Here is a 134,966-nt window from a genome sequence, read left to right as displayed (position 1 = left end):
AGGGCTACGGCCAGCCTCCGTACGGCCAACCACAACAACACTACGGGTCGCCTGCTCCCCCCCAGGGCTACGGCGCCCCCCCGGCGCCGCCGCCGCCCGGCTTCGACCCGGCCCCCCTGCCCGCCGGCTGGTACTGCCACTGGGACGCGTCGCGCAACCGCGCCTACTACGCCGAGCCCGCGACGGGGCGGACGCAGTGGGAGACGCCTGGGTTTGGTGCGGATGCGGCGCGCGGCGGGCCGCCAGGCGGCGGGTTCTACAACGAGTACGGCAACGCGGCGCCGCCGGCGGGGTACGGCCAAGGGTATGGGCAGCAGGGGGCGCACGGCGCGAACCAGCAGGAGTACTATGGGGATGTGGAGAAGAAGGAGAAGAAGGAGGGGCATGGGACGGGGGCGATGGTGGCGGCGGCCGGGGCGGGGGTGGTGGGAGGCGCGGTGTTGGGGGCTGTCGTTGGTGAGTCTTGCTTTGTTGCTTTATTTTTTTTCTTCCCCTTTTTCTTTGTTCGCGGGTGGCGATTGATCAGTGCTAATGTGTTGTTGTGTTATTAGCCCATGAGATGACGGAGGATTCGGATGACGAGAATGCTCGCGCTGCGCCGCCGCCGGCGCAGGACTCGGGCTACTATGACCCCGTCCCGCCGCCGACGGACGACTTGCCTGATGAGACGCGCTCTGGCGGCTCTGTCTCGAGTAGCGATAAGGAGGAATTGGAGGAGGCGCGCGAGGCGTATGAGGAGGCTTACGAGGAGGCCTACGACGACTAAAGTTCCCCCCCTAATTGCTTACGCTGATGGCGTCGGCTCGCCAAGTTGTTGACCCATTCGCTGGTGGGGAGGTAGGGGGGATTTTTTTCTTTTGATACTGCACTATTATCACACACAGAGCCTTGGACATGATGGATCCATTGAGCGAATCAAAATTTTCTGAGCGGCATTTGGACTGCGTGCATCTGTTGTGATCTGTTCGTGGTTCGATGGATGCCAAGGGGGGGCATGTCGTTGATCAGATATGCGGGGATCTTATTATCGCTTTGCTGTAGGTCAGTAAAAAGCCGCGGATCCCAGTCTGAGGTTACAGGGACTCGGTCTAAAATAGGTGCCTTTACTAAAGTAGGTAATGTTCGGGAACACTGGGCGAAAACAGGGAACCGAGGGGCTACGTCTGTCGCGTGCCGCTGAATCAAGCCACACAACGTGGACCCTGTCGAGTCGAGACCGAGTAAAGACAGCAGACATGTAGACCGGCCTTCCGCCCGGTCTACATCTGGATGGGGGATTCTGCAACCTGGCTCGAACCGTGTGAGGCTGCGATATTTGGCAATCCAGCGCCTCCTTGAAATTGACTCTCTAGACCCACTAATCCTCCATTCCCTCGCCACGCGGCGGCAGGGAGCCGCACCCTTGCAAGATGGTGAGACCAGCCGGCTTCCTTGCTGAGGCCGCGTTCGCGAATCGGGTTCGCAGCAGCCAGAAACAAAGGACTGGCTGGCGTGGTTTTCTGTTTTCAGGGGATTCGAGTTTACTGCTGTGTACGTACACAGTTGGGCCTGCTGTTCTGATGTTCTCGCTTATGCTCTCCGTGTGGGCCTCGCAGACCACAACGAGACCAATGGCTGGCTCCCGACGGATTATTGCGGCGGCCCCGAACGCACGTCTGCAGTTCTATTTCCTAAACCCGCCCGGGGGCCTGGTAGGTGCGGAGGAGGCTCGGAGGATTCCACTATATGGCGCATGAAGAATCGCAGCGGGATGCGAAATGACGCTGTTGATCAGGGAAACAGGGCAGGCCCGCGATGCAGCCTGCGGGGCATGCAGGCGGCGGCCACGCAACTGCTCGCGGTGTTGCACTTCGCGGCGCGTTGGATCGGCTGCTTCAGCTGGGCCGGCGCCGTATCGGCGGGGAGCTATTGCGATCTCCAGACACGGCGGGAGGGCGATCGGCAGGTGCTAGAGATCTGGATTATTCGAGAAGCGGACTCGAAGGCGCGCCTGGCGCCCATCTTTTGGGACGGCTGGGGGTGTTAGTACCTACGGCTGCTCGCCGAGGGGCGAGAAGGAACAAGCCCGCGCGCTTGGACGGCGGAGCTTGGCCGCGGAGGTGAAGCTGATCGCCGCCTACAGCAGCGTACACCAGCCAGCGCACGGAGGCCGTCGTCCACCTCCCTGCAACCTGCAACAACGAGGGGTTCTGAAGAAAGGCCGTCGAGTGTGCTTGCTGTCACCCGCCCCCCACCGCCGCCCCAGCACTCTGCAGCTGCGCTTGCATCAGCCCGCAGCCTTAGCGACGTCATCCCTGGCCGTCCTCCAGCCGAATCCTCCAAAACCGCGAGCCGGCACTGCCGCAACCCGCGCGCGCCGTCCACTCCCTCAAAGAGCCAGACCTCTGCCCTCGCACCCCGCGCCCTCCGTCGCCAGGCAATGGGGCCACGATAGCCCGAATTCTGGTCGCATAGCCCGGCCCCTTTCGCCCCCTCGAATTGAACGCGCGAGCCACCTATCCTCAACCAGGACAACCACCAACCCGCGCATGGCGGCTGACCGGGCGACACCATGGCTACCACCGTCTCCTTCTTCTCCGGCCTGATCGTCCTGCTCTACCTCTCGACCTTTGTCGTCTTCGCCCTCCTCCGCATCGTCACCGGCATCTCCATCCAGCGCCTGGGTTGGTATGGTCTGCGCCGCATTTCCTACACCCCAAAGGATGGCGTCCGCCTCGACCTCCGCGGCCTGAGGATATCGCTACACCGCCCGACTTTCGCCCAACCAACATACGTCAGCCTTGTCCTCGAGGAGCTCAAGGTCTCAGTCGACCTCAACAAGTTGGGGGCAGCCACGCCAAAATCGCCCGCCTCGAAATCTCACGCGAATGGATCCGCACACACAAAGGAGGGCGACAAGGCGTCGGGAGAGGCAGCCGGCGAGTTCAAGAAGGGACACAAAAGAAGCAGGACCTGGCAGAAGTTGACCGAGACCAAGGAGAAGATAAAAAAGTTGCACAGGAAACTCGACTGGATCCGTTTGGTCGACCTGGTCGCGACCTCGACGTCGCTGGTGATTCAGGATGTCGGCACCGTCCAGGTCGCGCAGTTCACCGCCGCCCTCGACACCAGGCGGAAGATGGTCGACCGCAGCCGACTGTTCCAGCACAGGCGCGCCAAGTCCGAGCACCAGAGCCCGGCAGAGTGGATTTTCACCATCCGGAATATCCTCTTCAGCCCCGAAGGCCAGGAGTCTACCGAGATCTTGGACCACCTCACGCTCAACGTCCACGGCTTATTATACAAGGAAATGGACGGACTACGTGATGCTACCATTGCTCTCAAGCTGGGACGCCTTAATGTGCCATTTGACGATATTCACACATGTTTAGAGAGGGTCAAGGAGAAAAAGAAGACAGATGCCAGCAACGAGGCTGCAGGGACAGGTGATGGCTATTCGTTCAACGACGTCATGGAAGAGTTGGAACGTCCAGGCAGTCGCGATGAGGAAATAGTCCAGACTGTGTCGGATTCAAAAGAGTTTGTCAGTTCCCTTCTGCGCGGAATACAGGAGATCCAATTCGCCGTCAGTTTCTTCGGCTTGACAAAGCGGATCCGGGATGGAAGCACAAAGGCAAGCCCCGTGTACCTGAACATGTCTATGAAGGAGTTTGGATTCGACCTTCTACGCCTGGATCCCCGGAGTCCGGCACATCTCATGTACTTTGCGCCTCACGACATCGCTCACCAGGCGCTCATTGCGGCTATTGCCATATCCGTGGGAATTGACCACGGACAGGATCATCCGGAAAGGCTTCTGTACATTCCCATGGCTACCATGACGCTCAAGACCACGCTTCCCTCGAAGACCATCCAGATCGACCGGGAAAGAGACGTCACTGAACGCAACACCAACATTCTGTTTGCCAATTTCGTTGTCACCTCTCCGTCTCTGGACCTTGATCCCAGACATCTGCCTTTGATACTCGCGTTACTGCAAAGTTCAAATCCCAAGAAAGCGCCCCGCCGGGATCCGCACGACAAGCGGCACATTGCGTCTCGTTTGTTGCCTAAAGCAAACATCAAGTTCTCTGTGCACGAGCCTGTAATCAGAGTCACTTTGCCTCCAATGGAGGCCGACAAGAAGGAGACCGGAGAGTTTGATCTGCTGATCTCCAATATGTCGTCTGTATCTCTGGATTTGGAGTCTTCACATTCAGCCGGCGGGGATTTGCACTATTCCCTATCGTCTTTCTTCCGCCTGGCGTCGCATGAACTGTACTATCAGACAGCGGCCGGCGAGAAGCACAACCTTCTCGCAACAGACGCGACTGAGCTCAAGGTTCAGCTGGATGCATCACCCGAGGTTTCGGTCGTTGTGGGATTGAACTTCGAAACATTCAGCATCTTCATGGTCCGTCCGGAGATTAGCGAAGGTGTGCGCCAGATCGTCGCTCAGTTGCGCACATACGAGGCGTCCAACGCGGGCAGATCCTCGTCGAAGAATAAGCCAAATTTCTTACGAAAACTGCCGAAATGGCTCACCCATTTCCAAGTGCAGGGAGCCGATTTCAATGTGGAAGTTGCTGGTATCGACCATGATGTTTCGGAAAACTCCCGTGGCTGCGCAATACACTTGGATTCGTGGACAGCCGAGTACAAGGCTGATAAGACGGAGGATGCTGGATCGAGGATATCTCGGCGCAGGATGACCAGCAGGACCGTACCAACTGAATCCCAGCTGAGAGCGACGTCCCCATCTTCGCCTCCGCTCTCGCCAGCTCCACGGAAAAGAAATCTCACCGAGACCGACGGGAGACGCTTGGCGATCCATGTCACAGGGCTGGAAGGGTTCGTCATCGAGTCCTCCGACTCGAGAGAAGAAGAGTCCTTCCTCAAACTGCCACGCTTTGAGGTGGCATTCACCACCTCGACCGACATCCAAGGACCAGTTTTCCATGTGAACTCTTTTGCCCAGAGCCTCTTGATTCACTACTCTTTGTACAGACACTTTGCGATTGGCGTTGCCATCATGGTGCTGCAGAGAGCCTTTGTCAAGCAGTACGCCGATCGAAGCTTCGCGGCTCCTGCTCCTGAGACACCGCAGACACATCGGAGACACCTGACTGTCCCAGACGCTTCTGAGGCCGCCGATACTGTGCAAAGCGTGCCTACCACACCATCCAAGCCGGAGATTGTTACTTTGGACTTCCGCGTTGGGTTCATCCAGGCCAAAGCCACCATGCCAGGGGACCCACCGCTGATGCTCCAGATCCAAGGCTTTGATGCAGGGCGTCACAGATGGGCATCGCCATTTGTTCGCGCCAAAATGTTCCGCTTGTACACGGGAGCTCCTGGTCTCAAGAAGATTTGGGCTCGCATGGTCAGCATCAAGACGCTTCGCGTTGACCTCAGGTCCTCCAGGCGCAAAACTGGAACCACTGTCACTGAAGAGAAGTCCATTGACGTTGCGACGGAGGCCGTTCGTATCGCCGTCCCGCATCAATTGGTCGTCCACCACGTCTTTGACAACATCACGAATACCATCAAGACCGTTGAGCAGCTCCACCATCGCTTCAAGACCCAATCCAACGAGTACGTCCTCGACAAGCCGCCGGAAGATCCGAAGAAGGTGCCGAGAATCTCAATCCGCAGTCAAGCCCTCCTCTTCGAGATCGAAGAGGGCGGGTTTGAATGGAAGCTCGGAACCATTTTCCGACTCGGCATGCTCGAACAAAGGCAGAGACTTGCGAGAGAGGAAGCGTTCGAGATCAAAGCCAGAAAGCTTGCGGAAAGCGATAGGCGTCGTGGTAACACCAGCCATCGTGCGAGATCTGCACACCCTCGTGGACGCAGCGCGCAAAGACGAGGAGCTGCTGATGTGGGGAGAAAGAGCCAAAGTGCTGACCGAGAGATCACATCCCCCAGTTCACGTGGACGCGGTATGCGATACGACGTGGACGGCGCGGCAGAATTGGACGACAACGCGAGAATCCACATCGAACAGGCCCGCGAGAAATTGAACAAACTCCACGCGCAGAGCTGGAAGAGGAGGATTGACCAAGGCATGCAGTTCCAGAATGCAGCTGTCAAAGACATCCGTTCCATGTTCTGGGGTATCGACGACATGCCAGAAGAGCCCGAGCAGACCGAGACAATCCTGGCCATTCCTCAGCGGCCCGCGCTGTTGGCCTTCCTGGTCAGCGACCTGAACTTCATCATCGATAAACCTAGCTTCCCCATGTCCGAGTTACCCGCTTACCTGAACCGGATCGGAAAGGGCATGCCTACCGACATGCAATACTCTCTGCTCATTCCCATGAATGTCCAGATCAACTTGGGCGAGGCGCGTTTGACCTTGAGAGACTACCCTCTTCCGTTCGTCCATGTGCCCGCGATTCGTACCGGACAGTCCACCAGGCTCCCCAGTCTGTCTTTGAAGACGGATTTCGTCATTGCCGAAGAATACAGGGACAGAGAATCCAGTCGATTGCTCGATGTCGAAGTGGTGCCGCCGGAGATTTCGGAGTCGGGAGAGAAGAGCGGTGGTTTTTCCGTCAGCGTCCGCCGTACCATTGCTCCGGTCAAGACCTACTCGGATATGAAGGTGGAAGTCAACACGAACTACCCCACAAGGATAACGTGGGGTACTTCGTACCAGCCTGCCATACAGGATATGATGCAAGTCATCGAGGGGTTCTCCAAAGCAGCGATGGATCCTTCCGACAAAGTCGGTTTCTGGGACAAGATCAGGCTGTCCTTCCACTCCAAAATCAACATTGCGTGGAAGGGCGACGGAGACGTACATGTCATTCTCAAGGGTTCCCGCGATCCTTACAAGGTCACTGGAGACGGCGCTGGCTTCACGCTGTGTTTGCGGAACGATGTGCAGTTGAACATCTGTCAAGAAGACGATCCCAAGAAGTTCCTCACCGTGGACAGCGGGACCGCCATTCTCGCTGTTCCGGACTTGAGTCACTACGCACGAATGGTGGAGCAAGAAGAATCCGACTCGGAGAGCATCATCAGCGGTTCCAGCTTCAAGCAAGGAGCTTCATTCCGCAAAACGGTCATGAAACTTTCTGGCAACGTCAGGGTGCTGATCGGTCTCGTGTTCGAGCGCGAGGAGGATGGCAAACGTTCGTTCGATTTCGGACCGCATTACAACGTCATTCTCAAACATCCGGATTACGCCAAGCCATTCGAGGGCAACGAGTACGATGCTTTCAGAGGCTTCCGCAGTCATCACATCCACATGTCTGTGGCCATCGCCGCTCCATACGACAGGGACTGGTCCGTCGCAAACACCAAGGCTTCTCCGAACTACAACAGTGTCCATCTCACGCCCAGGTTCTTCAGCCACTTCTACAGCTGGTGGTCATTGTTCTCCGGCGCCATGTCTCTGCCAGTCCGACAAGGTGCTCTTTGGCCGGGCGTGGAGAAGTCTGGCAAGAAGTTCGGTCGCCATCTTGCGACTATCAAGTACAGTATCCTCTTGTCACCGCTTTACATGAGCCACGTCTACAAGCACAAGGATCCGGACGACTATGGCAAGAGCGTGGTATCTGCAACCGGATTGAAGGTCCGACTGGACAGTTTCATGGTCGACATTCACCAGCGACGAGAGGAATTCAGGACATCGGCGCAGACTGCAAACAAACCAGCCACAACGACGGGAATGCGCATCAACCAGGTCCAGCTGGATTTCATTTCCGCCGATATCCGTGCCGTCGCGGCGACCATCAACGGCACGGAGCAAAGTGACATCGAGGAAGCTACGGAAGATACCCTGGCTTCCTACCAGAATTCGCACGATCCTCAAGTTGATCTTTCAAAATTCACCATCCCGGACAACGACCTCTCATGGGTAGACATGGATGACTTCGTCGAGCTGGATTGGATCCTCCCATCCGAAAGCAACCCCGAGACGAAGATTTTGCCTCTTGCTTTCGCGCCTCGATTCACTTACTTCCGCCAAACTGACCACCAGGACAACATCTCCGGGGACCCGCATAGGTCCAGTTCTTTCGGCAACGAGCCTACACACTACTGTGTCATGTCGAAGCAGAACGATCCTCGCCGAGTCCAGTGCAACCTGATCTCGGATCGCCTCAAGACGGTTTGCGAGCAGATCGAGCAAAGCCAGCGCGACATTGGCGAGCAGCAGCTCAGGATCCTTCGATCTACCAGCGAGGACGATTGGGAGCTCGAAGAGAGGTTGGCGGTGTACCAGCACCACGACGACAACCTCAAGAGGAAGCGCGACATTCTCCAGTCCATGCATTCCAGTCTGGTCAGTCGTCTGGAGCGGGATGATCGGTCCGCTGTCCCGCGATCGGAGGGCGAAGACCAATACCTCGAAGCTCCGGAGATGTACGATGCCACCGACAAGGATACAAAGGGCGTTGACTCGACGCCTCTTGCGGATTACATCAGCGACTTCAACAACCGATTCGTGATCCACAACGCTCAGGTGAAATGGAACAATGCCCTCAGGAACATCATCCTTCGGTATATCCATCAAGTCAGCCAGCGCCGCGGTTTCGTTTACTACATGTCGAGAAGAGCAGTCAAATTCATCCTCGATATTGTAGAGGAGCAGAACAAGGCCGATGAACCGCCAGAATCGCCAGGCCAGAGACCGCGGACCATGTCGACGCCGTTATCGCCCCAAGCCGATGATGATGTGGATGTCAAGGACCGCATACAACAACTGCTTGAAGATGGCAAGAAGTTCGTCAACGCAAATGATCCTGAAATGGCCGAGGAGGCGCAGAAGCCGAATGCGGATAACGCCAACGAAGACATCGCGCAAGAGTTCACCGCACAGAATGCGTATCACGTCCGCCTCATCGCACCCCAGATCCAATTGCAGAGCGAGAAGAACCCGAAGTCGGCTGTGCTGGTTGCTGCAAAGGGCATGCAGCTCAAGGTCATTGAGGTCATGGACAAAGAAAACGTCGAGGACGACGTCAGCGGCCTCGTCCAGCGTCGTTTCTCTGCTGCCATGGATAGCCTGCAGATCTTTGTCACCAGCACGAAGACATTCTCAACCGAGTATCTCCACATGTATTCCGGCAACAGATACGGAGCCGCCGTGGGAAGCTCCTGGCCCCCCTGGGTTCCCTTTGAGGTCATGTTCGAGTTCGACACAAATCCCTACGGATTCTCGAGAGTCGTGCAGAGAACTTCGGCAAGCTTGAGATACGACAAGTACAACACGCTGCGTCTAAAATACAATGAAGACGTCAGTGGAGAGGATTCCGGCAACCCGAACTGCATTGACAGTGCGGAGAGTCGTGTTGATCATCTCTGGGTCGAGTTTCCTCACGTGCGCGCCGTCTGCGACTCCATGCAGTACTACGCCGTGTACATCATCGTTTTGGACCTGCTCCTCTACAGCGAACCTCTTGAGAGGCAGCGAAGCGAGAAGCTTGAGAAGATCATGCTCGCATCCGACTTCAGCGATCTCGACGGTGCGCCGGAGCTCGTCGTCTCCCTTCAAGAAAGAATCCACCAACTCGAAGAGATCAAGAACCGCTTCCAGATCCATGAGCAGTATCTCGACCGCGAGGGCTGGAAGAACCGCATCGAGTTGGAGCGACAGCTGTCTGAGAACGAAGAGGAGCTGTTCTTCATGATGAAGGCCATTACGACTTCTCAGCGCAAGAGCGATGACCGTGCAGCCGAGGCATCGCAACCGACAGGACTCCTCCGCTACCTCATCACCGCCTCTGAAATCGTCTGGCATCTGGTCCGCGAAGGCAGCGAATCCCTTGCCGAAGTCCAGCTCGGAAATGCATCGTTTGACCGCACTGACAACAGCGATGGCTCGAACCTCAATTCCTTGGAGGTTGAGCGCATCCACGGTCTGAACTTGCTACCAGAAGCCGTATATCCGGAGATGATCGCGCCATACTTGGATGAGAAGGCAAACGTTGCCGATGGCAGAGACACCAAGATGCTTCGCGTGCACTGGTACATGCTTGAGGCCATTGCCGGCATCCCGGTCATGGATCACTTCGAAGTCAACATCTTCCCTCTCAAGGTCCAGCTCGAACGTGAGATTGGCAAGAAGCTGTTCGAGTACATTTTCCCGGGTGTGGGCTCCAATGCGTTTGAGAACGGTGACTTCTCACCTTTCATGGTCAAGCAAACGGCTCCTGGGGAAGAGGCGGAGAATGGCGTTGGAGGTGAAGGCGAAGGCGAAGTGGAGGCAGCATCGATCGGCCAAGCATCTCCTGAGGCACCATCCGTCGCACAATCGCACCGTGCCTCCATTGACGGATCAGGTCCTGGTGCGTTGGAGCTGCGCCTGCAGCCAACGCTTGCGCTTCCAGATGAAATCCGTCCGAAATCGTCGTCTGGCTTGTCCCGTAAGGGCAAAGAGGGCGGAGGCCTCGACTTTGGAGCCTTCAAGATGTTCGATGCCTCCAGCCGTACCGGCACGAGCCTATTCAGGAACTTGCATTCTTCAGCCGGCCCCAAGGATTCTTCAGACACTCTCACCATTGCCAGCGCACGGCCTTCGAGCCGCCGTTCTTCGGCAACCAAGCTGAGCGGCATGAACGACGAGAAATCCAGAAACCGCTTCGCCATGACGCGCGCTCCGAGCTCGAACCGCAAGGAGCGGTCGCAGGCGGACGACATCAGCCAGATGATGAAGCGCGCGTCGAACTACATGACGTTCGCGTACATCAAGATCCCCAGCATGGTGCTGTGCCTCAGCTACAAGGGCAAAGGCAACCGCAACTTCGAGGACATCCACGACCTGGTGTTCCGCATGCCGACGATCGAGTACCGCAACAAGACGTGGTCGAACCTCGACCTCGCCATGGCGCTCAAGAAGGACGTCATCCGCGCCCTCGTGTCGCACACGGGCGCCATCCTCAACAACAAGTTCTCGCACCACCGCCCCAAGGACAAGGGTCGCCTCAAGCAGTTCACCAACCCGTCCATCCTGCTCAACACCGGCGGCGGCGGCGGCGGCAGCGACAGAGGCGACACGGCGAGCCTGATGACAAAGGACAGCGACAAGGACAGCTCGCGCGACCGCAGCCCCGCCGACACGTCGACCCCCGACGAGCCCCGCCGCAGCTTCACCTCCGGCCGCGAGAGCACCCTCAGCCACGCTGACTCCTTCTCCTCCAGCGCCCGCAGCGTCACGGGCACGACGTGGACCGGTTCTGCCTCTGGCGGCGGCGGCGCCCCCAACAACGCCAACGCCAACGGCGGCTTGTCGGCAAGCGGAGGTAGGTTCCCCGGCAGCACCGGCGGCATGGACGTCGACTCGGCCGCCGGCAGCTTCGCGGACGAGCTGTCGCAGGTCGACGACCGCGACACGGCGAGCATCCGGCACGGGCCGAACACGCTGCATCGCGCCATCACGGCCATGAGCTCGCGGTCGCGGGAGAAGGACGGGCTGCAGGACGAGACGGAGGAGGTGAATCGGATGAAGAGCCGGATGTTGTTTGGGAAGAAGTTTGTGAGGGCTATGGGTGGGGGAGGTGGAGGTGGAGGTGGAGGTGGAGGTGGGGGCCAGGGAGGAGGGGGAGGTGGTGGTGGTGGAGGGGGGGCGTCGGGGAAGTAGTAGATGGGTGCTTGAGTTTTGTTGTTGTTGTTTGATCTTCTGCCTGGTGCGCCGCCCTTCGATTGATCGTTGGTTTTCTTTTTTGTTTCTTGGCTCAATCGGCGGCTGTCAGCCAGCTGTCGTGTCGCTTCTTCTTCTTTTACTTCTTTTACTTCTTCTTCTTCATCTTCTTCCTGTTGTTGTTCTTGTAACAACTTTATTTTTTTGCATCTTTTGGGTTGCGTTTGAGTCTGCGTTTCTTGTAGCATTTCCAGCGGCGTTTCTTGCTTTTTTTTTCCCTCTCTCTCTTCAATTTCCCATTGCATAAAAGAAAGGGGTTGTGGTGTGTGTATGTATGTGCGTGTGTGTGAGTGTGTATCGGAGAGAAAGTAGGGAGGTTCTTTTTTTTTTTCTCGTCGATAAAGTAAATAGACAGGCCCTTTGTACTAGCCGGGAAGGAGTTTTATCACACGGCGTGGCGACGAGTGGATGGATGGCATGTATCATGGGGGTTGCGAGCAAAAAGAAACATGGTATACATACTACTACTACTACTACTTCCACTACTACTACTGTTCCTGTATCGCTCTCGCCTTTGCTTCTTGTCGGGACTTCCTGATTCGGGGGTGGCACAGCCTTGGCTGCTGGCTACTGACTGGAAAATTTGCGGAAGCTCCTTTTGTTTGGATAGGTTCAGCGGTGGATAGAATGGTTGGCGGAGACGAGGGGGGTTGGCAGTGAGTGTCTGTTTGAATACCTAGAATGGAGGAAAGTGGGTCTTTTGTTGAGCTTCGGGGGAGGGGTTCTCAGATAGAGGTAGTCAGTAGTCAGTCAGGTCAGATATGGAATGGATGAACTCGAAAGTAGTGATGATCGTTGTGCATTTATGTCCGGATGGGCGCTTCGACCGCCCGGCCACTGTCTGTTGCTGATACCTAATTTTGCGAACTGTGAAGTCGGAGAAAAGAAGGGCGCGGCTTCCACGATCCGCAAGATTTTCAATCTATTCACGGACTTTGATGCTGCTTTTGCGAGTTTAGCGCCAATGATGGGTTGTGATTGAGTTGCCTAAGCGCGATAGGGTGTGGGTGGGGGCCGGCACGCATGCATGCATGTGCTGCAAGCGCCCGCTCGGGTGGAGCCGCTGCCGCTGCGCCGCACGCTAGGGTCCTTGCCCCCGGTTCTTCACACTCCCGTCACACGCCCTTCCCGCCAGCATCCCATCGTAAGTACTGCGGCAAACTGAAAGTGCAGAAGCATGAAGTTTCCTTCTGAAGCTTGAAACATGGATGCATCGTCAGAGGGATGGTGTCTGGCTTCAGGCTTAAGTGATATATTGCAGGCGCCTTCGAACGGCGATGCCGCTTGTGGAAGCTGATGCCGGTGCGCATTTTACCAAGCCTTGCAAGCGAGCTCGGCAGTCGTTTCAGAAGTCGCGGCTCGATGTGGCGAAGAGAGCCTTTTGCCCGGGCGTCAAGTGCCAAAAACAGAGTCGGGCGACTCGCTGCGGCACAGCAGCCACAGTGGGCGATCATGCCCATGGAAGCTTGGATGGCGGCTATTGGAGCACACCGGGCGGCAACTGCTCGATCAAGCACCTGTCCGTGCCGCCGTTCTCGTCTGAAGGCAGCCTTGGTAACCGATACTTAAGGAAGGCAGTCCCACGCCGCATCTCGTTTATAATCATCATCACTCTCTCACACGACTCCACGGCTGTTTCAACTTTTGTCTTCCCGTTCTCTCTCTTTTATTCATTCGCTTTCTGGATCTGGTATCCATAAACTGCCACTTAGCTGGACTATCCGTCGTGCTCTCGTACATACGCTTCACGGTCCCTACACTTGCGCTGTCTGTCACCGCCAGCCTCAAGACCCCCATCTTTTGCTTCACGAGATGCGCCTCCACACGTTCCCTTGGGTGCTACTCGGCCTCGCCGCATCACCACCGCCAGTCCGCGCGCACATGTCCCTGCGCCAACCCGTCCCCTACGACGCCGAGACGCTCCGCGGCGACCGCAGCCCCCTCTCCAACAACTACCCCTGCCACACGAGCAACTTCGCCTGGACGGGCTCCGTGCCGGAGATGGCCGTGGGCGAGAGCCAGCCGCTCGTCTTCTACCCGCAGGCGGGCGAGGACGGCATCGCGCAGCCGGCCGTGCACGACGGCGGCACCTGCCAGCTCAGCGTCTCGCTCGACGTGCCGCCGACGGCCGAGTCGGTCTTCAAGGTCATCAAGACCATCGAGGGCGGCTGCCCGGGCGTCGACTTCACGCCCCACAACTTCACCTACGAGATCCCGCCAGCCGTCCCCTCCGGCAAGGCCGTCTTCGCCTGGACCTGGTTCCCCGTGTCGAGCGGCGCGGCCGAGATGTACATGAACTGCGCGCCCATCGCCGTGTCGGGCGGCGCGCAGGCGGGCGACACGGCCGCGTTCGACGCCCTGCCCGACATGCTCGTCGCCAACTACAGCCCCGTCGACTGCGCGCGCGACGCCGCCGCGCCCCAGGCCGTCATGAAGGCCGTCAACCCCGGCGCCGTGCTCGAGCACGGCCCCAAGCCCGCGGCGTCCGTCTTCCCCACCGCCACGCCCGTGGGGAACCAGTGTCCGACGGCCGCGGATTCCGCTGCCGCGTCGCAGACGCTCGCTGCCTCTGCTGATGCCGGCGGCGGCGCGTTCGTCGAGGCCTCTGCGTCCGCGTCCACATCCGCGGCGGCGACTACCCTCCTCACGTCCACTGCCTCGGCCGCCGCCGTGCAGACGGGCGAGCCATCCTCCGCACCCCAAGGCTCCGTGGACACGCCGGTCGCGGCGACGGCGGCGGCGGATCCGGCTGCGGCGACTCCAGCGACTCCAGCAACGGCGGCGACGGCGGCGACGGCGTCGGCAGCGTCCGACAAGGCGTGCGACTCGGTCGAGGACGGCCAGCTCGTCTGCAACGGGACGGACCGGTTCGGCATCTGCAACTGGGGCGCGGTGGCGGTGTGGCAGTCGGTGGCGGCCGGGACCGTGTGCGAGAACGGGACGGTCAAGGCGGTGGATAAGAAGAAGAAGATGGCGGTGCGAGGAGCGGAGGAGGCGAAGGCGAAGCGTCATTTGCATTTTCATGGGAGGTATTCGGCTGGGAGGCGGCATGTCCATGGTTGATTGATTGATGATTGATTGATGTATTATGGGGAGTTTTTTGGTGGCCTCGTTCATCTGTGGCTGGTCCAGGATGAGGGGTTGTATGTAGCTTGGTTATGATTCATGTCGCTCTCTTTTGTCTTTTTTTTCTTGGAACGTCTGTCCAAAACACAAACCTTGATATGAATATGATGATGTACGCTGTACATATCTCTTTTTATCTATAGCGGACATGTTGAAGCTTTGCTCCCACATCTAGACTAAGCACTAGCAGTGCAAAAGGTTACTGCGGAAAGCATATCAGTTTCTGTTACCACGTATTGAATTCGATTGACTCACAACGCAAGCCGCCGCCTTCACCTTCAGGACGACAACGAGGACTTCTGCACCCTGTCTGATTTCCCTTATTAGTCTTTTCTTACCGTCCATCTGAGAGATACGCACCATCCATCTTCTCCTACAAAGACACGCTCTGATAGACGCCGGTCTACACTTTAGATTCCATGTTGCAAATGACGACACCTGTTGCCCCCTTTTGACCCATACACATGGTTGAAAGCTGAAACTTCCTGCATCGCACTGATCTGTAGATGGCTTCTCGCCGGTCAAAATGATGCAGTAACACTTGTGAGTGGAGGCACCGTCTTGATAACACCAATTGCAGTGGGTTGCAAAAGAATTGAGCTTACTTTACGTACGTGGGTATCTGATGCTCATACCTTTCTGCTGCCAACTGTGCACATGACCGCACGAAGTCCCGCAGTTTCTCATTCCACAAGACCGATGGCGGCCCGAGTCTGCAAACCGGACTGATGCGAGGCGCCGACCGTTAAGTGGCATCTGACACCATGCAGCATCTTCTGTGTATCATGAACCTTGCGCCCGTGTCGAGACTCTGAGAAAGTCTATAGTTGTAAATCGTACCAAGTTCCGGGGCCTTGATATCCATACATTGTCCAGTAGTGAATGTCGGGTGCCGGTGTAAAAGACGGCGGTTGATAATGACCATCAGGGGCAGAGTGTACCATGACGGTAAGAGCGACGATGGCGGCAACCCGGGCCACGTTGAGAGAAGACCTTGACTTGAAGTTGGCAGTCGTGCGTGATTGTTCTGTAGTTGTTGAAATCTGAGCACGAGCTTCGTATTAAACCATCCTCACTAGCATGGTAAGGTGCGTCGTTTGGGCTGCGAGGCTGGGGTCCAATGTCGAATCGAAGGCGTTCTGGTATGAAAGCCACCACCGTATGACGAAGATGGAGTAGGCTCGAATCCGTGCAATTCCCCGGCTTTGCAGGATGGTAGTTGCCATTTAGCGAGTGCTACAAATTGGCTTGTCGGCATTCCCCGTTGGTCGAGAATCCAGACGGCCAGCATCGAGGTTGCCCCCACAATTTGAACCAAGATGGCAAGTTACATGCGCAGAAATGCGAGCGGGGTTGTCGTGGATATGTAGTCCTCGACGACAAGCCAGCGCCCAGAGGTGCTGCTTCTGTTCTGATGCCCCAACCACAGGAGGATGAAGAAGCCGATGGTAACGCTGAGAACGAGGTTGCAAATGATGAGAACGGGCAGACTGCACCAGCCGATGCTATGAAGGGTGGGTGTTTGGTGGTGGGAAAGTGGTTGTTCCGTGGCCAACTGGCTAAGGCTTCGCGATGGGACTTTCTTGAGGTATGAGGCGGAGGACGGATAGTAGCGAGAAGGCTTTGAAGGACGAAACCTGAGTGACACTGGGACCTTCATGCTTCTCTGTTGGTGTGAGCTATTAAAATCTTGGGTCAGGAGGTGAGGGAAAATAGGAAAGGGGTTCGAGTTGTTAAGAAGAAAGAGCTGGTAGAGTGTTTGCGTAAAGGGAACTCTGGAGAGACTCACTTGGGTTATTGTACGTGTATGTGTTCACTTGAGAGCCGCTGCTACGCCACAACAACCGCGCAGGGCATTGTGAAGACGGTAGTCCCCCGACATATCAACGAATAATGCGGCTTGGCCTACGCAGCCGTTTGCTTCGCCGCAAAGCTTGCATGATCGTTCTCGGTTCTGAGAGTGTGCTTGGCTAAATTTAAGCATACCTGCCTAGTATCTGCAGTCAAGCGGGTTGTTGTGATGACCGGGGCTGTGCCGCAACAAGCGCGCGCCGCGACTCGCACTGGTAAATCGGTTATCGATAGCATACTGACGAGTGACAAGCTTCATGCAAGCGCCAATTGATAGCTCCTGCGCATAGTACTCGCATGTGAACAGCAAGGCCGATTCGCTTTACCCTACACAGCGATCGCTGGGGTTGAAGCGCTTGGCTCGGATCTCATCGTCATAGACAGCAATAGAAGCGATCGGGCTGGTCTTCGTGTACCGTGCGTCGTTGAGAATCGAAGCGTGTGCTGAAGAGGACTACCTCGTCGTTCAATCGCCAAGGCCGCAAGAATCGGAATTGAGACAGCGGACTGTGAAGAAACGGTCAGTTGAACGAAATCCTACGCCAAGGGATAGATAATGTGGAAAGACTTCCAGCGGCAGCCTGCTTAGGTTTCCATAGGGACAAGACTGGAAAGAAAAAAAGCAATATGAAGTCAAATTGGAAGAAACACGAGAAAGGAAAGATATGCAAGAATCTTGCGCTGCTCATGTAGGCTCTACAGGGGTCAAGGAGAGACAGTCCAGCCGATTGCTGGCGAATAGCTGCAATGGAGATGCCAGAGAGGTAGAATAGGATAGGATAGGATCCAGCGGTCCTCGAGTTATATCTTTTCGGATGTTGATGGATCCATTGATTGATCAATTGTTACCGTTACACGGCGAGAAACATGCCGGAGATGAATTGTTGAAGTGAAATGGATGATGGGAAGTCGCTTACAGCACGCCGTACTACGTGCTCGTTTGCACCATGGCATCAGTGCATGAGCAGGTTTGCCACCTGACGGTCTGCAAGCAGTTCCCAAACCGTCGACAGGTGCTCTCCTATGAATAGCTTGCGTTTTGCATCCCGATTGGTCTCGAAGCGGACTGGATCAGCCCGAAAGAAAGAGATATCATCAGGCCGACAGCGGCAGTCTGGCAAGAGTGCAGCGAGCAGCGGAAAGTAGCAAAGATGCAGAGTCAGTGTAGACTTATCTCCTTTCCATCAATAAAAGGTGGTTTCAGCGGAAGTCCGAAAGTGGATAGTCCCTGAATATCACGTCGAAACAAGCTGGACGCGAGTGCCAGCTCTCCGCGTCATGCTGGTGGGTTGAAACACCGACAGCGCCGATCAGTCAGCGCAGAGTCCCCACGGGAGCCAGTGGCATAACGGCGAAAGGGGAGGCCGCACGCAGTCCCGGTCAAGGAGTAACCGAGGGCAGTAAGGAGCAGACGGGATCGGCCTTTGAGGATGGACCAGCGTGTAGATAAACGGGGTTCGATGGATATGCGAGGGCCACATGTTGCGTGTCGCGGTGCGCAGGCCGAGCACCAACAAATAAACGGATGCCTTCGACGTCGCAGCGTGAGGCGGGCTGCATGTAAACTTCGTTTCGGACATGCGATTCCCCTCAAAGCTAAAACGAAGCTTTGACAGATCGGCGCGATCGTCGCTGGCAGCAGATGGCGGGAGCCAACCACTGCATGCACTGCCAGGGGGCCATTGGCGAGCGCCTGCAAGAATCCCGGGACAGATGGAGGTGGCCGTATGCGGGCGGGTTCATGATGACGGCCTCGTTGTTGCAGGTTTCATGGCGCGAGGGAAGGCGTCCTGCTTTGGGAGCCGGGGGTGCGCCGGGGGTGCGTCGGGGGTGCGCCTAGCCGTAGGGCTGACCTTAGCTTTGGCGACGCAATCTCGCTCGAATCGCCGGCGATCGCAGGCCTATAGCGCACACAGGTCGGCAATGCAGAGGCAGAGGGCAGCTGGCAGCGGTGCAGCTGCGACGGCAGCAGCGGGTCGATAGCGGAACGCGGTGGAAGGGCGGGGAGCGGCGCGCTCAGGTCGGAGCGCTGGGCGGATTATGCCTGCTGATGAAGCAGCGAATAGAGGCCCAAGCACGCAACCGCACGGGCCGAGGCCGGCCGGCCTTCCTCCACCCTGTGGTCCCTCTCCCGACTCATCTTTCCGTCGCCTCTTGTAAATATATGCCCTCAATTCGCCCGCCGCTTCCCTCTTCCCGTTGCTCCATATACCCCCAAGATACCCCAATTAATCCATCCCTCCAACTCGAACCATGGCAGGCACACTACCCGCCCACGCCTCGCCCGCCTTTGCGCCGCTCCACGCCCCGCTGCCCGCGCCCGCCCATGGCCGCCCGCAGCCGTCGCGCAACCTCTCCGAATTCCACCTCGAAGCCTCCACCCCTCCGCGAACCGACGCCAGCGACTCCAATGACGAGGACTCGCACCCGCCGCCGCCCTCCATCATCTCGCCCGCCTTCACCCCACCCGCCACTCCCGGCGGCCGGAGCACTCCCGCCCTGAGCCGGGACGCCGCCTCGGTGCCCGTCGACCACAGCGCCGCCGACGAGCACAAGCCGACGCTGGTGGAGAAGCTGCCCGAGGTGCAATGCGTCGTGCGCGCCCGCATCCCGACCACGACCGGGCAGGAGATGTTCCTGCACGTCTACCAGAACGACGTCGACAACAAGGAGCACCTGGCCATCGTCTTCGGCAACGACATCCGCTCGCGCTCGCTGGACGCCCCGCGCCCCGGCGAGACGGAGCGCGACCGCATGATCCGCGGCGCCTACATCGGCCGCCTGTTCCCCGGCCGCACGAGCAGCCGCCTCGAGCAGATCAAGCAGGAGGCCGGCGTCGCGACAACCCCCCAAGAAACAGCATCATCACCGGCAGCCGAGCACCACGAACACCACAACTCGCCGCTCGTGCGCATCCACTCCGAGTGCTACACGGGCGAGACGGTGTGGAGCGCGCGCTGCGACTGCGGCGAGCAGCTCGACGAGGCCGCGCGGCTGATGAGCCTGCCCAGCTCGTCGGGCGGCGTCATCGTCTACCTGCGCCAGGAGGGCCGCGGCATCGGCCTCGCCGAGAAGCTCAAGGCGTACAACCTGCAGGACCTGGGCAACGACACGTACGAGGCCAACCTGCTGCTGCGGCACCCCGCCGACGCGCGCAGCTACGGCCTCGCCACCGCCATGCTCGTCGACCTCGGCCTCGGCGGCGACGCCGGCATCCGGCTGCTGACCAACAACCCGGACAAGGTCGCCGCCGTCGAGGGCCCCAACAGGGAGGTCGTCGTCAAGGACAGGTGCGCCATGGTGCCCCTCGCGTGGAAACAGGGCACGAAGGGCAGCGAGGAGGTGGAGAAGTACCTCTCGACTAAAGTGAGTCTCATCGTTCCGGCAAGAGCGGGCGTCTGCGGTTTCAATGATGCTAACGGAGTTTCAGATCGAGAAATTTAAGCACATGCTCAGCCCTGCTGCGTCATGATCACCGCCTACACAAGAAACAACTGTAAATGATTTTAGCTTCTGAGCACATTCTTGCCATTGGAAAAGCATAACCCGGCTGGCGTTATCGGAGAACCTTGGGGAAAAGAGGCCGGTGGCCCTTTTCATTGTAGAACAACCAAGAAAGTCAGGGCGGAGCGCGAGCTCTTATTTACCACCCCATCGCCCAATATTTATCATTCGCTTTTTTTTTATGTAAAAAGAAGACACACATGATGGATCTGCTCAAACGACTTTGACGACGGGAAATCCGCAAATTGAATTCTTCTGCTTGGAAAAAAAAGACTTTGTCCGGCTGGTGATGCTCGCTCTCCTGCCCAGTCAACCAAATGACAATGTTTTTTGGTCCCCCGAAACTCCCCCCCTCTATGATTTGCCTCCCCAGAAGACCAGCACGAGCCCGTTGGTCCCGCGCTCCAAACCCGGAGTTCCTGTAGTAACAAAACCCAACGGGCTAGAAGAGATTTGGCCTTTCGTTTTTACCAGCCTCTAGGCGCAGAAAAAAACAGAGGCGGACCTCATATCAACAACAACGGCAGACAACTCTCGGGGAAATAAAGAAACCGGCATGGATAACTCAAATGTCGTCAATGTCGGCCTCCTTGAGGTTGTTCTCGTCGTCGTCGGAGCGGTCCTCGTCGAACTCGAAGCCGATGCCGCCCTCGTCGCCCTCGCCGCCGTACGTGTCCGTCTCGTTGATCTTGGCCGTCTCGGGCAGCTCGCCGTAGGCCTTGAGCGAACGGGCCTCGTCCGAGTTGTACTTGAGGATGACGTCGCCCTTTTCGTCTTGATATTCGCGGAGGGAGAGGAGGATGCTATTATTAGGCAGGTCAGCTGGATGCATCTGGCTTCGCCGCGTCGGACGTCGGGGCGGGGGAGATATATAGCTTCTGTAGCGAGAGGGCGGACACGTTGGATTTTGGGTGGGGATGGAGTAGTTTTGTAAGGGAAAAGCTGGGGGACTGGGAAAACTCACATGTCGCCCTGGTTGATCCAGACCTTCTTCCTCATCTTGCCGCGGATGTGGGCGAGGCGCTTCTCGCCGTCGAAGCACTGGGCTTCGAGGCGGCCGTTGCCAAGCATCTTGATGACCTGCGCATACTCCTGGCCCTCCTCCTTGAAGACGAGCTCGCGCTTGAGGTTGTCCTACATGGGGCGTCAGCGCTCTCTGCCTTGTCTTCTGCCTCGTCTTCTGCCTCGCAATGCACCACGACCCTCTCACCCTCGGCTCGTATCCCCAAGTGTTGCGCGAGGAGAGCAGATGCGAGGCGGTCGAGTGGCGGCGTCGGCAGGGCGGGCGGCCGGGGCGGGGGAAAAGCTCACGTTCTCGTTCTTTCCACGTCTGCGGTTCTTACCGCCCTTTCCCTTGTTCTTGGGCATGGCTGCGGCGCGGCGGGGGAGGCTGTCGTTGGGCTGCGGCGGCGGTGGGGTGGGTGAGAAGAGAGAGAGGCGCGGAAGCGTGAGACGTTACTTAATAAAACGGCCACGGCGGAGGGACCAAGGCCGACAGCAGCGCGCGCGCGTGCGACGCAGGCGGCATGGAGGGGTGCTTTGACGTCATTGGTCAGTTCTGCGATTCCTTTTTTTAATCTGCGTGGGGGTCCATTTTTATATGATTCTACTCGGGCCAAGTCGCGCAGCCGTTGCTCGTCTTTGTCCTCCTTCTTTGAGGCGCGACGCTGAGGCCGTCTTTTGTCCGTACCTCTTGCCTGCCTTTCGAGCCGCGCTTGTGGGCCCCAAAGTGCGCGGAGAGCGGGTTGATCCGGCGGCATGCCTCCTTGAACGTCATCCCGCCCAATAATGCCAGCCTTGCGTCCTCACAATTACTGTCCCTCGCTTTGCCTGCATTATTGGGACACTGGTCGAAGCAAACTGACCCTCTCGTGTCCAGAGCCCAGTATAGCCTTTTGCCTGAAGCTTGCTTGAATCCACGGTTGCAACAAATTCAGTTAATTCTACTTCACTTGCCCCGGAACGAAGCGAAGTAGCAACGTAGGTAACACGGCACCTTACTGAGATAAGTCAATAGAGTTTGCTTCGGAGATCGGAGAGGTGTCTCGTTTTTTTTAAAAAAAAAAAAAAAAAAAGGGAGAACCCAGAATGAAAGAGGCGAGCCTGACTGTTAGGATGGCACCCACAGACACACCCCAGACTACCATAAGCTCTCGGACAATCAATGCGGAAAGCCGAGCCCACCTAAATAAGCAGTATGGGCAGTTGAAGGTTTCCGGACGTAGATGCAAATGCTGAGACTATGCATATGCATGCAGACATGGGATTCAGCTACCCACGTAAAGTCAGACGCAATCCTTTTGCAACCCGTCGTTCCTTCGCTGCAACCTGCAGGGCCCCACACCAGTTGCCAAAAACCGGGGACCAATGACGTCGTCTCCCGGCCCCCCACCTCGGATCGGTTCTCGGAGACAACGCATATCCCCAGGACCCAAAACGTCCCCCCCACGCTACCTAATTTCTAATCAATCCATACCGGTCCAAGTGCCGAGGCAAGCGGAGGGGAATGGAGGCCATGTCCGGCGTCATTCACGCTCGTCGTCATCACCATGCTCTTTCGCTCAATTTCTAAGCAAGCGCATGGCCTGACTTCGCAAATCGTATACCTATCCACCCTCATATAACAACCCCGTACGCCGCTCTTCCCATACCAATCCCTTCCCCCCAACCATTCCCCGATACTCCGCAAAGAATCCCGACAACAACAACACCAACAACACCAACAACAATGTCCCCACCAACCCGCTACCCGACCCCCTCCTCCCCGACCGACCTCTCCCCCCTCGCCCAACCCCTCCCCTTCCCCTTCTCCGGCAAAACCGCCCCCAACCGCTTCCTCAAAGCCGCCATGACCGAACGCCTCTCCTCCTGGCACCCCTCGGACCTCTCCGCGCGCGGCATCCCCTCGCCCGCCCTCATCAACGTCTACCGGCGCTGGGGGCAAGGCGGGCACGGGGTCATCCTCACCGGCAACATCATGATCGCCGGCGACCAGCTGGAAGCGGCAGGGAACCCCGTCATACCCGCGGACGCGCCCGCGGACCCCAACGACGGCGACGGGCGGTTCGCGGCGTTCGCGGCGCTGGCGCGGGAGGCGAAGAGCGGAGGCGGGTTGGTCGTCGGGCAGGTGTCGCATCCGGGGAGGCAGGTGGCGAGCGCGATCAACGGCGCGCCGGTGTCGGCGAGCGACGTGAGGCTCGAGGGGGACGTGATGGGGATGACGTTTGCGCGGCCGCACGCGGCGAGCGCGGAGGAGATTCGCGGCGTGGTGGAGGGGTTCGGGCACGCGGCGGGGTATCTGGAGGCGGCGGGGTTCGATGGGGTGCAGTTGCATGGGGCGCATGGGTATCTGTTGGCGCAGTTTTTGTCCGAGACGACGAATAGGCGGACGGATGGGTATGGCGGGGGGTTGGAGAATCGGGCGGTGAGTAGTAGTTGTGTGTGTGCGCGTGGTGAGGAGTGGGTTGGTACGTTGGGCTGACGTTTTGTTTTCGTGTGTGGCAGCGGCTTATTCTTGAGATTGGCCGGGAGGTTCGCAAGAGCACCAGCCCGAGCTTCGTTCTCGGCATCAAGCTCAATTCGGTCGAGTTTCAGGACAAGGGCTTCCAGCCCGAGGACGCGAAGCGGCTGTGCGTGTTGCTCGAGGAGAACGAGTTCGACTTCGTCGAGCTGTCCGGCGGCACGTACGAGCACATTGCGTTCTCGCACCAAAGGTATGTGCATTTCACCACGGGACTGGCGTCGGCAGCCTGCTAACTCGGCCTGTGCTCAGGGAATCCACCAAGAAGCGCGAAGCCTTCTTCCTGGAGTTTGCGGACCTGATCACGCCGGCGCTGACGAAGACGAAGACGTACGTGACCGGCGGCTTCAAGACGGGTGCTGCCATGGTCGAGGCGCTCAAGTCCGTCGACGGCGTCGGCCTCGGCCGGCCCGTGTGCCAGGAGCCGCGCCTGCCCAAGGACCTCCTGGAAGGCAAGGTCCAGTCCGCCATCCAGCAGCGTCCGGACGACAACGATTTCGGCGCGACCACCGTCGTCGCCGGCTCGCAGATCCGCCAGATGGGCAAGGATCACGAGCCCATCGATATGAGTTCCGAGGAGAACGAGAAGGCATTCATGAAGGATATGGGTGCCTGGGCTAAGAAAATGGCGGAGAACTCGGATATGGTGCACTATGGCTATGTCGATATTGAGAGCGCGAAGCCTATTCCCTATGTCTATTGAGTTGGAGGAGATAGACGGTAGACAAAGAGATGGCTAGATGAGCACCTGTAGATGCGTATCGCGAACTGCTTGATCCTGTGTCGATACAGCTGAAGGGATATTCCGTCTTGGAAATGCGGTTCAAGAGGAGGTACGGGTCAATCAACCCCTTTGTTGGGTGCTGAGAAGTGGATCAATGAAGCAGAGGACAAGGACTTTGTCCACGCGGGTAGTGAGTTGGAACAAAGAATCAGTCTATTTTAGGGCCACTCACTCATTGTCTTCTCGTGCCAAATTTAGCTCGCAGCAGCAATGTGATGCCGGTATACAATGATCGTAGCCCCAAGATATAAAGTGTCGACAAGAGCCCGGAACTCATCAGCCAGAATCCCATCAGCGAACCCTTTTCACCACTGCCACCAACGCGTCTTGCATTGATTGCGAGCCAACGTCGACAAGAGTCCGGAACTCATCAGTCAGAATCCCACCAGCGAACCCTTTTCAGTACTACTGCCACCAACGCGTCTTGCATTGATTGCGAGCCAACGTCGAATCGAGAAGTATAAATCACAAACAAAAAGCGAGTAATTGACTAACATAATGGCCATGTTTGAGTTCCGCCAGATTGAAGGAGCTGGGACAGCGACCTTCGCGACGCAAGATATCCCGCGCGGCTCTAAAATCCACCAAGAAAGTCCGCTCATGGTCTATCCGACCGGGGAGGACAGTTTCCCCCCAAACCCTGACAGACTTTTCAACAAACTCGTACGGGGAAGCAATAACCTGGACGACTACATGGGACTGTTTGCCCTGGAAAGTTGCGTGAACACAGCACGCGAAACAATGGGCCCGGCGCCGACGGGAGCGCCGGCAGCGCTTGCGGAGGTCAAAGCCTGGGCTTTGGGTATCTATTGCACGAACTGCTTCAACATCACAATCGATGCAGAAAAGCCAGAGAATGCGGTGTACAAGGAGATGTCCCGACTGAACCACGTGTGCTGCAACAACGCAACGTGGAGTACCGGAACTAAGAAGTCGCTGGTAATGTCGGCCTCACGCGACATCAAGGCTGGTGAGGAGATCACCACCAGATACTCGGATGTCTGGCAGCCATACAGCCAGCGCCAGAGCAAACTGTCGTCCTCTTATGGGTTTCGGTGCCGATGTGCGCTCTGCGAAATTGAGAGCTACGTCGAAAACACCCTAGAAGCCAAAGTCTACATCTTCGGCCGTTTGTTGGTGCAGCAAGACCTCAGAGTCATGACAAGGTTTTTCCGAAAATGGTTCAACAGCATCCAGTGGCGAAACGACAAAGATCGTGCGAGCTGGTGCACTAAGAACACTCGGTCCCTACTCGACATCAACGAGGCAGTCGGCTTTGCTGAAATCGCGCTCGATGTTCTTGGGAAGATTGTTGAGAGAGAGCGCACAAACCATGGTCCTGACAGTATCGACTTTCAGAATGCGACGAAGAACGTGGATGCCTGGGGTAATGTCATTGCTGACCTCAGGAAGACGTATGGAGACAGTTCTGTTTGGCTTGAAAGCGTCAACGCCGAGGATCCGCGTTTTTAAGGTGGGTAAGTTTCAAACCAGCAGGCTGGTAAGTTCCGATCAATGTATAGACAGGTAAGACTCGAAGAATAGAAATTTTCTTTGTTGTTATCATAAGAGTGATTACTTTTGCTAGTTGTAATGTGATGTGAGTAAAAGCTTAAACGTGGAGTCTACCGGATCTCAAGATCGCGCAGCGGTATCTGGACTCCTCTTTCTACACCTGGCGGGCGACGGGAGGCTCGACACCGAGCTTCCAGAAGACCGCTGACGCCGAGGGGGACGGCATCATGTTCGAAGAGTACTCGGACGAGAACATCAATGCGGCGGGTGGAGGCGGCGAGGACAAAGTGGCGGACGGGTTCGGTTGAAGCAACGGGGTGCTGATCTGGGCGTCGGGCGTCTTTGGGCCGAAGTTGCAGGTGCCGGACCGCGGCAACGTCACGGCGCCGGCAGACAATGCAAGCGATGAGAGCTCGAGCGCGAGGAAGCGGCGCAGGGCTCGCAGCAGCAGCACCGCTATGGGGATCAGCAAGCGGGACCTGCGCTGGGTGAAGAGTTTTCGTAATGGCAGGGTCAACTGAGCGCATGCGATCATGATGGCTATGGCTGTAGATGATGATAATAATGCCGCTATTCGGTCGGTCAGTAGTGCGCCCGAGAGTGGTGGTATGTAAGTACAATGCGCTTTGTAAAACTAGGGCGGACAGCTATTCGGGTTGCGCCGTTTTTGGAACGCCCCTTCATGCAGCGGCCATTTCCGAGCGGCCGGGCCGCTGTCTTCACCTCTAGCACGCGGCTGTGCTAGCCACCATGAAACGCGATGCCATGGGTCAGTGTTCCAGCATCTTCTCCCAAAGACCGCGGTCGAGAAGCACGCCGCGTGACGTGGGCGACGGCGAGGGCAGGTGCCGTGATGCAGGAACGCCTACGGTGCAGGCAAGATCCCTCCTGGCGACGAGCGGCCGGTGCGCAGCGTTGTTCGTGGAGTGGCACAGCGTGTGGGGATTCGCGCCGCGAGCGTTTGAGCCGTTTGCTTCGCCGTCGCAGCGTGTGGCTTGGGGGCGTGGGCTGGCGCCGTGGGTTCCACGCTGCGGGCCTCGAGCTTCTTTGCCTTTGGGGCAGGCTAATGGCGATCGTCAGGGACTCGGGCAGCCCTGTTGGCTGCAGAGGGGCGTCATTGGGCGGCGATGGAGCCTAGGATGACGCGGGGTGTTGGGATGGCGGCGGTGTAGCTGGAGATTTCGGGGTCGGTGCAAGGAGCGATGACCGCACTGCGCAAAATGCGCACGGCGAAGCGGCGGCGGTCCCTGCGCTTGCCGACCCTGCGCCTGCCAGCCGCTGCAAAAGGCGCCGTCCGCACCCTCGAAACACCCGGCGCGGTGCAGAAACAACATCACATCCGCCGCTCTCTCGCCTGCTCCTGCCGTCGCCGTGCCTGTTCCTGCTCGGCGCAGAATGCACCTGGCCTCTCGCGCGCCTGCCGCCCTTACGTGAAGCTTGCTCGGCATCCACCGGCCCAAGGCCTGGCCCGCCAATATTCCTTAGGGGTCCAGTCTCGACCGTTGGTGCAAGGCCTCGTGCCCCGTGCCTCTCCAGCTTCCACGCGCTCTGAAAACCCTCCGATCCAAGGTCCCCGCCGACTGCGCGGCAAGCGACCCTTCCCGCCCACGCCCTAGCGACTCGACTTCCGCCCTCGCGACCGCCCTCGCCCTCGCCGAGAACCTGCTTCGAGCCGAAGCGCAACCTGTCCCAGTCGCGCTTGATACCGTGTCATGCCTCAGCTGTGCCTCGCCCAGCCCAACCGAATTTCTGCACCATGAACGAGACCGCTCCCCAACCTTGCGACCGCCCCTTCGTGGGTCGCAACCAAGCCAAATCCGCACCCCCCGTGCCGGACTCGACCATCCAGAGCCTCAAGGAGCTGCGCTTGGAAGAGAAGGACCGCCTCGAAGAGCTGCCTCAAATGCGCTCCAGCCGCCCAGAAACACCGCGTCGCTGCACCGACCCGTCGCCTTCCTCGCTGCTGTCGCCACACATGTCGCCGCAAACAAGGAACCGCTCGTCCTACGCCAGGCCTCACCTGCGCTCCACCTCGCTGAGTGCCCCCATCATGACCCGCGCCCACTCTTCGCCTACGCCAATGAGCCCGACGAGCACCATGAACAGTGCCGCCATCCCAAGACCTTCCAGCCCCATGCGCTCCCCCGCTCGTGTTCGCGCCTCGCTGAAGTTCGACGAGTCATACCCCCCGTCCAGTGCCCCGGCCGTCTCGGACATTGGCATCATCTCAGAGGAGCAGGAGCTCGACTTCGCCCCGCGTCGGTCTCTCGACGGCCCTGCGGCCATCACCATGCACGCCGGCAACACTTTTGGCCGCCAGCGACGTAGGCCCATGTCGCCGCTCCATAGCACCAACTCCCCCTTTAGCGGCAGCTCTCCATCAACGCCTTCGCAACCCTCGCCAACACTCTCTGCCACCAAGTTCAACGAGCCGTTCCCTGCCGCCTACCCCAGCTCCCACTCTTCCTCGTCGGTGCCGTCCACACCAACCTCGATGCGCTCCCGCAGTCCCAGCATCTCCAGCTTGGAGACGATCGAAGACTCGCCCGACGCCGAGGAGGCGGCCATTGAAGCGGACAAGATCGCTAGGATGGAGGCGGCGGCCAAGGCTGCCGAGCGCGGTGGTGACGGGATGAGACGGAGCAGCCTCGACGTTCCCCGTGCTCGGCCGATGGGTTTCAGCATGAACAGCCGCGACAAGCGCAAGCGCTGGAGTGTTTGCGGTGCCGAGAAGAGAGGAGATCTTGACCTGGAGACCATCTGGGAAGACTGATGACGAACAAGCACGCGACCAGACTGCAGTACGATGGAGCAAGCATCTGCCAGAGGCAGCACAAAGAAGCCACAGAAAAAGAAATTTGTAAGAATCGGCTTTGGACACCTCCTTTCAGCGAAGTTGGCATTGTACCACAAGCATACTCGGAGTTCTTTTCTTTCGGAGGCGCACACTCAGTTTCCTGCTTCTTCCTGTTTTCTTCTCGACTCTCTTTTAGCCTGTATTACGGCGTTGACGTTTATGGCACCCTTGTAACAGGCGTTCTTCTGATTTCGTCTGGCGGACAACCTCCGAGCGACAAGACAACAACAACACAGCACAGTACATGAGAGCCATGATACCCAGTCATTGTATATCTTTTTATGTCTTCTCTCGCGCGCGCACACACTCTCAGCCAATAGCCAATGCTACAAGACGACTGCATGACAAGCTCGATCTTTTCCACATGCGAATTGCTTCCTTTCAACTGCATGTGATGGTGACTGACCTTTGGCGATGCTTTGTGGGCAGTTGAAGAAAGTATACCGATGTAGAAGTAGGTTTAGCTGAAGCAGATATCCGGATGTAGATGCGAGTGTTGGAAACTGTACAATGCATCCAGATAGAGGATTCCGATATGCGTGGTTCCACTGCTTTCGTCAGCCGCTGTACCACTGAGATGGTGGAGTCCAATCACAGGCGTGTGGTGATGCGGTTTGACCGGTGTCGAAATTGGAAGGGGCGAGATGCAGCTCGTCTCTCGGGAAACCGCCATCCGCAGACAAGTTTTTATCAATCACCGCGCCCAAGGCTGTTTTCGAGCCTGATTGAGTCTCTGTTGGCGGGCGCTCTCGGATGCCGGGGCCTCGATTTCCTGGCAGGTCCAGCCGGGAAGGTCCCCACCACAGATGATGTAACGCCAAAGTGGTGGGATGGCGGGGCATTGCCCGAAGACGGGCGCGACAACTCTAATAACCGCCATCGCCTCTTTCCTCCCAAACCCTCCATTGTCCCCTCAAAGCCACGTCCAAAATGCTCAATTTCGCAGTCATCGGCACCGGCTGGATCACCGACTCGTTCATCGAGTCGGCCCACGCGACGGGCGCCTGGAAGCTCGTCGGCGTCTACTCGCGCAAGCAAGAGACGGCCTCGGCCTTTGCGTCCAAGCACGGCGCACCCTCGACCTACACGACGCTCGACGCGCTCGCCGCCGCCGCCGACGTGCACGCCGTCTACATCGCGTCGCCGAACTCGCTGCACCACGCGCAGGCCAAGCGCCTCCTCGCCGGCAGCAGCAACAACAACAAGCAGCACATCATCCTGGAGAAGCCGTCGACGTCGACGGCGGGCGAGTTCGAGGAGCTGCACGCGCTCGCGCGGGACAAGGGCGTGTTCGTGCTCGAGGCGAACCGGCACCTGCAGGAGCGCAACTTCGGGGTGCTGCGCGAGGCCCTGGGCCGGCTGGGCCCCGTGTACGGCGCCAGCCTCAACTACGCGGCGTACTCGTCGCGCTACAACGCGGTGCTGGCGGGCGAGACGCCCAACATCTTCAGCCTCGCCTTCTCGGGCGGCTGCCTCGTCGACCTCGGCGTCTACCCCATCGCCGCGGCGGTGGCGCTGTTCGGCCGGCCCGGGGCGCAGTCGTACAGCCCCGTGTTTGTGGCGACGGGCGCGGACGGCGGCGGGTTCGTGCGGCTGCAGTATGAGGGGTTTGCGGTGGATATCAACCAGAGCAAGATTTATACGTCGGCGGCGCCGAGCGAGGTGTATGGCGAGAAGGGGACGTTGATTGTGAACGGGGTGACGGACATCGACAGCGTGGTCTTTTTGGATGCGCGGACGAAGGAGAAGACGCAGCTGGCGGGCGAGAAGGCGAAGCTGAACTTGCAAGAGGAGGCGGCCGAGTTTGCGCGGATAATCGGAGAGAGGGACGAGGCGGCGGCGAAGAAGCTGGAGGAGATGAGCAGGATTGTTTTGGGCATCACGACGGATCTGAGGAAGCAGAATGGCATCGTGTTCGATGTCGAGAAGAACTAGGTGGGGGCTGGGAGAGTACTTGCGGGGACTGGCCATGGCTGCGACCATCATTGGCCGTGATGTACGGCAACGTCTCGTGGCTTGAATGGTTGACTGCTCCGACCCAGCAATCTATTTCCAACCGTTTTGGGAACCTTGATCCCCGGACGTTTTGAGGATCGACATGTGTAATACTCAGCATCTGCAACGTCTCCCCTTGTGGAGACTATGTCTACGATCGAGACTGGAATCCTGGAACTCCTTGTTCTGCGCATACATATACATACATATACCAACCGTCGCTCTCTCGGTCTGAGAGCGATCGAACACGACATATTTGAACTACATATTTGCGTTTAAACTTTGTTTTCTTCCGTGGATGCTGATGTCCTACGAACCTAACGTTGTGCTTCTTTCCAGAGACTTGCATGCTTATTCCACGCTCCTTGTGGTTTCCTTGATTCCTTTGAGCTTTTTTCTTGCCCGAACGATCATCTAGTCAACGGAGTAGATCTCCGAAGTTACACTACAGGGCCGAGATGCCGCCACATCCACCGTTAGCATATCCGAGGTTCATCCACACGAAATTTTCACACCCCTCTTTCTCTTTGCCGGGCACTAACAGACCTGAGTCGAGGTACGCTTTCATAATCAGCCCCGCGACGTCTAAACTGTACGGTATATATACGGTGCAAGATCGCTCTTTCCTCATCCAAGCAAAGGAGGTCCACCTCCTTCCGACTCCGATTCGGTGTCACGCCTCCGCTTGGTGTAGTTGGTTCATCACGTTCGACTGTAATATCTGTTGCTATCACAAGCTCTTCGGAGCGGCGATTCAATGCGATCGAAAGGTCCCTAGTTCGATTCTGGGAGCGGAGAACAGCATCTTTTTTGCCCTTTGGACGTCCCCTCCTATCAAAGAGCGATGCGGTGGAGTTCTTTTTGGTGTTTTTACAATGGCCGAGTATTGGTTGTGGAAGAAGGGCTTGCTGTTTTGCTTCAGATGCCCAGCGCCCCGCCACCGCCGCCCTCCTGGCCGCCATCCTCGCCGCCTTCTGCCCGTGGAAAAACACTCAACGCAGGGGGTGTATTCTCCTCCCTTTTCTTTTGTTGCTGGTCCAGGCAACCCTTGTGCGGACATGCCGACATCCTGCAGCAATATCTTTTTTGCTGAGGTGGCACCACTCCGCCCTTGTCGAACCTGCATCATCGCCGCACCTCCTCGCCATCGAAAGACGAGTCTCAGCTGTCGACCTCGCCACCACTGCCAGCATTATGAACTCGCACCATCCGATGATCAGGCTACTCTCTCGCAACAATGAACATGGGAGTGTACGCACAGCCACGTCAATGACGGCGTGAGATGGGGAGTACGGCACGTGCTCGTCTCCTGTCAGCAGTTGTGAACGGGAGGGTCATAAGGGAAAGAGCTCTCATGGACCGCAGCCGTCTGCTGCGACTTTCCAGGGACCTGAGTATTTCTAGACGTCCTGCTGATTGGATCTGTGCCTCGGATCAGCCTCGTGCGCATACCGATGACCGACGCCTCCTCTCAGCCACAGAGAGATGCACCAGCCTCATCCCGGAAGTTGAGCGAGGCGAAAACTGCATGACCGTTTGCAGACAAGGCGGGGACGCTGATTGGATGCAGACGTACAAGGACTCGCAGAAGTGTCACCGCCGCCAGCCGGTGTTGTTGTGGTGCTGAGGCCTGCGGCAGATAGACGGCTGTGTAGTGCAGGGCGAAGCACACACACACTCTCTCTCTACGCCAGCCACAGCCAACACCGTGATCTCGATCGGAAGGCTCATCTCCGCAGCGATTGCTTCAGAATTCCGGCGTAGCACGCGGCTGGCCACCAAGCATTCTTTCTCTGATCGCTATTCTTCTCTTGGCCAGTACTTCTCCGATGCCTTGCCTTGCCTTGGTATGTGTGTCAGCTGCGGCCCCCGCACCATGCACCAATGGTTGTGGCATGCATATGCATCTGCCTTTCCGCAGCGGCACGCACGGACACAGCCGCGTCTTTCCCCCTCAGCTCACCCACCGCGTCTGCCCAACCAGCAGCCGGTTTTTGAGCCTCATCTGCCAGCTGGCTCATGATAGAAGGGCGTGGCGTCTGGATTGGTCGGTCAAGCGCAGCTGGCTTCCAGCTGTGGGTTTTCATTGATTGAAACCGCTCTACACCTGCTGTACTTTGACGCCGGTCGCAATCTTGCGGCAAGCTGGGGAAACACTTAAAGGCGTTGTTGCTCAGCCTTGCCGGCCGCCTTGATTTCTGACAAGCCCTGTTCGACCATTCCTTGCCATTCACAAGCCGATTTCGAAAGCAGCGTTGCCTTCATCAGTCATTCGCCATGGTGCAAGACACCTTTTCAGCCTACAGGCTGGATAAGGACAAGCTGGAGGAATACCTCCAAAGCCTCTTCCCCGGTCAAACCATTACAGTCAGAGTAAGGCTGGATCTCCGATCGATGTCGATTAGATTCCGCCTCGGACTGACCGGTTCCGGTGTCCAGTTGTCAAACGATACGTACCACTTCAGCATTCCGAGGGTGCTGGACTCGGTAAGGCCGCGTTCTCCTTGTGATTGATGAGGAGCCTACTAATAGGACCAGAACGAAAGGGAGCACGTTATGGAGCTTCGTTGGTAGAAGACCGACCCTTTTCCGGATGCTATTGGATTAGGAAGGCTGTATCAGATGAAATGCATTACGCGACTGTCTCGTGTCAAGCTTCTGATATCAAATGATCCACTTTTGTTGGTTGCTATGCGATTTCTGCCTTGCGCTTCGCCTTCCGCAGTTTCATGCGTCAAGTCAGCCCTGTGTAACTCGGCTCCGCCCCAGAGGCGTCGAGGCTGAGGGGTTTTGGCCACAGAAGCCAGTTCAAAAGGGCGAAAAAGGTGCACCTCATCGCCATCAGACTCCATCAATCTCTCCACCCTCCTACTTTCCAAGATGGGACGGGACTCCTGCCTAAGAGAGTTTAGCGACTCCCTTGAGCAGGTGGTACAGTATCCAGTGAACCTTATCTCTACTGATTCTTACCCTCATCAATTGCAATCTTACCTCACTCGCCTCAACGACGCAGAAACCAAGCTTTGCTGTGTTGATGGTAAAGCGAAGCTTGCATTCTGGATATGCGAAGAGCAAGGATGTGGTGAGTTCCGTTACTCCGACTACTTACGCGATGCGATGTCTGATACACCATCTCTTGGCTCAGGATTCAAAACAAGCTGTGTCAGCGATGTAGATGAGCTTGGGAAACTCTACAAAATCGACACGAACTTTAACCCTGGCATCAAGGACCCCCGATGTTGTTTTACGTAAGTATCTGCACTTGTCTTCACCTGGAATCCAACACTAATCAAACAGGTTCATCCACGCTCGCCATTCAAGAGACAGGCTGTTGATCTCGCGGCCCATGATGTCCCTCCTTTTCACTTATCATCAGGTAATGCCCGCTTTTCTCGACTTTGTCCTGACGTTCGGAAGACGCGAACATGGCCAAGAGCTTCACTATGGCGGTTTCCGTTCGGAGTCCAGGTTACTAGACTCAAGCACGAGGATCCCCGAAATCGGACGTTCGGGAAGAGACTTTCGGCTCTGCTACAACCTGAAGTCGGTCGAGCACTCTCCCAAGCAAACAGACTGGCCATGGTCTGTTCGGCAAACCGCCATACATCACACCTTTGACATTGTGACAGGGCGCGCGTCATGGATCGTCGTCAAAGGCGATGGCCTGATGGAAAACAGGGTCAAGGAAGCCACAGATCCATCCAGCCGGGCGGCTGCCTCGCAATTCGATACTAACAGTCGGTCCTTCGCATCATCTTTAAACACTCATCTCATCTACATCGACTGGGCAGGAGAAAATTGGCAATCTTACATTGACTTCCTCGAGGATGAGGCTCAAGATAAGACACGACGAGTCTTGTCCGCCGATGTCGATAGACTGCCAAAGTCTAAGGTTGCTGCTCTGCCAACTACGCCTTCACCAAAGCTCTCTCAGCGATCATGGTCAGGGCTATCCAGCCTCGCTACCGAAAAAGGCTCACAAATGCTTTCGGGCTCCTCTCACTCATGGGCCAAACTTCCGGGCAAACTACGACAATTCGCGAGCACTTCGTACTACGCGCAGCGACGGACGCAAGAGAAAGTAGAAACGGCTGGTGGGAATGACGAGCTCAGGTTCTACTTTGCCGACTTGCAGAGGGCGCAATATCTCGAAGAGAAGACAAACGGCGCGATTCTGGTCATCAACATCAACCTCAGTGTGATCAGCGAGATGAAGAAATTCTACCAAGAACTGCTACGCGCAGACGAGTCTTCTGACGAAATCAGCATGAACTGCGGCGACGACGTAGAGAGGTTTCTCAGACGCGCTTCCAGCGCAGAGAACGACTTGCGGCTTCAAAAGAGCCGGGCAGAGTCCCTGGTCCGGGTGTTGGCCGACAGGAAAAACCTGCTCTTCGGCGCCCTCGAGTACCACAATATGGAGGCTAGCAGGCTCTCGGCGCAAAGTATGCATGCGGTCGCGCAGCAAACGCAACAAGAAACCGTCTCGATGAGGATCATCACGCTTGTCACGCTCTTTTTTCTTCCAGCAACATTTATCTGTGTAAGTGTTCCCGTAAAAGCTATACAGCATGTACTGACCTGGACGCAGACTCTTATGAGTACGGACATAATCAGGTGGGACTCAGGAGACGGAGACCCTCAGGAAAGAACTGTATCAACTGGTGCTATTGAGTTCTTCTTTGCAATCACGTTACCCCTGAGCTGCTGCACGTTCTCGGCCTGGTGGTATTTCAATCGCAGATTGACGCGTGCCCAACAGGCCAAGGACGCTGCAATGTGCCTTGTTTAGCGCCGCTGGACGATGATTAGTTTTTGTAAGATAAGGATGGCCTGGTTCTCTTCCTTTCGGACCTGGTGCTGTCCTCTGGTGTGGTAACTTTTTTTTTCCCATCGGGTCTACTTACATCTGTCTTACTTGCGTACGTAGTAGAATCAAATGTCCGGGTATACTTGTACAGTTTTGGGTCTCCCATCTACGTCAAGGCATTCGCTTCAACTCCCGATGGAAAATTGTAGTCTCTTTTGCGGGGCTCAAATCGTGGCGCGTGGAAAGAGACTGTGCCATCTGCACGTCTTCACTGCGCCCTTCACTGCGCCCTGCTGCGGCTTGTAGCAAGTAAGCCTCACCACTCAGCTGGCCAGCTACTGACATCATAAGTCGGAAACAATCATTGGTGGGTCGGCATGCATAGCCCCCGCACCTGCACGCATGCAAGGGTGGCCTCCGGCTGCAGCGCGATTCTCGTCGATCGTGCGCCTCGCCGGCACAAGCACCTTAGGCAGCAACCCCGTAGCCTTGCGCCCAGACCTCAGCCTCAGCCTCGTCAAGTTGCGGCAGTTCGAGAGCTTTCTGCCTTGGCGGCTGTCAGCCTCTTTAAAAGTACCTGCGGCGTCGTCCCCGCTTGCGCCGCAAATCTTTCGCCCCCCATCCCACCTTCCGCGGACGGTTGCGCGCGTCAAACCTTCCTCGCGACTACCCCGGACCAACGAGACCGACACACCGCGCAGCACAGCTCGTGCCTCCCGCGCTCGACCGGCGAATCGCGGTCCCACTCGGACGCCCCTTGCCACCGCATGCAGTCTCCAGTATGGTCGACTCAGAGCTCGACTCGGAGCTCCACCAGGAGTTTCGTGTCTGGATCGAGAGCCAAAAGATAAGGGGAATCGGTGCTCCAGGGGCAGCTGCTGATCCTTCTTACGTGCCCCAACAAAGAGTCGTCGAGTATTTCAAAGCCAGCAAGACGATCAGCCAACTTCTACAGCGCCTCAAGCCCGACGGAGGGTTGGAGGCGTATCAAAGCACCATCTCCAAAGAATACCCAAAGGTTCTTTGCGTCTTGCTCATCATCGGCCAAGGTCGTCAGATCGAAACCTTTGTTCGCTACACCAGCCTTTGCGATACTCGACTGCCCTTCGACCACAAGCCCGCAAACTTCCCATTTGCCTATGATGGATCTGATTTCTTTGGGCGGTTCAAGGAGGTTCAATGGCAGTTCTGCGCCCAGCCTCTTACCTACAACATGGACCTGGTCTATGAAGACGCTCGAATCCTACCCATCATGACAAAGGATCCAATTGGCAGAGGGGGGACATCAAATATCTTCAAGATCACTCTCCCACAGGCCTACGATGAGCTTGAGCCGCACGGCAGCTCTGAGAAGAAGGTATCCTGAACATGTCCCATACTGGCCTCGGGATCGACTCCGATGCTGATTATCCATTAGCACGCAGGATTCCGTCATGCCCACACCTACGTCGTCAAGACTTACTGCACAAGAGATGCCAAATCGTTATATTCCAACGAGATACGCGCCTTCAGACGGGTTCTGGCTGCCGGTAGCAACCAGGGTTTCGTACCTGGCTTGATTGGGTTCCATGGTAATTTCACACATGGCGGCACGCACAATGTGCTCCTGGAGTATGCCGATAAAGGAACTCTTGAGCAGTACTTCAACGATGTCCCGCCGCCTACAACAGAAGAGGACATTTTATCCTTCTGGCGCGGTCTCTTCTACCCAATCGTTGCCCTCCTCAAAATCCATAATCTCAACGACCAGGATTTGGAGAATGCGGACTTCTTCCAAGGGTTTGTCACCCACCCCCTCAGGACTGAGCCATACCTATCTGACAACGGGATCACAGCTGGCACCAAGACATCAAGCCCGACAACATTCTCGTCATCAGCAACGACAGGCCATCTGCCTACAAGTACGAGTTCAAACTCGCTGACCTCGGGCTTAGCCACTTCAGAAAACCCCAGTCCGCAACTGGTGAGATGACTGATACGGACGCATGGGGCACAAAAACATACGGTGAGTATTCAGTCTTTCCGCCTTTGCTCTGCCCAAGCCTGCTGATACCCATTCCAGGAGCTCCAGAAACTTACCGGAATGACAGCCTGGTTGGCCCTACCAGCCTGCGTGTCACCAAGTCCGTCGACATATGGTCTCTCGGCTGTGTCTACAGCGAGGCAGCAACATGGCTCGTTCTCGGTAAGGAAGGCTTGCAGAGGTATCGCGCCGACCGCAAGGAAGAAACGGACAAAATCCCGAATCACAAGGACGACGCAAGCTTCCATAATGGCGAGAAAATGCTCTCATCCGTCGAGCGCACACACCATCGCATTGTGGAAAGCAAGCGCAGGACAGACCATATCACCCGCGCTGTGCTCATTACCATGGTCCAAGAGATGCTCGGTGAAGAGAGTGCGCGCCCCACTGCGAAACAGCTGTGGGTGAAGTCACAGATGATTCTCAGGCAGGCCAAAGACGCAAGGCAAAGCTCCATGTGGAGCTCGTCTAATGGAAGTCCATCGTCGTCCAGGACCCCCACGCTCAAAGACGCTCCCCAAGAACCGCAGGCTGGAACTCGTCAAAACTCACGGGCTCAGTCGGCCTATGCGCCGATCTCGAGAGGGAGCATCCGGATCGAAACGGGAAACTCCATCACTGGCGAAAGGAGACGTATTGAGCACAGCCCGGAAAGGATTCAAGGAACACCGCAAGACGCCGGGTCGCCGCCACAAGCTCACTCACCATCCGATGCAAGGCATTCCAACCAGTATTCAAGCTCTACCGGACGACCAAGCACCTCTCAGCCCGAGAGGACGAGTTCCTACTGGTCTGTGGATGCAGCATACCTTTGGGAAAAGGCACAAAGAACACGAAGGCTAAAAGCAAAAAGCGACCCGGAGGGCGGGGAAAGATTTATGGAACTGATCAGCAAACGTGATCATGTAAGTTCCAAACCCTCGACGCCGTGAATAAACGGGGTACTGAGCAGACAAAACAGGTCTTCATAGTCGATGATTCCAACTCTATGCGAAGCGCGGATTGGTCTCTTGTGACCTCACGATTCTCCCTGCTTGCATACATCGTCAAAGTCGCCGATCCCGATGGCCTGGATCTGTATTTCTCCTCTTCGAGCAAGCGACTTCATTCCAACAAGTCATCCGAATTGACCGAAGCTGTCAAGAAAAGGCACTCACTGGGCGTGGGCCACGAAAATTTGAGAATGGTACTCGAGACTGTGTTCAAATTGTTTCGGGCGTCATTCTTCGGAAGCGGCAGTAGCAAAAGCTTCTTCGGGAAGCGAGTGTCAAAGCAAGGCAAGCCGATGACCTGCTACATCCTGACCGACGGAGCCTGGTGCTCGGACAGCAACTGCGACCTCGAAAGAGTGATCAGGGAGTTTGTGGATGAGCTTCTCAGGAAGGAGACTCAGCCAAGGGACTTTGGCATCCAATTCATCAGTTTCGGGAGTCACCAGGAGGGCCTCGACACTTTACAGCACCTCGACAGCGGATTGCGCTTGCCAAGGTACTTTGCCCCCCCAAACACGTAACACTGCTGCAACGCTAACAACGGCATTAAAGGGACATCGTCGACACCGAGTCTGCGAGTGGAGATGTCTGGAAGATGCTTCTTGGGTCGATCAACAAGATTTTCGATGGCGACGCGCAAGAGCATCCTCTGTAAGAGCATCTCAAGTCCAGCGATGCCCCGAGATCGCCGCGGTACGGACTTTTATCATGAGAAGCTTACGTGTCTCTTTCTACTCCACTCCTCCTGCACCTCCTCTCTGGGTCTTTTGGGAACTTCTCTTTTGGTACAGCTCTTTTTGGTTTGCAGGCTCTATGGAGCGTACCGTGCTGTGATGAGGCGGCCTTACCTTTGTTTTGTTGGTTCAGCAGTATCCCCAAAAGCAAGGGGTTTTTTTTCCCCTGGGTAGTGGCTTTTATCTTTATTTGTGATACCCCCTTATTCTTTCTAGTCATCGGAGGGGCTTAATAGCAAACCTGGTACACCTTGGTTAGAGCTTAGATATTGTACATGAAAGTGTATGTAGGTTCAAAATGTTCACTCTGTACCTTACGCCCTCAGATGGGCTATCTGATTTTCTCGGGTTTAGCATGCGCTGGACACGCACGAAGGATCCAGACATAGAAACAACGGCCAAAGTCCTTTTTCACTGTGCGACTCGGCTTCAAGCAGTAAGGACTTTCTGCTCAAATTATAGGCGCATGAAACATCCAAAGTGCTGGAAATTTGGGCTGCGAAGGGGACGGAAGATGCATCACGAAGGGGGTGAAGACCAACCAGCCAAGTTGGTACCCAAAAAGCGTTCCCATGACCTCTCATCAACACCCGCCCGCTGACGTGTGCGCCGAAACCAGCCGCACCCTACTCCGCATCGGAGTGTTCGATGGTGTCCTCTCCTGGACCGGCATCATCCATGGGAATGTCGCGGTCAAAGGTGTGGCGGCTGAGGAAGGCGTTCCTCACGTGATTGTTGTTGCGCGCGGCGGTGCCGGGCAACACTGGAAAACTGCGACCGCGCGAACGCGTTCCGCGGGCGATCGTCGGCTGCGATCGCTAGGACGGTGTCCGCGGAAACTTCTCGAAGTGATATGCTTGTGCGCAAATACTGGGAGCAGGAAAAGACGGCGTGCATACGCCCTTCGGTATCTCGAAAGCAAAATGACAGGGAATACAAGATGGAAAACGCAATGAAACAGAGATAAAGGAAAATAGAAACTCTCGTGCCTTAATTCGCTCGCCTCGAGGCAGGAAGCCTCTCAATTGACAGAAGAAAATGGTCCACCCGCATCTTCCTTACGCAGATACTGCATCATCACACTTTACATAGGCAGTTGAATACAAGATCCAGACGTGAATGTCAGTTTTAAATACGCAAATTTACATCGGGCTTTGTATTCAACTACCCACGGGTATAATGCACCGTGGGAGAGAAGACTGACGGCGAACGTCAGGGTTCTTGCTGTGCATGGTGTTGGGCTTGGCACAAAGTGTATGCTGCAACAGTAAGAGGGAAAGACTTGATCAAATCACCGCATCTGCACAGAACATCAGAGTAAGAAGTCGATGCATTCTGTCCACGAAACCCATCGCATCTCCCACCGTAGCCCCGGACCGATGACGTCGCCGCACGACGCGAGACCATGGCGCAGACTTGGTGGCGTCCAGGGACCCGCGTACCAACAACCAAAACGCCTGAAGCCCAACCATTGTTTTTGCATCCTCCCTCCGTCATCCCACCAGGTGTGTTCCGTGGTGCGAGTGACCTTTGTTGTGAGATGGCCGGTTCGAGGTCGATTCTGCAAGCGGAGGACGAACCGTGGGTCTGTCACGACGGCGAGAAAGGCGCTGAGGGTATAAAGAGAGGGTATCAGCCGAAGCTGAGTGGGCCCTCCCTCAGACAGCACGAAGAAAGTTGATCACCGCCGAAGCTCACAAAATCTTTGACAATGTTATCATCACCGGAATGGTACCCACATGAAACACAACCCCTTCCTCCGCAATCTCGTTGTATGGTGCTGAAGACCCTTAGTGCGAGCTAGCCGGTTCGAGGGGCTTCGGTTCTGCGAGCGGAGGACGAACCGTGGGCCTGTCGCGGCCGGGCAGAAGGCGCTGAGGGTATAAAGAGAGGGTATCAGCCGAAGCTGAGTGGGACCTCCCTCTGAGCGTAACAAGACTTCGATCACCGCCGAAGCTCACGAAGTGTCACTAAGTTATCATCACCGGAATGGTACCCACATGAAACACAACCCCTTCCTCCGCAGCCTCGCCAAGTATGTTTTGCGGTATCGCTGACCATTCGCCGAGGGTATAGGAGCCTGCCACCGTGGGGAAATCAGCCGAAGCTGAGTGGGGATATGGAAGGCCGAAAAGTGTGTGGCAAAGACCGATGATGAAGTTCTCCGCAGAACAGACTGCCTGTGTCGCCGGCAACCGCTCGCAGACGTGTGGGCTCGGTTCGCTGGAGGACGAGGCGTCGTGCGGGTCTGAGGTCCGAAGGAAGAGCAAGTGGTGCGAGGCAGGAGGGGTGGGACATGAGAGAGATGAAAGATAGTAGGTGACCCCTGAGGGGATGGAACAAAAGAGTGGATGGACGGTTGATGGGAGAGAAGATGGATCGAGGTTGTTTATAAATGCCATCATTGCCAGCATCTTGGAGCTTTCCTCAATTGCCGTGACAGTCCAGCAGCAGGAATGGGCGGTGCTTCTCTGTGTCCCGGAAGGAGAGCCCTTCGGAGAGGAAGCAGACTTCGGGTTCGAGGAAAGCAGAGCAGTGCCACCCTTTCCGGAGAATTGCAAGGGTAGGCGCCTTTCACGCAGAAAAAAACTCTGAGGTCAAGCACGTTCAATCGTCAAATCAGCTGTAGCTCATGCAATCGAAGCCGCACCTGGCTGCCACACCAACCCGCTTTGGGGGTGTCTTGTTGCGCGCAACAAAGCACCCCTAAAGCAGTTGGTGGTGGACCGTGCGAGGATGTGATTGTTTCCAGATTATATCAGATTCCACGAGCAGTGTAGGAATACTCTGCATCACAGGGAGCACTGCATGCCCACGAAGCAACAGTTGAAATGTCCGCAGCAGAGTGCACAGCGACGTAGAAGCCGCCATCTCGGGGTCGACGAGGACCGGGCCCCTTGTTGCAAGACATGGAAGCAGCGCTCGTCCGTCTCAGAAAATTGGGAATTATATCGAGGGCAGGCACACTCACGCAACAGTAACGAAGCATTTGAGCTCTGCACGCACGGCTGGCAATAGTACTTCTTCTTTGGCATTTCCATACATCCTTAGCGCCTCGTCTACCTAACCGTAGCTATAAGATAGGTAATCTTAAATATATACTTGGCTCGTCCCAGACACTATAACTCTAAAAGTCGTTCAAAAGAAAAATCATATGATTTCGCGTTTCTCTAAGGCTATCCCGTCCCGCGCGTCGCGTACCCCAACAGCGACGAGCGAATACCGCCACCAGCGACGAGCGAATACCACCACCAGCGAGCGAGTACTACCAGCAATAGCGGCGGCGAGCGTTTATCACCAGCGGCGGCGGCGGCGAGCGTTTACTAGCAGCGGCGGCAGCGGCGAGCGCGCGCGTTTACCAGCAACGGCGGCGGCGGCGAGCGTTTACCACCAACAACGGCGGCGGCGAGCGAATACTACTAGCAGCAGCGGCGGCGAGCGTTCATCACCAACAACGGCGGCGGCGATCACCAGCAGCGGCGGCAGCGGCGAGCGTTTACCAGCAACGGCGGCGGCGGCGAGCGAATACCCCCAGCAGCGAGCGAATACTACCAGCAGCAGCGGCGGCGAGCGTTCATCACCAGCGGCGGCGGCGGCGGCCATCACTAGCAGCGGCGGCGGCGAGCATCACCACCAGTAACAGCGGCGGCGAGCTCTTCTCTATTACTCATCCCAAGCGCCCAGCCATCCCCTGACATGGCGCCGTAACAAGAGGTGCCTACGTCTGTTCCGCTCTCCTCTTCTCTCCTCCTCCTGCACTTCCTCACCCGGGCCCTTTTGCAATCCTTCTGTCACTGCGGCCTTCTTCGATTCTCAAATGGGAGCTGGCGGAGCTAGTGAACCGAGTCCACGGGATTCATGGGGACGCCTTCGGCAGAGTCTCTGGTCAGGGATACATGGCGGAAGCGGTGGAAGGACTGTGGCGAGATTCTGAGGAGGTGACGGGTTTTGTCTTGAGCTGCCCGAGAGAAAGCGGCAGATACCCCCCCTTGACCATGGCGCCTTCGAACAGCGGCTGGAAACTTGGCTAAGCCAATCAGGCCATGCACTCCTCTGTCCCGAGTGATGCGAGAATAGAATCGATCAGGCAAGCAAAAAGACCGAAGGGCAATGCTTGCATCCGTATCTGCAAGAGGTCATCGGTTTTCTTTGCAACACGATACGGCGGGGCGTTGGCCTGAGAGGGAGAGCGCCACGGCGTGTCGACGTCTGCTGGTAAGCTGAGCGCCTCGTCCCGAAAATGGCTTGAGGCCATGGGGGATCTCGAGCGGTTGGGCTGGTAGCGAGAGGCGCAGGCGATAGTTGCCGAGCGGATGGCGCCGCATGGACGTGCGATTTGGCCTCCAGCGAGAGGCAAAGGAGGATGGCGTCCTGCTGAAATAGCTCGATTGTTGCCTGTTCGGCACAGATCGAGGCGCGGTGGCTTGTCTGGATCGGCCATGGTCAAGCCTTATGCTGCGCTGTCACTACCCGAGCTGCAGATCGAGTTCCTTCAGACAGGCATAAGGGAGAAAAAAATCTAGACGCACACCGCCTCGCCCCACAGACGATGGCGACAGCAGATGAATCTGGACCATGAGTGGGTCGTTGTGTTTCCCCAGGCGGGGAAATACGATGACAGGATCATTATGCGGGGGGGGCTTCATGCCAGGAGCAAGGAGCTTAGCTCCCACACATTCCAACACGCAAAGTTGAGCTACCGCAATACTTTGCGCGGGCAGTCGAAGTGAGTATGCCGACATAGGTCTATCATCATGAGCAGCTGAAGCACCTGTCCAGATGTGAATGCGAGAATTAACACTGTACATACAAGGATTCCGCAACCCATGTCCATCTTGCACGCACTGCATGAAATACGGTAGGCGAAGGAGCACAAGCGATGCCAAGGCGCCTTACCGGCGCTGATGGGACGCTAAAGACGGAGGTATGCAGAGGCGGCATTGGCGGCATGTCGCTGACCAACCAGACTCAGGTGGCCAGTACCTGCATTCTGCGCATGATGGCACGCCACAGACAGCTAATGCAAACGCAAAGCCCACGGAGACGGTGGCAGGGCGGCAGCAGTGCTGTGAGCTGTCAGCGGGGCGCGCGCGACGGAAGGCGGCCGACAAGACTTTATTGGTGGCGGTCCGGTCCAGCTGCATCTCCGCTTGCCTGCAGCATCTAATCTGGAACAGGTACGGCAAAGTCTGATGTTCGACGGCAGGAACGGCAGTGAAGGGCGTCGAGTCGAGAATGAATTTCGGCAATCGGGGGCTTGTCCGCGCAGAAATGCTAGAATAAAGCGTGGTTTGATTCCGCACCGGGCGTTTCGACGTAGTAGTGGTAGAGGCGCAGAATTGCGAGATTGGAATCCGTACTTGGGCATCACATGGGCTGGGGCTGAGAAGGCCGTGGCAGGCGGAGGATGCTTCGCCAAGAGAAGCGGCGTCCATGGGCTGAGGAGCTGAGATCTGCTTTTCCAGGCTGCAGGCGACTTTTTAATACAAGGACGGGCGGAGAGCGGTGGTGTGGCTGGCTTGGCATGAGTGCCAAGGACTCCCGCCTGTGCATTCAGCTGGACAACCTTCCCGATTGGGACATGGCCACAAACACTGTCAACGACAAGCTCTTGTAAGTTTCACTTCTTCTTCGCCGCCTTGTGCAATCCGTGGACATGTTCCCACGTAGCCTACCGCACACAAGGCCCAACGGCCGGCGAGGCTCTTCCACCAAACACTTGCGGTACACTAGCCCGCTGGTCACACCCGATTCCCGAACCACTGCTTCTACACAGCTTGCGCGCTTCTGATAGGCTCGGTCCCCCGTGCTTTGCATTCAGCTGCGACCATTGCACGAGGTTGCCACATGGTTATGCAACAAATTCGCCGCATCTGGACCAGAGCAGCCCCTCTGGACAGGTCCGGGACGGCTGGGCTCTGCTAGCCTTCCGCCAAATATTTGGAGAAGGCCCACGTGTCGGAAGCTACCGCACCCTCGTGGGAACAGGCTGCCGCCCGCTCAGCCCTAGACCCTGAGCCTCAACGGTCCAGCTGACGGCCACAAACGCCATATCGCCCCATGCCAACTCGTAGCAGCCATCGTGGCGTTTGCTGGCTTGAGCTTCTCCACGATACCGAGCATGGACTCCAACCCGCCCGTGGAGCGCTCCGGCGCTGCTTCAGCTTTGAGAGAGGGAGTTGAATATAAATCTAGACGCTCGTCCCACTCCCAGTCGAAGCATCCGAGCACTCAACCATCCTCAAGCAATCGCAAGAAGTCATCACTTTCAAGCTTCTCAGCCTCGAGTCACTCATCTGGTCTTCTTCACTGAAGGATCACTTGCTTCCTCAAACCTTCTCAAATCCTCTCGCCTTCAGTCGCCATGCTCTTCGGTTCCGTTCATCTGGGTGTCGGCGCCCTTCTCGTTGCCGGCACTTTCGCTGGTGATGACAAGTGGCTCAGCCCCGTCTATCAGAATCTATATTCAGTCCCACTCCCTACACCCCCGATCAAGCAGAAGAAAGCGTACGTCATGACCGGCCTTTTGATTGTCTTCTGAGCCGAGTGCTGACTTGCCCAGAACCTTCACCAACCCCAAGACGGGTGGCGCCATCGACTACTACGAGGTCACCATCAGCCCGCTTCAGCAGCAAGTCTACCCCGGCCTTGGGAAAGCGAACCTGGTCGGCTACGATGGAATCTCGCCTGGCCCCACCTTCAAGATTGACAGGGGAACCGAGACTGTCGTCCGCTTCATCAACCGGAGCGGTGGGCTTGCAAACAGTGTCCATCTGCACGGCTCTCCCTCTTATGCACCATTCGACGGCTGGGCAGAGGATACCACCGATCCAGGCTCCTACAAAGATTACTATTGGCCCAACATGCAGCGAGCCAGGACTTTGTGGTACCACGACCATGCGGTTTTCCATACGGCCGAAAATGCATACTTTGGCAATGGTAGAGGGGGGTGATATGGCAAGCTCTACTTCGATTTTCTGAGCGTGATTGTCGGCGAATATAGCCTTATATTGTCTGACACACCCCCTTACCGGTGGCACGGCGGAGTGGTATCGGTAGATATTCGTGCTAAATTCTGACATTGTTGATTCTATCTATCGGGCGCCACTCGCTGATGGAGGCGGCTGATAGCATGGTTCGAACTGTGAACTCTTTGATTTGTTAGGCTGTTTTGCCCCGTGTCCTTGTTGGACTAGTGGTGCCTCTGATGAAGCGAAGATGACTTTAAATGCAACGGGCCACATGGCGAGAACCGGGCTCATAACTATCGCATTTGTTTTCAGTGCTGGCTAAAGGCCTTATATTGTCTGACAAAAACCAATTCAAGCCATGTTCCCTAATTCGCCTTTCATGACTGGCTCGTAGTATCGAGCTACGACCAGCTTTTACTCCAGAGTTGCTTTTCTCCTCGCTCTCATTCCAGACTGTTTTGAGAGATATTACCTTCCATCTCGTGTGGTAGCGTTTATGCTCCCTGTATGTGTGAAATACAAGCAAGCTCCCGGACGTACATGTGGCTTTCGCCTAACGGCACGGGAATCTACGACAGAGCAGACTTTTAAAAAGTTGAAGTAGTCTTTTGTAGGACACTCTGTCCCATGAATAATGTCTAGCAGTACTGATTTCCCACCGTACGCCAAAACTCCCTGCTGCAGCAAACAAATCCCGGAAACCAACTGCCCTGTGAACAACAGCAGCACCCCCCCACACGTGTTATCCCGGTCCAATTCTCGGCCTACGAAAAAACTCGTCAGCTTCTCCATCCGGCCCCTCCCCATCATCGGGTGAATGCAGCATCACTTACATGTCATGGTGCTCACTCAGCGTGCTGAGGTACTTGTTCAGCTCCTCGACGCGCTCCTTGTGCGTCTTGACGCCTTCGCGCTTCAACCGCTCGTCCAACTGTTGTGCACCGCGAAAGACCCACGTCAGCTCCAAAAGAAAAAAAAAAAAAAAACAAGAACCGCGGCATGCACTCACCCTCTTCCGCCTCCTCTCCTCGTACTTCCTCTCCGCCTCCGTCTTGTGCCTATGCGCCGCCACCGCCCTGCCCAGCCGCCGCTCCCGCTCCCCCTCCTCCTCCTCGCCATCGCCACCAGACCCCTTCCTTCCCTTCTCGCCGTCCCCGCCCTCACCACCGGCCTTGTCCTCATCCTCGTCAGCGAGGGCGCGCTGCAGTGCCGATCGCTGCTTTTCGTCGTCGTCGTCTTTCGCTGCTGCTGCTGTAGAGGCTGTCGGTGTCGGTGTCGGTTCAGTGGATGATGATGACGTCTTCGGCTTCTTTTTCTTCTTCTTCTTCTTGTCGATGCCGCTGCCGGCGGCGGGCCCGCCTTTGAGCTTGAGCGCGCCGCCCGTGACGGCGGTGTACTCGGAGCCCGGCATAGCTGGGAGGATGGAGTTGTGTGGTTGTGGTGTTGGCGCGGCGCAGAGCACGACGCGTTGGGTCGGAGGTCGTCGCGAAGGAAGGGACGATGACGCGCGCCGGTGGGTGGTCCGTGTGCGTGTGCGTGGAGAAAGTGGTTGCCGCTGAGGTGGGGTCGTCGTCGTCGTCTTTTTTTTTTTTTTTTTTGATGCGGGCGGTAGGGCTTTTTTGCTTCTCTTTCTCTGACGTCGCTGGCGGGAGGTGAGAGCCACGTTGAAGATGGTTCTCGTTGGGTTGTTTTGTTGATGGAGGTGGGTTGGGGATGCTGTGGGTTGCCAAAGGTATTTCGCTGCCGTTCGGATGTATGACGTCAATTGCATCCGGCTGTTATAGTGTCACTTTCAGATTTACATCTTCGTCCTGAGATTCGATTCAGATGGCCAGTAGCGTGCGGCTGTCACATCTGCCAAGAGCTAGAGCCGCATATACAGCAGGCTATAGACGAACTTAGCCTTCCATGACCTGCGAAGGATGCTACACTTTCAAAACAGGCTGTCGAAAACATCAGGATAGATGTAGATTCATACAGCAATCTATAGACGTTTGCTTCAAGATGCTCTTATTAGGAAAATCTTATGGCGGAAAATATTTGGCGAAGTAAAGTTCTTTGGTGGCCCGCTGTGTATGCGCTGTCAGCCCCAAGCCTAAACCACACCTACTGTGACAATACATGCCGAAGGAAAGTGAGAAAGCGAGCGTGGACAGCCGGCTGAAAGCCGAAGCATGTTTATACGCACTCTTCAGCACAAAGATATCGTTCATGTCGTTGAGACCTTCGAATGCGCCGGTCACTTAAACTTCCTGATGATCCCAGAAGGCTATCACAGCTATCAAGGATTCTTCGTCAATTCATAATCGGGGACGAACGACCCAGACATAGTCCATCCCTTGAGATCCTCAAAGGATGGGTCTCCTGTCTCACAAGGACCGCTGCCCGCCTCCACAGCGAGGATATCGAGCACGGAGACCTTCAGCCATGCAACGCAGTGATCACGGACAACATCCGGATATTCCTTGTGGGTCTCGTGCAACAGCACGTCGAGTGATGTAGGTTCAAACGAGCGTTTTCTTCATGAGGAGGCGGAGCAGATATCCGGACGTAAATGGCAGTGCTGAAAGTATACAAGTGCATCTAGACATAGAATCCTGCTACCTATGTGAGATAGATGCAGGTGGGGTCAGTTTCGTTTTGTGGAGACCTGTCTCTGCGAAGGGCGAGACGTTGAGACCACTCGCAGTCAAGTGGAAGAGAAGAAGCAGGTAAGTGGGCTAATGTCGCGCCTTGGTCAACCCTGCTGTACAACCTCGAGGCCGTGCGGTGTTGGGACGTCGACGTGCCCGTCTAGCCACGGGAGATGGTCAAGCTGGATGCCTGCGCGGATGGCGTCACAGACAATGCCGTCATCTAGGACATCTTGCAGCCACTGTACGGGTAGTGAGGAAGGGAGGGGCACCTCGCTCCCTGACTGAGCTGGCGTGATAACAGGGTAGTCTGTACTCGGTCAGCCCACATGTGGAGTCTGCTTGTGGTCCCGGCGGCTGGAAGCTTCTGGGAGTCAAAGCGAGCAATGATGTGTAGCGTACTCACGGAATGACGCAGGTACATACATAGCTCCAGCAGCGTTTTGAGCAGACACATGTGAGAAGAATCAGGAACTATCTCGGACCTACGACACGGTTGCAGATCTTACGTCCTTGCTCGTGGAGAACAATGGCATAATTCGGTCAGGCAATGCGGTACAGTCACAATCACTTCGTCCTCATCCGTGACAGCCGTTACCTTTGGTATTGAAACCGAATGGTCAGTAACCAGTCATGCTGCCATAGTCAGCAGAGCTACCGCAAGCCATGGCAGATCGATATCGAACAAATCTCCCGGGGCGAGGCGGGTGAGGCATTGCACAGTTGCGCCATCGCCGCATCCCTTAGTCATGCATTCGTGCTGTGACCCTTTGGCCTCGGGCAGGCCCACCGTTTGTTCAAGCAAGGTACATGGTCCACACCGCAAAAGAGAGAAAAGCAGTTAGTACAGTGGCTAGGTGGGCGGGCGGGCCTCCGCAAAGCGCGCTGGCGCGGCTGGCCTGACATCCCCCACGGGGAAATTCGGTGTGGGAGAGCAGAGCAAAGGATCAGGGCAGATGGTTATTGGTGAAGCTGGACCGACAAGCCAATCGCAAAGGTTCCCGGAATGGTGGAGGTGCACGACGTAGGATCTGTGCCCCGTATGTACCCGACGACACCTCCGCATCCGCATCGGGGGCGTTCGGAGCCGCTCGCACATCATTGCTCCAAGGAGACGAGAAGATGGGGGAGGGCGACGATACAACGATATGGGGGAGTCATGTATCGGCCAGCCAGCTCTGTGCGATGACAAAGCGGGCGGAACGGGAAGCATCGAAGGGCAACGAAAGCGGCGGGCTGGTAAGGTAGATGGCTAGCGGCGCGCGGCGAGACGAGACGAGACGAGACGCGACGCGACGCGACGATCGCAGCTGGAAGAAGGCAGCAGCAACCAAGCTCCCCGCCGCCACCACCACAACCACTCAACGGGCGACTCTCCGTTATTTCTTGTTTCACAATTACGCGCAAGGCAGACCAATCCCGGCCCGCGCGTAGAATTAAATTCCACCCAGCCATCACCCATGGCCGGCCAAGGCAGCCCACTCGAATCAGACCCGCCGATCTCCGCAATCCTGCTCAGGAACGCCACGGGCATCCATGGCGCGGGGCACGAGGGTGTGAGGGAAAGAAGGGATTCGGGCCCGTGTCGCGTGGCGCTGCGCCTCTGGTGCCAATGCTCGCACCACGAGGCCCAGGCAGGCCGGCGGCAGCACAAGGGCTCTTCCCGTGCGTGCCGCGCCTCCCAAACACCGGTTTGCTCACTCGGGGTTGGCGGCGAAGGACGGCGCGCGACGTAGCGTCCGCAGCTGCATCGTCGGCGGTCCTCGCAACCAAGCCTCCTCTGACTACTGCCCTTGCTCGCGTGGCTGCACGCTCCACATTTGCGGCTCCGCACGTTGGACCCAAACCCGGGGCGTGCGCTGCGGCTAATGGGGAGGATCGCTATCGTTTTGCTCAGCTAAACCTACTGGCTGCTGCTAAGCTAGCTTAGCTATTGCGTATTCTTTCTACCTTCCTTCTATTTTCACGCACACACGCACTCAACACACCGCTTTCGCGGCTCTACGCGTGAGCCCCCCCTCCCGCCCCCGCGGTCCAGCGCGAGATGGGCCATGATGATGATGAGCACTGTCGCCCAATCGAATCCTTGGAAACCGGCGCATTGCCCATCTGCCTACCAGTCTCGGGGGCGAGGCGCATAAAGAATAGGAGAAAGTAGATGGCAGCAGCAGCAGCAACAGAAGCGAGCGAGTCGTGTCTAGGCCCCCCTCTACTCTCACATCAGCCCTCTTATCCTCTCTCGAGGCGCGCGCCAAGTCAGAAAGGAAGGGGTTGGTGCGCACCGGGTACCCGGAAGGCGAGACCGCATCGTGCATTGCATGCATGCAGCAGCAGCAGCAGCAGCAGCACGAAACGGCCAACCCTGCAGCCGGTCGCTAGGTAGCTAGCTATCCCTCACTCACCAGTAATAGACGAGTCGCTGTGGTCTTGTGCGCACTTTCCCCATCGTTCCCCCACGAGACCGCAATGGTTTCCTTTCGCTCGCGTCCTCCCCAACGATTGACGCAGCGGAACCGCACAAAAAAAAGGAGCTCGTGAGCGGGACGACAGGCCCTCGTGCGAGGTCGGTGATCGTGCATCTCCGTCCGCCGCCCAGCCCAACAACGCGCGTGCGGCTGTATGTATGTACGTACATCGAGCAGCAGCAGCAGCTATAGCTCTGTCAGCAGTAAAACAAACCCGTCGAACAATGATTGCGTGAAATGTTCCCCTCCCAATAATGACACTCCGACGCTCATGGCTGCTGCTGTCCAGCCAACGTCGGGGGGCCGATTCGAACAGGCCCCAGCCCCAAGCCCCTCCCCCCCGGGCGCCGAACCCTTGCGGCTGTCAGCTACCTACCTACCCCGAGTCAAGCAAGCACTTCCTACGCCTCACGCACGCCCGCAGCAGCCTACCGGTATGCAATCCCTGCCCCATCACTCGCGCGAGACGGGATGCCCCCGGTCAAAACGAGAAAAAGACACACACACACACAAGCCCATCCTTCCTCCTCCTCCCCCTCCACCATCCAGACCCCACGCCGCGCTAGCTACTATCTCTGCCACAAGATGTGCCACGTGTCATGCGCCGCCTTCCTTCCCACACCGTCCCTGCTTTTCCGGGGATGGAAGGATTTCCTGGGGGACGGATGAGGAGGAGTAGGAGGAGGCGAGGAGGAGAAAGTGGTGGTGGTGGCGGAGGCGGAGAGAGAGAGAGAGAGAGAGGGTCCGGGTGGGGGAGGGGTCGATTCGTCCCGGAAAGACCCCTCCTCCCTCCCCCACCTCCTCCTCCACCCACCAGCCAACCAATAATGCAACTCAACCAGATAGATACTTGGAGGTTGAATGCTGTAGATTGTAGCCGAACGCTTGGAGATTGCTCCGGCCAGCATGCACCAGCCAAGGGAGGGTTCTTTTTTTTATAACCCCCGAGCTCATTGTGAGGAGAGCGGAAACAACAATGTGACAGAAAAAAAATTGCTGTTGTTGATGAGATGGATGGGCGGTGGTGCGATAGCCACGTGCCTCGCCGCCCGTCATCCTGCGGTCTTCTTCTTCGCCGCCGCCGTCGTCGTCGCAGGAAGAGCCAATGGTGCGATGAGGGGTGCTGGCCATAGATGCCCTATACCAATCAACATCGCGCATGTCATATTTTTAAACGCTTGATATGCGAGGCCAGGAGTTTGCGGTAAAACCTGCAGCCTTAGGCTGCAGCTAGGAACATGCGCGGGGAAAAGAAGAGATGCCAACTGCGGGGTAGCGAGAAAAAAAACTGCCAGGTCTCACGCTTCGCAGACGTTCGATCGTGGTGTGGTGTTTTAAGGACAAGGGCTGAGAATACTATCGAGGTGACAGGCTGGGAAACTTTCCAATCGACGCCAAGTTGCTTGTCAGCCCCTCTCCAAAAGCTGAAGATCTCGATGCTGTGGGTTGTGATATCATTTACACATCACCTGTGCTGGAAGAAACTGTGTAGCTTGAAGATCGTAGAAGTTTTCATGTAGCAACTGCTGTAGAATATTGTATGTACTTCGCCAAAAACTTGCTGATGAAGAAATGCTTCCTGTAGACGCCGCGGCAGGTATCAAGAGTATAGGGAATTAAATGACCAAAAGATCAAAACGTAAAAGGAGCCGCCAAAGGAAACGTGAACCGCTGTGAAAACAGATGGTGGCAGGCATGTCCAGAAACAAAAAAAAAACGCTTCAGAGTTTTCTTTCCCAAAGACCCCAGTCGTCCCAAAAACCAAGTTGCATGCATAAGCGATGCGTGGAAATCATATCCCATCCGAACCAAAACACCCTGGCCGTTCCGATCCCAACGTTTCCTGACCGAGTGTCCAACTGCAACACCGAGAATTTCCCGTCGCTGAACTCCGTCAATTCGTTTTCATCACAGTCCAAAGGTCCCATCGAGAGCGATGCCATTGGCCGACGGACTTAGATCGGGAATCACAAGGCCCCTATACGAGTCGGAGCTTGCGGATCCGAAGTCACAGTCAAAGTCGTTGCTGCCGCTCGTGAGGCTCTCGTCGGAAAAGCTTAGTACGCTTTGCGGTGGCTGCTGGTCGGGCGGTCCCACCGTCCACACGCTCGGCGACCACGCCAGGTTCGCGTCCGAAGTCGCCGACAGGGGAGGCACGTCGCCGAGCGCATCCACGGGTGCGCCGCCGTAGATGCTGTCGTAGATGTTGGTCTGGCCGTTGTCGATCCCGCTGAGGAGTCGCTCCCAGTCACCAGGCGAATGCGTTTCCGATTTTAGGTGTGCCGCCATCGAGTAAGTGTTCGACTGTGATTCGGTACCGAATGAGAGATAGTCAAGGTTAAGAGTGGAGCCGCCGGCGCTTGGACGCCGAATTTTGATTGACGGAGTACCGCCGAGCGAGGCACGGTGGGACAGGGGTGACATGGTGGGTTCCGAGCGGGCGTGGGATGGTTCAGAGTGGATCGAGCTGATGCTGACGCCGCTCTGGTTGCTGTGTTCGGTGGAAAGGTTGGGAAGCGTGGCTCGTCGGATGTCATTCGAGATCTCCTGCTGTCTGTTGGGGGAGAAGCGCGAGGCGATGGCCTTGAGGTGCTTCTGCGTCGAGCGGAGAACATCTTGGGGAGCCTGCATGTTGTTGGGAGCGGGGGATGGCTTCGACGGGCGCTGTTCAGCATTGGAGCTGACCGTCGACTTCGCCACTTTGCGGAATACGGCGGATCCGGGAGACTGAGAACGTTCGAGGAAGTTAACGATGGCGGCCATGAGCTTCTGGTTCTCCTTGATGAGTCTGCTGTCCTGGTCAAGGTCGAGGCTCTGGAACATGAGACCGAAGCCCGAGGTCACGAGCATGTCATGCTTGTTCAAGCAAAGGGCGAAACACATGCTTCTCTCCTCCAAAAGCTGCAGGATTTGAACGGTAGCCTTCGAGGCGCCAGCCACAGCAAGCGTAGCCGCGGATGCTCGTCCTCCAATGTTGGCGCAAACCGCAGGGCGCCAGATCAGAGACCTGATGTACTGGTATGCAAGAGACTGAAAAAGGTTAGTTGGTTTTGAACTTGGGTAGATACTTGTATGGACATACCAGAATGGGCGAGCGGCTGCTGATGATATGAGTGCTGGGCTTGTCCTGCACGAATTGAAGCTTCAAGTGAGGGGCCAAGCTGTTGTTCCACTCATCCAAATCATCCGACTGAGCAGCCATCTTGCGAAGGGAGATCTCATGGGATGTGGCAGAGGGGTAGCTCTCACAGAGAACCGTGCCAAGAATGCGCGCGGCGCGGAACAGAGCAAGGGCGCTGGACAGCTTGGTGGACTCTCCGGGGAGAGAAGGGAGGAAGCCTTTCTCCGTGATGTACTCATCATCGGCATCCACAGGGAACTCGCAGTGAATGTCCTCCTCGCGCAATTGCTTGGGCTGGCCAAGTTGAGCGGCAGTAAAGCTATGGCTGTCAGTAGCAGGTCTTAATGGGCGGTTCGTAGGAGACATACCAGTCAAGAGTGTACTGCGTCCAGAAAACCTTCTTCCTTGTCTCGCCGGTAAGAACGCCAAGTGTGAAACGCTTTTGCGACTGATGGAGACCTAAACGGTGCGACAGGCTAATGGCGATGCCCTTGTACTTCAACAGACGGTTGTAGTCCGCCTTCTGAAGGCAAAAGATCTGTGCGAGGACAAGGCATTGCAGGGTAACGAGGGAAGTGTCATCAATGAACGAGTTCAAAGCAGCGTGCCATTGTAGCTCGACCGATTCCACGAGCGCCTTGTCGGGGCACTAGTAACACGTGAGCAATTTGTCTTGAACGATTTTGTAGCGCAACTTACGTTGTTTGCAAGAGCGGCGATGCCAAAAACAAGGTTGAGCTGCGCAAGAGCCTTCATGTCTGAAAGGGGCTCCGAGCTGTTGACAAATTCATCGTACAAGGTGAGGAAAGCCGGTCGGTGTAGCACTGGGAAGAGAGGCGCCCATTCTTGGAAGAAGATGTTGATTAATTGATCGGACACAAGGCGCGGAGGTGCTTTGAAAGAGACATTAGACGTGTCCCTGGTCTGTTGGGGTTTTGAGTCGGTCTCGAGGAATGCCTCAGGGCGGACTTGAGGGAGTGAGCGGCCGGTCTCCTGGACGCGGCGATAGAAGGCATCTGCTCCTGTTAGTGGCGCCGACTGTTGACTCATACCAAACACATACCGATCAGTGTCCTGCCGCTCGACGTGCCAACGAAGTAGGAGTCTGAGCCGCCGTCCTCCAGGAGTATGGGCGATTGCTGGATTTTGAAAAGGTCGTCCTTGTCGGGCGCGTCTTCTCTCGGAGAGACCGGGGTGGGAGACGGCGAAGGTCTCCGGCCGATGGAGCCAGGGGAGTTGGAGTGCATGCGCGACAGCATGTCGATCTTCTCGTCCTTCTCGTCCAGCAGTTCCTTCAGCTCGCGGATCTCGGACTCGAGCAAGCGCACGCGCTCTTCGAGCGACTCGGTGTAGCCACGCGGAAAAGCGCGGCGGCTCAGCTTGTCGCTGGTCTTGCACTCGAAGCCGACGTTGGTGCATTGGGAGCAGGAAGGCCGGATGCCGTCGCAGCGTATCTTCTTGCTGCGGCAGCGGTCGCACGCCTGGGCGATGCGGGTCTGCGAGTTGGACCCGACCTTGATGACCTTCATTGGGAGGATACCAGGCATGATGGGCAGAGGGCGGCGCAAGGGGCCGACTCTCAATATATGGCGCTGGCGAGGTGCTTAGTCTCTCGTGGTGACAGGCGCTGGACAGATGGCAGGAAGTCGAGTCAGGGTCGCAGGAGTGCGCTATGGTGCGGAGGGATCGGATCGCAGTGGGTTGCAGGCGCTGGGTCCGCTACTGGCTGGCGCGTGTCGAATAAGTAGGAGAGCGGAGGGGGCGACGGTTCGAGAGGGCTGAGAGGGCTGAGAGTTGGATCGGGAGTTGGGGGGGTAAAGTGCGGGAGCGACGGGGGAGACGAGTTTGGCGTGTCGGTCTCTTTTCGAAGCCGCTAGCGGGTCTGGGGTTGGGAGGCGCGGATTCGAGTTGGGATGGCCGTGCTGAAATGCGGGGATTGTGCAGCCAGTGCGGACCCGGCGCTGGGCGGCAGACACGCGCCCGGCGCCCAGCGTGTGGCTGCGGTCGAAGAAAATGAAACGGGACCGCCCCTACCCTGGCCCGCGCAGCTGATCGCCCAGGACCGCCCAAACTGCCCGCGCTCAAGCTTCTGCGCAGCCGGCCCGACACCAGCACTCACTCCTGCCGGCGTCACGATCGCCGCCGGATGTGCAATACACGCTTCCTCATTCACCGCATCCCTTGCTCGCGCGCCCAGCTCTGACCAGCTCTGACCAGCGCTGACGTCTGCTCTGAGCACCGCCCTCCCCACATCGCGCCGGCACGCCTGGACACCTTGACACTCGACGCGCCCGCCATTGGAAACACGCGCGCGCCGCTGGTGCTGGCGCCGCCTCTGCACGATGCCTCGGTGGGACCAAGCACGGCCAGTCCCTTTTGCTAAAGGCCCGTCATTCGCCGCGCACGCCCCCTACCCACCGTCGCGGCGCCCTCGCACTTCACCGGAATCTGGCTCGAGGCACTGTGTACCTCGCAGCTCAAGCCAGAGGGTCCCACAGCGGTGGGAGACGTGTCTCTGGGATACCCCAGATGTATGCCCAAATGCGGCAGCTGAGCGTGCATATCGCCTCCGTGCGAACGCAGATGCCGACTTCCAACGTCCTTTCTAAACAGAGTGCCCGGCCAATCCCGAGAAAAGAGCGCTACCGGTGCGCTATCGTCGTAGGGCTCGCTGGCGCGGGCACCCAGTTCCTGCCATGTGTTGATTGCCATTCCCGTAGCATGGCATCGAGCCCGGCCCCGCGCGTTCCTGCGTGGCAACGCCAAAGGGCCTGGTTATTATCTCGGTATCGCCCTGTGAAATCCGCCACATCTTCTAGAATCAATGGAAATGACCTGACGGTTCGCGCGCAGCTTAGCGGTACGAGCCAAATCCTGTGTGGATGGGCCACTTACTGTGCCCAGCTAGCTCCTCTTCATCGTTACTTACATAAACTTGTTATGATAACTACGCCTAGAGCCGTATCGCCGTGCCGTTTTGGGTGCTTCGTCCTGGCCATGCAATTCGAACGCACCAAGTCGACCACCGTCTGCAGGGCGAGCATTAGCAGGATCTGTACTAGGAAGTATCACTCATGTCCCTGGAGTCATAGCCATCGACGATGAAGACCTACCCCCACCAACCACCTGACTCGATGCTGGTGGTGCGCCAAGGAGGCGTTGGCCAGGTCTTGAGGAAACGTCATCTTGTCGAGGGTTGCTAGCCTGCGGGAAGCCTACGTTGCCAATCCAACCCTGACCTCCACCTTCCGCAGCTACTGTACCCCGCATATCGTTAGTAGACGAGTCAAGGGGAGCTAGCTCTGATATCTGCCGCTTTCTTGGATTCATCGACTTACGCGGCTTGCTTAGAACCGGTTCACTATTGGAAATTGGGGGAAAACATACTGATCGTATTGTACTCCATCACCCTCACTTCCTCTAACTTTGACTTCGCTCTGTCACCGAGTCATGCGATTTTCAAGAGCTTGTATCCCTTCAATAAATTTCACAGTTGTGATTTCACTTTCCAAAAAGAAAACCCCGCCGTTGACGAACAAGCAACAGAGTGTTTGGCCAACTGTTCGATCGATGTGGCAACAGAGCACTACGCGTCACCCGATTTTGGTTCCGTTGAACTACAAATCAGCTAGTGGCATCGTGTGGAACGCGCCGATCTCTCTCTGAGCGACCAATTCTGTCGAAACTCAGCCCATACGCGTAGATCCTGCTTCGTTCGGGAACCAGTGCGTAAGATCATGCCGGGGATCGCGATAGCTCTTCCCCCCACCATTCCCCGCATTTATTTTTTCTTTTCGATGCGCCTCGACTACGCCTCATCAAGTGAAGTCCTCCTCAGGCTCTTGCTGTGCCATGGCTTGCAGGTACTGCTGCACAGTCTCCGTCTCGACGAGTTTTTCCTTTTCCTCCTCGAGATCGCCATAAGCCCTCTCTAGTAGATCTCTCTCTAGGTCTCTCAATCGGGTAGTCAGTGACCACACACGTTCCCGCATGCCAATACCTTCCCCTCTCACAGCCGATTTCACCTCATCGTCAGTCCCATACAGCGACCGCAGCTGCACCTCAACCCTGTCCTGGACGAGAGAGACGGCTCGAAGCCTGAAGACATCCCATAACTGGTGTGTCTTGAGTGCTTCTACCACTTTGTCGGGCTCTTCGAGCACCGATCCGTTCCAGTAAACGCGGAGTTCACGCGCGCCATCTGTGGTTTGCGCAACCTCAAACTCCAGTCCATCCTCCTCGTTTACCACTACAAGCCAAACAAAGTCACTCTGCCAGCCTGTTGACCCTGCGGGTGCTTCGGCATCATCGGAATCAAATAGACGAACTCCCGGCGCCGATTTGTTCACGTGCAACTTTGCGCGTTTGAGAGGATCGTCGTTGGGGATTTCCAGGTCCAGGAAGAGTTCTTGGGCTGATGTCATGCTGTCTTCAATGAAACCATAAGAGAATAGCATCTCACATGCGCCTTTTTTATCCCCGTACCTAGACAAACGTTAGCGTCGCTGTGAGAACCAAGCTATCCGGTAACCACTGACGTGATGGTGATTTCGTCGCCCTTCTTGAGCTCTTTGCCATCACGCAGCAACAGCGCGGCATTTCCATCCGAGTCCGTCTCGTAAAGCGCGACTGTAGCATCGCCGCTCGCGTGGTTGGCCATGTCCACGCAAGGAACCATGCAGTCGCCAATGCCGGGGAACTCCAAAGCGCGAGAACGGTACATGGCGTCCACTTGGAGCCAATCGTCAAAAGACAGGAGGCCATCCTCTTCGTCCCACAACTCTTCGGCGCACCACTTGATGTGCTCAGTTGCGGATCGCAGCTGCTCGAACTCTTTATTGAGGCTTTTGATCTTGGCTTCGATTGCCGGTTTGAGCGAGGTGCCGGTGAGCAGGTCACGTTCAGCTTCTGACCAAAATGTGGGCAGAAGCTCCTCGGGTAGGAACTTGATGTATCTGGATGGGTTAGCTCGCGCACGCCTTTACATTGAACGCCACATTACTCTTTCAGTGGATTATGCACTCCAATCTTGGTACTCATGTTTGGGCAGCTTGAGATTGCTTGCATGAGTAGAAATACTAAGATTGCAATCCTAGGGCTCTGCGAGTATATCAGCCGCAGTCCAGTCTCGAGAATGTGCTAAATATATCTCGGATCAAACAGGCAGTGAGCTCGCATTGTATGGAATTCCAGACGGGACCCGTTAGCAAGCCGACACGCGAGCAGCCGACACATGGTCGTGCGCCGGTTGGACCCTTGTGCAACAAGAGAATACGGGGTTGGTAGCAACGGGTTGCGCAATGGGCGGGTCAACCAGTGACCGGTCGGGGGGAATCTGGGGACACTCCGTTCCCCCTTTTCTTTCTTCGCGCGGGAGGAATATGTGGAGGGGGTTTGTTTTGGGGGCAAGGCTGGTGCAACCTGAGAACCGTGTCTCAAGACTTGTAGGGGTGGCGGTAGCTCTGCGTGGAGAAGCGGTAGGGCACGTCCGGCGGGCTCGGCATGATGTCACCAGCCGGGCGCCTCGAGGCTTGGGCAAAGACGGCTTAGGCGTTGGGAGCGGTTGCTGTGGATTCATCACGCGGGCGGACGGGGCTGCGTCATGGAGAAGAAAACATGTTTCGGGCACTCACCCTCCCAAAGTCGGCCAGCGCATCGACGAGCTCGCGAAGATGCAGGTCGGATTTGGCGTGCATGCGCACGGCATCGAGCGACAGCACCAGGTCGCGCGGAATGATCATCAGCGGCTCTGCATTCCCGGCGGACAGGCTCCCGTCCGCGATGACCGTGGAGCCGCGCTGCTCAAAGCCTGGCAGAGGCCCGACGGTGATGCCTTGGAAGGTGACGTCGTGCGCGGCGGCCCAGACCCTGAGGGCGGAGACGGGCAGCCTCAGCCACCCTTCCGTCCTGCCACGCGCGACAAGCATGCTGGGCGCGAGAGTAGGGCGAGTAGGGCGCGAGCTGGGCGGGTGGGCGCGCGTGAGGGGAGGAGCGGTGTGGGCTGGTCCAAACACGCCCCTTGCGCAGGCCGACGTGGGTGAAGAAAGCAGCAGCTTGGGGGCGTCAGTCGACGGGGCTCTATAGCAACGCGGCAAGCAACAGGGGCTGGCGCTCACAACAATGCCGTGCTGGCTGGGCCAGTTGTTGATGCGGGTCTCGGAGGTGGCAGGGCAGGCTGCAAGATTGCTCGTTCGCGCTCCCCAGCAACTGCGCAGCAACCGCCCGCACGGGCCATCACAACAAAGCCGAAATCCACATCTACCTCGTCCACCGCGCACGCCGCTCTTCTCACAACAACCCCATCCCATCATCGCTACCAGTATTTCTTCGCGCTTCCCCGCCCATCCCCCGGAGGTCTCCAGCCGTCCGCCTCCCTCTCCAGCCCTCCCCCAGCGCGCCCGCCACGCGCACCCACCCCGACTCTCGCCGATCCATCTCAACCGGCGCGGCGCATCCACTACTGAGTCGCAATGCCTTCGCACCACGCCCACGACGAGGACCGCCATGCGCCTCAGCACTACGGCCAGATCATCGAGTACATCCAAGGTGCGTAAACAAACACGCCCGCCCGCGCGGGGCCGCCATGATCTAACCCGAGGCCCTCAGACCGTCTGTACCTCGCTTCATACACCTCGACTCCCAACGCCCAAACTCCCTTCCCCTACCCCGCCTCCAGGGAACGAAGGTCTCCGAGCAAGCGCTCCGCCAAGGCTCAATCGGGCCCGACCTCGCCGTCCAAGGCACACCCGCCGCCCGTCTACTTTTCCGTTGAGCGCACCCTTCTGTACAACGCCTTCCACGCAGACTTTGGCCCGTTCCACATCGGCCACCTCTACCGCTTCGCTGTCCAGCTCCACGAGGTCCTGGGCGACCCCAACAATGAAGACCGCCCTGTTGTCTTCTGGAGCTCTGCCGATTCGAGGAGTAAGGATCCTCCCTGTTATCTTGCGATCCATTGCTGACATCGGAATTCCAGGTCGCGCTAACTCGGCCTGCCTTCTCGCGTGCTACATGGTCCTGATCCAGAACTGGCCCCCGCATCTTGCGCTTGCGCCCATTGCGCAAATGGATCCCCCGTGCATGCCATTCAGAGATGCAGGCTACAGCCAGGCCGACTACGTCCTCAACATCCAGGACGTTGTTTATGGCGTGTGGAAGGCAAAGGAAGAGGGCATCTGCAGCCTGAAGGATTTCAGCCTTGAAGAGTACGCCCTATCCATCATTCCCTTTACCCGCATCTCTAATCGTCATGACAGGTACGAGAAGTACGAGCGTGTCGACATGGGCGACTTCAACTGGATTTCGCCAAACTTCCTTGCATTTGCGTCGCCGCAATTCGCACCAACCCACGTCATTCCCCCTTCATCGCCGATCTATGCTACCATTCCGAAGACAGTCGCGGAACTGCAACAAGCTAAGATCCCGACTCCCTTCAAGAATGTCCTTAGTCATTTCTCCACCCGCAACATTGGTCTCGTGGTCCGTCTCAACTCGGAACTCTACTCTCCTTCCTACTTCACCGCTCTTGGTATCCAGCACCTGGACATGATCTTCGACGATGGCACATGCCCGCCTCTTAACCTTGTCCGCAACTTTGTCAACCTGGCTCACGAGATGATCACTGTCCGTAAGAAGGGCATTGCCGTGCACTGCAAGGCTGGTCTGGGACGCACTGGCTGCCTGATTGGAGCATACCTTATCTACAAGCATGGTTTCACCGCGAACGAGATCATCGCTTTCATGCGTTTCATGCGTCCTGGTATGGTCGTTGGACCTCAGCAGCACTGGCTGCACCTGAACCAGGGGACTTTCAGGGAGTGGTGGTTCGAGGACTGCATGAAGGAGAAGCTTGCCGCTCTGCAGCCGGCAACTCCCACCAAGGGCTCGGCGAGACAGCGTCTTGCCAGCAATGGCCAGACGCACACTCCTCCCAACAACAGCCCGAAGCGTTCTGCTCTGGGAGAGATCTCATCGAACGACCAGCGCGCGACATCCATGTCGGGAAATGGAGTCCACGACGAAAATCTTCCCGCACCTACACCAGGTCAGCCACGAAAAACAAGCAAGCTTTACGGCACTGGTAGTACCAGGCACAAGTCACCGCGGCGAGTACAGGAGGAAGAGCCATACATACTCCCGGATGTTGAGGCCGAATCCTCGCCGACCAAAGGAATCTCGCAGGACGGACCTGAGGAAGACGAGGAGGCGCAACTCCGACTGTTGGCCAAGCGCGCCGCCTCAAGGTCACCGAGCGCGAAGTCACCCAAGTCTGTAGGGAGCAATACCAAGAGGAGGGCTGTAAGCTGCACCACCACGACAACAACCTCGACAACTACGACTACCTGGAACGGCAACGAGAGCGATGTCGAGAACCGATCTCTACGTCCAAAGACACCGTCAGGAAAAAGTGGCAGCGGGTCTGGGGCGATCAGCGTCGGAAAGACAAGGAGCACTCCAGCAAGACGCAGCACCGAGGCCAAGACAGGTGTACGAAAGACGAGCGGCAGAGTCGGGAGCTTAGGCAGTGCAAGGGTCAAATGAGTTGATCCGGTCGACAGTTGTGCATGAGTTTCAATTGTTGACCGATATCCTCAGAAATTCCGAAGTTGGCGGTGTGCACGGCTCTGGAAGTAGCATCGTACAGGATGCCTTTCTTCGACGGCGCGCGATTGTTCACTCTGTACAGAGCACGCGTACGAACCTTGGGAGGGTTGCATTGGCTTACTTGGTGGATGCGGGTGAGCCTTGCGTTTTTGTTTCTTGATGGGCGTTCAATTATACAGAGACGCGAGCTCGTCTAGGCGAAGATGGGAAGCGAGCAAGTTCACGGTTGGCTTTTGGGTCGTACCTGGGTTTCTTTGGGCGATTGGGGGTGCACTGGCAATAGGGCTTTCGACAGGCGTTCAGTGGGAAAGGACAACGAGGGGGTTTCTTTTCTCCAGTGATGGTAGGCGTTTCACTTCCTTGAAATCTTTTCCTGCTAGGGGTCACTGCGGGGTTTACGGGCATTGGGAGTTCGAATCTTCGGCTTCTGGTTTTATTGTTTTGGAGCGTCATCATGATACATGACGAGATAATGATGATCGAGGATCAACTTTCGACTATTTCAATGTCAAAAAGAAGTTCAATGAATCTGGTCCATTGCATTGTGTCACCCTCGGCAGTTCTTGATGCTCGAAGATTTCTGACTTGCAGATTCTAAATGCACTTGAATTTCAGCTGTTTACATGGCTGCTAGCCTTAACGCGTGGCCAGTTCACCGGGTAACCAGCACCTTTGTAATACACACACGTGAGTGGCCGAAGCTCAGACATGTCTCGGCAGATCTCAGCTCACCGCCTTTAATTTCATTGGACGACACGCCGTCCGTCGCCCTCTCTCTGCCTCTCCGGCGAGCCGCAGCAACCACCTCTACCTCAAGCGTTCCCGCCGTCCTCGCGCGACCACCCCATCGTTCTCGCCCCGCTCCCGCCAGCAACACCCTTTTCGGACCGCACCGCCGCCGCCAACCCCGCGCCTCCTCTCCGTCCCACCCCGTCCCCCTCCGCAGCAATGACCGTCACCGAGACCATCAAGAGCGCCGTCGGCCTCGGCGGCAGCAACAGTGAGTCGGCCCCAACCCACCCACCCTAGCTAGAAGCAAGCAAGCACCGGGTCGGAGAACAAGTGCGGGCTGCCGGTCTGCCTGCCTTCTCTCTCTCCCCCTCTCTTTCTCTCTCTCGACCCAATTGGCCATCTACACGACACGACGAACGGCCCCAATGCGGCCGACCGACCACCCCGCTATAAACGCCGGCATCCGCATTCAATAGGGGACAAGAGAGAGAGAGAGAGAGAGAGAGAGGGAGGGAGGGAGGTAGGGGAGGAGGGAGGCAGAAGGCAGTTGGAAAAACGAAAAGAAAGAAGAAGACGCAGACCCGGGCTTTTCGAGAGGAGGAGGAGGAGGAGGAGGCGGAGGAGCAAACATTCGGAAAGTCAAATCGTCGACCAGTGCGGGTGGTGGGCTAATTCGAAATGCCTTGGTTGGCTTTGGAACGACGCACAGGCGCCTCCCGCGAGGAAATGACGGCGGCCAGGCTGCCGCTCGCGTACCGCGACAGCTGCGCGCACCTGCTCATCCCGCTCAACCGTTGCCGCCACGACGAGTACTACCTGCCCTGGAAGTGCGAGGTAAGGATGGATGATGCGTCTCTTTTTTTTTCCTGGTTCGATCTGCGGGGGTTGGTGGTGGAGGTGGAGGGGGGAAAGGGCCGCTGCTGTTGTTGTGGATGGTTTTTTTTTTCTTTTTTGGGGGAAGATTGGTGGGAAGGGCTGAAGAGATGGGGGTTTGTGAGATTGGGGAGATGAATGGTTGGGACATCCATCTGGGATCTGTCATTGCGGAGGAAGGGGGGATGATGGATAGACTGGGGACAGGGCGCTCATTGCGAATGGCATGGCTGAGCAGACGTTGACGGGCAGCAGCGGCTTCGGATTGGATAGGGAAGAAGTCGAAGTGAGGGAATTTTGGTGACCGAACGAGGGCTGACATGTTTTCCGCTCCGCAGGATGAGAGGCACACCTACGAGAAGTGCCAGTACGAGGAGTTCAAGAAGCGGGTTGCGAAGATGGAGGAGCTGAAGCAAGCTGCTGAGTACAAGAGGCCTAACTAGAGAGTTGGTGGACGAGTGATCAAAAAGGAGGCTATCGGTTGTTGAAAGGCATCTGACGCGCTTGGGACGAGAGATGAGGGAAGGGTGCTCAGAGAACCAGGACAGACATAGATGGGATCTCGGTGGCTACCGGTCTGCTACTACTACTGTATATCACCTCGCGGAATTGGTGCCCTGATGAATTTGAGTTGAGATGTTTTTCTATCTGGTCCGTAACTCAGAGAACACAGAATCAGGGGCAAGGGCTGGAGTGCATATTCAAGATCGTCTGTCTCAATGTCATAATAGAGTAGGCGACACGCTGAGAAAGAGAAACGTTCAAAAGCAGCAAGTACGATCCATTGTCTTCCGAGTGCTTGTCTTTTTGCGTGTTGTTCGAACGTGTCTGCAATCAACATTAAGGTGACGTTGCTGACATTCTGAGAGGAGCAAGTGCTACTTCAGTTGTTCTGAAAGTGTGGGTCCTGTCGTCGTCGACGTTAAGCGGCGGCTTTCCCACGCAGCCCTTGTCGCTGAGCTCTACTGCAGGGGCCTCTATCGTTGCTTCGTGGATATGTAGCGCTTCCTTCGATCCAAAGTATTCGTGCTCCATTCGTAGTATCTAGTACAACTCTGAAAAGGTCCACACCGGTTGTTTGCGTGCATAACAGCTGGATCAGTGACTAAACGTGCTTGGCTTGTAACCTTTATTTCTGCTTGGAAGACGCCTGTCCATTCTGGCTCTGGACTGTCAGCGTCTTCGATGTTTCCCATTCCGTCGCGCCCAAGATGACATTTATAAATCTCCTCGATTCGTCTTCCTTTCCAAGAACCATTCCTCCACTCTCTTACCCCTTTGTCTCTATGGTCGACCACGCGCGAACCTTCTACTCTCCATCTAAGCCTCCACACACTACTTTCCTCTCTTGACTTCGTCCCTCTGTGTCCCGTCCTGGAGCCGCCCACAGTCGCTTTTCGCCCCACACCTGCCTTCGGGCCTCTACCTCTCCTATGGCTGAAGCTGTCTTCGACATGACCTTACCGTACTGGTACCCGCAGAGAGCTCTGGTCACTGTTCGCACCGCCATGTCAATCCGTAGATTTGTCCTAACCGCCAGTCTTCCTCTATCCACTCTTTTCCTCGTTTATCCTCGGCTCCTTCCCATCTGGGATATCTCCTCTGCTGCCGTTCGATCTACCAACCCCGCCGCACTATCTCTCTCGAAAACGCTACTAGCTGACCTATACAGATGGACATGTGCCGATGAAGCACAACAGTACTGCGCAAAAAAGAAGCAGAAACATATCACACACATATACACATATTACGCATAGAACCTTCCGATCAACAACACACGGATCAGCAAGACAAGACAAGACACAACGTACGTTTTTGATCTCGTTTCATTAAAATTTCCATCCCCAGTTCATGACACGCTACCTAGCGCGGCAGGCTTCTGGATCTTAAAACTAGGGGTGGTCGTGATGCTGATACCGCCATTGCCATTGCCATCGCCCTTGACCAGCGACGACGCCGCCATCCCACCTTTGTCAGTTGCTGCTGCCGCCGCCGCCGCCGCCGCTGCTGCTTTCGCCGATGCCACTGTGCCGCGGGCCCCTCCATTCTCTTGAGGAGTAGCACCGTTAGCGGTGCTATCTTCAGAGGCTCTGCGGGAGTCATTTGGAGTTCCGGGGTACCTGAGCAAAGCCCTGAAGCCACCCGCCTTCCTCGCAGGAATGTCGCCCTTGCCGGCGGTGGCGACGTAGAGGAGGTATTTGAGGTTCGGGAGCGTCTGGCGTATGTCCAGAAGCTTGAGGCCGAGCTCGTTGGAGAGGAGCTCAATGTTCTTGTTGAGCAAGAAGACGCCGTACTCGAACCGGTACCTGACGGTGCCTCTCATGAACAAGGGATAGGTGCGCGGCCCGGTGGTCATGGAGATGGGATCTTCGATCGTAGAACTCGATCCTTTTGGCTCGATGGGATAAGCCAATGGAAGGGAGAGATAGACGGACAGATGTGCAACCACTTGAGCCACGTAGCCAAGAGCGGCGCCAGTTACATCCTCTCTGACGTCGTCGAATTCGGAATTGGGCAGTGAAAGGCCTCGGATAGTGAAAGAAAGCGAACGGCCAGGTATGGGCTCAATGGGGTAGATTTTGGACAAATCCTCACAGACACGCCGTCTGTGCCCGAGAATCTCGTCCTGTGTCTGCTGGAGAGTGACTTTCCGCTCTTCAAGCTGCTCCTTGCCGTGTTCGATGTCTTCTAGAGTTTGAGCTTGCAGGACTCGTCCTTTTTCCATGGCCTCTCGACGATACTTGATGCTGGCTTGCAGATCGTTGCGCTTCTTCCTTGCAGCTTCGAAACGTCTCCTTTGCGAAGCTACTGCCGCCTCGACCTGCTTTAGCCTCTCCTGAGCCTCAGGAACGCGGTTCGCCGTGGAAAGAGATTCGTCGTTGCTCTCGATTATGGCATTGATTTCTGTTGTTAGACGGTCCCGGGTGGCCAAGGCATCTTGAATGCAGTCATCCAGTGTGGAAAGCCTCATTAGTTGGTCGTATGAGGAGGTTGACTGAGGGGCGGCGGACATGGATTTAGCCGGGGTGGCAGCAAAGTCGAGGCGATAGTTTTCGGAAGCAATGTCCATAAAGCTGGTGTATATGCCGTCGGTAAAGTGGAACAGAATGCAGTTCTGAGGAAAGGGGTGATGGAAGCTGTCAAGCTAAGACACGAGTCACTCAATCAAGATCCGGCACGATCGATGGCGAACTTACTGATTTGCCAATGAATTGCAAGGAGCGGAAGTTCACGGCGATGTCCAAGAGGTGCTGGTGCTCGGCCATGGCCTCGCTCTTGACCCAGACCTTGACAACGAGCTCGTCCAGCCTGGTCACGGCCGGCCCCCACGAGTGCAGGTCGAAGAAGCGAAAGTCGGGATTCATCGCCTTCTCGACTTCCTCGCTCACGTAGACGGGCTGACCAATGCCGTCGACGTGCAGCGAGAAAAAGGTATTGGCCATGCGTCCGCCGGTCACATCCTCGAGTTTCTTTTGGCGCTCCAACGGACTGGCTCCCGACCATTCCATAGTGCTCCGGCGCCGCATCCTGCTAAAGCCCGGCCTGAGAGACACATCCGAAGCAGCAGCATCCTTGCTATCCGGGCGGGGGGAGTCATTCACGGCAGACTCGCTGATGGGCTTGAGGTCGTTGGATCGTAGATCGGTGGAAGAGCGAGAGTGCTCAAGCTTGCGGCTCTCGCGCTGGGCCAGGGCCTTGGTGGTGGTCTTTAGAGACGAAGGAATGGCGTCGTCGTCAATCGTGCCTCGACGTGGGCGGCCGGCGGCTTGGACGAGGGCCAAGTTACGGATGGTGATGCCCTGGAGATGCCTGATCTTCCGGTTCTACTTCATCTCAGCGGACAGGCAACGGCTGGAGTGGAAGCACGAGGGAGCATACGTATGGGAGCAGCCATGGGCGGTCCCGGCGGCGAAGATCCTGTTGCTCGCTGGGGCCGCTCGAGCTGCCTGGCATGGTTGCTTCGGCGGACGCGTGTGCGGGCGTAAGACCAGGAAGGCGGGTGCAGAGAGCTGGCGATGGACGCAGAGGGGATCAAATGGCAGACGCTGAGCTGAGCTACCCCGGGATCGCAATCATCCCGCCGTGCATGGCGTTGTCGGAGACGGGGGGAGGTGTTGTGCAGGTGTCCCGCATTCCCGCGCGCTCGCCGTCATCACAAGCGCGCCCGCCCGGGCCAAGCCTGCAGGAAGTTCGCGACTTTTCCTTCCCGCTTCGTCAACCACCTTCCGCACCACAGCCCTCCTCCCCCCTACCTCCGTCCCCGCCCAACGCGAGCCGCGGCCTTCGCCATGGTGCTGACACGGGCCACGCGCGCCGCGCAAATCGCGACGAAGCGTCCCCCACCTGCGCAGAAGACGGCAGAGCATGGCCGGCACATCTTCATCTACAACCACATCCGCACCAACCAGACCGTCTACTCGCTGCACCGTAGCTTGAATGTAGGCATCAATTGCCCCGCCGTGACGCCAATGGGCGGTAAGGGTCATCAATCGCTAAATGGCTGACCAGAACGCCGATGCATTATCGCAACTCGCCTACGCCGGCAAGAAGACGATTCCCGCGAAACTCCGCAAAGACGTGTGGCGTCCGCTGGCCGTGGTCACCTTCACCAAAACCGTACATTGCCTGACCACGTACCGGCAGCTACGCGAGTTCCGGAAGCTGCACGAGCTACACTGGGACAACAACAAGCAATACCCCAAGCTCGCACCAGAGAGGCAAAAGGAGATCGAACAAGGCAGGACCGCACCAACCAAAAAGGAGAGGGCGAGGATCATCATGGATCAAAAGGCGAATAGCATAGCCGATCTTGCTGCCCTGCTGCAGAAGTACGACGAAGAAGCTCGGCGCCGCGTGGAGCAGATTGAGGCCATGAAGAGGAGCTTCCTAAAACCGATGGCGGCAGCTGTGTCAGAGCGCACAATCCACCGGGAAATGGTCGACAAGGCAATTGCAGAGAAACAGTCTGCGCTAGATGAACCAGGGCTAGATGATTCCACCAAGGCGCGCATGCTCGAAGAGCTCCGGGACTTGGAGCGCGAAAAGACACCACTCGTCGAGGCTGAGGCGGCCGACAACGCAAAGACGTCGGCCTTCGAGCTAGCGATCGAGGCAGAGGTTGGCGGCCTGGTGGAGATCGAGAAGCAAATCAGAGAGGCGAAAAGCAGCCTGGCCACGAAGAAGGGGAGGCCATATTCGAAACAACGCGTAAAGGAGCTTCAGAAGGAATATGGCAAAATGTGCAAGGCGGTTCAATCAGTGTGGAATCCGGAGGCTGAGACAGACAAAGTGTTTATCGGGAAAAGGAGCACAGGCGTTGACGGGAAGCCTCGATGGCTGGCGGAGGGCGTCAGCATCAAGTGGGCAGACGTGGTCGATGCTAGCTACGCTAAGCAGTGGCCGCCCAAGGTTAAGCACACGGCGCTAGAACCGACGAGGCACTCGATGCCAGTGTCGGTCTAAGGCATAGGGGACAATGGCAAGCAGTATGGTATTTCCCACATGTTATGGTGTAAGATAGCGATGTATGTGCACGGCGGTGCTGGCTGGGGCGCATCACATGTTGGAGGCGGCCCCCGGGGCGGTGTGCGGGCGACCTAACGCGGCGTCGCGGACCCTGGGCGGCGCGCGGAAATTGCGGAGGTCGAGTCGTGTGCTCTGCCCGACCGCCCGACCGCCGCTCCACGGCTCTGCCAGCTGATTTTCTGCCGCCGCCGAGCTCCATGTCCTCCACCGCAACCCTTAAGCCCTCGACCCGCCCATCTGACCCCCCGCCATCCAGCCCAGCATGGCCCGCCCCGACCAGACCGAGCCCTTCCCGCCCCTCAATCCCCTGCAGGAACCCTCGGCCCTCAGCGGCGGTTCGCGCCGCCGTCGAAAGAGCAGCAACCTGGGCGATGACCCCAGGGGAGACACGGGCACCGTGAGCCTTGCGACGGCTTTCGACGGCCAGTCGCCCACCGAAGAGGTACCAAGCCGCTCCGTCCTGCGCCGCAATGGCTGCCGCTGACCGCTGGCCTGCAGCGCTTCTCGAAGCAACACCGCCCCTCGAAGCGCCGGAAAGCGAAGTCTCTCGTGCGCCGCTGGCTGAAGCTCTCGATCCGCCATACCTGGCTCAATCCGCTCATCCTCATCGTCCTCATCCTCGCCCTCTATGCTGCCAACCCCACTGAGTCCAACCCGTTGCATGCTGCCATCTTCCTGTCCTACCCTCTTCCCCGCGCTTCCGATGCCGACCCGTCCGCCCCGATACAGTATGGCAAAGGAGGCCGGGACTTCAGCTTCGTCGCCTTCTACATCGTCGTCTTCTCCTTCACCCGCGAGTTCCTCATGCAGCGCCTGCTGCGGCCCATGGCCATCCGCTGCGGCATCAAGTCACGCGCCAAGCAGGCACGCTTCATGGAACAAGTCTACACCGCCATCTACTTTGGAATCTTTGGTCCCTTTGGCCTCTACGTCATGTCGCGCACTCCGGTATGGTATTTCAACACCAGGGGCATGTACGAGGGATTCCCGCATAAGACCCACGAGGCCGTGTTCAAGGCCTACTACTTGCTCCAGGCCAGCTACTGGGCCCAACAGGCCATCGTCTTGCTTCTGATGCTCGAGAAGCCCCGCAAGGACTTCAAGGAGCTCGTCATGCACCACATCATCACCATCGCCCTTATTTGGTGCAGTTACCGCTTCCACTTCACCTACATGGGCGTGGCTGTCTACATCACTCACGACATCAGCGATTTCTTCCTTGCTGTAGGTTTTGGTTCGCGCCCGAGGCTCCACGGCCGCTAACAGTCAACAGACGTCCAAAACCCTAAACTACCTCGATTCCCCCATTGTCGGACCGTACTTTGGCTTGTTCATCTTTGTCTGGACTTATCTCCGCCATTTCATCAACCTCCGCATCCTCTGGTCCATGGTCAACGGCGAATTCTCCTCGGTCGGACCCTTCGAGCTCAATTGGGAGACGCAGCAATACAAGTGCTGGATCTCGCAGTACATCACGTTTGCTCTGCTCGCCAGTCTGCAGGCCGTCAACCTGTTCTGGCTGTTCTTGATCCTGCGCATTGCATACCGCTTTGTCGCGAGCTGGGGAGAAGTGGTCAAGGATGAGCGTAGCGATTACGAAGAGAGCGAGAACGAATACGAAGCGCAAGAGAAGGCGGCCAATGGCAAGGCCATGGAAACTGCTCCTCAAGTCCTCCTCAACGGCGAGCCCGTATCGCCTGTGGAGGAAAAGGCGACGACAACGGCCATGGCTGCTGCCGCCAATGGAAAGCAGAGGAAGGCCAGGTAAGACGTATGGATGATGCGTCGTTTGTAACCGACGATCTGGTACGTCACTTGCGTGGTGAAGTGACAAGACCGCCATTTTCTGTAATATGCCAACGTTTTCACGTCCTACGACCACTGTCGATGACATGGGGCTCCATTCTCCTGTACAATATAGCCCGTTCGCTTCTGGATTGTTTGGGAGATCAGGCTCTTTCGGCCCTCAGATGGGAATCCTCGGCCGCATCGCACATGGGTCCTTTGAGATTTTGGATTGAGGTGGGCGGCGTCTTGCGTTGGTATCCGCGCGTTATCTCATGTTGTAATTAGAGGACCGCTTCTTTCTTCCCTTTGAAGCGCTCGAGGCATCAGAAGTCCATCGTTGGGGATTGAATCGTTGAGGGACAGGACAGACGAGAAACGGCCTAATGAGAGGAAAGTGTAACATGAGAAATTGTTGTACATACGCTACTATAACGAATGACACGAAAATCACAGAATGCCTCGCGTCGTGGAAGTATGATATTTTGTCACGAAACTATTTTGGATAGCTGCCGAATGTCTCCACATGCGCTGCTCGAAGACTACGTTCTTCCATGCCCATTGATAGACATACTCAGTAATGATGCAGACAACAACCTCCCTTGCCTTCGAGCCTCGGCGCTGTCATACCATGCTGCGCTTCCCAGTCCCCGAAGCTATCTTGATGAAAGCAAGGCCATCTCCCAGCCACTCGCCAGGCAACGCAATAATCTCTCTCAACACAGTCAAAGCTCAAACATACGTGGCCTGCAAAGAATGACACGACGCGCACGCCGCCCGTCTATAAGTCCCCAACCAAATTCATCGCACCAACACTTCCCTATTCGGCCCACAACAACGAACAGGCAGAACGTCTACTCCCATCTTCGCGTCGTACGGTAACCAAAAAAACATACCCCCCATCCTACACGTAAAACTAACCGCAACAGGCAATATTGCAGCGAGGGAAAGCCGAACCTGTGTTGTGCACGGCTCCCCCACCGGCCCTTCACTCCCCGCCTCAACTCTCGTCCGTCCAGCAGCCGGTCGAAAAGAAGACTAGCAAGAGGGAGATTGGAAAAAGAAAGAACCGGCCGTACCGCGTCCGGCCCGTTGCCGGCCCGGATCCTCTTTCTCTCTCTTCTCCCGCTCGACGCGCGCCCTCTCTATATCTCCGCGTCTTGCTTTCTCTTAGGTACTAGTTAGTTCGGCTCCATCGCCCTAGAATCGTTCCTTCCCACGGTAATTTCCTTCCGTGCAGAATTCCGTAGCGGCCCCGACTCCGGCTGGCGGCGTATTCTAGAAAGCTCGGTTGCAGCATAGTACACAGATGGATCCTCCATGTTCCGGAACTAGCACGTCCCGTTTTTTCCGTTGCAACCGTCGGTCTACTAAGTGGTTCTAATTATTCTCTCGGCCGCATTCTTCTCCGCGCCACACGACGATACCACTGCCAGGTAGTCGTGGTGCCGATGGAACATCGTACGGCGGGGTGACACGGCTTTTTTTTTTTTTTTCGCCGCAAGACTAACCGGCGATTTTACGTAGCCGCCAGGTGATAACTGTGCAACAGCGGTCGCCTGCAGGCTCGACTCTGACCCGAGTTCCACTTAGTTGAATTAGATTGAACATGCTGTCGAGGAGCAAGCGTGGTTGATTTAACTTTGTAGAGTGGGTGAATGTCGAGAGCATAAGGTGTACACCACTCGGTACAAGGCGCGCGTTGATATGCAACGCCTACGTCTGATGACTTTGTCGCCGTGATAACCACCTGCCGTCGACCTCCACGATCACCATCATAACCACCTTTAGGAGTCTAACGAAAGAGTCTTTGGCAATTTCTGACGGAAAGGCAACAAAATACGGATTTGACGCGACCAGTCATATCACTTCGCCTACCCGATCACGCGTACATATCCAGCACCAAGCATCGCAGCGCTTCGGCCATACAGCATCAGGGAGGCAAGAGACGACAAAAGCTAACAATTAAGGCAAGAGGCGGGGAGGGGACCACTGGGCACGAAAGAAGGAATGGTGTGGAACACGCATCAGTGGTGGCTGTACGGAGGGGGAAGTGCCGCCAGTCTCTAACGCCGCACTATCGACCCTTGGTTGTTTCACCTCTCAACACATGACATTCTTTCTTTGCCACATGATTGACTTGTCCCTGCGCTACCGTATGGCGGCGAGCGATGGAGTACAAGCTCCAGTTCGTTCCATCGGCAATTCAGCTCGGCACTGATAGCTGTAGCAACCATGTCCACATGTTTGGGCAACGTGGATCCACATGTAGCAGGAAGAGCAAGGAGGGTAGAGAGGAAAGAGCTTACGATGAGCAACTCGTGGTAGCAACAGCCGTACTACGGCCGGCAAATATACACACACAATATCCTACGCGGCAGGTGAGTGAAGGCGATTATGTGGTCAACATTTGACACTACTCGGTCCTCAGCCAAACCATTTCACACTCAACACTTTGACCAGGACCAGAAGACCATCTCAAAGGTCACCGGTAACTGACACGTCATAGCCGAGACATCAGTAGCCACGCTGGCAGGGCAAGAATAATAAGGCGGGAAACCAGATCTCGTTGGAATATGGAGGCCTTGTCGAGAAATGAAAGCGGCTGTTGCCTAAGAGCCCACAGCTTTCGTAGCCAGCATAAGCATAAAAGGCGCATATCGGCCCGTTCAGTTCTTGTAACAACACGTTGGCAAACCTCTTTCTCTTGCTTGAGTCGGAAGGCAAGCCACAGTGGAGGGGCATTGAAGATGAAACGTGCCTTGAGCACGGCCACAGCATGAGGGTTTCATCTCATCTCTCAGCGGGGATTCCATTCAAGACAATCAAAAACCTTTGGCGACAGAGCGATAACAATGAATCGGCGGAAATGAAGAGGGTGATCAAACAAACCAATTACACCAACAGCACGATAATGTGAACGTGGGAGAAGAGGCATAAACGAAGTAGCTGACTTTGATTAAACGAGTGTATTTAGTTTGTTTGCGTTTCATTCGTCGTCCTCCACACTGTGCATCCTCCACCCTTGTTCTTCAACAAGCTGCATGTCTACTTGGCGCACCGAAATACGCATACACACACGCGTGCAGTCCCCATCCCACATGGCCCTCTGCTCAACACAAAATCCCCCAAAACATTGCCTCCCAAGATATGCTTTTGATAACAACAAGTCCGTCGTAACATTTCCGAGGATGAGAGAGATCTGCCGTCGAGTGGAGAGTAAAACGCGGAAAGGTTCGTGGCCGGCGGGTCCAAAATCAAGACAAATGCCAGGTACTTCGAACAGTGGAAAATGCGACAAAAAACTCTCAAGCCACCCAAAACAAAAAGCAGAACGAAGAACTGATCAGCCAACTTTTAACCCGCCAAACACCCAAGCACGCATGCTCGAGATGCAGGCTGATCTTTTCGTTCCTTGACGAAGTCAAAACAAGAGGGGGAGAGATCGCTTCTGCCCCAAACCGCCTATGCGAAGCAATGTCTTCCAGATGTCCTCCTATGCTGTAAAACTCTTCTTGCTGCTGTCCTTGGTTTGTGCTGTCCTTTCTGTATGCTGTAATCAACGCGCGTGTTTGCCTGAATCTTTCCAGGAATAAAACGGACAAATCCCGATATGCTCGTCCGTTCCGAGGGCGCCCTTAGCTCCAAAACGCAAAGTGAAAATAAAAAAACACCGTGTCCATGAATGAAATCGAAATACTATCACAAGGTATTTCGTTCGCGGGCTAAACACCCAAAGAAGTGAAACAGTCGTAACGTGCCATCAACATGAAGGCCGGCTCCAGAGGTCGGCCAAAAGGCTACATTAGTCCAAATATGGATATTACCAGGTCGCGAAGAAGCCGAGGCGAGAGCGGGATAGGCCGTGTCGATATACATTTATGAGCGCAGGCTTTGCTTATTCTTCCAAAACTGCATCATCTTGCTGAGCCGCTTAGTCTTCTTGTGCTTCATGTCCTGTGGCTTGTCGGCGTGCTCGGACTGAGGTCTTTGCTCGATGGACAGCTTGCTCCTTTCTCCAAAAGAGCTGCCCACAAGTCTTGAGAGACTGGCGATACTCGTGCGCTTCCGACGTGTGTCGTAAGGCATGCTTGACATGGATGACACAGACCCCACGCGGTCACCGGGGCTCCGAGGCATGACGTAGGGGAAGTTTGCTTGTTGAGCGCTAGTCATGGTAGACCTGCTGCTTGTCAACGAAGGGACGTCGTCCACCGAGACACGGCACTCGGGTCCTGGCTCGCCCATCTGCATGGAGCGCGTGTCAGTGACGGAAGAGGCCGCAGTGCCCATCCTAGGCGTGTCAAAGGAATTCTGGGCGCGGCCGAAATCAGGCGAGGAGAATCCAGAGGTGCTCTGTGAATCAGGAGAAAGGGCAGTCGGGGTTTGTGCTGGTACCGCCAGGTGCAGAGTCTGCTCTGGCTCCCTAGAGCCATCACCGCCTGGGGTTATTGTCGAGTCCGAGGACCGAGTTACAGAGGATGTGCGAGGTTCCTCAGGCTCATCGGAAAGCTCGAACGGACTGGGGGCGCGAGAAATTTCGAGAGGGTTGGTGCCAGGAGAGATGGACGCGATTGTGCCGTTTGGTTTCGGGGAAGGTGTAAGGAACTCGAGCGATGACTTGCTCTTCGAGAACGCGTCACTGAAGTTCCAGTTCATCGTAGTCCCGTCGTGGGGCTGATCGGTCTCAACGACCTGGATGCCAGTCCCGGATTCATCCTCGTCCTCGCTAGCAGAAGCCTCGACAACGGACGAGCTTTTACCACTAGCCGGTGTTGCCGCTTGGTCTTCCTCCTCTGATTCTTCCTCCTCCTCTTCCTCGAAGACGTCCGCCATGGTAGGGCCAGTAGCTGCAGTATTCCGAAGCTCGAAAGGAGCAAGCTCTGGCGCACTCTCCGTCCTACGGTGACCAGACATGACACCCATGCTGCTGTGCATTGGTCTCCGCTTCGCAGCCATGCCGCGCGCTTGCGCACGTGGCGGTACTGGACCTATTGTGGGGGTGTTGAACGGACCGAGCGCAGCATCGAGATCGATAGCTGGGCTCATGGCGTCGTTTTCCGGGCCCTCAAATTGCCTGGGCTTCCAGGAAGCGATGGTGGTATCCAGTTTTGGCCTAGAATTGACAGGATGCGATGTCGGATTCACGATGGTTACAGTGTTGTCGTCATCAAAGTTCGGGGACAGATCGTCAAGATCGACTTCGATGTCGTCGTCCGCAAAGCTGGATTGACTAGGGAGAGTGGGGGTCGATCCTCTGCGGGGCATCTCCTTCAATTTAGAACTGTGGCGCTTCGCCTTGCGGGTCATGATGGACGTGGCCCACGATTTCACTTTTCGCGGCTTCTTGCCATGCGATTTACGAGGGGGAGTCGATAGTGCTTTGATTTGGACGTCGGAGGGACTGGGCTCAGCGGGCGAAGACATGGGAGACTCCGAGAGCACTGAAACGGAAGCCTCGGACGTTGTTGTGGCAGACGCTGCAGAAATAGAAGAATCGCTGTTCCGCTGCTCGGACCAGAAGAAGCTCCGCTTTTTGGCATGGCGGGCGGGGGAGCTGTTAGCAGGTGGCGAAACTTGCACGTCTGGAAAGATGGCAGATCGTGGGCGCCTGGAGTTCAGCAATTCCCCGAAAGTTCCCTTGCCGGTATCCTTTACGTCTAAAATCGCGCCGGCCGTGCTGGGCCGCCCGGACTTGCTCTCCATGTCAAAAGCGATGGTGGGATTCGAGCGACCCATCCGAGCGCCGGACGGACTCGAAGCACCGCTGACAACGGAGGACAGGCTGTTCGAGACCGAGTGCCCGCGGATCGTTGACATGGTGCTCTCCGTCTCGGAGGAAACGGTTGAAAGCGGGCGGATGTACTCAACAGTTTCGGAGAATCCAACGCGCGCACGGGACGGAGGTCGCTGAGAGAAATCTAAACCAGCCTGGTATGGGGTCGAGTTTGCGGAATCCGAAATGTTGATGGCCGGGGGAGGAGTCTGGGTCTTGGGAAAAGGCGAAGGCTTCAATTCCTTCTCAACAGGCGTCGCCGGGGTGTTGTCGATACGGGGAATCTCAGGCATAGGAGGCGCGTCCGCGGGGTTAGTGGTTGATGGTTGGAGTAGGAAAGAGAGATCATGCGATGAAATGGCGCCAGAACGACGGTGTGCATGTCCTCTTCTCCCTGCGGGAGGGCCAGGCTTCAGCGTTGAGAGCTGTGGAGGGAAGCCACCCTCAATCTTTGTCGGGCTCGAGCTCATGGGAACCATGGTGCCGCTTCGTCGGCTTCCACCACCGATGAACTCACTCGCACCGCGCCTGTGCCCGAGGTTCTTCGACGGCGTTGTGGGAGAGTTGGACGTTGGAGTGTGTGGAGGAGTCGTAGTCGACGGAGCCGGAGTGAGGTTTGGCGTGCCAGGGTTGAAGCTGAAGTCGGGTAGAGCACTTGCGGAACGTCGCTTGCTGAAATCCGGGTTAGTGCGCCTGGCGGTCGGGAGGACTTGCAGTGAGCTAGGCCGCCGTCCAGAGGGTCGCTGATCATCAGAAGGTGGTGAGTCCGGCGACGGCTGCGGGAAAACGAAGTGCGGGTTGGGGACCAGCTCGATGTGGTCGGCGGCGGCCGGGGCACGTCTCTGGTACAGCGGAGCGCCCATGTCCGAGGCGGGAGCCTGGGTAACAGGCTGTCGCGGGAGGGCGATTTGTGCCATGGCTCAAATGGTGGTGGTGGCCGCGGTTGCTGCAACGGATCGGCGGCGCAACGGGCAGAGTTGGCGGCACAATACGATTGCGTCGAGGTGGGAGCCGGACGGGCTCGGACGGGCGAATGCAGGACAGTTGGTGGTACAGCGGGTTTACGGAGCGTACGGCATAGGACGAGCAGAAACAGAAGGAGAAAACAGCAGCGCGAAGGAAACTGGAGGAAACAATGCGATTAACTGCAGGGCGGGTCAGCGGAGCGGACGCGGCTGGGGTCTGGCGCGGTGTTGCGGCGTACACAGTATAGGCGAAGGACAGAAGCAAGCAGATTCTCCGGGTCACCGCCGTGTCTCTCGTGTCGAAGATGGTAAGGGAATGAATGTGGTGTCGTAAGGAACGGACGCGTCGACGGGTGCGCGGGCGCAGCGACCTATCTCAGCATTTGGTTGGAGAGTGGTGTTGTTGGCACCTCGGTTTGGACGGTGCGGGAGAAGATGGAGTGGGCGATGCGAGCGACAGGCGGAGGAGGCCCGGGCAACATCAAATGGGCCAAGAGCAGCGCACGGGGCGCGCGCCATGCCGCTTCCAGCCCAGGTTATCTTTGCGCCAGCCAGCGCGACCCAGCGCGACCCAGCGCCCTCCGCAGCAGGTGGGCCCGCAACTGCGAGATCACCACCAGCACCACGCTGAGCGCCGCGCGACGCTCGCCCTGTGCGTCCCACGGGCAACGGCCTGCCAGCGCCCACGCGCCGTTCGCACCCATCGCCCGCGCAGCGCCGCCCGGCCTGCCAGCCTGCCAGCCCGCCAGCCCGCCAGCCCGCCAGCCCGCCAGCCCCTCGTGCCGTCGCCGTCACCGGCTGGCAGAGCCCCAGGCCCAGCAGCGCACCCCCGACCGCTCGCAGCGGCACCCCTTGCAAGCAGCAGGCAGCCCCCGGCCAGCGAGCTCGAGCCAGGCAATTCGCTGAGTGATCCGCTCGTATCTCGCCAATCAGCGCCGCCTGCCCGCATCGCTGCAGCCGCGCGCAGCTGCGCCACCGGCCGGCAGCTGCCCGCCAGACAGCCGTCCCTGGCCAGCGGCCAGCGGCCAGCGGCAGCGCTGCGCGTCCAGCCCCCGCCAGCTCGGCCTGGCCGCACGAGCGCTCTGGGTGTGGCTGAGGCTTGCGTGCGCCCGAGGCGAATTCTTGCGCGTGGCGGCCGCTGCGACAGTCGGACCGGCGCGGAGATGGATATATCGTGCGCGCCTGGCTGCGCCGGCGCAGCGCTGCCGCCGCCGTCCGCAGCTGGGAGGCCGCCGGCGCACAACGGCGACCATGGGCAGCGGTGCCTCTGGCGTGCCGGCGGGCGTGACCGGGCGGTATTGTGCCTGTTTCAAGCGTGCTGAAGCTCGCTAGGCTGAGGCCAGGAATAGCAGCGCACAGGCCCGTCTCCTGCTTCATTTGCGCCAGAGTTGCCCCTGTGCTTGGCGGGCAGGGCGTTTGCTGTTTGACAACGTACCCGAATGACGTTCTCCCAGCCTCCCGCAAATCTCCTTCACCAGCACGCGAAATGAGCTGTGCGGATCGATTCTCAAATCCGTCGAGCATGTGGAGATGCTACGCGCCCTGCGCCCCCCCGCCCAGCAGCCGCCGTCGCCCGCGTGCCAGGCACGCAAAGCAGCACCGCACTGGGAGAACCCTGAGAGAAGATTCCAATGCCGCCTGGCCCGGGCCGCCTGGCGGCACCGCGAGCGGTGGTTTTTCTTTGCTGCCATCCGCTGCCATTCGTGCTCCACACACGAGCCGGCGTCTCTGGCCTGACCTCACAATGCCTACGCGCCGGGATCTCCCCACTACTGCGACCAGCGCCAACAGGCACGGAGTTGTCTCCACACGCTCGCTTGCTGCTGCACGTCATCCGGCACAGTTGTCAGTTCCAGCTGTCCAAGGCCTTCATCACCGCAGGGCTCACCCGCGAACTGACGCGCAATTAATTGAAATCTCTGCCTGGCGCCCGGCTGGTTGCCGAAATGCGCTCACTAGCCACTCCGCCAGGCCACCAGCCCGCCAGGACCCTGAAGATCCGGGCGTCGAATCGCCATAATTGCGCGCCCGTTCCGGTGCTGTGCTGCTCGCGACCTTTATTGCCATCATGTCGCTTGCTGCCTCGCTTCGCAACTCACCATATATCCACGGCCTCGATTGTAATCCGCAGCCGCTCTTCTCTGACTCTTAGCAACATCCCTCGAATCAAACCAAGATGCGTCGCAGCCGCCCGTATGATGACTACTACTACATGTCCGTAGGGCTACGGCTCTGACCGGCCTCCTGTGCAGCCCGTCTCGGTGCAACCTCTTGCCAACAATTAACCAGAGACCCGTCCTTACCTCTGCTTCGGCAAAAAACACTTTGTCGCCCCAACCACCCGTCGCACCGCAGCTTTACGGTCAAGGTCGTGGCCACTGTCTTGCTCACCGGCGACCGAGACGCTGCCGTACCACCCAACGCTGTTGGCTTTCTGGAAGAGGCTGCCTCAAGACCTTGTACAAGAACACGAAACCTGATCTTTATTTTCGAGGCGCTGGCCCTAGGGCTGGCATACACACCGCATCGTCGGGCTGCTGCAGCAAGCAGCAGCGCGGCTCCGCCTGCCGTGCAAAGTCCTGGACGTTGCAGCCTCTTCCCAGACATGCTCCAACACGGCGCACGAGCCCACGAGCTGCACCAGATCTCCACCGCATGGTTGCCCAGAAGGATCACTGGGAGGGGGAGGGGGAGGGGGATTGGCGTGAAGCCGGTCTGGAGCAGCAAAAGAAGGATTGCCGGGAGGGTATATCCAGACGAAGATGGGTGCTCTAACATGAGGTACGTGTCCGTGTTTCAAATGACGCGGAGGATTGACCCGCTGTGCATATTAAATGCGCAGTGTATTACAGCAGATCCGAAGGAATTGGCCCAAGAGCGCGCGTCCACGTGTGCGCGCTTTGGCGCATCACAAAAGAAGGCCGGAGAGCTCTTGCCAAAGCTCCTAGACAGGAGGCTCACGATGAAACGCAATGCTCGAGCTTGCCAGACAGCTGCGGGAGATCCATGCGGCACATCTTGCCCGCTTTGACGGAGCCTGAGCCTGAGCCTGCTGAACACCGCCGCAAAGCGCTTGCCAGCTGCAAGCAGCCACGGAGAGATGGATCGACGCTGTCAATGTTTCTCGTCATACCCCTTGTGGTAGTTGTCAGGGGCGGCAACATTGACAACAATAGCGGACTGTTCGCTGCGCGGACCCGTGCCCCTACTGTACCCACCCCACAGAGCACAAAGGCGGATGGGCGCTTCGGCCCATAGCCGCGTGCGGGCGCTACCTACGCCATGTACGCGCTCGGGATCCTATGTAGAGACTCGGATAGCTCGAGAGCGGGCTGCTTGCGGTATTTCCAACGCTGATACCGACCTCGATGCCCGTATCTGTTACACATCTTCAACGCAGAGGTCAACCGCGAAAGAATAGGAGATGAACACGCGTCGATCATATATCAGGTGTCTCTTAAACACCGTTTTATTACGCTTGCTCGTATACCTCGGCGCATGTTGTTGACAATACGAATCGCTCGCTCGCGGTCATTACACGTACAGGCTTTCCGGGCACGCAAAGAGAGCGATGATTGGCAACCTCGAAGCAAACCAACCACCAGCAAGGCGCAACACCACGGAACGCTCTTAGGTTTCCCGCTCCTTGTAACAGGACTTGGACACGACCATGGCCGTTGTAACTTGTGCGTGCCTAATGACGCGCCTTCTCGGATTCGCACAAGACGATACTCGCGCGCGAGATTACGATCGGCCAGCTGTATAAAACATAGCGAGAACAAAATAGTGACGTGTATGAGTACAGCCGCATTTCGTCATCTCGTCCAAGGTGCCTACTTTTGCTCGTCTATTTTTGTGTCATTTAGTCTGCCCGGGCCCCTCTCCGCGTCTGTGCGGTGTGTGTGCATCCTGCGTGGCTTTCTCCCTAGCTCTCAGAGCGAGGGGCGAGTGAGGGGTAGGTAGGTAGGTAGGCACGGCGGGACCATCCATGCTGCATGCCCCAGGCAGGCAAAAAAGCAACTGCGCAGCGGCCCGGCACACACGTCCGGCTGGGAAACGACCGGTCAAAGGTCACAGGGGCACGGGACGGCTCGCCCCAAGCAGACACTGTTTCAACGCATTTCGATGAAAGGAAGGTGATGTGGCTACGGCGCATCGAGCGGGCTAGATCGCGGGCGATTTGGAAGGACGACAACCTGCTCAAACCCGAATTCGACACGGGAGCGGCGGAAGGGGCATTGAATTCACGCTGTGGCTTTCCGCGCGCTCTGTCTAGACGTGGCCTGGTCCAAATGGTAAATGCTGCCTCCGGATCGCTCCGTTTCCCTTCAGTATTGATAATGATGGGGAACTTTCGACAAGGTGCGCAACAGCAGCGTGCGAATTGGCACCGGCCGCGAATCATCACGACAGAAGCTTCGGCCCACGGCAACAGTACTGTGTAGGTACCTAGCATGAGATACGTGAAAGAGCGACCGTCAGGCACGCATACGAAAATCGGCGGGATGCTCGTATGAAGAGCCCGTCCGGCGAGCGGAAGCGCTCGCGAGTCAATGCTTCCGCCCATCCTCACTACCGCATCCTTCCCCAGCCTCCCCCCCCTCCTCCGCGCCACGACTCCGAACACCTCTCGGTCTTGCCATCATCATGACGCTTTTTTTTTTTTTTCTCTTCCGTCTTGACGGGCGCTAGAGGCATGATAATCATACGTTTCACATTGAATCTGAGCTGAGACTTCGCTTTGCCCTGCCTTGCCCCGGGTGGAGGCGGCGGCCCACCACGCTTTGCCGCTGCGGATGAGTCAACACGACAACAAAATGCCGTGCGATGGGGTTTTTCACCAAATGCCGCATGGCTCGTCTCGCTCGCTCGCTCGTGGAGAGTGTTTCGCATAGGTAGATGTGGGGAAGAGGGCGCGCGTGACGAGACAGAGCACAGCGCTTCGACGTATTGCCGGCGACTGCAACTACTCACCTAGCGCGGCCCGGAGCAGGCTGCAGAAAACAGCAGGTGTGGGCGAGGACGAAAGAGGATAAGAGACAGCGAGCGTGCTGTTGTTGCTGCAGCAGCAGCAGCGGCAGCAGCATCGCTGGATCGGGTCTTGGGCTGTTGCCCCGTCGGCAAAAAAACACGCAGATTGCACCGCGCAAAGCAAGCCGAGCCGCGAAATGAAGCGCATGAGTAGAGTTTCTCCGGCCGGCGCCTGCTGCTTCCCTTTTTCCGCTGCGCTGCGCTGCGCTGCGCTTCATCAGGCCGTGTACATACATACTACGTACGCGCATCCGTCTCTGTTCTCGCATGACTTGGTCTTGCGCAGAGGGGAGGGAGAGGGGAGGGGGGCCCGGAGCTGTGCGTGCGGCACCGCCGGCTGCAGGGCGAAGCGTGGGTTGTCACATCGATTCGCATGGGTGTGGTGTGTGTGGTGTGCCTGGTCGGTGTGCCTGGTGCCTGGTGCCTGGCAGGGCAGAACGCACACACACACGGCCCTTCTCCCCGTGAGGTCCGCCCGGCCCCCGGCACGGCTCGGCATTTGTGCCGTCGCCTTTCCCTTTCCCATGGATTCTTCGCGACATGGGAACCTGCACGAACAACGAGGAAGAGTACCTAGTGCTGGGAAAAAATAAACAAAAAATAAAAACTGGATCCCAGATACGGGCGAAAGACTATTGATCTCCGTATACGCGCGCGCCCTGTTGGCCAGCCGGCTACTTCGGGAGATGCGCCGCAGCGACCAAGCAACGCCACCTCTGGGAGGCCTGAGCTCCCCAATCCGGCACTCCAGGCGCTATAGCAACGAAAGTTAAGGCTTCAGTAGCGTTCGAAATGGAAGTGCGTTTCTATTTACGGCCGGCCTGCCCCTCTCCCTCGGCCGGTTTGAGCCCTCACGGCCGCACTGCTTGCGGGGCGCGGCCGGATTGGACCGTTGGTGCCGGCTCTCTACAATGACGCTGTTCCCTCTCATGCTTCGGCGAACCAGCCTGCAGATGACGACTCGTCGTACATGTAATAAGAGCATTATGCAGCACCGACCGGCCGAATTCCCAGCCGATCGCCTCATTCTGCTCACCATCGTAACTCGGAGACACCGAAGACGAGAGGGCGGCGGGATAGGGGAAAGGAGAGGAGAGACACACAGCAGGGTTGGAACGCCCCTGCTGCTGCACTCGCAATCTCTCTTTTCAGGCGCTCATCTCAGACCTCGAACTCGCTGAGCCAGTGCTTGACCACAAGCTTGCCCTCGGGGGAGGGGTTATTCAGCTTTCGCACGATGATAGCGGCGTGGCTGTGAGGGGTGAGAGAGGGTTAGCGCTCAGTATTTGGCTCAAGAGAGCATAGAGTCGTGACCCACCTGTGTCGGTCCTTGTGAATGTAGACCGGGTACTTCCTGATGCCAACGTCATCCAATGCTTGTATCATGGCGAACTGCGCCGGTGTCAGCGCCAACGTCGGGAACTCCAATTGCCTGTTCTCAGGATGATGGGGCGCCTCGTCTTCAGCCTCGCCAGACTCTTCCAGAACAAGCTTCTCCCCTGGGTCAGACTTGGTGCGTACGGCCTTTGGTGCATTGGGCTTTGAGTTTGTTGGGGTGGCGAGCTCTTCGCTGCCGGAGGGCAGATACTCTTGGTTGTGGTTCATCCCTTCAAAGATCTCGTCCGCTTCATGGCGCACTTCATCCATGAGCAAAGGAATGCTATAGGCGCTAGTGTTTATGCCAGACTTTCCCTCCGCATGCAACCGAATCCGCCGACTACTTCTGACCGACTGGATCGCAGAGTTGAGGATGAAGAGCACCAAAGCAATTGGGATAAAAACCACAAGAAACAGCATCAGAGGCAACTTGGCCAGCACCGAGTAACTCTTGCCGGCAAACCGCTTGTAAAAAGTAGGCAGAGCATCATCTTGGTCGTGCTTTGGTACAACCGGGTGGTCGGGGTCGATGACTACGTCCTCGTAGCCCTTTAGATAGTTGATTTTCACTGCATCCGGGTCGGAATAGGGATCGATGCGAGAGATGCCGGCGCTGTAGTAGACAACAGAGCGGTCGTTGACGACGTTGCAGTACAGCGACTTGTGCTTAAACTTGGCCAGCCCCTTGATGAAGACGCTCTCGGGGTCGGCCAGGTTAGCGAGCAGTGGCCGGCCGGTGTTGCGGAATGAATCAATGGTAAACAGCTGGCGGCCAGAGGCAGAAAGCAACCTCGCGCCGAGAACGTTCCACATGTGGTTCCAGACGCCGATAAGAGGCGTGCGCACGCCCAGATGCGGCGTGGCGAAGGTGGTGAAATTCTACCTGCACGTCAGCCATGGATTACACGACATGAGGGCGCACACGTACCACAGGCTCGATCTTTTCGAACCACCCCTTGTGGTACATCAATCCGATGGCGTATCTAGCGATAAGACCGCCGAGCGAGTACCCGATGATGCTAATCTTGCGGATCGTTTGCCCGGCGTGGGCCAGGCGATCCAGCTCTTCCTCGATCTCCTGGGTGATGCGCTCTCCTCCCAGCTCGATTCCATCGTACGTCTGAGAGCCAGCGTTGCGGGCGACAACGAGGATGTGGAGCTCGTCTTCAGAGAAGGCCTCACGGAGGGAGGATGTGAGATAAGCCAGATGATTGGGATTCCCCCAGAGTCTGCAAAGGCCAAGTCAGTCCGGAAGCTGCAACGAGCGGACGATGCGACGAAATCCAGAAGACGAGGTCGGTTCCATCAGAGTTGCAATATGAGGGCACGACGGAGCTGTCGCCGAATACATATGCGTCCGGGTATTTGCATCGGCTCTCATACATGATTGCAATACCACTGAACCAGATCTCACGCAGCTGGACGGGCTGGCATTTTGTGTCTGTCTCATCATCTTACCCATGCACAAGGACGCATAGATGGTTGGCGGCAGCGCCAGGGGGCGAAGGCTCGCCCATGCCGGACTCGTCAGCGGCGATGAAGCTGGAGGCGATGGTGGAGAAGTTGAACGGGAGCATTATCGAGCGCAATGGAGCGCTCGCGGGCGGTGGCTTTTATTAGCAAAAATGTGCTGGTGGTGGACCGCGACGGCTGCAGGGAGGAGCAGCAGCGGACAGCGGGCTTATCGCCAGATATTTAGTCGTCAGAGATGTAGCGCACCTGCCACCGGCTGCACCGTGGGCGGGCCCGTGGCAGGGATCAGCTGGCTGTTCGAGAGCCGCCGACGACGTGCCAGCACCACTTCCTTCAACATCTGTATCCGCCACGCGCACCCGCGACGTGACAACAGGGCAAGAAGCGGGAAGTGAGGCACGCGCGTTGGAGCGGACCACCGCCTTCGCCGAGCCTCCTGCGGCACCAACCCTCCTTCGCCAATCTGCCTCCCGTGTGGCTTATCAACGCCGTGCGCCTCCACAACCCCTTCCCACCACCCTGGCCTGCAGTCAGCTCCGCGGATCCCAAACACTGCGATAGCGCGCCGCGCTGCATCCCAGCCGCGAGTCCTCGCAAACCCCACCGGTCCGGGTAGGTTGAATGTTGATGCCTAGCCCCCACCGCGCTTGCTCCCTTTGTCCACACCCGCCGTCTCACCTCATCTCAGTCCCTAATTACTGCAGCCTGTTGTCCCGTGACCAACACCAACCGCCCGCTGCATCCGACTCAGCCTCACACCGCGCCATCTTCTCACCAAAAGAGCTGCCTGCCCGTGTCCGTTTGCCAACATGTTCACCAGCAAAGGCCTCTTCAAGCACATCATCTGCCCCAATGGCGCTGCATGCCGCATGCCCAACTGCATGTTCGGACACGAGTTTCCCGGCACCACTGCAACAAGCGAGTTGCGCCAGGTCAGCCATGCACCCCAGCCCCCACCCACCGAGGTAGGCCACGAACAGAAGCGCCGCAAACTGGACGATGGCACCAAGGCTCCAGAAACGGAGAGAAAGGCCTTCACCGGGGGTTTGGTTCCGGGCAGGACAGCTGCCAGCGCCAAGGCTGGAGCTACCAAAAGCCACCCCCAGAGCACAATCGCCAGCCCAGCAAATCACTTGCAGTCAGCTAAACGGCCCGTGTCGCCCCCTCCAAAAGCCGCTTTGACGGGGCAGAAAGCGAAGCCCGGCTCTGCTGCGAATCAGACCATGTCAGCTGCAGCAAAAAAGCCTCTGGAGGTAAAGAAGGAGACTTTGAATCCGCGTCGTGTGGCCATGGAACCTGAAAAGTGGGGCATTCGTACAGCTCTTCTGGAGAAGCTTCACGAGATGATGTTGCCGCTGAACAAACAAGCTGGTGAAAGCTCGGATCCTGAACTCAAGGCGTTGCACTTGGATGACACTTCACTGATCAAAGCAGCTCTGGATGAAGAAGAAGGGCTTGCGCAAACCCAAGGCAAGGTCTACAAGAACATGATCAAGCTCCGGATCATGGCATACAAGAAGATGAAGATTGAAGAGTGGAAGCAGCATCGACTTGCGGCGACGAAGAGCGCTGCTCCTGAAAAGACGGAGCCCAAGGTCGTTGACACGGGACTTAGTCCAGAACAAGAAACCATGTTCCTTCAACGTCTCATCGCAAACCAGGTAGGTCTGGACAAGCACGGCTATGTTACCGCAGTCCCTACCGATGCAGAGATCGAACAGGCTAGGCTCGGTGTCGAGATGAGTGCAAATTACGAAGTATGCGACCGCTGCAGGACCCGCTTCCAAGTATTTCCTGAGCGTCGTGTCGAGGATGGTGCCCTCACGACGGGTAGCCACTGCACATTCCACTGGGGCAAAACCTTCCGCCCCCAGTACAAGAGGACTGAGGCAATCACTGGTCGAGCAGATATGCGCTACACCTGCTGTCAGGAGACCACAGGTAGCCCAGGCTGTTCGACTCTGGACACTCATGTCTTCAAGATATCCGAGACGAAGAGGCTGGCACTCGTCTTGCCTTTCATTGCAACCCCGCCCAATCCGAATGCGATCAAAGGTAAAGCGATATGCTTCGACTGCGAAATGGGCTACACCGTCTATGGCATGGAGCTCATCCGTCTTACGGTAACGTCATGGCCTGACGGAGAGCCTCTAATCGACGTGCTCGTTCGCCCCCTCGGGACCGTCCTTGATCTGAACACTCGATTCTCTGGCGTTACTCCGGATCAGTTCTTCAACGCCCAGCCGTACGATCCAGCCGACCCTGCCTCGGCGAATCCAAGGGCAGGTAATGGTGAGAAGCAGCCGAGTCTTCGAATAGTTTCGAGTCCGGCTGAAGCTCGCTCGCTCTTCCTTTCTTTCATTGCGCCTGAAACCCCGGTGCTTGGCCATGCCTTAGAGAATGATTTGAACTCGATTCGTCTAGTTCACCCCACCATTGTCGACACGGTTTTGCTCTATCCAATTAGAGGAGGTCTGCCGTCACGCCCGGCCCTCAAGGGGCTGGTCAAGGGATTACTTGGGAGGGACATTCAGACGGCGGGCGCAGCTGGCCACGACAGCTTGGAGGATTCACGGGCGACTGGTGAGCTGGTACGGGTCAAAGTCGAGAGGGAGTGGCGGCAGTTGAAGAGCACAGGTTGGACTGCGAGAGATGATGGCTTCTACCCGCCACATCCCGAAGACGGCCAGGAGGGTCCTGCGACATTGACCCCGATCAACCCGAAGGCGATGAGCAAATCAAAGAAGAGAAAGGGCTCGGCGAGCAACTCGGAATAACGACTGGGGCTAAAGAGTCCCTTGCTTGGCACCTTGATGATGGTCTCAGGACAGGGGTCCAGATCTGAGTTCTGGCATTATTTGGCAGGCATGCAATTTCTTATCGTTCCCGGATGCGGCTGTGGCCATTGGGTAAGGGCTGAACATTTCAGCATTCAAAGGTATGAGCAGGCTGGGTTTCGGGATTTCCTTGGTGGGTTCCGGGCTCAAACGCTCAAACCTGATCAGACAGCGGCAGCAAAACAGCTGCAAAGTGCAATCTCGTCAAAACCGGTAATGGGATATTGCGCATCTACCCGGATGCTTGCGAGCTTCCGCGGGGCTATTTAGATGCAGGGCTGGACCCTAATCCTGGAGCCGATCCCGAAGTGCACGTGACTGTTGCGACGCCTCGACGTCATTCTCCAGGCGAGAAGTAGGCGCCCACCAACGTCACACGGAGCTCGCAAGGCAGGAGCGAATCTAAGCGTTTCATGCCGGCCTTGCAGGAGACGAGTCTGCTGTGCCGCCGGCTCGCTTTGGGCCCTTCCGATCATTGGCGCTTCTCCCGTGGCGCAGGCAGTAATCTAACAAGGAACCACCCAGGCAGAATCCAGCTTTGTGTCGTGATGTACGTAGGAGCCGTGCCGCAGCAGTGCCCCGCGCGTAGTGACGTAGGGGCTTCCAGCTCTGGGCCAGCCTTGTTATCCCTACCCAAAACGCCATAAGTTGCCCCGCGCTCGTTCTTTGCAACTTTGCATCCAGCCCAACCCTTTCGCAATTAGCACAAAGACCCGCACACCCCAGCAAACACGAGACGCAGCCACCCCAGCATGGAGACCATCAACAACATCGCCAGCAGCGCCAGCAAGCTCATCTATGGAGACCCAAAGGCCGAGTCGGGCCAAGAGCCCATCTCGGGCCAGTCGGGACGGGGCACTGTAGACGAGCCCTTTGACAGCGGAAACCTTGAGGGTAAGGCTGTCGATCTTTTGTTGTTCTGTCTTATCACGTTTCGTCTTACCACCCTTCACGGATCCTTCTTTCGCCAACCCGAGTCAGCTGCCTGGCGGGGCGGGGGACCTTGCACCCAGCAGCCAGCGCGTGTGCGGCTGCAGACCAACCATTTTTCTTTGTCCCTTTTTGATGAAGGCATATAAACTGTCTTCGTCCTACCCCGCTCTGCCCTGAACAAACGGCAACACGGCTCTATCCTGATATCCTTCCCATCTCGAATCGAACGAGTGCCACTGCCCAAAACCTGTGTTCAGTACTAACATCGAAGTTTGAACTTCAGGAGTTCCCGATATGTCTGGCAAATCCGCAGCTGAGAGACGTAAGTCCCAAACCTCCCCCCATTCGTCTGCCCAACCATCCCGGTGGCATGAGAAGCAGTGCCTTCCGGGCCTCCGAACAACATCAACCGCACCACTCCATACTCCTTCGCTGACACATCCCGCTGGAACACAGAGAGCGGCACTGACCACCTCACCGCGAACCCGGCGTCCAACCCGTCTGAACCGGAGAGCCTGGCCGACCGCACCAGGAACTTTGGCGAGAGCACGGATGCGCAATTCCCGGGTGGGGAGAGCAACAAGTTCACAAGCAGCACCGGTAAGGACACGCCCGATTTTCTTTTTTTCCCCATCTTTTTTCGTACCCGGCAGCTTCACGACCCGCTCCCCACAGAAGATCGAGCACCTCAACGGTTAGCTAACATTGGGGGGAGAAACTACAGGCCCAGACACCACCACCTCCACCACGGACACCCCGTCCTCGACGTCCAACCCGCTAAGCAGCGGCGGCCTCGGCGGCGGTGACCCGTACTCCACCCCCAACAACACCACCACCACCTCCACCTCCACCTCCAACCCTCTGAGCAGCAGCGGCGGCGCCATCACCGGAAGCGACCCGTACTCCACCCCCAACAACCCCTCCTCCTCGACGACGACAGCAACACCCGCGCCCCCAACAACCGGCACCAGCGCCGCCCAAGGCGGCCCCATCCGCCCCGAACGCGACACCCCCGGCACGGGCGTGACGTCGCTGCACGACACGTCTTCGTCCTCCCCGGCATCTGCATTGCAGGACGCGCGCCCGTCGGAAGCCTCGGCGGCGGACCCGTCGACGGCCAAGGCCGGCGGGTTCGGCACGGCGGAGCCGAGCGTCGGCGCGGCGCCGGGTAGTGGCGGTGACGCCGCGTACGGGCAGAAGCAGCAGGGTGGGGACAGGCCGGCGGAGGCGCCGACGACGGGGGAGCAGGTGGAGGGGGTGAGGGGGAAGAAGGAGGTGGGGGAGGAGGTTGTGGCTTCGGGAGGGGCGGGGGCGTTGGGAGGGAAGGAGAGGAAGAGGGATGAGGAGGACGAGGACGAGGACGAGGAAAAGTCCAAGGGGACGGGCGAGAAGGTGGTCAAGCAGACGGCGTTCAAGGCCGATGGAGGCGATTTCGATGCCAGTTTGCCGGGGGCCGGGAGGGAGGCTGATCGTGAGTGTTTTTCCTTTCCGTTCTTTTCCTTCACTTTTTCTTTTTTTCTTCTTTTCTTCGCCTGTTTTGGCTGAGAAGAGAGAGAGAGAGAGAAAGATGTGGTATTCGGTTTGCTGACTTTGATGCTTTTGCGCAGGGCTGCTGGAGCAAAAGGGCGTGCACAAGGGGGATGACGTGTCGCCTTCGCGTTCCGACGACGTCGACGAGAACGGCAACGGAGGCGGCGGGAAGAGCAAGACCAGCATGGGCACCAAGATCAAGGAGAAGCTGCACATTGGCAGCAAGCACAAGGAGTGAGTGAATTGGGTTGATCCTGTGCGCTGCTCATGCGTACAAGTAAAGTTCGAGGGCTGCTTCGGTTTTTTGTGGTCTTATTTCTTGGCTCTTTGATATGACTTCGACGATGACTACCTCCTTTGTTCTTGGGCCGCCGGCCTTGGTCGTCCGGGCAGTACCCAGCCTCTTATTATTTATTATGATAATCGATGCTTGATTACTTGGTTGCTCGCTTGCTTTGCTTTGCTTTTTCTCACGGTAAGCATTCTGCCGCATTTGTAGTCTCTGTCTGCACTGTGTCGGGATATTCATTCATTGCGTCCCTTCTTTCTTGGGGGGGTTTTGCTTTTGGCCATTGCCGGGTGAAAACGGACACGAGAAAGAGACGAATCTGTCAGGTCTGCGTAACAAAGTGACGAGATGTTGCCCTTTTCGAGTTGCCAAGAAAGAAAGAGAGAGAGAGACAGAAACAAGCGCTCGTGAGGGGTAGACAAGATGACATGGAGGTGCGGGGGTAAAGGACGCGAGGCGGGGCCATGTGGGTGCGGTGAGCATCGGACTCTACTTCGGAGTTTGGAGCCGCGGCCGGCCGGAGAAGCGATGGGTTGAGCTAAGCAAAGCGAGCAGTAGTAGTAGCGGCAATGTCCACATCCGGGCTCGTACTACTGCTGCGGTACCTACGTACTTGGAGCCAGCCCACCGGCAGAAGTCTGTTTGTGAGATTGACTTGATTGCGTGAGACATGCAGTTTCTCTGATGGTACATGTGTACGCACGCGCAAAGTATATTGTGCGTGATATCGAGCATTTGGAGGAGCAGAGACTGTCGACATACAATGACACAGGGCAAACATGTATCGTGACGGCCATGGTTCCACGGGCCGGTGGCTGCTGTCCAGTTAAAACAAGCTCAGCATGTGCTCTTGGCATCAGGACCGAGGCAGCTGGGCGGATGTGGATAGGCAAGGGTTGCATGCAGACTGCAGGGGAAGCCTGGATTGAGCGACAAACTGGCTGAGGGGCGGCTGATTTTGGACAGCAGCGGCAGGGTGGCGGGCGGGGCGGGAGCTTGAGAGCGGGAGGCTGGCAGCGTTGACAGGGCGTGCAGCAGCAGCGAAGAGAAGACGGGCGTGCCGTGGGCTGACTCGTGCGTTGGCGACGATCCGGGGTGCGAAGCTTGTGCCACCACACCGTGACCAAAGTCATCAGGGCAGGAGCAGAGACAGAGACGGCAGCCGCGACATAGGGCCACCGCCGTCCACTGGCGCCCACTGGCGCCCACTGGCGCCCACTGGCGGCGCCCGCCACCCGCAATGCACCAGCAGCCCCAGCAGTCCCCCGAGCAACCAGCCGCCGTCTGACTGCGTTCCTGGCCCCATCGCGCCCGCCGCCTGCTCACTCTTCGCCCATGCCCCACAAAACCCCTCAATGCCGCCTGCCGCCCCGCTACCCCGGCCGCCGCCCCACTGCGGCGTGCGTGGCGCTGCGTGCCGCCAGCCAGGTTGCCTGCTGCCCGCTGGAGCCGCACCTCTCCGTCTGCCGTCTTGCGTACCACTTCGCCATGGGCGCTGCGCTTCTTGGCTGCCAATTTCCGCTAACTCACACACTTGCATTCCGTATCCTGGTCCATCATCATCGTCCCACACTACTGTGCCAATCGATCACCACAAGGGCTGCAGCCCGGGATGCCAAAGCTTAGTTACATCCGAGCCCCCCCGCCCCTCCACCATGTGCCGCCCACTATATAGCCCCATTGACCGCCGCCTGCTGTCTTCTGTCTTCTTTCCGCACCCTCTCTGTCGTTTCCCCCCTACCATCCACCCATGTATGCATCGCTCGCTCTGCTCCTGGCCGCCTCCGCTTGCGCACAGTAATTGCATTCTACGCCTCCCTCACCTGGCTCCCGCTAATCCCCGCCCCAGGAACAGCGAGAGTGATGCAAGTAATGATAGCAATGACCCCGCTGTGGTGTATTCCCCGGCCCGCCCACCTGCCGTCCCTCTTGCTGTCCGCTCTCCTTACACGAGCGTCTGGTCCAGCACAGTGAACAATGGCACCCTGAACACCAATGGCGTCGAGTTTTGGACCGGCCAGAAGGTTGGCTGGGAGGGCATCATTGTAGTCGACGGCATTTCGTACGAGTGGATGGGCACCAGCATTGCCGGCTCCGAGCTGCCTCAACTGGCCAATTTCCAATCCGCCACTCCGCTGTCCGTCAGCTACGACTCACAGTACTCCAACTTCACCTTCACCGCAGGCCCAGTCCTGCTTACTGCCACATTCTTCTCGCCTGTCATTCCCCTGGATCTTTGCAGGACCAGTATGCCTCTGAGTTATCTTGAGGTTTCCTACGAATCCCAGGACAATGCAACCCACGACGTCAAGCTTTATACCGACGTCGACAACTCCTGGAACAACTACCAAGCCTCCGCCGGCGTTACCGCTGGCTTGAATGTCGATTCTGCCACGTTCGATCCTAACACCACCGTGACAACCTCGACTCTTTTCACATGGTAATTTCTTGCAACGCAGCACTGCGGGACACGCCTGGTTGCTGACCCGCGAGCAGGTGGTACCATCTTTCCCAGGAGTACTACTTTTCTGAGCTCAACGACTTCCCTCAGTGGGGCAACATGACCCTGTCTACCCAGCCCGCCCAAGCCAAAAACTTCACCTTCCAGTCTGGCAAGGCCACCAACGTTCGCTACAACTTCATTCAAAATGGTTACCTCTCAAACTACATTGATGTCGACGACGGCAACATTTATGCTTTCTCACATGACATGAAGAAGACGAAGAAAGGCAGCGTCCTGTATACCGTCGGTGTCATACAGGAGCCCGTTATCAACCTGCTCACCAGTGAGGGCCTCCAGTCACTTAACCCCTGGTGGAGTAGCGAACAATGCTACGGCCCCGGATTCGCCCACATGGTTGCCGCTCATTACGGCGACTTTGCGGATGCCCAGAAACTGGCAGGCGCGTGGGATCAGCAGCTCCGAACCGATATCCATGAGTACTACGCAGCAGAGCTCGGGAACGCCTCAAGCACTTCCACGCCGTCCTCGAATAATGCTTCAACTTCTTCAGACATATTGTTTCCAGCCGACTATGAAATGGGTACTGATCAATTCGGGGAACATTGGATCTTCAATTCCAGTAATGGTTATGGCTATTTGGATGCCGATAACAAGAGTGGCGTTGCCATCCCTGATGTTCCCGAGGATCACTCGTACTATTCGATCGTGGCGCTCTCTACACGACAGGCCATGGGAGCAAACGTACTGACCATCCCTCCGGATTTCGGATGTGGGAATGCGTCATCTATCTACAATTCTTCAGAGCCGTTCATGTTCCAAAAGGGTAAGGTTGTCGATCATTGTTGTTTTGTCTCGTCACATTCCATTTTCCCCCGTTACTCACTTTATCCTAATGTCTTTCTTCTCTCAACTAACATCGTAAAAACCAGAAATCTCATCAGATGGAAATATGAATACGGTTGACGTTCTGGTAAGAACACAGTCGCTTTGCGGGAGAGAGTGAGCTGACCGCTGGAACAGTACCCCGCTATGCCATTTTACCTCTACGCCAACCCGAGTTTACTGAGATATGCTATGAACCCACTCTACTTGAACCAAGAGTCTGGCTTCTACCCTCGTTCGTATTCGATGCACGATTTAGGAGCGCACTTCCCCAACGCCACTGGCCATGTAGACGCCGACGACGAGCAGATGCCAGTAGAAGAGTCCGGTAACATGCTGCTAATGACCTACTCATATTACAAATTCACGGGAGACAGCGATTACCTACGCGATCACTACACGAAGCTTTTCCAATGGTCACAGTTCCTGATCGAGTACACATTAATCCCCTCAGACCAGCTGAGCACAGACGACTTCGTCGGCTCCCTCGAGAACCAGACCAACCTCGCCATCAAAGGCATCGTCGGCCTCCAAGCCATGGCCGGCATCGCCGCCGTCGTCGGCAACGACGCCGACCACGCCAACTTCACCGCCACCTCCTCCTCCTACTACGCCGCCTGGGAGCAGTTCGCCATCGACCCGACGGGCACGCACACGGTGCTCGCGTACCAGTGGCGCAGCTCCTGGGGCCTCCTCTACAACGCGTATCCAGACAAGCTGCTCAACCTCGGCGTCGTCCGCCGCGCCGTGTACGACATGCAGTCGTCCTTCTACGCCACCGTCTCGCAGCTCTTCGGCGTGCCCCTCGACTCGCGCGTCTCCCTCACCAAATCCGACTGGCAGCTCTGGGCCGCCGCCACCTGCGCCCCCCGCACCCGCCGCCTCGTCGTCAACGCCATCGCCTACTGGCTCAACCACACCTCCACCGACAAGCCACTCACCGACCTCTACGAAACCATCGCCGACGGCGGCTACCCCTCCGACGCCACCTTCATCGCCAGGCCCGTCGTCGGCGGCCACTTCTCGCTGCTGGCCCTGAAGCGCGCGGGGAAGGACAGCTTGACGGGCACGGGCGACGGCGGGGCGTTCCCTGTGAATGGGACGGAGCCGCTGAGTGCGAATGAGACGGCGGGGTTGTTGCCGGCGTTGGCGGAGCCGAGCCCGTCGAGTGCGCCGACGGTCGTGGTGGAGATGGGGACGTTTGAGACGAGCGGGAGTGTGGTCGTGTCGAGTACGGTTGCTGCTTGAGTTTGGGGTGGGAGGTGGGTGGGGGAGGGGTTTCTTTTCTTTTTTTTTTCTGTGGTCTGATCTTCTTGCTCGCTGTCGTCTCTCTCCTGCGTCGAGCGAAGTATGGGGGATACCCTTTTGCGGTGCGTGGGGAAGGATTGTTGTGTTGAGGGCGAGCGAGTAGTGTGTATGACGATGATAATGATATGATGTCCGCTATTGAACGTATTCTGCAATCATGTTCGAACAACTCATTGGATTGCTCCCTCGAGGGGCCACAGAGAAGAATGAGCTGAACGGCATCGAGGACAAAGCTACACTAAGCCCGTCTTGGAACTCCCAATAAAGCTATCCTATCTGCTTAGCGATGCTGGGAGGCGCGCAGCAAAACACTACAATGAACAGTGCACCATTTGGAGCTCTTCAGGATAGTAACAACTTAACAAGCTCAAGAATTCAAAGTATAAAAGGATGTTTTCGCTACTCCACAAGGAATGCTAGCCGGCAACATCCGGCATGCATCCTTCCAATCTGGCAAATCTTTCTCGAGCATTCTCCGAAGCTGGCTCCGGCATACACGATCGATCCGTGGACCATTCACCCAGCGCCCTAGAGCAAAACGAGAATTTGAACCAAAAGCATTCCCCACATGAACGACCGAACCCAACTGCTTGCACGCTGACAGCCTTGCATCGTCCTCTTTTTTTGTTTTTTGTTTTCTTGGAGGGCGCTTTCTCCCCGACACGCAGTCCCACCATCTCTCCACGACGCCTACCCAAAGGTCCGAGTCGGGTCGGCAGGGCCAAGCAAAGACAAGGATCTGGAGAGGTGTGTTTCGGGTAAGGTAACGTATCAAAGATTGGCTGCCGGTAATTGCAGGATCCGAAGCCCAATGATGACGTGTACGTATGTAGCAGTTGATACACTACTTACGGCACAGCTGCACACAGCAAGCAAGCCGCCCGCCCGCCCGCCCCGGAATCCTTCGCTCCCAGCGGCATTTCCCCCAATCCAGCAGGTGGCAAGAGAACCGAGCTAGCCCCCTCCCCAGGGCAAAGCAACGGGGTGGGGGGAATTGTATTTCGCTGGCGAACGGGAACACCCGATTCGCGTGTTTGCAGCAAAAAATCATGCTGGGCCGTCGAATCACAACGGTTGCTGGCTCGCAACTTCCAACGTCGTAAAGAAATTAATTGTTTTGGTGTACCGTCTTGTGGCTCTCTCTCTTTCTCTCTTTTTTCTCTCTCTGGCTGTTTTCATGTGCGTAAGGCTGCTTTACACCGTATCGTTGGTTGTTTACTTTTTGTCTTTTCCTCCACACTCTCTCACTCCCAACATCCACCTACTTAAGATCAGGTAATATGCACCTACACCCATCTCGTTCCCTTGTCTTTCCTCCCTCCCCCCCCTCCTCCTCCTCATTCATGAGGGCCCGTTTGGCAGTCTCGGACAAACACGTCATGGCCGACCACTTTCCGATTGAGAGCCGGCGCACAGTGTCCACCGTCACAGGACGTGGCCCCGCCGCCAGCTCACCTGCAGCACGTAAAATGCATGTTTCCGTGGAATTTGTGATTATTATTTCGCGCGCGAACGAACACGAACACACTTTGCCAAACACACACATCTCGGGGGATCACCGTGGGGGGGAAGGAAGGATTGACTTGCAGCGCCGCCTCCTCCGATGCGGACGGATGTCGTTCGCGGGTCATCGTGGGGCCGGCGGGCGTATTTCCCCTTTCGGATATGGGAAAGAGAGAGAGTGACGGAGACAAGACAAGAAGAGGATTTTTGGGGGTTTCCATGTTCGACATGCCTTCTGCGTTTTTAGAAAGGTGCGAACAGTCCTTTTTCCAGGTTGATGATGGGAGAGGGGGGGAGGGAGTTGCGTGGTCCACGGGTGTTTCGTTGCGGCGTGGCTGGCTGGGGTCGGATAGTCATCATCATTCCCTCCGTTCCTTCGCCCAGCCAAGCCAGCGCCCGCTCGGGAATCGGATGTACATCCGGAGTGACGACGTAAGAGATGTCGTAAATGCGTGGGGGGTTCAATCCAAGCAAATTGCAAACATGAGCGGAGGGAGGGAGGGAATGGAGCTAGACAGAATGGAAGACGCCGGTGCGAGCTTGAATTGTTTGCTTTTACAAATTACTGAACGACTTACAAGAAGCCAACGAATAACTTGTAGTCAATCACCACAACTTTTTTCCTCTCGACGTCCACCCCTCCATTTCATCGCTTAGCGAGTCGTCGTCCTAGACGAGTAAAAGAAGAGAAACATAGCACTCGTGAACCCAAAGTATTTTCCCGTACCATGCCAAAACACCTTCTCAAGAAAGCCCCCGACCATGTTTTAATCAAACATATCATATACACTTTGTACACAAGAAGCAGAACGGAACGCCACGAATCCCCCTTGTCGCAAACACCCTTCCATCCTACACCCTCCCCCAACTGCCCCTCGAGCCCGTCGATCCGTGCGGCTGATGCACGGGTCCCCAGCTCGGCTTGGGCCGCTCCAGATTGCGGAAAAAGGCGCGCTCATCCCAATGCTCTACGGGCAACATGTATGCGGCTTGCGGTTGGCTGTGCGGCGGCCTCGGGACGTTCTTGCGCGCCTTTTTCCATGCTGCTGGCGTGTCAGCGGTGGAGCGCTTGGGTGTGGTCGGCGAGAACGACCCGCCCATTGCCCCCTTGTCCGTCTTGAGGCTCTTTATGATTTCGACGAGCTCCTTGTCATCTGCCGTGATTTGCGCGCGCAGGAAAGGGATGCTGGCTGCGCGCTGGATCGAGGCCATGACCGGCTCGCGCCGCTCGTACCCGACTCCTTCGGGCTGAAGTGCGATTTTGGGAGCAGGTTTTTCGGGATCGTGAAGACGGGCTTCGTCGCCCTTGTCGAGGAGAGCGAGGATGTCGATGCTTTCGCCGGGAGGGATGGGTGTTTGATGTGATGGGGTGACACAGTCCATGTCTACCTCCTTCCGCAGGACGTGGTCGATGTCTACAGCGCTGAAGAAGGCGCAGGCCTGCGGAAGATCTTCGATGCCGACTTGCTGGCTAAACATGGCGCGAGTCCAGATGTTGGAGATTTGCAGTGCCAATGCTGCGCGGTATTTGTCTTCTTCCTTGACGATGTAACGGATCTCATCATGCACGGTAAGCGCAAGGCGTGCATGTATGTTGAAGTGCCGAGTTAGGTAGTCCATGGAGACGATGAGGAGGTGGAGGTAATCTACACCAGAGGACTGGATGGCCCAGTTGATACGAGATGTGATGAAGCTGCCCTTGGTCAGGTATCGTTTCGTCAATGCCTCGGTAATTCCCGCCCCAAGTACTGGAGTACAAGGCTTTTCCTGCTCAGCAAAGTCCTCGAGCTTGTTGAAGACAAACGATTCTGTACCGCCGCGCCAGAAGCTCCTCTCATTAAGGGCTTTGCGCGCCGTCTTTTTACCCTTTGTCTCCTGGTAGAGCCTGGAAGCTGTTTCTGTGGTTTGTGCCTCTGTCAAGCTTGGGTTGAACTGCCTAAGCAGTGTAGAAGCAAACTTCAAACCAGCTCCGTAAATGCGGCCGTAGTTGAAAACTTTGGCATCGTTACGCGATATGCCCAGAATCGATGCAGTCCTCGAATGTAGATCTGTGCCAGCAGCCTTGGTACCCTCAAGTGTCATGAACCCGATCGCATTGCCACCATGCAGCTTGAACTGCGCATCTCCAAGGAGGCTGGCAATCCAGAGCTCTTCTGAATCAACATCCGCACCAACAAAGCAGTAGCCCGGGGGAGCCCTGACCATCGACTTTAGCTCCGAACCAACCCTGTTCTTTTTCGCATTGCTCGCGGTTAACCAAGTGTTTTCGACAGCTCTTCGCGTGATGGTCCCCATGGGAATGACCTGAGGAAGAATGTACCCGAATTTCGAGCCAGGCCCCCCGTCTCCACCTTGTCTACTTGGTTGAGGTTTGCCATTGACCATTGCCTCGCCTTCAAATACCGCCATTTGCGACCTGATCCGGTCTCTAGCGCTGATCCAATACGAGCAAGAGGCATTCATCTCAAGCGCCTCTTTGGCGTATGTGAATTCGGAGGTAAGCCGGCCGTTTTCGAAGTACTGCTGGTAACTCTTTGCCAATGGGTTGGTGCATCGGGCTGATGGCCCGTCTTTGTGCGGGATCTTGATGTAGTGGTGTTCGCGGTCGAGGCGAAGGGTTAAATCCTCGTCCTCGGAAAAATCACAGAGAGCGGCTTTCCTTTCGTCGGAGAGTGCAGCTTCACTGACAGGAATACGATATGTCCAACCGTATTTATCGGTCCAGAAGAGAGGGTAGCCGTCCCATGATAACCGCAGAAACAACGGGGCAACTCGTGTCCGGGTGGTCAAGGTGATGGGGCCGGTGGTTTTTGGATAGAGGTCCTTATACCATTTTGGCATTCCGGGCATCTTTTGACGGGCAACTGGTCTCGGTGGATCGCCCTTCTTCTTCCCCTTGGCCATCTTGATATCCTGACCTGACCAGTCCAGCTGGCTCAACCATGGATCATTCTCGTATTTTTCGGGCTCCCCCTTGACCTTCAATGCTATGTCGGCCAGATGGATGAGTCTTTGCTGGACCTGATCGGATAATGCTTGATACTTCTCTTCGGCGTTCTTGATGTACTCGTTCCATGTCTCGTTGATAGGCAGGATCTCGGTCCCCATGAACCGCAATGCCGCAAAACTGACCGGGTGAGGGCAGACATCACGGAAGAGCGGAAAAACCTTTTGATAGACGCGGTGGGTGACTTGTACATCGGCAGCACAATAATCCAGCAGCTCGTCCAACTTTTCCCTCACGCCTTCGCGATCAAGCTCTCCAAAGTATTCTCGTTGGGCCTTTGCGATGGTGATGTTGCAGTGGAATTTGGCGACATCCCGCAGGGAATTGATGGAGCTTCTCCCTATCCACAACTCCTCTTCTTCATCACTAAGCTGTCCAGATTGAAGCAACGAGTTGAGATCAACGTTTTCGTCGGATGCGGCAATCTTGTCTCTCAATTCCTTCTCTTTCCTGTGCTTCATCCACTTGGGTCTTTGACGTGAGCACATGCCATTGACGGCAACGTGCAGCGACATGGTATCCATGAAGAAGTTCTTTGAATGGCGCAAGTCGTACTCCTCAGCAATTCTCGCCCTGTCATAACCAATGTTGTGTCCGACAACGATCCGCGGTTTGTTCGGATCGCCCAATGGAATGAGGTGGCGATCTGTGTCGGATTCGCCCAACAACCAAGGTGAAATCCAGGCATACCAGGCAGTGGGACTTGCAGCACAAGCCATGCATGCATAGGATGTCTCTTTCCACATGACCTCGACATCGAATGTCAAAAGCGACTCATCCGGCGCTTCTACGGCCTCCGACGTCCCGTTGACGTATTTTGTCCAACCGCTCCTCTGGATCCACTTTGGTCTCGGGGGAGGCTCTTTCTGTACGAAGTCGTTGGCCAAATCCAGATAGGGATGAGCGGAGTCCATGCCCAGGCGGTAGAAATGTTCGTCCAGAGTCTTAGAGGAGCCCTGAAGTGGCGGCATGTCGAAGCTAATGGGTGGCGCCGAATCTGAGTTCTTGCCGAACAGCTCATGGCGCTTGAGGTGATCGATTGACAAGTCTACCAGCTCCTTGGGCGGTGGTTTCGGTTCGGAAGCGAAAATTTGGCCGTAGGCATGCGCGCTGAGCTGCTGAACCCCGACATCGTTGAGGCGGGCATCTGAGGAGACTTTTTTTTTTTCAAGTCAGTCGAGGAGCCGGGAGCTGATGTGAAATTGGAGCCGGGCACGTACCGAGCAGACTCTGAGAGCGCGGCCTGCCCTCGCCGGTGTTCTCTGACTGTTGCGCATAGCAACGGAGGGCTGCGCATGCGATTGAAGCAGATGAAGCAGTAGGGCGCGGGCGGATGCGCAGGAGCGGCGAGCGAAGGGCAGGCTGGCAATGCGCGACACGGCGCGAGGTCGCAGCGAGCATCATCCGGGGGGCATTTCGCGACCAGCGACGGCGGTGGGCTGGCGGTGGGACGAGGAAAAAGCAGCGTTGGGTGTTCGCAGAAAGCGGGCGGCGGGTGGTGGAGCTGTCTTGGGCGCGTCATGTGTGGAATCAGAGGCCCGGCCGCGGCGCGAGCTGTGCTAGAGCCCGCCCTGCGCGGCCGCTCTCGCCTCCTCCAGAACCTGAGCTCTATCCAGTGCAATCCCAGGGATTGCCAGGAAAGGAAGACCGCGAGGGCCGAGGCTGGCCCCTACTGCAAACACCGCCGCTGCTCTCGTGTGCCCCATTGCCTTTCTGCGACCGCATTCCATAACTTGCTATTGTATCGCCGCCATGTCGGGCAGTCCGTTCGCTACCAACAACCAGTCCTCTCGCCAGCAGCCCCCAGGCCTCTTGCGCGAACACTCTTCATGGTCCTGGCCCGATGCCATCCCCGACACTCGCTCGCTGCCCGCCCGCCAGGACGCCGTCCAGCACTTGACCCTGCCGCCCATGCACACCCATTACGACCTCGACTCCGACCTCGACAACTCCACCTACGCCTCGCAACCCAGCCGCTCCAATTTCCTCGCCCAGGTCCTGAATCGTGGAGACGACGGTGCAGCTACCCAGCGAACCGCCAGTCGCCATCTCCACGCGCCGTACAGTCTTCCTCGCCCACCACAATCGCCACTTTCCCACTATCCTCCGCGGATGCCCTCACCGCAGTCTGGTCGGAACCACGGTTACGTCGACCTCACGCGCGAGCAGACCCCGCCCATCAGCCAGGAACGTTCTACTCTCCGCACCCTCCACTCCCGTCAGCAACCCACCGCCGAAAGTCCAACCTCGACCAACTCGCCCACCTCTCCCATGCCGCCTCGCAGCCATCGCAAGCGTGAGGCCACCTCGCCTCTCTTCGTCCCCCTCAGTCCATCCCCAAAACGAGCCAGGCGAAACGACGGGAGCAGCAGCAGCACAGCAGGCGGCGGACGAGGCAGCGGGCCGAGCAACGCCACGGCCCGGAACGAGGTCGAGGAAATCGAGCGGATAGACCTGATAGACGACGACACACCTCTGGCGGAAGCGCTGCAGAAGCAACGCGCGGAGCAAGTAAAGGCCCAGCAGAAGTCGCAAAACGGCGCCGACGCGCCAACGACCCTTACGAGCATCACCTGCGTCATCTGCATGGACACGCCCACCGACCTCACGGCGACTGCATGCGGTAAGGTTTTCCGTCACTTCCCCCCCACGTCCCTCCCCCATTCCCCGGCCTTTCCCCAGTTCTACCCCCACGGAGCTGTAGCTTCCTCGGGAACCGACCGACCTTGCCCATCAACGATCACCGCGCGGCCTTTGCCGGCCGCCGCCCCAGCTCAGCTGTACCCTTTCCCTCTCGGCCCTCACCACACCAAACATGTCACTAACCCCGCGTTCGTCACATCTCGCAGGCCACGTCTTCTGCCACGCCTGTCTCATGGAGGCCCTCATAGCCGGCGAGCAACGCGCCGGCCCGGGCGAACCCAAGCGCTCGCAGTGTCCCGTCTGCCGCAAAGCGCTGTCGCGCACCAAGACGGGCGACATCATCCCCCTGCTCCTGATGCAGAGGGGCCTGGCGACGCAGCCGCGCCGTCAGCGAGGAGCGGGAGCAGGAACAGGAGCAGGAGCAGGAACCACCGCCGCCGGCAGCGCCACCAGTTCTGCGTCGGCATGATAATAAGCGCGTCCTCCCCTCGACGGACGATGCCCATTCATCAGCCCGGCCCTTGGCCCGGCCCCAGCTCCGCGTGGATGGGGGGGAGGGGCAAGGAACGGTACTTGAGCCACTTCCGTCACGCAATCGGCTGAGGGCAAGGTCGAACCGAGCCGGGGCGAGGAAATGGAGTCCCGCTGCTGGGTACGCGCCGCAGCAGGAAAAATAAAAAAGGCTGAGGGTAGGGGCGGGCGTGGGGAAGTGGGTCGAGTTTTTTCATGTGAACGAAAATAGAGCATTCTGGGGTAAGACGAGTGCTGGAGAGAGATGGCCCAACCGTTCGACGGTGGTGGCGTGAGCGTGGGCGGGTTTGCCGGACTGGAAAACCCACGACGAACGACTTGACTTGGGAAGTGATGAGATGCGAGGAGACTTGGCATGGCACCAGGACGTTCCCCATTGTTTTCATTCTTTTTTTTTCATTCTTTTCCGTTGTTTCCCTTCTTCTTTTTTTTTTTTCAATCTCGCGTTGCATTGCATAGCCTAGGGCGTTATAATGGGAAATTCTGGGCGGCGCAGCATCGGAGCCAGCAGCGGCAAACGCGGGCGACGGCACGGCGGATATATTGCGGCAATTGGGAGCGATGGGGTTTTGGCGTTACCGGTTCGTTTTGGGAAACAAAGTCGGCGTCCGGCATCGTACGCGTGGGCGTGTATGCGTGAAAGAGAATAGAGATCAAAGCGGGTGTGAAGGCACCCACAATTTTCCGCAGCCCATTCGTCCGTCTTTTACCGCGTGCATATCTAGCGTTACAGCGCTCATACGATCGTTCCGGCCACACAAGGCAAAGAAGCAGCAGCTGTAAGGGGAACGGTCACGGAGAAAGTGCGGTCGTAGGAAAGGGTAGCCATACGTCTTCGAACTATCAATTCGCGCAGAGTCAATCTGGGATGTGAATCTTTTGCCCACTGATGTCCGCAGCATGTTGATAACCGAAGCTGCAATAGCGAACAAGGCCATGCCATTAGTAGGCGCTAGCCGCGCAAGACGGGATGCGACCAACCGCAATCATCATCATCGTCATCATCATCATCCTCAACGGCGGGAATGTTGCAGAGAAGCACAAGAAAAAGTTCAATTTCCCATCTTTGAGCCGACGCTTTCCGGCTCTCATCATCTTGTCTTTCGCTTTCCCGAACGTGTTGCTCGGACGTCCGAGATCTACAATGCGAGGTGGGGGGAGGAACATGATGGCGGTGCATTATTGCGTGGCAGGACAGACAGACAGGGCAATGAAGGGACAGGGCAGGACAGTGTGCAGGGCAGGGCAAGCAGGACGAGCCCCACTAGCAGTAGCGAGATAATAAGCAGTCAGATTTTTCTTGGGTTGGTGGCGTTGTCCTCGACCGACCCTGCTAATACATACAAGGGCCTAGTTTATGCCCCCTCAAGCCAACAGAGCCAGAAGAGGCAGAAAAAGAGAGAGAGAGAAAGAAAGAGAGCGTGCAAGAGGGGCGAGTGACGCCACGGGGCGAAACCAGAAAAGGGCAATGCGATATGATCCCGGATCGTCCGCCCGGATCGTCGCTGTCCGACCACTGTTGCTTTCCCACCAGCGCCCCCAACCAACGCATCCCATCCCGCGCCGTCTTTTTCTTGTTTTGTACGTCCGTATGGTATAACGATGATTAATTAACGGCCCCCCCAGCATCACACTCACACTAACTACCACTGCTGCTACCTTGCCTAGCCCAACCCCCCCACACCCCACGGCCTCGGCCCAACAACAATGCAACAACGTCACTACTGACTTGGCTCCAGCCACCTGTGACTCCGACACAGTCAGGATGATTTGCCTCTTTCCCTAGCGTTGGCGGCAGGCTGGCGTTGGGGATGTGATTGTTGCGTCACAAGCGCGGATGAGCGGGTGGCAAAGGCTCCGGTAGAGGAGGATCGGAGCGCCGGCGAAGCGGGAATAACAGAGAATATGCGGAAGGGGAAATTTGCAGAGAGAGAGAGAAAGGACGGCAGCATTCGTGGGGCGGAAATAAATCCGGCAGCAAAGGAAAAGCAATCGTGAGAGTTTTAGCGGGTCCCGTGCGGTGACGGATTATGGCGGTATGTATGTACTGTGTACATACATCACTGCATGCCTTGCATGCCTCGGCCCCCCGTCATTCCCGACCACGGCTTTGAACCGAATTCATTGGCCAGCCAGAGAAAAACCGCTCACCTTGTGCCATGCGGCTGCTTAGCGTTTGGAGAAAAAGAAACTGGACTGCTTGACGGTAGCAACGGTAGGGTAGTGTGCATTTCGTAACATTACCTCGGTGGCTGGACCGGTGAGGTTGGCTCGCGTCGACGAGAAATGGTTTCTAGACCTTCGGAGGCTGAGAATGGTGTGCACTAGTGGTCGACCAACGGCGTCAATACAGCCTCTTGACCAGCCGGTTCGGTAGCGTCACGAACAATGGCATCATGACGTAGCAAACAGCTTACCGCATAAGAAAAGACTGCAAATTGGAGTGAAGAAGGAAGCTTTCGTTTCATCATGGCTGTCTGGGGCCAGCTATGTACCGCTACCAGCTAACCACTCCAATTACTCGTCGCTCACCTCGTGTTACATACCGTCCCCCCCCCTTTTTTTTTCTATTTTTCTTAAGTTTTCTATCCTGCTTTGCCTCTTCATTCCCCTCTTCTCCATTGAAGTAGAATCGGGATAGGATGGACAAACAGGCGAAAGCTTTGCATAGGAAGGCATCGGTTGAGCGAATAGTTGGCAACTGCTTCATGAGAGTTGAAATAACAAAGCCCTTACAATGAAATCAACTCCATTCCGTACCGTACCCATCGTGTTACACCTCCTCCTACCCATCCTGTAGACGCATCCGAGCCTTCTGCGCCGAGATGGGACATCTTGAGCAAAGCGTCCGCAGAGGTGTGATGAATGAAGAAACTGTGGAAACTGTCAAGTGAATAAACCAAGCTCGCAAGCATATGAAGAGAGCTCAAGACAGTAGCCAAAACTAAGATCAAGAAGCTGCAAAGAGAAGGAATCCAGCCATTTTGCCCGTGGACTGGTCGTGGCCGCGTGATATTGCAGGCGCGAGGTAGAAACTTGAGGAGATCGGAAAAACACCAAACTTCAATTCGCATGGAACCTCCTCGCGTCCCACCTTTTGCTTTCTCCTTCAGTAGTTCACTACAACTTTTATCCGCACGCCGAAGAACGGCAGAGCCAGTAAAGACAAGAATGGCTGAATGTCCGACGGAAAGAAGCCGTCCGCTCAGAAATAGTGCGTAGAAAGAACCAAAGCCGCCCAGAATGGAAAGAATCGTTGGCAGTGAGCTGAACGGTGCAGTCAAGCCCACAAAAATATACGACAGCGAATCGATAGACATTTTTCAACCAGGTAAAATTGACAAAGACGTGTCCTGGTTCTCCTTTCTCACGGCGCTTGGCGTTTATCGTCATCCGGTCATGAGCGTGGTGTATTTACTTGGACGAAAGACCGTTATTCCGGAGCCATACATATACAAGGCGTTATGGGGTATCCAAAGTGCAAGATGGTCCGATGAAAGTGCGCCTTTCCCTGATGCGCTCGGAAGCCGCGATGCTGGCCACGTAAATACGTGTATGCGGCTGCCCAAGGCTACCCTGTTGTTCATCGATGCATTAATCGTGAAAGCGGAACCATACAGATTTTTTATTTTTTTTTGGCGTGACCTGGGAGTGATTTGCAAGCAGCCGGTAATCACCGTGTCGCTTTAGCAGTGATGGAACTCTCGGCTCTAGCGTGCACGTGATTGGCGTGAGCTTCGAGCGCGCGCGCCATAACATGAGTCACTAAAGTCTGTTAGCAATCAATCGATTAACGATCCACTTTGGCGGGCTTACCAGGCCAGACGGCAGCATGCTCCAACATATAAGCCGTGACCATGAGGAGCTTGCTTCCGTAACCGTAATTAGTGAGGGCCGGGAGGCCGATGCCGGCCGGCGAGCCCATGTTTCCAGTATCGAACGTAATCTTCATCTCCGCGTTGTTCAGGATCTCCTCGATCTTCTGCAAAAGCTTGGTGTCTTCTTCTTCCAGAAGCATGATCGCTGGAACTTGATGTAGGTCGATTTCGGTCTTGCCTAGAATGCCCATGTAACGACCAACACGCTCCTGGACTGTCGCAACCCACTCTGCAAGCACTTGTGCGCAATCAAACGTGCACATGGCAGACTGAATCGGCAACTCCCGCGATGTGAAATCTGCGAAGGTGACACCGAGCTTGTCTGACATGGACAGCGAATCGGCAGCATAGAATGCAGCCTTGCGAAGGTGGCGCTCACGCTTGGAGGACTTGGCTGACGTAAAGCCACCGTTCGACATCACCTCTGGCGCGGCGGTATTGATGCCGCCCGGAGAGCTATTCGGCACCGTGTTCCGGTTCGAGTGGGCGTCGGGCGAGCTGTCTGAGTCCGTCTCTGCGTGCTGGATGATCTCATCACCCCTTGCCAACTCCTCTGCCATAGCGTCGAAGTCGCGCGCCCAGAAGCCTTCTTTCGACCGAGCAAGGCTGACGAACAGGCGTACGTAAGCAAGATCCAGAAGAGGGATGCTGTCAGCTGGAAGAGGACCGTAAGGATTTGGTCTTTCCAGGCTGTGATGTGGGTTCGCCTTCCAAGAAGCTTGCCACGCTTTGAGCGCGGGCTCGATCTGATTGTGCATCTGCTCCGTCTCGGCCGTGGTCCATTGCCGGCCATTGTGGCGCTGCCTCGTCTCCCAGATGTAAACGTGGAGAGCATTGATCAAAACGTAGCAACCAAAAGTGCTCGGCTTTAGAACGCTCCCACGAAATTCATCGCGACAGGTAGAGCTACCCTGCGTGCTTGATCTCTGGCGCTCACTTGCTGTAAGCAAATGAGTCAGCGCATCAGCGAAGGCGATACCTTTCTGGGTAGCGGCTTGTTGGCCACCCAACGCTGCCCATGCTTGCGCGTTGTCCGCAGCCCACAAATCCTCCTCACACGGAAGATCCAAGTGTAACTCCGAATTCAAAATCCTAGGAGCGTGGTTGTACCCAATGACCGTGAGACTTGAGAGCACGAACACGGCGTACAGCGTTCGCTTGCGTTCTTCTTGTGTCTTCCACCGGATCCACTGTGCGTGGTCGTCAAAATTCGCCCAGTGATTGGGAGTTTGACTGTCGTCGCTCATGTCGATCTCATCGCCGTGGTTACGCGCGTTGGATCCATTGGCGTTGTCGTCCATGGGCTGGTCCAGATTTGCGGCCTTCGCTAGGCTAACAAGAGCAGCGCAGTGAGTGTACGCGACATCATTGGCTTGTTTATCGCCGCACTGGTGGCCGTAGATGAGGTTGAGCAACATCGACTGCACAAGCCAGAGGGGGGTTGTGTGATTGCTCGTGTCGTGCATCGGATTGAGGCCGTTGATAGCTGCTGCCACATCTGCCCGGCGACGCTCATCGAGGTAGAACAAGATCATTTTCTTCGCGGCTTCGAACAGTTCCTTGCCCGCAGCATGTTCGAATTCGTAGAGCGCCCCGATGGCAGCCATGGCCAGTATCAAACATTCGCCGCCGCCAACGCCACCGCCGTGGCCGAAAGTCGCAGCACGCGGGTTGGTGGAATACAGAGAAGAATCGAAAGAAAGAGTCGGAATGTGCAGAAAGGGCATGTGCGGCTGGAAGTATTGAATGTAGGCGTTGACGAACCGTTGGAGGTCACTGGTGGTTGGCAGCGAAAGAAGCTGCGTAGATGACGTGGGAGGGGGCCCAGGCGATAGAGGTGAGCTGACAGCCGGCTGCGAATACTTCCGTTGATTGGAATTATAATTCATCGCCTGCGACAAGCTCATGAGGAGAGACTGTCGAGTGGCATCAGTGATTGAATCTGTTGAGACGGACGTCACCGAGCTCTGGCGAGCACTGCCGTTGACTGAAGAGGAAGCTATACTTGTGCTATCAGAGTTGAAAGTCGGTGGGTGGAAGTATTGATTGGGCATTCCAGGAATGCCTGCAGTCGGGCTCATCGAGTTCAACGGCGGTGGCGAGGAAAAGTACATTTCCTGCCCGCCGTTTTGGTCTTGCAGCTGCTTTGGAGAGACGGTGCTCAACGGATCCATGAGTTCTGGAAAGACGGCGTTCATCGCATCCAGCGATATCGAGCTGGTGTCAATCATCGAGGTTGCGTTCAACGAGCCTTGCCACACAGAGCTTGTGGTGTGCGCAGGCTGGTTCGATCCGTCGAGCATGACCTCGCTGAAACCGCTTTGGCTTGCGGTGCTGATTGCCGAAGGGGACGACTCATCCACGGCGGCCTCATTGTTGGAGCCAGCATTCAGGTTGAGGGAGGTTTCCAAGCCGACCATCCAGTCGAAATCATCTTCCTCGATGCCAGCACTGGCCGAGAAAGGGGGGTATGTGCCGAAGGGAGAGGCCGGCGTACCCAAAGAACCGCTGAAGTGTAATTGTGCGGGGTTGACGGTCGAACCGGACGCAAATAGCTTATCCAGATCCATCATGTGATCAAAGCCTGGAATAGGGGCCGTTCGAAGGCCGCCGCCCATGCCCATGCCCAGATGCGTGTCGATCTTCGGCAAGCCGTGGTGGCCTGAGTGGTCCATTGTGGTCTGCATTCCGCGGAAATCAAAGCTGTGGGAGCCAGGGAAGCCCGAGAGGCTTGGGTGGTGGCTATGGCCATGACCATGACCATGGCTCATAGGCATGCCGGGGCTTCTCGCAGATGTGGTATTGTGCGTGGCCAGCAGATTATTCAAAGCACCAGCATCAATATGGCTTATGGTGTTTGCTCGTGGGCGTGCAGTCGGTGCTCCGCCTCCCACAGCTCCATTCGCGCCATTTGCGATTGAGTTCTTACGCACTCGGTTCGCGGCACCGTTGGGCGGGATGCCCGTTGTGCTCTCGCGGCGACCATTTCTGGGCCGGGAGGAGGCAGCGCCAGCCTGGTGGAGCTTCTGCTGGTGCCTTAATAGCAAATCGCGCCTGGCAAAACATCTTGTACATTGTGGACACTCGAAGGGCTTCTCTTTTGTGTGGGAGCGCTCGTGGCGCTTCAGATGCTCCAGCCTCGCGAACGAGCGACCGCAGGTACCGCACACGTGTGGCCTTGGCTTGTCGGTCTTGGGAGGCGGGAAGTTCGCGTTAGGAGCAGGCTGAGACGAGTCGGTTTTGGCATTAGGGGACGACGCTGGGAGGGGATGCGAGGTTAGCGGAGCTCAAGGGCGCCGTCGGACACCGGGTGTGCCGAGTAGGGAGAGCTTACCTTTCACGTCTGCAGATGCGTCGCCAGCACTATTCGCAGCGTCGACCGTGACAGGGGCAGCCATGGTCGAATCGGGGGCCGTTTCAGGTATCTCTGTCATGTCTATGGGTGCGTCTCTCTTCACACCGCCAACTCGGTCACGGTTGGTGCGGGCGCGTCCACCGGTGTTGTTCAGCGGCTCGCTGGAAATCGTGTCGCAGCCAGGGTGAGGTCGCTGACGGGTGGCGGTGGGCAGCGCGCGAAGCTTTGAGCGCAGTGACAAGTACTCGGTGGGTACAAGTAGCTTGCTGGACGGGAGCTGTGCTCGCGGGAGAGCCGGGACGTGCAGGGCGCGGGGCAGGGCGCTGCGGGCAACAGGCGGACAGCAGACAGAGAGCGGGCTGCGGACTAGCATAGCATACGGTCAGCGCGGGCATCAATGCATCGCAGGCACAGGAACGGTACCTATTCGTCGTTCGGGCCTTTGGACGGAGAGCTATGCACAGCTCGCTGCGGCGTGACCCGGAAGGCGGAGTTAAGATCGGCTCGAGGGCGCTTCAACGCCAGCGGACGGTCGAGCGCAGGGCGGAGCGGCGGTCATGCACCGTCGGGCGGCAGGCAATTGAGAGAGAGGGTAGAGGAATTGCGCAATGTGGGCGCGGTGCTGGAGCAATTGTGGCGAGTAAGCAAGTGTTGCAGAGTTGCAGGCTGGACGCCGGCTGGGGAGGTGCGAGGCCGAGCGAAGCGCAGGGCCAGGGTACAAGCCGTCCGGAGCCCAGCAAGTCAGCTGCGCAGCCGTCTGGAGACGGCGTTTAGACTTCGTACTGAAACTAACCGGCCTATCCGATGCGGGCTGCGCGGACAGCCGATCCTGAATTGCGGACTGCTTCCAGAATTTCTCGATGCGTGAGTCGTCGCAATTGCACTGCTGCGACCCGGATTCGAGCGCTTGCGGGCCAAGGCTGGGGCGAGCGCTGCGTTCGGCGTCTGCTACGAAGCTATGGCGCGCAGCAGGCTGTTGCGGCGCGAGAACAACCGGGCTGTGGCACTGCGACACAGCGTCTGGGGGCGGGCTAGCAGCAAACAACGGCGAGCCCCATCCACGGCCGGGCAGAGTGGGCAGAGGGCAGGTAGGGCGACGGCTACTGGGTGAATTGGCTGCAGAGGGTCCACCGATCCCGAGCTTTGCGGCTGCACGGCTGGCGACGAGATGGAGGCGGGAGTCTCGAATGCGTAAAAGGGGAGGGCGAGTGAGGTAGCAGGCGCCTTAGTCAAGAGCAGTGCGGTGCGATGGAGGCCAGGCGATCTTCTACCATCGCGAGAGCGTGTAAGCGTCGAACCAGACCCTCGAAGCGCGCGTTGCATGACACAGCCAGAAGCTTTGACGAGTGAGCATGGGTCGACTCGGCGCCGCGTGCTGCGGCAGGGCCATGCACGATCATCCGGCGTCGGGTTCTTCGATCAGAACGGTACGGTATTTGCGTACTGAACGGCCGCCTGCAGCTGCCTGGCCACCGACAGACCTCGTCCAAGCCCTCACGCCTGCGGACCCTGTGCCGTCTCTATTCCTTGCGTTATAGCGCGCGGCCGACGATTGCCCGCGCCTCAATGCCGCACCCTGCCCGCCGACGCCCGGCCCAGAGCAGAGAGCAGCCTGGCAGCCTGGCAGCCCGGCAGCGACGGCCGTGGCCAGCCCGCGCGCGTCCTCGGCACGAAGCGAGCCTGTCTCGTATCATTGGACAATACCTGCTGTCATTCTTCTTTCCCCCGTTGCAACGGCCATCTGTATCAAACAGCAGCATGGATTCCCCATACAAGCGTCCCGCGGGCAACGGCGCGGTGGCTTGAGGGCAGGCACGGCTTACCCAACACGCGCGCCATTATTGGCCGGAGCCCGCGCCGGCCGTCCCTGAAGCGCGGCAGCTACCTCGTGAACCACGCCCAGCCTGCCTTCATCACTCCCTTCGGAGATAGAGGCCGTCCAGGCTTCCGAGAGAGATCGGGCTGCGCATGCGGAAAGGCAGACGCAGGCATGCACGTCTCCAGCGCGACGGACCCGCATGCGCTGCTCCCTCAATGCATCCTCGCCCAGCGCCATGGACGGCGGCGCCTCGCGAGAGGCCGCTACTGCCGCAGCACGTTCTCCTGGCGCTGCCCTGGGGTCGACGTGGAGGCTGCCGTGTCAATCACTTGCCCCGTTCCGCACTCTCCCTAGGGCGGCATTGGGACCCTATGCAGCGGTGACGATGTGCTTGCCACTCATCTGGGCAGAAATCTGGGGTAGACGGGTACGTATCGTAATGATACGCGGAACACGAGCCAGACACGGAGGCCATGCCCAATCCTGCCCATGGCTCCGCTGGCGGATGACCCCAGATTTTCTGGCGCCCGAGCCAAAGCGTGCCGCCTGCGCCGCGCTAGCCCGCGCCCCCTGCCTGATGCCGGTCGTGGCCATTGGTGTCGCTTGGACGCCCATGCTGCAGCCGCTAGCGCTCCGCCTGTCGCCGGCGGGCTTGAGCGACCGAAATTGGCGCAGCTCTCCCTGGGAAGGCGCGACTGGGCTAAGGATCCGGTCCAGCATGGCACCTCGCGCGCGCAAAAGATGGCGGGCTGAGAGAGCAGACCTAGGCAGGCACCTAGGCTGGGTAGACGTCGTGCGAGCGTCGGAGCCGGAGAGGATAGCCGACTGACGGCGCCCCTGGCAACGTTGCAGCAGCTCCTGGCAGCCGCCAACTTCAACCACGGCGCCAAGCCGTGGATAGACACGGCCGCACGCTAGCACGCACCGAGGGTCGCTGTGGGCCATTACGCAGCGCAACGCCGCACATGACCTGACGAGCGAAGCACCCCCAAGGGCGTTCGGAGAAGGCTCCATTCGGCGCCGCGACCCACGCGCTCTAGACGACGTGGTCAGCAAGATTGCCAGGCACGCCGTTCAGCAGCCTGCGCACCACACCCTCAACGCTTCTTTGGGGTCGCTTGGACCTGCGAAAATGACGCAGTTGACGCAGGCCAGGCGCGTCGCCAGGGCCCCCAGGCTCCGCCCATAGCGGGCTCGCTATTTTATAGCGGCAGCGGCTGCGCGCGCTGGGCGAGGCTGCACAAAACCCGTGATGCGTCGACGGCCAGAGAGCGCAGATGCAGGCTCGCCGTGCTGATCGCAGCCGCGCCGCCACCGCCATGGCTGCTAGAACAGCCTGCCAGCCTGCCAGCCAGCCAGCCTGCAGCAGCGATCCCGATCAACGAGCAGTCTGCCAGCATCCGGCCGCCGATTATTGTTCTTCAATGTTGAGCTTGTCGGCGCGGTCTGACGTACCCAGGGTGCGCGGTGGCCGGGAGCGCAGGACGCGTCGGCCACGATGGCACCTGCCTGCGCGTTCCACGGATGAGGCCGTGGCCCTGCACGCCAACAGCCACAGCTGTTTGCATTGACGTCAAGGACTGCTGCGTCCGGTCGTCCGCCGGCTCGAGCAATGGCGGTGGCTCCAGGACAGTTCATGCGGCAGCGCCGATCAGGGTTTGCCGCCGGGCGGAGGACGTGGGACGTTGACAGACAGAGAGCCCGTCCACAGCACTCTCGTGCAGCGTGGGGACGGGTTGATACGTCGGGCCTGGCGGCGGGGCAGCGCGCGGCGGCGAACGCGCTCGATGCAGCTGGGCGCAATTATTGAGGGAGCGCCCATCTCACGGCTCTGCTGCAGGATCAGGTCCTTTGCGCACCCATCAAGGACGATCTCCGGCGGCGCAGGCCTGGCGAAAACAAGGGATAAGTGCCCGACTGCACGTCAATCGTCAGCGGGCAGGAGGATCGCCTTGTCCGAGGCTAGCAGCAACGACGTTATGGCACCCACCGGGGCGCATCTCAACCGTTTATCACGGCATCGCCACGCGGATATCCTTTTGCGCCGTGCTCGCGTCTGGTGGCATCCGACTTCCGGGTGGGCCTCCAGGGCTGGCCTCGGACGACATGCACGAGACAAAAGCGGGACGGCTCGAGAGGGCGAGAGGCTCCATCGCTAATTTCCGCCGCTTGAACCACAGTTTCCCCGGCGTGCAGAAAGATGATGCACTTCTCAAAATATGTACAGCCCACTTCGCGCGAAACGCCCCACTTGCCGCCTTTGGAGCGATCTTATCGGCTCTGCCTGCTTGTGCCGTAAGCGCGCCCCTTGGCCTGGGCGCAGCGCCCGCGGCCAAGTTGGGGCCGGGGCCCGTCGTCGCAGGTAGGTTGGCTGCTGGCTCTCCCGCGCCTGCCTTCCACAGTCTGCGACCCGCCAGAGCCCGCCGCGCCGCGAGCCATCGCTACAGGAGACAACGCTCGCCAGAGGCCACGTCCACCCCTGGGGCTGAGCCCGGCGTGCCTTGAAACGCCGCCTGCCTGATCCATGTCCTCGACTGACACCGAGCAGCCCCATCGCCCTCGCACTTTTATGGCTCGAGCGTAGCTTCACGCCCGCTAGGACTCTCCCTGACTTCGCTGCAAACATCGCTCTCGCGACCTGGGCCGTGGGACGCGGAGAGGGCCTCACGGGCTGTCGGATCGCACCGATCGAGCCTAACCGAGATAAAACTTTCCACTGAGCCTGGTCGACGAGTCCAACGAAGAAGAGCACGCGAGCTGAGCGGCCCTCATCAACGTATCAAGAGCCTCTGCGAGAACCTTGGGCCAATCCGACTTTACTAGCAGCCGGTTTCAGCTGCAGGCTCTCAGCCGCGCATGAGTGAGCCGTTGTTCCCTGCGCCAGCATGCGGCAGCAGTCATCAGAGTATGTGGATAGAAAATGAGGTATGCGTGCTTTCCCTTTGGAAAGCCACTCGCGCCGCGTTTGAGGTGGGCGCAAAGAGGCCGCCCTGCACGAATCAGAGAGAAAGGACTTGGTCGATGACATATCAAATCCTCCACCACGCGGTCTGGATTTAATCCTCTGAGGGCTACGAAAAAAACGTCTTCATGCCTGCATCTCTGCGATTGGCCAAGCGGGTGCTGCCATGTTGCGTACCATATGCTGCCGTGGCACCTCTTGCCTGCATGAACCGCCCGTCTCGCCTTTCTACACTTCAACATTCACTCTTGGCATCGTATGTCCCCATTGCGCAGATCACCAGAAAAAGATCCCTTGCTCTCATGACGCGGACAGAGCATGAAGACGCGCCGGGTACTGTTCATCTTTCCTGGCTCACCTCAGCCCTAGTTCGAAGCCAGAACGACCGTATCTATCTCCTTGAAACATGTCACTAGCAGAACCCATAGTAGCATTCACAAGTCACTCCATGACACAACCGAGGACTGTAGTAGAACGTCTTGATGACCCCGCGACTCAATGTCGCCCTAGCAGCGAAAACAATCTGCAGCCTCTTGCTCGTTTCTTTTACACACACCATCGGCACCTGCCAGAAGAAAGCCAGAAGGCTGCGCCAAGTAGTCTTACATCCTGCAGCGATCGCCCGTGCAGCTCCAGATCGCTATTGGACCCCATTTGCGAGAGATGTTGGGAGGAAAGAGTGACGAGAGCGGGCCGGCCGGCAGAAGCAGAGAACACGCAAGCCGGGTGGTGAGCGTGAGCTGACCACCATCCAATCGACGACAGCCGTCATTCTGAAACAAGCAGCGTGCAGCACCCGCACCAACACGTTCCCCAGTGGCTGCGGTAGATCCTGTGCCACCCGCACGGAGAGATGACATCGAGCTGCAGTCAACTACCACGAGGGAAACTCCGGCGGGTGACCAACAACTGCAACGCCTCCCGTCATGACTTTCCATTCGTGCGACGTGCAGTCCACCTGTCAGGTGCGCTTGCTATGGAAGTTTAGCCTTCTATTGCCTTCTTCAGCTCACACGTGGTGCTTTGCATCCGTGGCTTTGTGGGTTTCCTGTTTGCTCAGCTGTTGGTAGTGTCGTCTGTCTCATAGGTCAATGGCAGCTATTCCGAGGCGGCGTAGAGTTGCCCTCCCTTGTTCCATCTCACCTCTGTCGTGGAATCCTCCGGCTTGCTCTTCCCGTTCACCTTACTTTCTTGGTGGTTTCCCGATCCGCAACGAACAAGTCTTCTTTGGATGGTCGTGACAATAGAACCCCGGGCATATTTGGTGAGATATAGTCAGCGATCAGGCTGGCAAAACAGATCTAAGAAAGCCTGAGCAGGATCGACATAGTCCAGAATGAGTTTCATACCTCGCAGCTTGCATCCGCCTCCCGTCATACTCTGCATCTCCCATCCACCCCGGTAGTCCTCGAGAGCCCGCTGAGGAAATAAGCCTGCACGAATCGACTCTGCGGCTGCGAGTCTGGCGCATATTCACGGCTGCAGAAAAAACCAATGAAAACGGTCCTTCACTGGTCAGGTTTGAGTCCGTCAAACGATTACATGTGCCGTGGCTTATTGGTGCGTCTCGTACGAAGAGAGTTCAATGAATGACCGAAACTCATAACGAACCAGGTGCATGAACGCATGAAGTCAGTAGAGGAAGGAATTGCAACTGAGCTTTTTACTCTCAAACATTTTTGTAAGGGGAACAAAGGCGCGGAAAAGATCGAAGTTACGGAGCTGCTGTTGCACAGATCTGAAAAAAGCATTGTAGCATCGACCAAGAGAAACCCAGCAAACATGCAAAAGCCCAATGAGCCAAAAATCCAAGCCAATCTGGAGACGTCCCCTGCCAATTGACTGAAGATAACCAGAATTCTGTCTGATAAGGCCAGTACTTATGATAATTTCTTCCTTCTTTAACATCACTCGAACGCCATTCTGCCTCTGAACGCCAATCCATGCAGAAAACTTTTTCTCTCGCAGTCCTCAAACCCCATCACTCGCAAATCAAATCACCTCTTGCCGAGACTTGCGCCACTTCTCAACCCTCCTCTTGATGTCCGCGGCCGTCTGCTGCATCGGGTTGAGCTTCATGTCCCTGCTCATCCTGCCGTAGTCGTCGCCGTACTTGGCCACCAGCCGCTCGAGCCACTCGACCTCGCGCCCCGACTGCTTGCGCGGCGCCTTGCGCTTCGCGCCGGCCGTGGCCAGCTCCTCGAGCTGCCTGACGACGGCGTTGGCGCTCTTCCCCGCAGTCGCGGGGTCGACGGCGGGCGCGTCGTGCTGGGTGATGCCCTGCCACTCGGCGCCCGCTTCGTCGTCGTCATCGTCGTCCAGGTCGTTGAGCGGGTCGTTGAGCGGGTTCGGGCGCGTGCCGTCGTCGACGAGGCGCATCTCGCCCGTCTGCGGGTCGCGCTCGAGGCGGGCCTCGGCGGTCTTGACGCCGCCTGCCGACGCGCGGGTCTTGGGGTTCACGGCGAGCGGGGCGGCGACGTTGTTGGGCGTCTCGAGGGAGGTGGCCGTCTTTTCGACGCCGCCGGTTACCGAGTTCAGCTTGGTGGTGAGGCCGAGGCGGCGGTAGTTCTGGGTGAGGGTTTCATGCTTGTTCCTGGAGGGGGAAGGCGGTCAGCGGGTTGGTTTGCAGAGGGCTGCTGCAGGGTGGAGGTCGTGTCGTACCAGTTGGCGGCGATGATGGGGTTGTTCAGGACTCTCTTCTTCGACTTGGGCTTCTTGCGGACCTTGGAGATGGACGAGCGGTTTTTCCGCTTCTGGAGTTCGCGACCCATGGCTGCGGCAGTGTGGGTGTGGTTGGCAGAGACAGCGAGTGACTTTTCCCCAGAACCCTCGAAGTTTTGCGCTATCGATAAGGGCTGCGGATTACATAAGGACTCTACCTGTCGTATCTCCGAAATGACGCTCGGCAGCTGGGCGGGCAGCTTACCCTTCAGCTGCGATAGCGGAGCGCGCTCACTCTGCGCACACATCAACTCCAACAAGATGCTTTCGCGGAGGTCATTGGCAATTCTGGCGGCGCTGGCCCTCTTCGCCTTCTGCCAGGTGGCTGCAGACCTGCACGTCGAGACGGCCGACCCAAAGATCCCCGCATTTCAGCTGTCGCCTGCTCAGATCGAGCATAAGCTCCAGGTACGACCTCTTCCCCTCGCAGCGTGGCCAAGAGTAGCCAAAAGTGGTCAATTGCATCCGACAGGTGTCTGACGCTGAAGTGTCTCCAGGAGTGTCCCATTGTGGAAGAGCTGAATGCGCACAAGACCGCGACCGCCCCGCCCACCGGAAGCTTGACCTCGCGCATTTTCGCCGTTCTCTTCCCCGGCAGCCCTGCCGTCAATGCCCTCCTCGCGACCCTGTACATCTCGGGTCCCCCGAATTTCCTGCTGGCCCTATGCCCTCCCAACATCGACCCGTCTTCGCTCAGCGTCATGGTCGCATTTGCTGTGGGTGGGCTAATGGGTGACACCTTGTTCCACCTGCTGCCTGAGATTTTTCTTGGCGAAGATGAGCCTGACAGCGTCAAGTTCGTAATGCTGGAACCGAACAAAAATCTTCTGCTGGGCGTGGCTATAATGGTTGGCTTCATGACCTTCGTAGCCATGGACAAGGGACTCAGGATCGCAACTGGAGGCGAGGATCCCCATGACCATTCTCACGGTCACGGCCATGCACATGAAGAGAAACCCGTCGCGTCTTCCAGCGGCATCGAGGGCAAAGATGAATCCACACTTCGCTCCCGAAGGTCCGAGTCCAACTCAGCCGTCTCGGCGCCAGCAAAGAAAGAAGAGCCGTCGTCCAGCGTCAAGCTCGGAGGCTATTTAAACCTCATTGCTGACTTCAGTCACAACATCACTGACGGGATTGCGCTGTCTTCATCCTTCTACGCTTCTCCGACGCTCGGAGCAACCACTACAGTGGCCGTGTTCTTCCATGAGATTCCGCACGAAGTTGGTGACTTCGCACTCCTGGTCCAGTCCGGCTTCAGCAAGCGTGCCGCTATGGGTGCCCAGTTTGTCACCGCCGTCGGGGCTTTCTTGGGCACGCTTATTGGCATTGCTGTCCAAGAATTCGGTGGTTCCTCTACCGGCACTTCTGCCGGAACATCTGGCGGTCCAGGGCTGTTTGGCACTAGCCTTCAGTGGGGAGACATGCTGCTTCCTTTCACCGCCGGTACTTTCTTGTATGTTGGTACCGTCGCCGTCATTCCGGAACTGCTGGAGACGGGGCCCGACAAAGGCGCAGAACTCAAGAAGATTCTGACGCAGTTTGTTGCTATTGCTACGGGTGCTGGCATTATGCTTGCGTAAGTGTCTTTTCCCCACCTGATCTATTAAACCTAATTACAGCATGTGCTGATGTCTTGCAGCATCTCTTGGTCGTAAAGACTCAGGATTTCCCATTGCAAAGCATTATTCGACTCAGAAAAGCAAGGCTAAAAGCAATTAGCCAATGGTGATGAACGGCCTTGTAAGTTATTGTAGAGCATTATCCATATGTAGAGAAAATCAAGAAGATACAACAGGCGATACCAACAAATTTGCAACATTGGGCGTTGACCACGCTTTAGCGTGAGATGCGAGCAATTTCAAAACTACCTTTGAATTCAAATCTGCTCATAAGCTGTATAGGCATACAAGCCCTGCTGAACAGCGAAGTCCTCTGTATCACCCTCCTATGGACGACCTTCGCAGCCTTAGTTCCCTGACCGAAGGTACGTGTCGAACATCGTCGACACGACGTTCCACGCTCGAATTGGAGGAGCCCAAAGACCTGGGCTACTGACAGACTGAATGTTCGTATCACAGTGAGTCGCAAAAAGTCATTTCCTTCCATGTCCAGTGAAAGACGCTACACTCCTCGCGGGGGTTAGGGAAAGCAGATATCCGGGTGTAGGTGTATGGTACATACATCTCTTCCCGATGTAATCATCGATTCTCCATTCCAACAATCCAGACTTGAGAGAGGCCACATACTTTTGCAACCCACTGCGGTACGATCAAGTCCGGTGGTGGGGCCAAACTCGTTGATCTGTCGGGGCAAACTTTGAGGCTGGCGGACCGCTGAGCCGACTCACCGAGACAGGAACCGTTGTTCACCCACCCGGACTTTTGCTGTAAGAGACCTTATGACGGTGAGGAGATGTTGCAAGCGAATACGAGCTTGATCGATCCATGATCTCGCGTGAGGCGGAAAATTTCCTGGTCATCGTCGTCGACCGATGCAAAGATGGTCCAAACGCGGGGCATGATTGGACCGAAGCGGGGAAGCATCTCCACAGATCGACGAAATGCAAGCCGCTCCCGCACGCTTCCGAGTTTATCTTTCAGGCTGAATGGGCTGGAGAGCTTCCTAGACGTAATTGTGCATGAGGCACGATCTGACATAAATTGGACGAGGATACAACATGGCACTACAAGCGAGTCTCGCAGCTTCACCACATCATCGTCCTCCACCATGTGGTCTCCGCTCACACCTCTACTGTCCAGTCTTGCACTGGCAGTGACAACTTCTGCCCAAAATGTCAGCTCTGAATACCTTGCACCCAACTCGACCGGCTTCCTGATGAGACATGGGTGGGAAAACGTCCTTGTCCAACCTTTCGGTTATGACGGATTCCGCGTCCGAGCATGGCCCTTTCGGCCTCCCAATGGCAACGAGATCAGTTTCCTATATGACCCCCCTCTCGAGGGCCCGGAAAACAACCAGGCTCGCGGCTTCAGTCATGACTTCACCGTCAATGGCAACCAGAGTGCCATCATCCGGAACGGGAACATCATTGTAAAGACGTACGGCCTCGAAGGCGCTCACTACCGCCTGGCCTTCTACCGTATCGAGCCCGACGGCTCAGAGACGCTGCTCACCAACGAGTTTAACCCGGTCAAGGCGCTGAACCCACGCTACTACTCCTGGACCAGCACGGGCTACGAGTTCTCGGCGGCATTCTCCTTCAGCACGACGCCGGACGAGCAGATTTTCGGGACGGGCACGCAGCAGGACTTCATGCTCAACAAGAAGGGCTCGGTCATCGACCTCATCAACTTCAACTCGTACATCCCGACGCCGCTCTTCATGTCCAGCCGCGGCTACGGCTTCGTGTGGAACTCGCCCGCGCAGGGCCGCATGGAGTTCGGCGCGCGCCGCAACAAGTTTACGGCCGACTCGACGACGCTGGTCGACTACGCCATCGTCTCGGCCCCCGAAGGTGACTACGACGCGCTGCAGCGCAAGCTGACGGCGCTGACGGGGCGGGCGCCGGCGCCGCCGGATTTCTCTCTGGGCTACCTGCACTCGAAGCTGCGGTACGAGAACCAGACGGAAGTTGAGCAGCTGGCGCAGAACTTCCACGACCGCGGCATCCCCGTGTCCATGATCGTCGTCGACTACGAGTCGTGGGCGCAGAACGGCGACTGGGGGCTCGACCCGGCGCTGTGGCCGGACGTGGCGGGCATGGCGGCCGTGGTCAAGAACCTGACGGGGGCCGAGATGATGGCGTCGCTGTGGCCGGCGGTCGAGGACGACAGCGACAACTACGCCGAGATGATGCAGGACGGGCTGCTCGCGGCCACCATGTCCGGGCCCGGCACGACCGACTCGTGGAACGGCAGCTACATCCGGAACTACGACGCCACGAACCCGCGCGCGCGCGAGTTCCTGTGGAAGACGCTGAAGCGCAACTACTACGACAAGGGCATCAAGAACTTCTGGATCGACCAGGCCGACGGCGGGGCGCTGGGAGAGGCGTGGGAGAACAACGGGCAGACGTCATACATCCAGTCCATTCCGTTCCCACTCCCTCAGGTCTTGTATCATGCCGGCACCCAGGCTTCGGTCGGGAAGCTCTACCCCTGGGCCCACCAACAGGCCATCGAGGAAGGAACCCGCAACGCCACCGGCAAAGAGATGGGCGCGCCGTACGTCCCTCCTCAACCCCTCCCCTCCCCTCCCCTCAAACATCTAACCCCCCCATCACAGCTGCGACCACGTCTCCCTCAGCCGCTCCGGCTACATCGGCTCGCAGCGCTTCTGCAGCATGATCTGGTCGGGCGACACGGAAGCCAGCTGGGAGGTGCTCGGCAACCAGATCCCCAACGCGCTGTCGGCCGCCAGCACCGGCTGGTCGTGGTACACGACCGACGCCGGCGGCTTCCAGGCGGACCCGGCCATCGACTGGTCCAACAACGTCGACCGCCCGCAGTACCGCGAGCTCTACGTCCGCTGGCTGCAGTGGGCCGCCTTCCTGCCCTTCATGCGCAACCACGGCGCCCGCGACTGCGACACGCAGCACGCCTTCACCTGCCCCAACGAGCCGTGGGCTTACGGCGACGAAAATACCCCCATCATCGTCGCGTACATCAACCTCCGTTACCGCCTCAGGCCGTACCTGCGCGCCGTCTTCGACGCGTTCTCGCGTTCCGGCCGCCAGATCATGCGCCCGCTGTTCGTCGACTTCGGCCGCTCCGACCCCAGCGTCGCGGCTTGGACGCGCGAGAATCGCAACGTCACAACGCAGCAGTACATGTTCGGCCCGCGCCTGCTCGTCGCCCCCGTCGTGCTGCCGAACGTGACAGAGTGGCCGGTGTATTTGCCGAAGACGCCGGGAGAGGGGGACGGCGGGGAGGAGGTGAAGCCGTGGACGTATTGGTGGACGAACGAGACGTTTGCGGGGGGCCAGACGGTCAATGTGAGCGCGCCGTTGGAGCATATCCCGCTGTTTCATTTGGGGAGTAGGGAGGATATCTTCGCTGGGAACGTGTTTTGAGGATGGTGGGTGGAGTGGAAGGTGGTGGCTGTTTTTGTCCGGTGGTCCGGTGGATGATGGGTGGTGGGTTATGAGGGCTGGGGTGGAAGCGCTCACGCTGGGTTAGGTCTGGCCCAGGTTGGTGATGATGATGATGATGATGATGATGTTCGTGTTGTGGATACTGTGCTGATGTTAATGCTGAGAATGGAAAAAAGATTCCCGTTTTTAAAGACGTACGATTATTGTAGCTGATCGATGAAGCTATATGTTCTTCAGTCCATGGCTATTTCTGCCCGTTTTTGCTGTATGGGAAGAGGTGGGCAATGGTGGTAAACATGACCTTAGGAAAATGGAGAGTACGATAGATGGGTAATGACGTAGTGGAGGGGAAGTCGAACCTGTGGCTTGAGCCCAAGGGGGCTTTGAAAAGAGTTGATCCTGGTACCTCGGTAAGATAGGTGTGGGTGAGCTCAAATCTCTTACAACCGGCTATGAACTGAAGATAATGACCTAGCCGAACCTTCATTCCGGTAAAGTCAATGTCGGCCCACTATCGCGGTGGTCACTCGTTTGACTGCCCTGACACCGAAGCTCCACGAGGAGTAGAAAGAGACAGACGTTCCACAAGACATACCTCACCATGATGTTGCAGCTTTTTTTTAAAAGAAAGTATGAGTGAGGTATTATTAAGTTTACCTTTGTAGCAGCATTACGAACACACGCACACCAGCTTCTGACTCAAAGAAAATGAGGACACAACAAGAAGCAGTCCAAAATAGCATATACACGATCACCTCCTTTTTGCCTTCCTCCAGCCCCTTTGCGCGCCCAGCACGCACCTAAGATTACCAAGAGACACCAAACGATTACAAAGGAGACCTGCCCGGAATCGTATCGCAAAGCGGCCATTATCGCTCCTCCAGCGGTGGAGCTGAAGCAGCACGTAACCGAAATCGTCGCACTCACAGCTTTCCCAGAATGCCGCGGGCGAAGTGGCGCTTGCGGAGGTTATACTCGACAGCGCGCTTCTTCGCAGCCGCGCTCTGCGTGAAGGCGACGGAACCGCCAAAAGGGCCTGCACAAGTCGTCAGTCAGCCACGGTACATCCACACAACAGAACAACCCATCAACAACGTACCAGCAGGTGTATCATTCCTAATCCTCGCCACACACACGTTCTTCACGCCCGCGACCTCGCCCGCGCACGTCATCCCCTGCGGCATCTGCACCTTGACGGGGAAGTCGGTGGTGGTGGTGCCCGACAGCCCCAGCGCGAAGCCCGGCACGTCCTGCGTGACCTGCGCCGGCTCGAAGGCCGCCGGGTCGGTGCCGCCCGACGTGGCGTCGACGTCGGCCGCCAGCGGGCCCGCGCCGTCCTGGTTCACTTGGTGGTACGTCACGGCGATGGTGCCGTCGTCGGCGCACGTCGGCAGCCCGGAGTTGGCGCCCGCGCCCGCCGCTTTGGAGACGCCTTGCTCGGAGGCGCCGTCGAGGGTTTTGGTGCCGTCTGAAGTGGTGGCGGCGTTGCCGTTGGAGTTGGAGTTGCTGTTGCCGCCGCCGAGGAGGTTGGAGAGGAGACCGCGGCGGTGGCGGCGGCGGCGCGGCTTCGACGACGACTTGCTGGAGGTGGATCGAGCGGCGGCGGCGGCGGCGGCGTTGTTGCCGTTGCCGTTGCCCATGAAGGTGGCGATGGCGGCGGCGGCATCGACGGGGCCGGCGCCCTTGGTGCGGCCGAGGGCGCTGGCTCGTTCGCCGCCGAGCTCGCGGTCGCGGATGATGGAGGTGTCGTCTTCGGCGCCTGATGCGGGGCTCGGAGAGTCGCGAGGAGTGCCGTCGATGACTGAGGAAAAAGTCAGCTTGGATTCTGAAGTGGGTATCGGTTCAGGACATACCGGAAAGACCGGGCATGTTCACACCGTTTGCGCCCTGGATCTCAGTGACGACACCGTGAGCGGTGGTCTGGGCCGCCAGGGCAGCGAGGAGGACAATTGCCGAGTAGTGCATTTTGGCTGGCGGAACGAAGTGTGTTGTTATTAGAGAGAGAGGAGGCGTTGGATTAGGGAATTACTAGGAATGGGATTAAGGTGAATATGGTAAGCGACCTGCGCAGGGAGGATTGGAGTGAGGGTTTTGAGGATTTTAGATGTGATGCTGCTGCTGATGACCTTCCAGCGGAGAAGACATGTGGCCTTTATATCCCTCTGGGCTGGCTTAAGAGACACAGGTCGAAGGTCTAGCTATAGTCTCTACTCAATCCATGGGGTAAGCCAGACAGTCTGGAAAGCCAACGGAATGCTCAGGCCGAGCGGCTATGATGTCCGCAGCGCTAGCGGATTGAGGAAGCTGTGCGAGAAGTGGAGATGGGTGAGACGTCAATTGACGAACCAGAGGAGTTTCGAGCTGCAGCGCCCAAAGAAGGTGAGCATCGCGAGGATGGTGGATAGTGTAGCGGACACAAATCAGCTATTGATGGCTGTGCTCTCCTCGGCAGCGTCCACCCCGGACACAAGTTGAAGCGCAGGTGCGGAAGGCGAGATCTCCACAAGATGGGTTTCGAAGCGCAGTCTTTCGGTCTCAGGTGGTGGGCCGGCGTAGGGAAGATGGCGGTCTGACCATTCAGAGATAGTGGAGGCTGTCAGCATCCGAGGCACCTCTAGAAAGCCGGCAGGGTTCACAGGGAGCGTAGTGCTATTGGATGCATCAAGATGTCTTGCAGCCAGTGGCACAGCAGTATCAAACAGTAAAGTCTGAGGCCAGCTACACGACCATATCAAGCCTCGGCCAAGACTGCGAAAAATAACGTCAGCCGGGAGGACGGGTGATCTCCCAGTGCAATTTCGGTTATCTTTTGCTGCCATGCTCTTCATCTAGACATGTTCGCAAACACAATGACTTGTCCATCGCTTTTCTCCCACAACTCTGTGGTCCCAAGCGTCACAGTCGAGGCTGTTGGGCTGGACAGAGCGGCAGGAGCAGACGTGTCGGAGAGGCGCTGGTGGTGCACGCTAGTCCGCACGAGGAAGCAGCGAACTGACGGAGGGGAAAACCGGCGGGCACAAAGGAGGCGCAGATGTGGTTCGAAGCAGAGCGAGGGGAGGTCCGACGCCGTGTGTCTGACGTCGCGCACGGAGTTGTCGTGGCCGGCCAAGATGAAACGGCGAAGCTTGCACCGCTGAAACACCAACTCGCTTACCTCGACAACATCGCCTCGCCCAAACCGGCCACCAACCCGACCCGGCTCCCCTTTCCCGGACCACCCGCTCCATCCGTCGCCGTGATGTTTGCGCTATATGAGCGGGGCCACGGCGCTTGGCTGCTCTTCGTATCGTGACCAACGCTCGTCCGGCCGCTATGACATCTCTTCAGTCCCCGTCCTCCTGATGCTCGCATCACCCACCTCTCCCGTCCGGTCAGGCCTGCCTTGGCCGCCAGCTTCCGAGCGCCAGATGGCTCTGGTCTGTCGGTGAAGCTGAGCCACGTCCTCCCGGGCTGAGTCAGGCCTTTCTGACGAGCCAGCGTCCGGCGGTGCACAGCCTGGCTTGTTACCGAGTTGCACAGATGCGTCGAGCCATCACCACCCGAGGTTGTGGTGCCAGCCGTTTCCAGTAGAGATCTCCTGGCCGGCGGTTCGTGCAGAAAGGGCGGCATGGGCAGCCACGACTTGGCCGCCATGAGCCTCGGTAGCAGGACGGCAACCGGCGACTACTCCACACTACTCCACACTACTCCACACTACCCCCGCAAAGAGGCGCTCGTTCGGCAACCACCCGACTCCACCTTAGATGTTGCCGATCTAGGTAGCCAATGCCAATCAAAAAGGTCCGGCAAAATGTCCTGTCCCCCTTTATCTACTTGTCCCCCCGGGTCACTTCCTTCGCCCACCCTATCTCCTGCCGTCCAGTACTATCCCATTAGTTCCGACGTTGCGTACTACCCATCCGCCTTGTCTCCAGAAACGAGCAGCCAAAGAGCCCTCCCGCCTCGGTTTTCCTTGGCAGTCACGACGAGCACAAGAGATGCCCATAAAATCACGCTACCAGGTTGACATTCCGGCCGTGGACCTGGCCACATACATCTTCCAGTCGCCCACGGCCTCCATCTCCAACCACAAAGCCTTCCTGGACGCAACAAGCCCCGAAAAGTACTTCCTCAGCTTCCCGGACTTCCGGCTATGGTCGCAACGCTTCGCCGCCGGCCTGCGCGCCGCCGGCTTCCAGCCCGGTGACCGGCTGCTGCTGTTCTCGGGCAACACCATCTTCTTCCCCGCCGTGCTGATCGGCACCGTCATGGCCGGCGGCATCTTCACCGGCGCCAACCCCACGTACGTGGCGCGCGAGCTGGCCTACCAGCTGCGCGACTCGGGCGCCCGCTTCCTCATCTGCGCCGAGCAGAGCATGGCGACGGGGCTGGAGGCGGCCCGCAGCATCGGCATGGCCGAGGACCGCGTCTTCGCCTTCGACGACGGCCGCGCCGCCTTCGACGGCACCGGCAGCGGCGTCGCCGGCACGGGCGTGCGCCACTGGAGCGCGCTGCTGGCGTCGCCCGAGGCGGGCGCGCGCTTCGCGTGGCAGCCGCTGACGGCGCCCGACGACCTGCGCCGGACGGTGGTGCTCAACTACTCGTCGGGCACGACGGGCGTGCCCAAGGGGGTGGAGATCACGCACCGCAACTACGTCGCCAACACGCACCAGACGCTCTCGTGGGCGCGCATGGACCCCGGCTTCGCCGAGAACGCGGCGCGCGCCCGCTACCTCGCCTTCGTGCCCTTCTACCACGCCATGGGCCAGACGCTCTTCTGCGCCCACGCCCCGCTCGTCGGCATCCCCGTGTACGTGATGCAGAAGTTCGACTTCGCCCGCATGCTCGACTGCATCCAGCGCCACCGCATCACCGACCTCACCCTCGTCCCGCCCGTCGTCGTCTCCCTGGCCAAGCACCCGCTCGTCGCCAACTACGACCTCAGCAGCGTCGAGCGCGTCGGCTGCGGCGCCGCCCCGCTGAGCCGCGAGATGTGCGCCGAGCTGGAGAAGAGGCTGGAAGGGCCGGGCCCGGAGCCGAACGGCCAGCAGCAGCAGAAGACCAAGCTCCCCCGCGTCAACGTCAAGCAGGGCTGGGGCATGACGGAAATCACCTGCACGGCGACGGGGTGGCACCCGACCGCGCACAGCGACAGCAGCTCCGTCGGCGAGCTGGCGCCCAACGCCGAAGCCAAGATCGTGCCGGCCGACCACGATGGCCCTTCTGATGCCGTGCAGGAGCTCCCGCGCGGCGCGCGCGGCGAGCTGTGGATCCGCGCCCCCAACGTCATGAAGGGCTACTGGGGCCGGCCCGACGCCACGGCCGAGGCGCTGACGCCCGACGGCTGGCTGAAGACGGGCGACATCGCGTACGCCGACGAGGCCGGGTTCCTGTGGATTGTCGACCGCAAGAAGGAGCTCATCAAGGTCAAGGGGAACCAGGTCGCGCCGGCGGAGCTCGAGGCCGTGTTGTTGGAGAATGAGGGGCTGGCGGATGCGGCGGTCGTGGGGGTGACGACGCCGCGCGGCGAGGAGGTGCCGCGGGCGTACGTCGTCAGGGGAGAGGGGGGCCGGAGGTTGACGGAGGGGGATGTCGTGGCGTGGATGGATGGGAGGGTGAGCAGGAATAAGAGGTTGGCGGGTGGCGTCAAGTTCGTTGAGGCTATCCCGAAGAATCCGGTAAGTACTTGAGTGTGAGTGTGAGTGTGTGTTGTGTTGGTTTCTCCTTCTTCTTTTTTTTTTTGTTGATGTTGTACGAGTGAGTGAGTGAGTGAATTCGTGGCTAACTGGACTTTGACGCAGAGCGGGAAGATTTTGCGGAAGGTGTTGAGGGACCAGGCGCAAGCCGAAGTGTCCAGGGAGGCGAAGCTGTAAAGACACGAGGCTGTACGAAGGTGGGGGTGGGGGGGTTGGCTGATGGAGTAGAAGGAGGAGACAGACAGACCTAGATGGTTGGGATATATGATCTTAGACCAAGACCGAGATATCAGAGCCTGAAATATATCCGAATAGTACTTTCAGATACCGTTGATGTTCAGAGCAAGCTGGAAGTGGCACTTTGACAGTGCTTCAGAGAATCGACTGCTGGAATCGTGTTAAGGGGTGAACTTGCTTCTTGATCATGTTGCTGTGAAAACGCTCACCAGTTTTATAGCAGTTCGGAGTAGTATTCCCTTGTTGAATTGAAAACAGTGACCATGTCAATGTATAGTCGGCGTGCAGACGGCTCGGCCGTTCTGTTTGGTACTCCCTTGATCTACTCGATGTTGACTTTGAAGTGCTGTTGGGCTTCGTTGAAGTCTTCTGTCGGGTAAGTGGCGAGCGTTCTCGCAGGAGAACCCTAGCAGACCCGGCCCTCGGCTCCTGGAGGGTTTGATAGCTCTTGATGGCATAGTCTCAGATACGGTCTTTGCTTACCAGCTGTCTTCCTTCCATTCCGGTTGTTCACAGTCGTCTGGCTCGGCCAGCCCATACGACTCATCGCCCGGCTACCCCACTAAGGACATGGATTTAACAGCTACCCAGCCTTGCCCGTACGTCATGAGCGTGGCTGTGTGCATTGTAGCTCGTGTGTAAGTCAGAACTAAGGAACACAGTACCCTCTAGCTTCTCTCATGGACGACGTCGAATTTTCAGTGTCACGGACACGAGGTGTATGTGATGTATGCACATCGAGGCGCTTGCGAAGACAGAGGGGGAGGGCGTAGAACCCCGAGTACTCTGCGTTTCTTGCCAATCTCGCGTTCACGTCACTCGGCGGTCACCGTTCGGTGATCAGCGCGCAAGTGATGCAAACGGGAAGGCTGATTAAGCGACATGCCTTGAATGGCTACTGGGATCCTTCACACAGCCCCATTGCTCCCTGCACCATTGGGTCGGCCATGAGAACCGCCCCCCCGTGCGCCGAGGATGGAGAGTCGACAGACCGGGTTGAGGGAGGAAACGCTGCTGCGCTCACGGGGACAGACGAGACTGTAGCCATGGCCATATTTCACGCCACCGACGTGCGTGTCACCCGACTTTTTGATATGCCCGCCGTGCTTGTCCCCTTGAAGAACATGGCGAGCGAGTCTCTCGTTCCCCCGAACGCTTTCGGTGTGCATGGCGTGACCGGGACACGCGCTCCCAGCACCAACGACATGGCGTTGTTGCCCGCCTCCCTTCCTAGGAGAACTCGCCGCCCGTATTGTGTCCGAGTGCGAGTGAATGAGAGAAAGAGAGAGAAAGAAAGAGAGCGAGAGCGCGAGAGAGTTCAGCCGAGGCATGATCGACCGACCATGCCATTCGCCGCGCCCCCCCACCCCCACCCCAAGGTCCGGGGTAGCAGTAGCAGACCCGATACCACCCTCTCACACGACGTAGAAAGGGTTGGAACGTGCGGACGCACCCACCAACAGATCGTTCAGTGGGGAAGAAGACGGTGTTGGCTCGGTTATCACGTCCCGTCGGCTGGTGTTGCCTCTACGCATCTCAGCTCGCTGCATGTGAACCATCCCAGTCCATCGCCCCCAAATCAAGCAGGAACAGAAGAGATTGAGTTCCCCACTGCCAGCTGCCCACTGCCCACTGCCCACTGCCCCTCCCACCACCAACCCGAGATTAGTGAGAAGGAAAGGGGAGAGGGACGAGGACAAGGACAAGCCTGCAACGGTACCCCGTGAGCGACAAAAAGTCAGATCCCCGATCTCCCACCTGGTCGAGCTGACGGACAGCGGCTGGCGTTGCGGTGTTGCAGCGTTGCGGCGCGGACCCGGAAAGACAGGACAGGACTGGACTGGACAGGAATACAGGGAGGGAGAAAATGGTGCGGTGGGCGCAGCAGCACCACTGCACGTGCTCTTTTTTTTTTTTTGGTCGAGCTCAGCTACTCATGGGTAGGCCACTCCATGGCAGGCAGCACGACAGCAAGTGGCCAGCTGAGCAACCAAATCTAGATTTTTTTGCTTGTAAATCCGAAAGATGGTCGGAGTTACGACGTCGTTAGCCATCCTTTCTGGTTTCTCTGCTGTTGTTTGCATGGGTGCACGCGTCTCTTGTTAGTTGGTTGCATGTCTACCCCTCCATTCGTCCCCTCGCCGTGAGAGAGTTTTTTCTTTTCTTTTGTTTCGCAGCTGCACCTAGAATGCGATATGGTATACACTGTTGTAGTCCCTATACCAGGTTAAAGACACGGCTTCTCCGTGCGTGCCCTGGCAGGCTGCCTCTCGACCAATAGCATCCACGGTTTTGTTCGGGTCTTCCAGCCGGGTCAAGAAGAGGGGAAGGGAGGGCGCAGCGTCATGGCGACCTATCAGAAGACGGGCAGAAAAAACAGACGGATCCGGGACGCGATATCGGCATGTCCGGCAACTTCGGCCAAACCAACAGCCAACAAGACTTGCAGGGAGCGGGAACAAACAGGTTGCGAGATTGATGGCGCCGCCCGCCCGCGATCGCCCGACGGGGAAAAGAGAAGCGAGAAAGCTGACTGGCAGGAAAGCCCATGACGCCCAGGTACGTAGCTTTGAGCCGCTCCCAAATCGGTGGACGGGGTGGGGCGATCGTGGGGCGCACGCAGTGTGGGAGTGTGTGCCCGAGGGCAGGGCAGGATGCTTTGTCTGTTCTGTGCCCCTCGCCTGGTAGGATTTGGCCGTAGGAATCTGCCTTTTTTATTTCAAATCTCCTCTCCACAGTGGGCGACAGAAGAAATGAAATTGAGCTGCGGCGATCCTCGGAGTGGGCCGTTGGAGCAGGTAAGTTTAGACGACCTTTCTTCATCAGTAACTAAAACAATACACATGCCTCCAGAGGTAGGATTCCGCTGCCCATAGGTGGGTCAATATCTTCCCTCACCCACTGTGTCTCCATCGTCGGAGCCGCACGCTGGTTGCTTCGCGTTGTTGGTAGCGTTGGGCAATCAGGGCGAGAGATGCTCCGTGGATGACGAAGACACAAGGCAAAGAGGGGCGAAGTGCACGGCACGAAGACAAGCAGCTTCCTGGAACCATGCAAAGCCCTGGAGGCAGGCAGGCAGGCAGGAGAAAGCGAGGGCCGGCTCGCAAAACAGAAGCAAACAAAGAGACAGGAGGAAGGGAAGAGAAGTAGAATGTGAGGGAAAAAAAAAAAAGGTTGCCGCAAGAGGGCATTGCGCTCGGGAAGTGCGACCGGCAGCGACGAGGCGCCGCGGCTGGGCCCTAGCGGGGCGTGTGCAGCGGGACGAGCGGCCGCAGTCCATTGCCCGCACGCCCTCAGCCCTGAACGTCACAGCCCGCCCCCACGTCTATCCCGCACGCCTGGGAGAAAAGTCTGGGCCCCACCATCGAAAAAGGATCTCGGCTGGAACGACACAGAGATCCAGACATCTCTGGTCCACGCCGGCCCTGAGGCCGAGCCGCCCGCGTCGCCTCCCACACCCTAGGTGCTTGGCCCGCCTGACGTCGCCGTCAAGCATACGCCTACCTACACCTACCCCACCTGCACATGTTGCGTATAAGCAAGCGCCACGATTTCCCCCTTCGAAGATAGGGGTCTGCGACGCAAGCTTGCTGCTCCGCTCTTTTGCTTTTTCCCCCTCCGCAATATTGCCCACATCGGGTAGCCGCACCTTCGGCCCTGCTCCGTTTCGTCGTCGTGTTCGTACATTGCATGCGTGTGTAGAAGGCCGTCTGTCCTGCCCGGGAAGACTGGCAGATGTCGAACCGGCGCCAGGCCGAGACACGCCCAAACGCACGCGCATGCGCCTGTATGTATGTACACCAAATGCGCAGACGAAGACGGTGAGTATGAGCATGGGAGACAGCTAATCGGGCGCGGCGCGGTTCACATTGCCGGCACACAAACCCGCGACCAGGTATGTACTACTCCAAACCACCCTCCGTTTTGGCCTCAGACAAGGCAAACTGCCGGACCGGGCACCGAGGAGACAGAAGTGGAGAACCGCCACGCTAGAATCGTGGCGGCATCCCCGACCACAGGCACCGGCAGCCTGGCGCCAGGGACAAAGCAAAAAACAAAACCCGAAAGGGAGGCGATCGAGCAGAGCAGAGCAGAGCAGGACGTCGGCGGCGGTAGAGGCAAATGCAAATGCAAATGCAAATGCAAATACAAACCTCATGCAATCCAGAAGGGCGGTGGGAGACCGGCATGTTGACGCGGCGCAGCAGCGCGCACAGCACATACATACATACATACACATACATACTACATACACCCATACACACATACCCAACGGCGCCCTGTCTCCTGCCCTCTACTGTAGCGTCTCCTGCCCTGCCCTGCCCTCTATCGCAGCGTCTCCTACCTACCTACCTACCTACCTACCTACATAGCCCGCCCCACCAACCGACCGACAAGAAGCCAGAAACCAACAAGCTTCGGTCGACAGTTAGTAGTAGTGGCCCTACCCCCAAAAAAAACACGGGGAGGGGGGAGGCGCCGGGGACGATGCGTAGCACCGGCGGCGGCGGTTCCGTCACTGGGCCCCGGTCCCAGCAGCGGACCGCCAGGCGCTCATGTCGCCCGGTTCCGACCTGTGCTGCGGTTCCGGACTGTGGACTGCGCGGGGCCCTCCCGTCCCCCCCGACGTCATCGGGGTTACCGCGTGGTGATGAGAGGAGAGAAGC

The 134,966-nt window shown here is 57.5% G+C and overlaps 34 protein-coding genes across 34 annotated transcripts in view; 21 read left to right on the top strand and 13 right to left on the bottom strand.

Annotated features, from left to right (window-relative positions):
* Positions 1-766, top strand: part of BKCO1_3200079 (ww domain protein) — a gene marked incomplete at both ends in the record, with an annotated part of 1,144 nt that extends 378 nt beyond the window's left edge. The window contains 2 exons of the mRNA XM_020274472.1: positions 1-456; positions 552-766. The exon at positions 1-456 is cut by the window's left edge and continues 165 nt beyond it. Coding sequence (XP_020129454.1) covers positions 1-456; positions 552-766 — 671 coding nt within the window. The remainder of the gene's footprint in view (positions 457-551) is intronic.
* Positions 767-2,551: 1,785 nt separating this feature from the next.
* BKCO1_3200078 (uncharacterized protein) lies at positions 2,552-11,569 on the top strand (the record flags this gene model as incomplete). The annotated part of the gene is made up of 1 exon (XM_020274471.1): positions 2,552-11,569. The coding sequence occupies one exon, from the start codon at positions 2,552-2,554 to the stop codon at positions 11,567-11,569; it is 9,018 nt and encodes a 3,005-aa protein (XP_020129455.1).
* A 1,872-nt stretch (positions 11,570-13,441) lies between these two features.
* Positions 13,442-14,692, top strand: BKCO1_3200077 (lytic polysaccharide monooxygenase; the record flags this gene model as incomplete). Its single annotated transcript, XM_020274470.1, has 1 exon — positions 13,442-14,692. The coding sequence occupies one exon, from the start codon at positions 13,442-13,444 to the stop codon at positions 14,690-14,692; it is 1,251 nt and encodes a 416-aa protein (XP_020129456.1).
* Positions 14,693-18,859: 4,167 nt separating this feature from the next.
* Positions 18,860-20,078, top strand: BKCO1_3200076 (gtp cyclohydrolase-2; the record flags this gene model as incomplete). The annotated part of the gene is made up of 2 exons (XM_020274469.1): positions 18,860-19,972; positions 20,037-20,078. The coding sequence occupies 2 exons, from the start codon at positions 18,860-18,862 to the stop codon at positions 20,076-20,078; spliced, it is 1,155 nt and encodes a 384-aa protein (XP_020129457.1).
* A 597-nt stretch (positions 20,079-20,675) lies between these two features.
* Positions 20,676-21,478, bottom strand: BKCO1_3200075 (eukaryotic translation initiation factor 1a; the record flags this gene model as incomplete). The annotated part of the gene is made up of 3 exons (XM_020274468.1): positions 20,676-20,913; positions 21,075-21,244; positions 21,422-21,478. The coding sequence occupies 3 exons, from the start codon at positions 21,476-21,478 to the stop codon at positions 20,676-20,678; spliced, it is 465 nt and encodes a 154-aa protein (XP_020129458.1).
* Positions 21,479-22,838: 1,360 nt separating this feature from the next.
* Positions 22,839-24,333, top strand: BKCO1_3200074 (nadh oxidase; the record flags this gene model as incomplete). Its single annotated transcript, XM_020274467.1, has 3 exons — positions 22,839-23,534; positions 23,615-23,823; positions 23,883-24,333. The coding sequence occupies 3 exons, from the start codon at positions 22,839-22,841 to the stop codon at positions 24,331-24,333; spliced, it is 1,356 nt and encodes a 451-aa protein (XP_020129459.1).
* A 579-nt stretch (positions 24,334-24,912) lies between these two features.
* BKCO1_3200073 (set domain-containing protein 5) lies at positions 24,913-25,887 on the top strand (the record flags this gene model as incomplete). The annotated part of the gene is made up of 1 exon (XM_020274466.1): positions 24,913-25,887. The coding sequence occupies one exon, from the start codon at positions 24,913-24,915 to the stop codon at positions 25,885-25,887; it is 975 nt and encodes a 324-aa protein (XP_020129460.1).
* Positions 25,888-26,083: 196 nt separating this feature from the next.
* Positions 26,084-26,464, bottom strand: BKCO1_3200072 (uncharacterized protein; the record flags this gene model as incomplete). Its single annotated transcript, XM_020274465.1, has 1 exon — positions 26,084-26,464. The coding sequence occupies one exon, from the start codon at positions 26,462-26,464 to the stop codon at positions 26,084-26,086; it is 381 nt and encodes a 126-aa protein (XP_020129461.1).
* Positions 26,465-27,685: 1,221 nt separating this feature from the next.
* Positions 27,686-28,702, top strand: BKCO1_3200071 (basic proline-rich protein; the record flags this gene model as incomplete). The annotated part of the gene is made up of 1 exon (XM_020274464.1): positions 27,686-28,702. One exon carries the CDS (start codon positions 27,686-27,688, stop codon positions 28,700-28,702), a length of 1,017 nt encoding a protein of 338 aa, XP_020129462.1.
* Positions 28,703-29,716: 1,014 nt separating this feature from the next.
* Positions 29,717-30,721, top strand: BKCO1_3200070 (oxidoreductase; the record flags this gene model as incomplete). Its single annotated transcript, XM_020274463.1, has 1 exon — positions 29,717-30,721. One exon carries the CDS (start codon positions 29,717-29,719, stop codon positions 30,719-30,721), a length of 1,005 nt encoding a protein of 334 aa, XP_020129463.1.
* A 2,940-nt stretch (positions 30,722-33,661) lies between these two features.
* BKCO1_3200069 (mitosis inhibitor protein kinase swe1) lies at positions 33,662-35,573 on the top strand (the record flags this gene model as incomplete). The annotated part of the gene is made up of 3 exons (XM_020274461.1): positions 33,662-34,029; positions 34,079-35,324; positions 35,373-35,573. 3 exons carry the CDS (start codon positions 33,662-33,664, stop codon positions 35,571-35,573), a joined length of 1,815 nt encoding a protein of 604 aa, XP_020129511.1.
* A 799-nt stretch (positions 35,574-36,372) lies between these two features.
* On the top strand, positions 36,373-39,261 carry BKCO1_3200068 (serine threonine protein kinase; the record flags this gene model as incomplete). Its single annotated transcript, XM_020274460.1, has 6 exons — positions 36,373-36,948; positions 37,009-37,370; positions 37,427-37,596; positions 37,654-38,519; positions 38,576-39,102; positions 39,159-39,261. 6 exons carry the CDS (start codon positions 36,373-36,375, stop codon positions 39,259-39,261), a joined length of 2,604 nt encoding a protein of 867 aa, XP_020129510.1.
* A 6,443-nt stretch (positions 39,262-45,704) lies between these two features.
* Positions 45,705-46,293, top strand: BKCO1_3200067 (bilirubin oxidase; the record flags this gene model as incomplete). Its single annotated transcript, XM_020274459.1, has 2 exons — positions 45,705-45,847; positions 45,903-46,293. The coding sequence occupies 2 exons, from the start codon at positions 45,705-45,707 to the stop codon at positions 46,291-46,293; spliced, it is 534 nt and encodes a 177-aa protein (XP_020129515.1).
* An 847-nt stretch (positions 46,294-47,140) lies between these two features.
* On the bottom strand, positions 47,141-47,722 carry BKCO1_3200066 (uncharacterized protein; the record flags this gene model as incomplete). The annotated part of the gene is made up of 2 exons (XM_020274458.1): positions 47,141-47,242; positions 47,321-47,722. 2 exons carry the CDS (start codon positions 47,720-47,722, stop codon positions 47,141-47,143), a joined length of 504 nt encoding a protein of 167 aa, XP_020129514.1.
* Positions 47,723-53,317: 5,595 nt separating this feature from the next.
* BKCO1_3200065 (transcriptional activator protein acu-15) lies at positions 53,318-56,077 on the bottom strand (the record flags this gene model as incomplete). The annotated part of the gene is made up of 5 exons (XM_020274457.1): positions 53,318-54,439; positions 54,492-54,849; positions 54,899-55,179; positions 55,230-55,546; positions 55,594-56,077. 5 exons carry the CDS (start codon positions 56,075-56,077, stop codon positions 53,318-53,320), a joined length of 2,562 nt encoding a protein of 853 aa, XP_020129513.1.
* Positions 56,078-58,348: 2,271 nt separating this feature from the next.
* On the bottom strand, positions 58,349-59,570 carry BKCO1_3200064 (set domain-containing protein; the record flags this gene model as incomplete). The annotated part of the gene is made up of 3 exons (XM_020274456.1): positions 58,349-59,015; positions 59,069-59,485; positions 59,533-59,570. The coding sequence occupies 3 exons, from the start codon at positions 59,568-59,570 to the stop codon at positions 58,349-58,351; spliced, it is 1,122 nt and encodes a 373-aa protein (XP_020129512.1).
* Positions 59,571-59,965: 395 nt separating this feature from the next.
* BKCO1_3200063 (set domain protein) lies at positions 59,966-60,457 on the bottom strand (the record flags this gene model as incomplete). The annotated part of the gene is made up of 2 exons (XM_020274455.1): positions 59,966-60,075; positions 60,160-60,457. 2 exons carry the CDS (start codon positions 60,455-60,457, stop codon positions 59,966-59,968), a joined length of 408 nt encoding a protein of 135 aa, XP_020129519.1.
* A 543-nt stretch (positions 60,458-61,000) lies between these two features.
* BKCO1_3200062 (tyrosine-protein phosphatase cdc14) lies at positions 61,001-63,071 on the top strand (the record flags this gene model as incomplete). The annotated part of the gene is made up of 4 exons (XM_020274454.1): positions 61,001-61,076; positions 61,137-61,454; positions 61,507-61,735; positions 61,787-63,071. The coding sequence occupies 4 exons, from the start codon at positions 61,001-61,003 to the stop codon at positions 63,069-63,071; spliced, it is 1,908 nt and encodes a 635-aa protein (XP_020129518.1).
* Positions 63,072-66,588: 3,517 nt separating this feature from the next.
* Positions 66,589-68,693, bottom strand: BKCO1_3200061 (uv radiation resistance protein; the record flags this gene model as incomplete). The annotated part of the gene is made up of 3 exons (XM_020274453.1): positions 66,589-67,884; positions 67,937-68,563; positions 68,619-68,693. The coding sequence occupies 3 exons, from the start codon at positions 68,691-68,693 to the stop codon at positions 66,589-66,591; spliced, it is 1,998 nt and encodes a 665-aa protein (XP_020129517.1).
* Positions 68,694-69,028: 335 nt separating this feature from the next.
* Positions 69,029-70,202, top strand: BKCO1_3200060 (uncharacterized protein; the record flags this gene model as incomplete). The annotated part of the gene is made up of 2 exons (XM_020274452.1): positions 69,029-69,178; positions 69,249-70,202. 2 exons carry the CDS (start codon positions 69,029-69,031, stop codon positions 70,200-70,202), a joined length of 1,104 nt encoding a protein of 367 aa, XP_020129516.1.
* A 325-nt stretch (positions 70,203-70,527) lies between these two features.
* Positions 70,528-72,033, top strand: BKCO1_3200059 (acyl-dependent ceramide synthase; the record flags this gene model as incomplete). Its single annotated transcript, XM_020274450.1, has 3 exons — positions 70,528-70,707; positions 70,764-71,489; positions 71,539-72,033. 3 exons carry the CDS (start codon positions 70,528-70,530, stop codon positions 72,031-72,033), a joined length of 1,401 nt encoding a protein of 466 aa, XP_020129472.1.
* A 3,896-nt stretch (positions 72,034-75,929) lies between these two features.
* On the bottom strand, positions 75,930-78,743 carry BKCO1_3200058 (cell wall proline rich protein; the record flags this gene model as incomplete). Its single annotated transcript, XM_020274449.1, has 1 exon — positions 75,930-78,743. One exon carries the CDS (start codon positions 78,741-78,743, stop codon positions 75,930-75,932), a length of 2,814 nt encoding a protein of 937 aa, XP_020129473.1.
* Positions 78,744-84,983: 6,240 nt separating this feature from the next.
* Positions 84,984-86,776, bottom strand: BKCO1_3200057 (lipase serine esterase; the record flags this gene model as incomplete). Its single annotated transcript, XM_020274448.1, has 4 exons — positions 84,984-85,074; positions 85,141-86,078; positions 86,128-86,428; positions 86,658-86,776. The coding sequence occupies 4 exons, from the start codon at positions 86,774-86,776 to the stop codon at positions 84,984-84,986; spliced, it is 1,449 nt and encodes a 482-aa protein (XP_020129466.1).
* A 705-nt stretch (positions 86,777-87,481) lies between these two features.
* BKCO1_3200056 (rna exonuclease) lies at positions 87,482-89,449 on the top strand (the record flags this gene model as incomplete). The annotated part of the gene is made up of 1 exon (XM_020274447.1): positions 87,482-89,449. The coding sequence occupies one exon, from the start codon at positions 87,482-87,484 to the stop codon at positions 89,447-89,449; it is 1,968 nt and encodes a 655-aa protein (XP_020129467.1).
* Positions 89,450-90,261: 812 nt separating this feature from the next.
* Positions 90,262-92,210, top strand: BKCO1_3200055 (glycine-rich cell wall structural protein 1 protein; the record flags this gene model as incomplete). The annotated part of the gene is made up of 5 exons (XM_020274446.1): positions 90,262-90,403; positions 90,726-90,764; positions 90,824-91,042; positions 91,167-91,913; positions 92,050-92,210. The coding sequence occupies 5 exons, from the start codon at positions 90,262-90,264 to the stop codon at positions 92,208-92,210; spliced, it is 1,308 nt and encodes a 435-aa protein (XP_020129464.1).
* A 1,801-nt stretch (positions 92,211-94,011) lies between these two features.
* On the top strand, positions 94,012-96,855 carry BKCO1_3200054 (glutaminase; the record flags this gene model as incomplete). The annotated part of the gene is made up of 5 exons (XM_020274445.1): positions 94,012-94,058; positions 94,111-94,701; positions 94,758-95,548; positions 95,655-95,695; positions 95,746-96,855. The coding sequence occupies 5 exons, from the start codon at positions 94,012-94,014 to the stop codon at positions 96,853-96,855; spliced, it is 2,580 nt and encodes an 859-aa protein (XP_020129465.1).
* Positions 96,856-99,270: 2,415 nt separating this feature from the next.
* Positions 99,271-102,829, bottom strand: BKCO1_3200053 (dna polymerase gamma; the record flags this gene model as incomplete). The annotated part of the gene is made up of 2 exons (XM_020274444.1): positions 99,271-102,581; positions 102,646-102,829. 2 exons carry the CDS (start codon positions 102,827-102,829, stop codon positions 99,271-99,273), a joined length of 3,495 nt encoding a protein of 1,164 aa, XP_020129470.1.
* Positions 102,830-103,177: 348 nt separating this feature from the next.
* Positions 103,178-104,537, top strand: BKCO1_3200052 (zinc finger ring-type protein; the record flags this gene model as incomplete). Its single annotated transcript, XM_020274443.1, has 2 exons — positions 103,178-104,048; positions 104,275-104,537. The coding sequence occupies 2 exons, from the start codon at positions 103,178-103,180 to the stop codon at positions 104,535-104,537; spliced, it is 1,134 nt and encodes a 377-aa protein (XP_020129471.1).
* Positions 104,538-108,272: 3,735 nt separating this feature from the next.
* BKCO1_3200051 (dna binding regulatory protein) lies at positions 108,273-111,875 on the bottom strand (the record flags this gene model as incomplete). Its single annotated transcript, XM_020274442.1, has 3 exons — positions 108,273-108,364; positions 108,416-111,736; positions 111,812-111,875. 3 exons carry the CDS (start codon positions 111,873-111,875, stop codon positions 108,273-108,275), a joined length of 3,477 nt encoding a protein of 1,158 aa, XP_020129468.1.
* Positions 111,876-118,605: 6,730 nt separating this feature from the next.
* On the bottom strand, positions 118,606-119,384 carry BKCO1_3200050 (66s preribosome component nop16; the record flags this gene model as incomplete). The annotated part of the gene is made up of 2 exons (XM_020274441.1): positions 118,606-119,206; positions 119,275-119,384. 2 exons carry the CDS (start codon positions 119,382-119,384, stop codon positions 118,606-118,608), a joined length of 711 nt encoding a protein of 236 aa, XP_020129469.1.
* Positions 119,385-119,595: 211 nt separating this feature from the next.
* On the top strand, positions 119,596-120,989 carry BKCO1_3200049 (zip zinc transporter; the record flags this gene model as incomplete). Its single annotated transcript, XM_020274439.1, has 3 exons — positions 119,596-119,742; positions 119,832-120,910; positions 120,974-120,989. The coding sequence occupies 3 exons, from the start codon at positions 119,596-119,598 to the stop codon at positions 120,987-120,989; spliced, it is 1,242 nt and encodes a 413-aa protein (XP_020129521.1).
* A 1,072-nt stretch (positions 120,990-122,061) lies between these two features.
* On the top strand, positions 122,062-124,366 carry BKCO1_3200048 (glycoside hydrolase family 31 protein; the record flags this gene model as incomplete). The annotated part of the gene is made up of 2 exons (XM_020274438.1): positions 122,062-123,518; positions 123,580-124,366. 2 exons carry the CDS (start codon positions 122,062-122,064, stop codon positions 124,364-124,366), a joined length of 2,244 nt encoding a protein of 747 aa, XP_020129520.1.
* A 944-nt stretch (positions 124,367-125,310) lies between these two features.
* BKCO1_3200047 (cell surface protein) lies at positions 125,311-126,352 on the bottom strand (the record flags this gene model as incomplete). Its single annotated transcript, XM_020274437.1, has 3 exons — positions 125,311-125,423; positions 125,487-126,188; positions 126,241-126,352. The coding sequence occupies 3 exons, from the start codon at positions 126,350-126,352 to the stop codon at positions 125,311-125,313; spliced, it is 927 nt and encodes a 308-aa protein (XP_020129527.1).
* A 2,012-nt stretch (positions 126,353-128,364) lies between these two features.
* BKCO1_3200046 (4-coumarate-ligase) lies at positions 128,365-130,239 on the top strand (the record flags this gene model as incomplete). Its single annotated transcript, XM_020274436.1, has 2 exons — positions 128,365-130,044; positions 130,168-130,239. 2 exons carry the CDS (start codon positions 128,365-128,367, stop codon positions 130,237-130,239), a joined length of 1,752 nt encoding a protein of 583 aa, XP_020129526.1.
* Between the last annotated feature and the right edge of the window lie 4,727 nt (positions 130,240-134,966).

This window comes from Diplodia corticola (genome assembly GCF_001883845.1).
Source record: "Diplodia corticola strain CBS 112549 chromosome Unknown scaffold32, whole genome shotgun sequence".
Taxonomy (NCBI): domain Eukaryota; kingdom Fungi; phylum Ascomycota; class Dothideomycetes; order Botryosphaeriales; family Botryosphaeriaceae; genus Diplodia; species Diplodia corticola.
The sequence above is the reverse complement of the archived record's forward strand: the minus strand, read 5'-3'. Positions and strand labels throughout refer to the sequence as shown.